Here is a 137672-nt window from a genome sequence, read left to right on the forward strand (position 1 = left end):
ACCTTGCGTCAATACACTGGTACTTTTTTTTTTTCTCCCGCGGTTATATGCAGGGGCGGTTTACACACAAGAAAATGTGATATTCAGACGACCCTTAGAGCGTGCCGGGAGCGCAGAGCCGCGAACGAGCCTGCCAAAGCTTCGCTAGAGGCCAACTGAAAACTAGTGCTGAAAGTACCTCTGACTAGTGCGCGCTGACCACGTGTGCGCCTTCATAACGCCTGTGGTTGTCATTCACGATCGAAGAGCTAGTGATGGCGTATGGTAATTTTGTTTTGAATGCGACTTCATAAACATGGCCGAAGCGATTTGGCCGTGGCCTGTACGTGTATAAAGTCCGCCGGCATTAATAAGCAAGCTCTTTTTCCTTATGCTGTAGAACTCGTAAAAACTTCGTTGTTGGGGAAGTATCCAGGAAAAAGTATTCGTTGTGACGAGAGATTGTTCACGTTGAATCATATGGGCACCTTATGGGGAATCGAGAATAATTCGTTGTGGCGGAAAATTCGCTGTAGTGGACTTCGTTATAGCAGAATGGGACAGAATGAATACGTTCAGTGATCTAATACCGAAACATTTACAAAACCTGCAGTTGCTCTGGGTACCAGGCCACCGCAGATTTTGTTTGAAGGAAATGGAGGACTACGCAGGTATCCCCGAGTGGACCCCTCACTCCGTTTTACCAGATACGGCTTACGCGATAGCAATATCGGAAAGGATTTGTTTGCAGAGTGAAACAGGTAAATTATCATTGGATAAATTTAAGAATTTCGCGCATCACAGACATTGCTGGAATAAACAGTGGTGTGTATCTTGCAGTTTGAAGTTCATTACGCCAGATTACGCTGTATAATTAGGCAGCCAAATTATTTCTTAAATAAAACTGGACTCAAGGTGTCCCCGTTGTGCATGTTTTGCTACAAAATTGAACAATGAAACATTTATTTTTTCTTTTTATTCTGTTGTCGCTATTCTCATTAGTCAAAGAGAGTCTTAGACTCCTGATTTCAAAAGTTAGGATCAGCAGAAAATGTTCCAGAAATTTTATAATTTCGTAGCTCTTCATTAGTTTACTGCAACAATTTGGATGTGCCCCGCCGCGGTAGTCTAGTGGCTTAGGTACTCGGCTGCTGACCCGCAGGTCGCGGGATCGAATCCCGGCTGCGGCGGCTGCATTTCCGATGGAGGCGGAAATGTTGTAGGCCCGTGTGCTCAGATTTGGGTGCACGTTAAAGAACCCCAGGTGGTCTAAATTTCCGGAGCCCTCCACTACGGCGTCTCTCATAATCAGACAGTGGTTTTGGGACGTTAAACCCCACATATCAATCAACTTGGATGTCTGCTCTACTGTGACCGAATACATCAAAGCAACAAAAATATGTCCATGTCAGTCGATTTTTATATATTCATATTCTAGGTTTGAAATCTGTCATTATTTCTGTCACGAAGTTTAGATGGTCTAACCCATAGAGTTTCATACAATTATTGTATGAAACTATATGATCTGACCACTTGCTCAGTAAGCATTTTCATTCATTCAATGTTTTATTTTTAAACTAAATTCCCAGTTTGGTTTTAGTTTCACAGATTTTTACTTTAGGCATCCTGCCGCCTGGTCTTTAGTTCACCCTCCTTTATTGGTGAGCGCCATCCATACGAGTTTCCATCATCATCATCTTCAGTATCTGAACAAAAAAAAAACGTTCTTCCTTTGTGGTGCCTCATAAATATCGTCGGGCGTGCATAGAAGAACATTCCTTGTTTGTCGCTGAACGCCTATGTATTTTTCTCAAAAAGCTTGTAGTATATAACCCCCTTGGTTTCTTATTGCCGCCATCTTTTGGTGAAACGTGTCTTCACTTTTGAGGCGTAGTTATCACTCCAGCAGTCGCGCATGTTGCACCAGCGCCAGCAGCGCCTCCTCTTTTTGCGCCGTGCGCGAGGATGTGGTCTGTTTTGTTTTGTTTGTGACTTGCGGCGCTCCCTTCCTTTCAATGCGGTGACGACACTTCGTTCTCGCACCTTGCAAGACTGCATTGCCCTCACCCGCTGTCTGCAAATGTCCAGCGTACTCGGCTGCCTCACGTTTCAGTGCCGCATCAAGTGTGTTATTCCGCAAGTGCCCTTAGCGACGAAAATCAAGTAATGACAGCGCTGCTATGAAAACTGGTCGTGGTGTGATGCGCGATGACGACCCTCTTTGTTGCTGCGAGTACATCTCCAAAGTAGGCGAGCGATCGCACATTCTGGCATGTCTCTGCGACTGCGAGGCCTTGGATATCGCATTTGACAGGCGAGTGCCGGTAATGCAATATTGTTCGGGCTTATCGATGACTGTGATATCTCGTGGGATTTATCGCATTCCGGTCGCTCGCACCCGTCCACTCAAAGAGGTGATTTGGTTGTAAAGTAACTGGCAGTTGGTTCTTAGGAGGAAACGTGTTCTTGCCTTTGTTATTGTTTGCCGGTGTTTCTCTCCTCTTTTTTTTTTTTTTTTCCCGTCTTTCCTCGAGTTCTCGGAGGGCTGGTGTTGGCGCTAAGCGGAAACATTCGAATGCGCTGAACGTGATGTGGGCGTCAATAAAATTTTCCTAATCGTTTTCGACGCTGCGTAGTGTCGTGATCGCGGTCTCATCTACCTTTTATTCTCGCTTGCCGCAGGCTCCTTACGTGCCGTCGGGTGCCCGCACCTCACTGGTCGCTCGTCAAAGACACGGTGATGGACCGGATTCGGGTGCCTTGGCTCGGCGGGGCCAAGCGCCTGGAGACTGATGTCATCTCGCCAATCGTCATCCTACCGTCAGTACTTTTACTGGCCTGCCATAGCTGGACAATGCTCATGATCACCTTTTCGGCGCTGCCGTTTGCTCTGTTCTTCATACACCGGCGCTGTTCCAGAACCAGAACGAGAACAAGGTGCGTAGCTTTTGTGGTGCGGTAGAGCGCACGGTTCATGAAACGTTGCCTCCTTATGGCACGCTTTCCCGCCTTGTGGCAGGTTAATTTGTGAGACTAAGCGCCGCATGAAACTGATCATGGGAAATGAATTTAATGTTCGGCGATAAGATCTTGACAAAGGCATACCTCCGTGGACAAAAAAAAAAAAAAAAGCCTGCAACGCACATTTGTACATTAGTGTAATTAAATGTTACACGTCGTATCAGGTCGCTTTTAAAGATTGAGTGCCGGTGTCGTGCGTGAACTTTGATGAAATCGCAATTTGAGTTCATGCAGCAATGAGGTACTGCGCCTAATAAATACTATGGACATGTCACCGTGATGTTTGCTTACCCCCCCCCCCCCCCCCCCCCATGCTGTGGCAGCTAATTCAGCCCCACCACAAATCAATCGCTACCGCTGCTACAAAAAAAAAAAAGTTCCTGCAGCTTTTTTTGAAATGATGTATTCGAAGAAGTTGGTTGAGAACAAATAATAAAAAAATGAGCTGTTTTTTTTTTAATGTGCTGGCTGCATAACTCAGTAAAATTTGCTTGGTATTGTTCACTTGTTTGTTTTTAATTTGTCTACTTTGTTGGTTTTTGTTTCCCTGGTTATTGATCTTAGCTCGGAACAATTATGGCGGTAAGGGATGCACGTAAAACTAACAAACGTGTCTCCCATTAATATAACCTTGTCATGACAAACTATTAGTCAAACTGCTCAAGTGAACCAGCAGCTTGAATACATCTATCAAAACTGACCTTTAGCTACATGAAATAGCTCGCATTATGTTCCCGGTTAGTGCACATATGATGCTACAGCACCGCAGTTCATCGCAAAACCTGCTCATCATTTCTATTGTAAATACCAAGCCCTTCCATCAGTCTATATCACCTTTGTCGGGGGCAGTTGTGTAATAGTTTTTCGCGGGCTAACAGTGTGCAAAGTATCATGAAAAGAAGCCTGTTTACAAGATCCTGAACATTCAGGTTGTGCAAGCAACAGTCATGCTTCCAACATACAAGTCATAGGCATCGCTTATAGAAGTATAGAGCTTCCTATAGCAGCAGTGGTGTGGGCTCTTGAGCTGTTTGAATTTAGCGAATCAGTGTAGGACATAACAGGTTTGGTGTGAACTTGTTCAGATCATTGCATAGTGGTCACTAGAGAGCCATTACTTCTGGTTTTTATATACCAGGAAACCTTCAGGGGCATTATACCTTTTTTAGGGGTTAGTGCTATGAGGTGTACTTTATTAAGGCCCAAGGTTGTGCAAGTGGAAAGCAACCAATGCACATTGATGGTGGCTTGAGGCCTGTGTGTAAGTTTGTGTCATGGCCTTCATGGTTGTAAGGTGGCCTGCTTAACAGCCATACAGAGCATAACAATCTTTACAAACCCATTGTTCCATGCACATTATAATTGCAGGGTGGCCTACTTAAGGACTATATATAGCATAAAATAATCTTTATGACACCTTTGTTCCAAGCACTGTTGAGAAATGAGAAGAAAGAGTAACAGCCTGGTGTACCTATAATTACACAAACTATTGCTGTGCTCTATTTCTCAATCATCTGTCTGTATGCATTGATGGGTACTTAATCTTACCAAATCTTTATTTTTCTTACAGTCCAAGTGCAGGGTTTAATTGCATAGAAAGCAGCCTAGGTGATGACAAACCTGTAACTTCTGTACGCATGGGGCTGGCTTTGCTGCCATGAAACATGGAAAAGGTGGCAACGTTGTGGGTCACGCCCACTGTTGTCATTGTTCTTTTCTGCATGCTGCCAGATTATGCGTTTGTTTGTAAATGAAAGGGAAATCGACGCGCTGCTTTGGAATGTGCGACTCTTACCCTAATGTCACAGAGGATTCAAGAATCTGAACGTTATATTTTCTACTCTTAAATGTCTTTCTAGAATAGCGAATCAGGTGTAGTACAATGTATGAATGCAGGAATGGACCCAGGACTACTTTTATGTATGTCAACTTTCCACAAGTTTCTGAAAAAGTAGGAGATGTGCGTGGTGAACTTGTGGAAAGCAGCCATGTATGACCAGTGCAGGCAAACAAGCACAAAATATATATACCTTTGAGAAAGGTATGTTTGTGGGCTGTTATTGCAAAGAACCAGGTTTTCTAGCAATGAGTCTGGTGGGTGCACTACGTAGAATTAAAGAGTGGGGAGTAAATTTTTGCCTTCGCGAAATGTAGTGTACTCTTAGATTGTGCCTTAGTGAAGAAGTTCAGTATTCTTGCAGTGCTCGTGCCCTCTTTGGCTCCGACTATAGGGAAGTCCGAGTCCAAAAAAACATCGTGTGTGCTTGCCTTCATGACTCCCTGTTTATCTCCCATTGACAGGTTCTTCCTGTCGTGGACTGTGTCGTCCCTCGTGGTGCTGCTTGGAGTGTTCCAGCTCGAAGTGGTGCCCTACCTGGAAATTCTCTTCTCCGAAAACACTGTACTCATGCTGGCAGTCGCCTTGACCTGCCTGTGTGCTTACAAAGTGCACAACTGCCCACCTGACATCCTGGCTCCGAGTGTCAATATGGAACCGGTGGGCAAGACGGTCGAAGCGACAGCGTGCAGTGTCAGTGTGCCCTACCCGGAGACCGAGGATTCCAAGTGCTCTGTGTGCCAAGTGGTGCAGCCACCGCGCTGCAGCCATTGCCATCTTTGTGGCCGCTGCTTCCTGAAGAGGGATCACCACTGCGTCTGGTGAGCCAAGTGATTCTCTTTTGTTTTTCTTTCTTTTTGGCTGGTCAGTTTCTCACTGCTTGCTTTGTGGGGTAAAAAGATTGTGTGGTAAGCAACATTGGCATTATGAACTGCATCTATAGTATACTCTTGATGCTAATTCAAGCTCGAGGAGACTTCGGGATTTTGTTTGAATTATCCGAAGTTCGAATTATCATTCTCATAATTCAATTGAAGGCAACCCATCAATCAGTGTTGTTATATCTATAGCTTCTCAGTGCTGCAGCATTATCATAGGCAGATTTGCACAGTTGCTCGTGAAGTGTTTAGACATAAGCAATAACATTGGTGTGCATTATTATAGGACACATGCAGGACTGTGTAATAATGGGGCAAAATGCGTTGTGTACACATCCTAAACTTCTAGCTTTCCCATTTTTTGGAAGGTTTTTTTCTTTTATGTCACGGAGTGTACTGCAGCAAAAGTAACTTAGGATCTGTTCGGAACTCCATAAACCAAGGCCACGCCGACTTGTTTTTACTTTTTTTTCTTCCCCAGTTGAGAGGTTATTGTTGGTGAATGCAGCTTAGTACCTTTGTAAGCGGGCAAGTCACGTATTTGCAACTGTATGTGATATAAAAACAAATATTTAGTTGAGAGCAACAAATACAACCAATATTCCTAGGCATGGACAGGCAAAAAATTTCAGTGAATCAAATTTGTACTTTGGGGCATTTTGAATTAAGAAGCTTCGGAATACATTGAGAACATAGCAGGCTAACTAAGAATTTAAGACTTGAATTGATTAACCAATAATTTAAATTATCAGAGTTTCAATTAGTCTACCATATCCAGCAGTTGTGTAGGCTCACACAGGATGAGTTGACTATAGTAGTTGTTGTCTTTGGGAAGGAGAGAAGCAAAGAAAGCTAATGGAAACATTCAAACAGGGCATTTCACACATGTTGCTCATGCCTTCACCAGCTATACAACACAAGAATCAGCTCCTCACAGTGATTATGCATAGAAATGGAAAGTGTGTTCTGGACTTGCCACGTAAGTGTGACAAATGTATATGTTGGCCCAAGCCAGACCCTTAAGTTGTGAGCAGTTAGATTTATGTTAAGTTCTATCTTCCTCCTTATTCCTCTCTAAAGCAGAATTTTCCAAGCTGGTATAGCCAGTTATATACTTATAGAAGGAAATACATTAACTCAGCAGAGCTGAAAGTATGCTGCTAATGTGACCAGAACATTCGTGAAGAGCTGTAAGCCAATTTTTTGTCCCTTGGTCACTTTTCTAATATTGCATTGCAAATCACAACAGCCCAGCAGCTGGGCTGGTTCGAATTTGATGTACGGACAACCTCTTTGCACTGTCTCTGCCACTCTGCCTTTCATGGACAAACTGCATGAAAGAGCGAGAAAGGAGAAAAATGTACAACAGTCATGTTTCACAATGCTCGCGCCTTCTACACACAATGACTACACTGTCTTGTTTAACCTTTTGTGCGGCATTGGGACACAAACGTTTTTTTGTTTTTTTCATCTGCAGAAAAAAAAATATCTCCCAGGTCACTCATTTAAATAGCACGAGGTTGAATCATTCATATCATACCTAAGTCATCGTAATGTTGAAGAAAATTTCTTTACCACACTTTAGGAGGGTGGATGTAGTGCTACAATGGCTTTGAATTTCAGTCAGTTTATTTATGGCAGCTTCTGAATTGTTGTTTTGAGGTAGGATCGACCGGCCGAAATTTTGGATAATTTCCTCTTTTCTGGTTTTTGAGGGAGGTGATTTTAGCTTCCAGACATCACATGTTTTTGTAAATTTGTGTTATAACTGGGCCTATAAATGCATCCGAGCAATTTTCTGCGAAATTGTCCCTCTCATTCCACAGTGCTATCGAGGATATGGCTGCGTGGAACTATTTTACTGGATATCCTATATCTCTTGAAAAGTAGGCACATGTTCAGGGACGACATTTGCACTAGACAGTTTCGACAGCGAAATGGATTAAAAAGGTGGTTTATGCACGTGGTGAAGTAAGCTTTACAGGAACAGACCACTTGTGCGCACAACTTTTCCTCTTTGCAATGTAAGAAGTGATACGCTGTGCCTCTTGGTTTGGCCATTTCATCCCAAATATCAGTTGATTCAGTCGCAAGACGATTCCCTCATAAGAAGAGTGTTTTCCCACTTTTTGAAAACATTCTCATGAGTCAGTGGGACATATATGTCTCACTTTTTTTAAAATCAAACTGCAAGGTTGATTTTGATGAAGTTTGTTTCTTACTATTTCATTGTAGTTTATATCAATATACCATAGCTAGTTTTTTTTTTTATTGCAATGTCAAAAATATAGGTGAATCTACACAAAGGCTTAAGTACATTCAGTTAGGGTTCTTCCTGCAAGCTGAAGGATATTGACTAATCAGACCGCTGGCTACAGATTCATTCATGCACATGTTAACGAGTGATGTCTTAACAAGCTCTCCAATTTTCTTTGGCAGCAGGCCCGTCGTGGTTCAATTGGGCCGCCATTAGCAAACCTTGTTTTTTGTATTCCTTTTGTAGCACATCTTCAGATGCCGCCACAGCGAAGTTAAAATGCAGTCTTCAATCATTGCTAAAGTCAAGTCTATCAAAAAGGCCTTCTGTTACATATGCTGCCTACTGGGTCAACAATGAGACGATACGGGTCACTTCAGGGGAGAAGCCATTGTCGAAATTCCCCTTCCTCATGGAGCCATTCTTTACATGATCACTCGTGCCCGTAGTCTAAAAAAAAACTGTAATAGTTATCTGAAGCCTAGTGATGTGTGCATGGCTGCACACAAAGAGAAAAGAAACGTCTCATACCGCCTGAACTTAGATTGAAGTGCTTGAATTGTTCATTGATCTTGCTGCTTCATTCTGGCAAAATGCTTCCGGTTTTCACATGTGCATTGTGCGCAGAATGCACAGCATGCATTTGGGATGTGAGACGGTGAAGCGTCTGTAGCCTTAATGTAAGACGCTTACCACTCTGCCAAAAGTGAGTCATCTTTTTGAAAAACCCCAAGCTTTTTTATATTTCAGTCTGTTCATTTAACTACAACAACTGTTATACACAGTGCCAATTGGAACATCCACATCTGATTCAAACAGCACATTTTTGATTTATGTCTACTTTTGGCCAGTAATCTTTTGCGACATCAGGTGACAGAAATGTGACATCCGATGACAGAGAAAAGAAACAACCTCTCATACCGCCCGCCCACGGACGAGAGTGAGTCCGGCCTCTTTTTGAAAAGAGGGCTTCTGAAGAAACAGCAACTTCGCGCTCTGCTTGTAACCTTTACGCAGTGCGCACGGCTTCAATATTTGGCCGAGCAGTTCATAGCCATGTCTGCTTTCTGCAGGATGCGTTTTTTCAACAAGTCCGAGAGGTGCTTCATGATCCCGTTAAGAAAGATAAGCTGTTCCGTCGTGGCCTTGTTGTGATAAATCGGTTAGGGCTGTTTCATGGGCTAGCCGCCCACCTGCATTGCGCATGCCGGCACACCTGCCGCACCCAAACGCAGGGTAAAATAGCGCTGCCGATTTGTCCATTTTGTCCCCTTGGGGTGCGGCTGGTGACCCGGCACCTGCATTGCGGCTGGGTGGCTAACGCATGGAACGAGCCTTAACCATTTGTTTCCCACATACAGCATGTGCAGCGAATGCATTGAAAAGTAATATTTTTAGACAGTTTTGATTCAAAACAATACTTGGGAAAAAAAACTTGCAACCGGACTTGTAAATTTTAGAAGGGTTTTATTACTGCCACATTTGTCGCAGTTGGGAATGGGGAGCTTTCAAAAAGGACACCATGTGCTGAACTTCAAAAGCTGTCATGATGCATGAAAAGCTTTAAAGCAGTTGATCTTTCCGGTTTTGTTTTTATCTTATTTGTTTTTTTATTTTTCTATTTTGTTGAGATACTTGTTGATCCAGTGCCATTGTTTTGTTAGTCACCTGAGTCGATGAAAGTTAAACTTCTTCATCCTCACTGTCTATGCAGCTTGTACCGCCCATGCACGGCTGTCTCTCTGGCAGAATATACTCTACTTTGCAGCCTAAATATTTCAAGTTTTTCTTTTCGCTTGCACTCGGATATTCATTTTGAAAAAGAATTGCTTAGATTTGCTTGTCTTTCAACTCTTATCCCCAAAATGAAAAACCTTTTAAGGCTTTGAGGTAGTCTAAAAGTTATTTTGCAGTTAATAACGAAACATAACTGCGACGCACTGTAGACTGCGGTACGCTTTTTGGCAATATCCGAAATGCTGGCCGTCCTAGTCCCGGGAGCCAGAAACGTGCATTTGTGTCCCGCTGGGGCCAATATTTCATTCCCATTATTAATGAGTCAGTAGCGGCTGATTAAGAGCTAGAAACAGAGATTCACAAAGTTTTTGTCGCCTTTCTTTTAATGCCTGGGGAAACATACAGCTCACTATGCTAAGCTTTATTAAGCCTATGTAAACTGTTTTCATCTGCTATTTATAAAATTGTGTTTTAACTGACTCGCTAACGTTAACAAGGCATAAGAAGAAACACACTAAGGAGCTTTAAACAGAATGAAACATGCTGAAGCCGCTTGCTTTTACAGTCGAAGTGGATTGGCGCATGACTGGTGTGACTGGCGCATGACTGTGCCCTTGTCAGTGCTCTTTTTTTAAGGTAAAGAATGAGTACTTGTTTTCTCGTGGTTCTCAAACCGTGCAGTGGCCTAAATAGATTTTAGCTTTTTTCCTTTTTTTCTGTTGCTGCGAAACCTCAATGGATTACTGCTGCTAGGGTCTTCCATATAAAGACTGTTTAGCACCACTTCTCTGTTTGAATAAGCACCAACAGTGCTTGTTGCTTTGTTGTTTAGATTATAAGGCACTGGTTGAATACTCTGTTTCGGGAAGTGATCGGGAACCATTTCTGGTGTGTAAGCTCTGGGTTACATTGACCACATTGCTCTTCAATCTGATTGCACCAGGTTGGATGCCTGCATTGGTGAGAAGAACCATCGAGCTTTCATCCTTGGCCTGGTTTGTTTGCTGGTGTCTCTGGTGTACGGTGCGAACCTCACCCTGACCACTGTCTGCCGGCCGAAGATGCTTTGGGACACCTTCCTTATTCCAGACAACTGCTTCGAGGTGTACGAGGACATTCAGTGAGTACACTTTTTCGGTGGCTGCACGCTTGCAGGACGACTGACCCCCCCCCCGCATATTTCCCCTTCTCGGCACTAGAAAAGAAAGCTTTGTTCATTTTCTAGCTTCAAATTCATGCAGCACTGACAGCACCTTAGAGTTTGCAAAAGTTCACTGCCAGTCAGCTGAGCAAACAAAAGTTTGCCAAAAGTGGTCTCGAAGCTTAATGCCCTTGCATACTCTGAGAGTTCCCACGCTTTTCTGATAGAACGAACTCTTTTTGTATGTTATTTCAATACCAATGGCTTTTAAGTTCACTCTCGGAATGGGAATTCATTGCTTTATCTTCAACAGCATGTAGGTGTAGGATGTGGGAATCGAGGTTAGCCCGCCGCCCTTGCGCGGGCTTTGCCGCCTCTTTCTGCGTTCTCATGTCCTCACATGACTCCTCCCCTCCGCGGTCTTCCGCGCTGGGGGAGCGGGGAGTGACGTATTAACCCCTCTCACCCGGTAGTGGATGTCGACTGTGGCGCTGTGCGCGAAGTCTCTCGGGACGTTTTGCATGCGCGCATCGGGAGTGAAGAGCCCCTCTCCGGGACGACAAGGGGTAAGCACGCTTCTTTTCCGTTTGTCAGCTCCCTTTGTTTGGGGCTCGTTCGGACTTCACCAACAGTGCCTTGCGCCCACGGCAAATGCTTACCTTTCGTCGCCCCACCGTCTGAACGCTAGGCCGAAGAGCCGCGCAGTATCCTAGTGCATGACCAGGCTACGCCGACCCGTATCTCTCGGCAGCCTAGGCGAGTGCCTTTGCCCTCGCTCGTGCAACCGAGCCTTTGTCCCGGTGTCATCGTGACTCACTTTTACCACAGAGACGTGCTGCGGCACCCCAGTGTAGTACTTCTCGCCCGTGGCGTGGATAAGCCCATTTGCTTTCCTGCCGTGCTTTTGCAATGGGCTATGTACTGCGTTTTTGGTGTTGCCGGAGACGATAAAGTGTTGCAACCTTAAGCAGTACCGTGTTCTTGCCACGGCGACCGTTAACGCGTGCCCTGCAGCTCGCTAAGACCGGACCCACGCTAGTGGCCGTACTCCTTCGGGATACATCTACACTACAAGTCTTTCTCTCGCTTTCTTTTTCCATCATGTTTCACGAGCATAGCAATGGCAGGTTTACTTTTAATGTGGAGTTAATACATTTTGTGCACCTCTCCCATGGCTTATTCTTGGTTGGTGATACAAAGGGTAAGGGTTAAACTTGTCAGTATCATGTAATGTAATCCATGATGATGAGTGGTTAGAGAAAGAAGGAAAAAAAAACTAAAGGGGTAATGCAAAAGAAAAAAATACACACACACAGACATCATTACTGTATTGCCCATTTAAACCATGCCCATTGCCAATGAACTCTAGCACAATTTTACTCCAAGTAGTCTATTGCAAAATTTACAATGAAGATGATGGACTTTGTATTTACCTGGTTTACAAATGCAGTATTTGTAAAACCAGGTCGGTTGAGACCACGGAGGAAGAAACATTTAAGAGGTGCAACTCCGCTTCATGAGGCGACCAGATAGCGTCACATTGCCGGAGGGCCATATCCCGCTGGCGGCGTCTCGCGGTAGAAAGGGGGAGTGCCGCTGTTTCGATTTCTGTGGGAACTGGTCGCATGCGTTGCTCACGTTCTGCCGCAGTCGCAGAGCGGAGAAGTGGAGCGCGTTCGGATGCGCTCGGTTGGTAGCGTTGCCTTTTTTTTTCCGTAGTTTGCACCGCAAGGTGCTGCCAACTGAAATGTCTCCGTCGAAGCATGTTACTTTCGTATTTTATGCGACATTATCTGGATGCCTGCAGACACCTCCTAAATATTTCTTCCTCTGTAGTTGAGACGCAATCTTTTAGTGTTTTGTGCCCTCGCCTCCAGATGGCAGTGCCACATTGCAATGCACAGGATTGACTGAATAAATGACCTGAACAATATAGTGAACAATGCTAGATTGCAGTAGGTGTAATAAAAGCTGATTATAACAAACAGGCAGGATGACCATTTCACCTCCCCATTTGAAAGGGGATATAAATAGTGTTCATCAGTATCAAGGGCACAAGTGTATACTCAGAAGTGTGAAGATTGAATGAAAGATATCAAGAAAGCTTGCAATAAAGCATAGGGTAATAGTGAATATTAATAATGCTTGATGTTCCAGCGACACTGGGCATTTCCGCCATTTTTTCTTATGCGCCGTTGTAGAATCTTCTGCCAGCATCTCTGTTAGGAGACGCAATGGAGAGGCTAAGCTGCATTCGTTGGCGAAGCTTTCAAACCAAGAAAATGCGGTTGTTTCTTTCATCGTCCAGCTTTAAAGTAAACGGACCTAATTGTGCAGCCACAAATCAAATAAATCTCAATATTGGAGCTCTGCACGCTCAGAAAGTCATCCGTATGGCAGCTGCAAGAGGTGCACCGCTTTGCAAAGCCAAACTGCTGCTCTCTGGGGGCATGCACTTCCGGTCTGAGGTGGGCGTTCAAGTAAAGTGTTTGTTACGGAGGAGATGTGACTGTCAAACTTCGAAGATAGCCTTGCACTGCAATACATTTCCATTGTATTGCCCAATGCGATTTTATTCACGCATTGTATGTACACCTTTCAGATATCGACACCAAGTTTCTGCACGACCTGTTCAATGCTGTGCTGCTTCCTTGGCTCATTTCTTTAGCCACAAGGATCTTTATACCTTCTGCAGTTGCTTGTTTTCTTTTAATAAGGAATAGACTTGTACATGCATGAGCGGTGCACTGCAAAGAAAACAAAAGAGGATGAGTTTATGATAATAATTCCTCGTCGTACTAACCGTAGCGACGAGAGGCTTGAAAAGCTATGCTCGGAAAATAAATGATGGTGATACTCGCGGTGATGATACTAAATAATGGTGAGCGTGATGGTGGTGATGAAGCTTAAAATGAGACCAAGTTCAGCAACACAAGCAGCACCTGCACCAAGCTGTTGCCATGTGATCCCATGGAGTGCTGCCTTTCCTTTAGTACTTCCCTCGTAGATTCTTTCTTTCCTCCGTGAATAAAAGTCTTGATATGAATATTGACACGTGTAATCTTCCCCATAACAATATGTTCTATTCAGTTTCAACCACATTCAGCGTATAGCAATCAGTTGGTTTGATACATTTGCATAGTGAGGCCACTTTTTTATAGTTCTGGTTCATTTGTTTAAATTTGAGCTATTTCTTTTTTTTAGCGTCTACACAATGCTTTTAAATAAATAAACAGAATGAAATAAGCTTTCCAACGAGGTGGCGGTAGCTCCTGCCGTCCCAATTGTTTTGTGGAACTGGCTGTATGGAAATCGCTGTGCCGACGCTCGCACGTTGTCTGTCTGTGCAGCATATCACTGTGTTTCGTGTCCGCCGTGTACGCACTGCTGGTGGCCATCCCCGTGGGGCTGATGCTTCTTCAGCAGCTCTGGCTCGTCGCCATCAATACTACAATCTACGAGATGCGCCGGCACAAGATTGGCATCCACAGCCGTGGAGTGTGCAACAACTGCCGCTCATTCTGGTGCCCCAGCTGGAGGTAGCTTGTGACGACTGTTCCTTGTGTCCTCCACACGAGGACTGTCCCTTGTGTTATCCTTTTTTTTTTTTTGTGATCACAGCTGTCACTTCCAGAAAACTATTTATTTTCCATTACGTTCCATGGTACCGTTAGAAAAACGTGTAGTTACTCATTCTTGTGGCTGTACATTGATGCTGCGCACAGTTGGACTAGGCAGGGGATCCGTTCTTCCGTTGCACGAAGGTCTAGCATACAGTGCTTCGAGCACATGCTCAACATGGCTGAGTAATGCCGGGGCACGTTTGCAACTGCGTTGAAGCATACCCTGTGGGGTCTCAACTTCTGGCGAGTTTTATTTGTGTGCTGCTACCTTCCACGTTCCCTGAAACCTGATGAAGGCTGTGTGGCATGTGCTCATTTCTTGGGGCATTAAGGGTTAAGATAGACATTTTACTTAAGGGCTAGTCATAGCTCACTTGCAATTATGTGCTGTCCAGATGGCACGTTTTGTATTGTAGTGGTATACAACTGCATTACCTCCACTTGAGTACAGATTCATACATGCCTCTGCATGAATGTTGCGTGTTTAAGGCAGTGTGGAAATTTTCAGCTTAGGAAGTTTGTTGAGGCTATGTGGGGACTATAGGAAGGAGGAACATTGTTTATTATTTTAATACTATAACCAGTAATGAATGGTAAGTTTGCAAGTATTTTGACATGTTTAACATTAATAATACCAAGCTTTTAGATGCGAAACAGCTCTTTTACTAGCCTGTGTAACGCAGTCCCTCCGTTCGCACCGCACTTCCCTGGCCGCAGGTGTTGGGCGGTTCCAAGTAGGTCACACCTTCCCTCGCAGTGCGCTCGCGTTGACGTCACTCTCTTCTTAGCCTGTTGCCACTTTCCGTGTGTCATCCCTCTCTCTTCACTCTCTCCACCGCTCGCAACGTTCGATCGCTTCACTCTCTCCACCGCTCCCAACGCTCGAGCCCACTCCTCACGTGGACATCATCTCACCCATGCCACCTCTCTCCATCTCTCAGCGAGAAGAAGCCGTAAGCCAACGGGCGGGTGCACCTTGAGAATTTCGCGGCGCTGACAATGTGGACAGTGCGCCGTTGCTTGCCGCACGATCGTGCCGACGGGCGGGAAGGCATGGCGGCAAGCTTCCCTCTAGTGTGTGCTTATCTTTCCCGGCTGTTGCCGGCGTTGTGACGTTCGCAAATGGCACGTGAATAGGGATTAGGCAAGAGCCAGGGAAGCTGAACGCAAGCGTCGGCAGTGGAAGACCAGTGACACCGATGAGGTGCAAGTCAAGAACACCGATCGTGTTCGAAAATACAGACAGCACACCGATAACACCGACGAGACGCGAGCCAAGGAAGCCGAGCGCAAGAGTGTTTAACGTGTCCCGCCTCCTGTGTCATTGTGTTTCAAACAAACGTTTACTCGAGTAAACACTACACAGAGTTTCGCTTCAAACCAATCTTCCAGCACCCGTGTCGATGCCAGTTTCAACCGGGTCAACACCGTGCACACCGCTGATGATCAGGGTTCCCTTCAGGGAGATGGTCCTTAGTTTTTTTTGCTACTTTTTAAACAGAAGCAAGTTCTTGGATATAGTATGCTCTCTTTAATAAGCTGCCAAAGGTAGTGTAAAGGCACTCAAGCAGCCAGCAGCTAAGGAGACTCAAAAGAATCTCCTGTTGCTTGAGTATTTGAGACTTTTCCTCAGGAATTACTGCTTCCTTCATCGATCTCTTATTGCTGTTTTGTTTCTCCACATAGCCCATGTGAAATTTAATGCATCTTGCATGGTCTTTCAGTATGTGTTCTTAGATAAAGTTGTGAAAACTGGCTGTGGTTGCCTAGCACGATGATGCTGCCTATAATGGGCGTGTACATAACTAAGTCAAGGGCATGTCCTTTTTTGCTTACTCCCATTCCTCCTAGTGATTTTCGTGTTTACAGAAAGCTGCTGTTGCAACTTTTCACGAGTATTATACACTGTGGAACGTTCCATTTGTGTCAAGTACTTCATTCTTGGTACTTGTCTTTCTGTGCTGCAGAATGCAGAGAAATAAACACTTTACTTCAAAAGTACATATTGCTTTATTACCAAAAATAACTGCCTTAACAGATCTTGAAGCAATGCAAGAGTGGACAAAGAAAAAAAAACATTACACAAAACACACACAAGAAAAGAATAGTCCTGCATGACAAGAGTTGTGTAGAACTAAAGGGACACTAAAGTGAAATGATGAATTGCTTTAGATTGATACAGTGCACTCCGAGAGCTGAAATGTCGATTTTCACCATCATAGGTTTATTAATGAGAGGAAAATCAAGCTGAAGGTTTCATTTTTTCTAAAATTTCACGCTGAAACCTTCATGTGTGACGTCACGGTATACAAAGTATATTTTTTCTATTTCAGTGACATTGGCTCAACGAAATTTCATGAAAATTAGCATATTAAGTCTGCGGCCTCCTCAGCAAACAATGCACTTCATGTTTATCGATTAAGAACTATACACAGGGCACAGTAGATTCCATTAAAATCTTTTACGTGGCTATTGTTGGTCCGGGAATTTCCAGGTGGCGTCATTACATGCATTTTTTAATGCATCATCTTGTGGCAAGCGTGATTTTGGTGTTGGGAAAGAGTAATTTACCAATACAATAAAACAACTCTTTTCTCTATTGCGTCCCTTTAAACTAAGCACGGAAATGTTACAAGAACTCTTTACAATAGCATGGACGATAGAAAGAAACTAGGAAAGAGACCACCATGCGGAAACTATGTTTGCCAGCCAGCTCTCTTCTTTCTCTCCTGTGCCATAAAAAGTTGGCCCACCATGAGGCCTCTCCATCTCTTTGATTGGCCCTAACATGCATGGCCTAGGATTTGCCTGCATGTTTTGACTGATGTGCACTTGTGCAGCTGTACTGTGCACATTTGATCATATCCTTGTGCAACTTCGATTGTTTCATGCAACGTGCACAACACAGCAACAGCAAGCTGTTGCATTGTGATCCTGGAGCGTGCTTCCTTTGCTTTAATTGACTTGAAGTTTCTTTCCATCCTCCACGAATAGAACTCTTGAGACGAACATGTTCTGCTCAGTTTCAACCACATTCAGCGTATACTGCGATACATCTGGTCAATGAGGCTACTTTTTTATAGTTCTGCCTCATTTGTCAAGATTTGGCGTTTTTCTTTTTAGGTACAGTGAACTTGAAACAAACTGCACTTCAATGAGCTGTTGTAACATCACATGCAAGTTGCTTTAAAGTATTTTCAACTGAAAATGATGGTCAAGGTTGAGTTATGCGAGCGATGCAGTCACAGTGACTCGAGAAGGACATGAAATCCTTATATAGGGAAAGTGAAGAATGGCAACTCTCTTACAGAATTTGCTCCGATTCTCAAGTTGTTGCAAGATGGTATCAAAATGTTGTGGCAGTTTAGTGCCGAGCTTAATTGCACAAGTGTTGACATACACAACACTTGTGCAATTGTGCAACACCAGCTTCCGCATGAATGCAATGCCAGAGGGAAAAGCACAAGCATGAAAAACAAACGTAGCTGAAAATTATCTTTGATTTACGGGTAAGAGGAACTATTTGCTGCTGACATCACCAGCGAAATGGTAAACGTTCACATAACTGCACTCACTACAAAGTAACATATACTAGAAAACTGCAAGGAGAGGGAATGTTGGAAAGGACAATGACAAATCATCGAACCAAGATGCAGAGTTTCGAGTTTTGTTTAAAATTCACTTTTATACTGGTCTATGCTGTCCATGTAACCACTGCTCCCTTGCAGGTGGTCAGGTGTCGAGCTCTGACAATGTAGCTAGCTACATTTGTTAAAGGGGCCCTGGAACATTTTTTCAAGCAGCCATAGAATGGAGTCGCTAAAAGAGTTTATTGCCTCACGAATTCACTTTCGCAAAAATTTTTAGAATCGGTCTAGTACGAGAGGAGTTACTGAGATTTGTTCCACGCTGCAATCGCATTCTCTTTTCTCTCGTCCCGACGAAAGGGTTAAAAGCTGAGCAGGGACAGATAGCACAGGGAAAGAAAATACGTCACCCACGCCTCATTACCTTGAGCACTTTTTGGGAGCGAAGCTCCTTGGGACCCCACTCTGCTGTCGCCATCAAAGCTTCCCACCACATCACTGCTCTTCACCCCAGTGTTTACGTAGAGCAAGGTTAGTTTTGCAGCTTCCAATTGATGCTTGCTCTCAAGTGGACGCGACAGCCGAAGGAAGAACTAGCAACAGTGCAGTTCCCTCTCACATCATGCCTCACGCGTTCGCAAATCACGCACCGAGTACGGAGAAAGCAAGCACGAAGAAATGCGCAATGCATCACAAGTGGCTACTCCTTGTGTGTCTCGGCTAACAGAGACATGTGCGTCGCCTCCCTATTCACGCGTCGGCCGCATGTGCCGGCTCACGAGTGGAGCTACGAAATTGCACTGGTTCTAAAGACATTCCCCACCCTACCACTTTCATAAAAGCTAGCAGTGAGATCAGGTGCATAATCTTCTGCATTCGATTTTCAAAGAGCTTTCCTGGTCGGTTGTATTCGTACACAGAACTGCTTGTATGTTTTTACTTTGAATAAAATGTGCGCCTTTTCACTGTGACTGCACGTGTTGACAAGTCGTGGCCTTTCATGGCAACCCCAGTAATGACCAAGTGCGCCATGCTCAAATCTGCCTGTGGCTGATACTTGGCCAGGGACATATTGATTTTAGAGCCTCTGCGTCAATTGTAGAGAGAGCAGAAAGTGATTTTCAGCCCGACTGAGAATTTATCGTAAATGTTGCGTACTGCGCCATAATATTTGGCACACGCATTCTCGGGAACCTCAACTACCGATTGGCAGCGTTTTCTGACTATGCTCAAAAAGTGTTGCAGGGCCTCATTAAGAAAATAACGACATGGCTTTCGAGCTATTTTCACTGAAAGTGAGGGTAGAGTGGCCAATATAGTTGCACATTTAAAACACACACAAAAGATTTCTCACCATACACTAACTCAAAATTGTCCCTTCTCTGCCCACCTTGACTAACAGCAAAGGCCATTTTAGCAATGCTTCAATGACATCAAAGAGTGTGTAGACATTTCTGTGCACAGAAACGCGAAGCACTGCACTGACATGGCATGCTCACAGTTGTCTCATTTAAGCTTGTACAATTTGGTTTCGTGTCCCTCTGAAATGTGTACGGAGCAAGTTCCATTTTGTCGCATTAGCACTTGACGAACATGTAACAGCACTTAAAATGTATCACCAGATGGCAATCGTACTTGAACAGCAAGTGTTGCTAGTAGCAAATGATTACATTTGATGTCTTTTTGAGCACAAATTTTGGCACTGGTTATGCATTGCACATAAACGCACCTCTGAATCCACAGGCAAGTGTCTCATTGGCGCACACATTGTCTTGGTTTAAAAATGCTCGCCGCTTCAGATGAATTGACAGTGGGATAATATACTCTTGCGGCAACCACATCCCATACAAAATCTGTTTACAATAGTGTATTAAAAAATTGGGGAAGAGTTGAACGCGATAGCAATACCCTAGTGCATACTTCAAACACTTAGTGCATGAAATCTTTTGGAACTTGTGATGTACCCACTACTTGGCCTTAAGAGAATAGGCGCAGTAACGTGTGCACCTTGAGTAGCGGGTGATCGGCTTTAAGCCACTGCATTTCGAACAAGAGGAAGTTGTTTTCACTGTATTCACAAGCAAACACATGGTTGTATGGCAGAAACCGCTTGCCATAAAAAAGACCTAGGCTCGTTTCTCACTCTGACCCAGAATTTTTTATATTTTGTTTGCATATTTCTAGTTTTTTCGGTCACACACAAGATGATTTTTCGCACACAATCAATGACATCGACACAGACGCCGGAATTTCTGCGAAAAAAGCTCTTTAACACTATCACGTTAATAATAACAGCCAGTTTTTCAGGACATACCATACCGCAGCCACTGAACTTAGGCATACAATGCATAATGCCATATAATGCCCCAAAATGGAATGAGGCAATTGCCAGCCACCAAAATTACTTCAGCAGAAGAGCTTGCTTATGAATAATTCAACTCAAGTGCTGCTTGTGACTCTGTGAAGGAAACAAAACAAGGGGGGGGGGGGGTAGGGGGGACTTAGGCACTACTGCTTTAATTTTTTTTCATGAGCTCAATTTTATGGGTGAATGACACTACTGTCTAGCCTGCTTGCTCATTCTTTTCTCCCCTTGCCTTAACCCCTATAGGCTTCCTACCAGAAACTCTAATTGCTGTGGGTTAAAAGAAAGAAAACCAATTGTTAGCTATGGCACATTAACCAGGTGCGTACCTGCTCATGCCATGTAATGGCAGTGTCCTGAATGCAGTTTCTAAAACGATATAGCTGGCATTGCCTAGAATACGATATATTCTGCTGCGATCATTGGTTCATCCGCTGTGTTTACTATTGAATCCAAAGCACACAAAAAGTGTGCTTTGGAATCAATGGTAAACACAAAACACAAAAAAAATCTATGGCTTTGGAACCACCATAGTGCATTGAAAATCTTGACTGTAGATTTTCTTGTGTGATGAATGTGCAGAACGACAGAAAGCAGAACAAGACAAGATGTCGGCAATATGTGGTTTGAACTTCGAATCCCGAAGAACTTTTGTTAGTGTGATATTTAAGTGAGCCAGGTTTATGGTTACCTGTTACATTAACAGCATGCAGTGAAATTAACTGCTGTACACTCGAAAATGTGACCCTGTGATATAAACATCAAATCAAGTGTATGATGTTTTGCCACTCTTGTTCGCTGCCTTGGCTAACTTTAGCTTGCTTTTCTGCACATCCTGCCTCGCCGCAGTTGTCTAGTGGCTAAGGTACTCGGCTGCATTTCCGATGGAGGCGGAAATGTTGTAGACCCGTGTGCTCAGATTAGGGTGCACGTTAAGAACCCCAGGTGGTCGAAATTTTCGGAGCCCTCCACTACGGCGTCTCTCATAATCATATGGTGGTTTTGGACGCTAAACCCCACATATCAATCAATTACTGCACATCCTGATGCAAGCGCCATTCTGCTTGAAAAAAAAAAAAAGAAAAATTGTTCAGCACGACAGTTTGAGTACCCGTTCCCCGTTCCACATGAGCACACACCACAAAAAATTTTTTTTTAACAATGTCAGTTTGACAAGAAACTTGCTAGGCACTATGCAAGTCTATTTGCAAAATGAACAAGTCGGATTGACTAATTATGACAGCAGTTTTTTCTTTTGCTCTCTCTCTTATGTTTCACCCTTTCTCAAGTTTCATAAGCTTGTCATGACTCTGACCTGTTTAGCTCTTTAACATTTGTACACACCATTAGGTAAAAAAAAAAAAAATGCTTGCTGCTTTTTTCACAGCCCAGTCATTCGAAATAAAACTGTCGCACGGCTGTGCAGTGAATGTGCCGTCACTGAAATTCACTCATGCACACAGAAAAACACCTTCACGTCACCCCAAAAGACAAAAACATTATGTACACATTATGTACATAACATTTTCACTTGATTTTATCATTGGCAGAATAGGATAGTGATATACAAGAATAATGAGCGACAATATAACACTAAAAATTAAAAACATGCATGATATGATTACCACAACATCAGTGTTACATATTGTTGGCCAATCATATTTGGCTCCCTATGAATGCCCTGTCGACAATTGCACTATCTGGACGATCTATACCTTCTCTGGCTTGGCACAGGAACTGTTTTGTCACTGATCTGCTTACCTAAATCAATGCACGGCCTTAGTTTCCCCAACTCGGCAAACAGCAGTGCAGATACACGCGTGTCTCTCAGCTACAATTTCTCTTGGGAGAATGCAGTAGCCATCACGCACCACAGGCAAAACAGAGGCTGTGAACTGCCTCCAACCAATTGAAAAAAAAAAAATAAATAATTAGAGGCTCACTTCTCTAGTTCAGATCACGAAGGCTTCTGGTGGCAAACATCAGCCTCAGTAAATAGGTTAAGTTCATAAGCTGTATACGATTCAGCCATAGTATGCAAGAAGAGGCTGTAATGGCCTCGTTATGTTATCACACCGGCTGCATGCAAATAGTTAATGTAACAGGAGCAGAATTCGTACTCATGCATGACTTAATCATAAAATTGTTTCACAGGTTCTCAATGGACCTGTACATTTTTTCTGGAGGAGGCATAATAAGTAAAGTACATGCTTTAACGAGTGTTTGCAGCTCCAACTGATCAACAAACAGTAACTGTACAAATGCGAACCACAACTTACTCACACAAACTTGTTTCTACAACCAAGAAAGTGCATCGCAAAAGCCATTGCTGTAGCGCGTCACAAAGTCACTGGCAACCTTCCTTCTTCTTCAGTATACAGATAGAAACATAATCAAGGAAGACACCCTAAAGTTTATTTAGACCAACAGAAAAAAAAAAGCAGGGCAACAACAAGCATATGGGAATCCACCGAGTTGACTGTTACCGTTTCATTTCATTCCATTTCATTCCATGCAAGTGGCGATTGGCGGCCTTTCTTTTAAAATCAATCCTATCAATGCACACTAGTTCTATGCTTTATACGATGCTCCTGCCGACTGCACCTGGAAGCACCAATATGACCGGAAAGCACAAGAAACTGGTTTGAAGCTAGCCACCAACCACATGCCTGGTGGTGTCTGCACTGCTGAGCACCCAGCGGGCGTGTCCTGTAGAGAGTCGTCAAACCATGCCAGCACATTGGCGGCCTTCACTTTTAAACTGTGCCGACAAGGAGGGCTCGTGATGGACGTATGCTGATAAGCTTGAAGGGAAAACAGGCGGGGTTTTCTCACGTATCACAAAATATATAGTGTTCGAGCAGCACTGGTGATGCCAACCCTGTTGAGAGTTCTTGAAAAAATGATGGCAGCAGGCTTGGAGCAAAGGGCTGATACTGAGGGCCAGAAGCAGCTCAGTCCCAGCAACTGAGGGAAAAGGAGATTTGTGGACAACTTAGTCAATGGATAGAGATCAAATTAAGGAAATGTTAATTTTGCAACAGCTGATAGCAAACAGCGGCCAATTTTAGTGAGCAAGTTAGTAATGCTAGTTGAAGTCATGCGGCTTCGCGAGATTCTCTGTTCAGGGTTGATAAAGGTTTGGGGGGCGAAAATTTTAGGGTATTTGAGGAATCGCAAGGACAGGTAAGAATTTTTCCGAGCAGGAATTTTCAAATAAATGTTATCAAACACTGGATCATATTGTTGTACTTGTATAATTATAACAATCTTAAAACTATAATGAAGAAGCCTAACCTTGACCATCTTAATGTTTTTCTAAAGTCCACAATGTGCGACATTAGTCCTACAAATGTCTGTTGGTCTCCGACTTGAGTGGGCTGAAATCACACTTCGAGTTCAATAACATTAAATTTAATGTTAGCACTAAGTCTTGAAAAGCTTGGCGCAGCGAAGCTTGGGCCTTGTCACCACTAGTAATTGCGACTGACCGGCTCGTTGAGCTTTGTAATGCACAACATCCTCCTCGGGAGTACGCACTTTCTCAGGAGACCCAATGAATTCCTGGCCGTGATTGGGAGCAGCCAGGCTATTCATGCACTAGGCAGTGGAGGTTTCATGCGATGGCTGGTGTATGTGGCTTGCTTGCTTTCCGTTTCTTTATATTCTTTCCCGGCTTTTTTTTCTTTTTCTTTCTGCATTTTTTCATTCCATTCACTTTCCTTTCCCACTCTTTTGCTTAAACTCTGCTATGCTCTGCTAGCGTGAGCACAGAGTGGTTGGGAGGCTCGCCTTCGGGTAAAAGTTACGAGTTCCGAACTTTTTTGTTTCGCAATTATATTTCTCGCTCCCTCTCGCTATTTGTTTCTCTATCTCAACTATCAGGATTATTACAGGCCGTGCCGTAGCGGTAAGTAGAAGGATTTACCCAAATTCTGTGGCACGCGCCCCCTTACGATGATGATAGAGGCGGGGTTGACATATAACGGCCGGCTTACAGTTTCACAGTTAAAATACGTGTAATAGAAGCTCTCACTGAAGCACAGGTTCCGCGGCCAGGATATAAAACCGCAACCGTAACCTACGGCACCACTCGGAGACCACGACTGGTCTGCCCCTAGGCCATCCTTTGTGGCACCCTTTTGCTACTGCATTTGGTGCCTTAATGGAACACACATACTGCTGTATTAGTCACTGCTAATACACATATGTATTAGCAGTGACTAATTTATCACAAATATCAGCACTGATTTGATTTAAATTAAGAAGTCTTGCAGCTTCCTTAATGCAAAAACGGCGGCAAGTTGATTCTCTTTTTTAGCAGGGGTGGGTGAATATACGAAATTTTGAATATGTGTCTAATAGCGCTTGCTATTTGATTTAATTCCCACTAGAATTTTACTATTTGAACTTCTAGAACTTCCCCAAAGAAAAAAATACAGTTAACATCTGATTGGCAGAGGCCCCTACTGATTTTCATTATGGTTCACCCTATCATATTCTCGTATTACAGCAAAGCTGCCTTTCAGGCTCTGCTGCAGTCGCAAATGTATTGACTCAAGGAAACGCTGGTTCAAACATGAAGATGATAGATGTGGAAAAGTTGGGGGCTCATTTAACGCTGTTCTGGACCTGAAATGTGGGCAAAGCGTCTGAAAAATGAGACGGCGAAAATTTTTATCATCTGAAATTTCAGATGTTTTTTTACATATACATCGACATCTACGAGGCAGATTTGGAATTTCAGACACGAAGGGAGCATTCGCTTGCCTGCACATCAGTTTGGCTTACACAGTAGGTGAAAGAGGAGGACAGGCTGAAGAAATAACATCTGTGCCTTTCACGTGTAAAGTGTTGTCGGCAACACTTTGGTTGCACCAAGTCATGTTCATAAATACAATTTAACGGTTGCATTGCCTCATTCTTGGTAAGACAACTATAAAACACGACCCCTCCAGCGCTTCATCAATCTAGCCAAAAGAAACACTTTCAAGTTGCCTTCTCACAAAAATATGTTTAGGAATCCTCTCCAACATTTTTTTTTCTGCAATTTTGCTGCAAAGAATTTGAAAAATATTCAATTTGATTTGCACTCACACTTAAATATTCAAATTCGCTTTGCACTCATATTTTGCTATTCATGCAGCTTAAGGGGGCAGCTCTTTGGGACCAAAAAGTGACAAAAAAATTTATTTTTCAAAATTGACATATTTGGTTTCTGCAAGTATTTTTCTATCTCTCCGCAAATTTTCACGCACCAGGAAGTAGTAATTTTTTTGTAATGTCATTTTAACTGTCCAGATTCTTGGTGCTGTTAACATGCAGAACCTGCAAAAAAGTGGGGAACCGACTTTGAGGCTTCTTTATAATTTGCCAGCACCTTTGTCTAAAGCTCTACTACCAATTTATGAGTGCCTTCATGAGGATTGCAAAACATGCGCACCATGATTGTTGCTTTTTGAAGAAACTGTGTGTTTTCAGTTTTTTCCATTTTTCTCAAAAAAGTAAATTTGAGACTATTCAATTTTGAGGCCTCAATATCTCTGCAGCTAGGGCAGGTACAACAATAATTCTCTTTGCAGTGGAAACCTGTATGTGTGTAGAATGCAAGTATGGGAGCAGAATTTAGAGCACATGCCTTTTTAATTAATTACTAATCAAAATTGTAACACGATTCCAACTGCTTTTGAAAATCTATAGTTCATTTTGCTGCAAAATAACCAATAAAGGCCCAAAAACAAGAACCTCTTCCATACTTTCACTCTTTAGTCATTAGTCTATGTTGGCATATCCTAAATATCACTTTTAATTAAGCACTTTTTTTTCTAGGGTGGCCTTAAACAATAGGAGGTGAACTTAAGTTATCTCTGGAACAAAGTGAGTCACAGGAAAACTAATTAAATATTTGAAATCATCAGAAAGAACTTCAAAACCCTGCAAAGTTTTATCAAGATCACTGAAGAAATAAAAAAAAAATGTCTAAGACCAGTCAGCCCACTTAACGAATTGAACGTTTGTTTTAAAGAAGAGGACGGCTTTGGGCTGCAGTTTGGGAATAGGTGAGGAAAGGATTATTGCGTGCACAGCATAAGCATATTAACTAACATCAGCCTATGTTTATTCGTTCAGTAGAGGTTCCACAGAGTCACTCGCGCCAGTTTGTCGACCTCTTCCACGCCACCTGAAACAGGCAACTTATACAAGCATAGGTCGCAAGTGTTTTTTGTGCTTTATCATTACATTTTAGCACAACGCCTAAACTTCTTAATCATGGCGTGGCAAGTGTAGGATGTGTGTTCTTCCTCGTGAGAAAGCGCAGCAAACCCAAATGAGATGGTGTAAATCTGCTCTGCGTAATTCTCGACAATGTGGGCATTGAGGAGAAGTGTTTTTAATTGCTTGTCTGGCTCCAATTCATTTGTCAAGTACATGTGGTGTGTAAGCTGCATTGGCCATAACCTTGTTCAGAAAACAGTTAAAGAGATTACAAGAATGGGGAATATGCGGACATTTTTCTGACCCTGGGCCACACTGGCGCAGATGGCGGAAACGAAGCCGCTCATGTGGTCGACGTGCAAGCGGGTGGGCTTGGGTATTCATTCATTACCACACACCCCCGTTCGTTGCCAAACCTGGTGAACCTTTTCAACCCCCTACCTGAAAATGTTGCGCGAAGGTTAATGTTGTACGAAGGTTCTCCTAGCAGAGTATTTATGCATTATATTCACATAAAAATGAAAACCGACAGTAAATGAAGGCTATTACAAGCTACACAAGCACCTCTGTTAGGTGCACTTACTCACCAGCAAGAGCTCTAATAAAAAATACAATTCAGCCCCTTGCCTGATTCTATATAAAACTATGAACTACCACCCTGCTGGTGCTTCATCAACCTAACCAAAAGACACTTTAATGTTGCTATTTCACGCAAATATGCTTAGAAATCCTCTCCGACATTTTTTTCTGTAATAATGCAGTGCGAGAGGTGCGGCATAGGATGCCGCACCTCTTGAAGCATGTCCCACAAGCTGGCGTGTTCCCTCCAATGGTTTCTGATCCCTCTGCATTGAGCTGCCAGTGCCTCCCTTCGTTGCAAAATAACCTAATACATGCAGAGGTATCTTCTTCTGAATGCTTTGCATTAAGCTCTCTATTTTAAAGCAAGTGTGATTTGCACTCACACACTCACCCATGAACAAAAATAAGTTTCTGGCATAACTGCTGTGCCAGGCCCAAATGCTTTGCCCCTAAACTCACCTTGGGCAGGCTTCTTATTTTCGCCTTCCCCGGGGTCTTCCACGTTTTCTGCTAACAGCTTTAGGTTCTGCGCGATCTGGCGGTGGAACTGTCAATGGCCCCTGTGGAGAATACACGCAACATCACTTGAGTTCATTGATTCTATTAAATGTACGCAGCGACACTTAGCCTGACCCCCGTGAAATGGGTACAGGCTGCTTAACGCACGACCCTGCAGAGCCCCAAGGAAGGAAGATAAAATTATTATTTTTCGAAAATGACATAGGCGTGAGCGAATATGTCGGATACCATGTCATCGCCACCACATATGGCGACAGAGCATATTTTGTAGTGAGTTCGCATATATAATGGTTTCGTGTGTCACTGAGCTAGTGCGCGCAGTATTTGTTCTCTCGTGAAGTGTAATTCATGTGCCACTGTTGTTATGAATGCTTATGTCAAGAGAAAATTATTCTGTGCAGTAAAGATAACTTCACTAAGTCCTTTTTATGAGCTCAAGGCCTGTGGCAAAGTACAGCAAATCAAGGGAGGTCTACAGCTATATGTCGACCAGGAAAGGTTTCATATGGGCGAAGCATGTGGAAATATCCAAATCTCAAAAACGAACTTTCAGACTAACTGACAGCACTTCGTGTGGATATACCTTATCCAACAACGGTCCCGAATACACATGCAATCGAGGCTTATTTATAAGCGATCTTAAAGCTAGAGAAATGGGATCACAGAAGCACATGAACTATAAGGAGCATACATTTTACATTCTAAGAAGGCATACAGAGCCTGTCTCACTTTTTTTTTTCTTATCCTAAACTTAGGGATACATATGTTTTTATTTTTGCATTTCTGAACAGTTGGTCGGTGATGAATTGAACTTGAATTCCACACTCCTGTTCATCTCTCGGTAAAGAACATTTTTCTTAAACGAAACATACCTTGTTCTTTCAGGTTCCCTTTAATGAGTCCACTGTACTACCACAAATGAAATGGACTTCCTCCAACATTACATAAAGGACTTCCTCCAACATTTAGTTTGCAACAAGTGCATAAATTCAGCAAAACTACAATCTTGTAAAGAACACTGAAAGGATAAATTATCAGACTTAAGAAATAAAATTTTCAATGCTTTTTACTGATATCAGGCAGCGAACATTAGGTCCACCCAGGCATTTTTATAATGAAACAAAATATATACCAAAACAATAGACTGGTGTTTTTTTTTTTTGGGGGGGGGGGGGGGGGGACGTCTTTGCCTGTAGAACATTGGACTAGAAGTTTCTTGGCAACAAAGGCTCAGTGCTGCCCAAGGTGCATGCCAATTGATCTTGTGCAATGTGGTGACTAATAATTACAGTCGGGGGCCCTATCCAGATCAGCCTTCTTTATTGGAATTTATTGTTATCGCTGCTGCATGATCCAATGAATGAGTACCAATTGTCATTATTAGCTCCAAAGCACTGACAATTTGTATATTATGACGAAAAGAAAGAAGTATGTTAGAAGTCCCGTACTCAAGAAAATGTTATTGCTGTTGTCATGATGAATTGTGACAATCTAACAGTTGTTCAATGATTGTCAACTCTCAAAACAGTGTGGGGTCATTGCTACTAAGGTGGATTTCAAAAAGGTTTCAAAATTTTGGACATTTCACATTTTAGCATACCCCTGCTTAGACACGATCTTATGTAAGGCACACTGAATTTTTTTTTTACTTTTGCATATTACAACTTAATAAGGTAATGGAGCACTGAACGCACCAAACCGTTTTCATGCATACATGTCTATTGCAGCACTGTATGTTTAGTCCAACTACAAAACAAGCTTAACAATCGTGGCATCGAAACCCCACCATAAATTAGTTTACAAAAAGATCTTGTATATTTTTAATGGGCCATGTTTACTTTTCTTGTTTTCAGCCTTTCCTAGCACACCACAGCTAGATGATGCAGACATCAACCGAATCACGATCAAGGGGCATGAATACAATGTGTGGATTGTGGATCGCAATTGTCTTGATCAGAATTAGGCCCGACCATCAGTGTAGGACTACTCTGATACCCCCCCCCCTCCCCCGTCCAAAATCTGCGATAACTCTCGTCAGACGCTGCATTGCAATGTACCTGAAGTCTATTTTTCGGAGGCCGGCCCCTCTTCCTGGTATACGCTTCCGCTACACTGGGGTCCTTTTCGGGTTGCAGCTGTTTGTCCTGTGAGGTGGTCCCAGATTGATGTCCAGAAGAATGCTCAGAAGACTTTTTGGAAGGGTGGGCAGGGTCCTGCTGCTCATTGGACTTTCGCTCAGAGAGCTGCATGAGCACTGCCAACGGGATGTCATCTTCGGTGACGTTCTTGAATGGCCTTTCTGGACACGAGTAGGTGCAGTGCAGCGTGCGCTCCTGTTTCGTCACAAATGCTTTCAAACACCTCTGGCATCTGCACAACACAGCCATTGGGGTATGAGCAATGTTGATTTTAAGAAATACATTAAGATTAATGGAAAAAGCTAGGGAGGCCAAGGACCCTTCCTTTGTTTGACACTGCACGACGAAAACCAACCAACAATGAAGCCAAGGAAAGCCTTTGCTTGGCCTCATTGCCTGCTGGTTTTCGTTGGGTACAATGAAAGTGAGCAGTGCAGCGATACGACTAGAAGAGGACCAAGGAAGCGAAAGAATGACAGATGAACACATCTTTGCCGTTCTTTCCTTTACCTGCATTCATCTGCTTAGGTGCTTCACACTAATGCTTTTTGCCTCAGGCAGTGCGCCGTGCTCCAAAGTGGGCTGCAAAAATTAGGCGCCTTCTTCTTCCTCTTCTAACCACTGCCAGCACCACTCCTCTAATCCACCATTTTCACTGTGTCATTCATTTGGTTATATTTGCCCAATGAGGGTGAATGAAAATAGTGAATGCATGTATATTCTCTAAAGCATTTCATTAAAAAAGACAGATGTGAATTTTGTGGCTACTCCGCAGAAATCTTACCGTAATTACTCGAATCTAACGCGCATCTTTTTTCCGGTTAAGCGAGTTCATAAATTGCATGCGTGTTAAAATCGAGTACGAACAAAAAAATTACGGTCAATCTATTGCCATCGGCAAATCCAAAATGGCCGCCCCCTACGTGCGTCGGCATGGCGCGTCGGCCATTTCTGCCTATGTGTTTCCCATGTGCGGCACTTCGTACGTGTGCTGAGGAGTTCGTCATCTAGTAGTGCATTAGCATCGACGGCGTGGAAGGGCCGACTATAAAAACTCTAGTGCACCACGATGCCGCTTTTAAAAGAAAAGTCATGGCGTGTGCAGAAACGGACGGAAATCGGGCCGCATCGCGGTCGTTCGGAGTTCCCGAAACGTGCGTGCGAGACCGGCGGAAACAAAAGCAGAAAATTCTCGACAGCAAAGCTTCACGCAAAGGCTTCAGTGGACCACAGCAGGGTCGGTTTCCGCAAATTAAAGAGCTGCTCGGCAAGTATGTGCTTGAGCCGCGAGCGGCACAGCGGCCCGTGACGACAGAACTGCTCCAAGTGCGGGCTATGCAATTAGTCTTGGAAAAAGGTCTAATGCAGAGTCAGTTTAAAGCGAGCAGGTGCTGGCTAACCGACTTTATTTAGAGGAAAGGCTTTTCCCTCTGAAGGGGAACATGCACATGCGAAAAGTTTTGCGGAGGAGTACGATGAAAAGCTTCACAGTTTTCAGAGGTTCGTCCTAAACTTGCGGCGCAACAACGGCTACCTGCTTGGGCAAATCGGGAATGCCCATCAGACGCCTCTTTACTTCGACATGCCTGGCACCACAACCGTCGAGAAGAAGGGGGCGAAGCAAGTTCGCGTGCTGACATCGGTCCACGGTAAAACTACCGTGACGGCAATGCTCTGTTACACGTCAGATGGGCACAAGCTTCGCCCGTACCTCATATTTAAATAGAATACGCTCCCGAAAGGAGTCGTTTTTTCGAGTGGTGTGATTGTGCAGGCCGGCGAGAAAAGTGGGTGCGCGTTGCAATCAATGTCTTACGTTTTTTTTTTTTTTCGCGGTGGAAATCAGGTGCGCGTTACAATCGAGGGCGCGGTAGAATCGAGTAAATACGGTAATTTCTATCCACGACCAAGCGAACCCCCCATATCTCAAAACATTTGTGGATTATCCGTGTGTGAATGTGCCGTACGCATCAAATTATCTTGATTATCCTTCATTGTAAAAAGGGCCTTCGCTTGGGATTTTACGGTTGTTCTGGTTGCATTGCTGAAAGGTGTGCACAGGTGCAAAAGAAGCGAGACGTACTTTCAGAGATGATGAAACTTCCCGGAGACTTTTGTAGCTAGGGGGGCAATCGTTGAAGTGGGATAACAGTGCACTCACCTGAAGGTATGAGCAAAGTTGATGTGTATGTTGAGACCGTTCGGTTTGTGAGTTTCGAACGAGCAGTGAGGGCACCGGAACATTGTGCATTTGTGGGTGGCAGCATCTTCGGCACCTTTCCGCAAGCTGACTCCGCAGGTCTTGCAGTGCCATATCCGCCCCATCCTGTCAATCTCAACTAGATTAAAAAAAAAAAAACAACAAGACAGACTTCTGTTGATTATCACACTAAAGTCTAAATACTCCCACCCATCCCTGCTTTTTTATTTATTTATATCTTTAGAGCAAGGCGAAGTAAAACAGCACTGTTACATGCACACAGCAGAGAAAAATACGGTATTAAAGAACACTTTATTGTGAAGAATCAAGCAACTGCAAAAGTTTTGAGCTCACTGTTCAATGAACAGGGAGACTATATTGCAACAGCCCACGACATCTAACAAAAACCTTGAATTTCACTCTTTTTAGTACATGGATGGTTGGTTGACAAATTAAACTCTATTGGTAAAATAAACATGGCATCACATACGATAAACACTCGCTTGAGTACAAACCTACATGCCGGACCTAACGACAAATCAGTAAAGCACACAGTGTAACGAGGTTGCACTTACTCTGCTCTTGCGTCTTCCTAGGCCGCCCTCGTTTGTGAGGACCATTAGTGTTCACCGGGGTTGTTGGCGGGGCTGGTGTCACTGGAGTTGGTGGTGCGGGAGCACCAGCATGCATCTGAAACATTCGAGGTAGGGTTTTCACACCAACCACTCTGCTTCCTGCTTAACTAATACTAAAACAGTCTACAACACTTAAATGCAACGGCTAGTCATATCTGCTAATTCCAGCTGGTGAACAAGACACAATAAGCTGCTATGCAATGTGGCAGCTATTAAAGAACTTCTAGTTTGCATTTCATTTTGTTTTTTTAGAATTCAAACTAGTTATCACAAAATAAAGCTTAAATGCATACAGTACCTAAATGCACTTGAGCCTAAATGCATTCAATGCGACTTTAACGAGAGATATGAGCACAGGCACAACGTAACCAGTATGAGAATGTACGCAATGACAAAACTATGAAGAAATATCCTGAACAAGAACTGCTCTTTATCAAGCAAATGGAGCCACGACCATAGTTGTCTATGACTTCACATGTACCCTTGCTAGCTTTGCACGCTTCTACTCTTTTCTGTAAGTCTTTGTTAAAAGCGAACTTGACATGTTAGCTAATGATTTAGGGTATTTTTTCATCACATCTATCATTATATCTATGTTATTGTTTGTGCTTCCATTCTAAAAAATTGTAGGAAATATTTTACTCTTTGGTATTGGCTGCAACAGATAGCAGAAAAGCTTAACATTTCCCCCCCCCCCCCTTTTTTTTTATTTTCCTCAAGAAAAAAATTTAAAATTTTGAGGGCAGCATATGCATACAGCCAGTCAACCAAAAATGTAGCCAATGTATTATTTTGATGCCAAAAGAAAGAGAACCCACGTCATAACCACAAAACAGGCAACCTCGTGCAACTTTCAGTTGATCCAAGCAGCATTGCTCCCTGCTGACTACTTGAGAGGGAGACAACTCATAGAAGGCTGAGAGGCAATGTAGGTGCTGCCTACAGTACCTGTGTTGTGTACTTTCCTCTGTCTTCGTTATATTTGCAGTGTGAAAACATATTGATAGTGAGTTAGCAACTAGCCCAAGCTACTGTTCTACATGTGCACCTAAATGGCTTTACCTCGGCCGAGTGATAAAATATCTATGTAGACAGAATTATAGTGTATGATTTCCGCAGCACATGTTCCCTTTCCTAAAACCCTAATCATACTAAAATCAGGATTGTTTGAATGCAACCAGGATTTCAAACCAGGATTGTTTGCATATGCTAGGGCAAACAGTACAAATGACCGCATAAGCGACACATCCTGTTCTTTTTCTCATCTCTTTGGTGTCTCCATATTGCTGCTCAGCATGCAAACTATTACTGCCTCGTTCATACCACTGTCTAAATAATCATTAAACGTCTGAAAACATGCACACTATCGACATGTTTGCACAGCACGAATTGGAGGAGGGCAGAGAGGGGAATACAACACAGGCGCTGCTCACAGGGCCTGTGCTGTGTCCTTTCCTCTGTCCTCGTTCCAGTTGGTGTAAGCATGTTGATAGTGAACCATGTGCACCTTTTGCTTGTGCTGTATAAGGGCAAGCATTGTAGGTAGCCGGACAGAGCATTCACTGCAACGATGAGAGAAGTGGACCTCCTTGTGTCTGATAAGGCTGGCCAGCAGGTACGAGGTGTAGGGACAGTACGGGCAACAGTACAGTCGCACGGGGCTCGAGGCCACTCCCGCAGAGAGCTGCTGCTGAGGCGACAGCTGGTTTGGCTGTGACTCGACGAGCTGCTGCAGCGGTGCCAACACGTTCTGCTGCCCCGCCAAAAGAGGGGCACTGGCCCCGCCGCTCTCGTTGCCCTTGCAGTTGCAAGAGTGGGCCGCCAGGGCCACCGGGTGGGTGAACACGACGCAGCACTGAGAGCACATGAGCGCTGCGCAGACACATAAGTGAACATCACTTACATCAATGCTTCCAAGCATCTTTTCCTGGGATGCAGCTTTTGTGTCTTGAACATTTACCTTCTCACTTATGAAAGAGCAAAATATAAGCAAATGTGGAGTGCCATAAACCGTACCGCAGCATTGAATGCAGAAGTGAAATGGGTTACACTCGCTCCTGAAGGGGTTATACTTCTCTGATTTTGGTATGTCGTGCTACAAAAGAAACATTTTGCTAATCGGAAAATCGCTCCTGATCCTATTTTGGCTGTCACATCCTTTATGATGTGACATGCATTTATGGTCACTATCACTTACTCGACCTTAATAGTTAGCGGAGAGCCCTTCACTTCAAGCACGAGCATAGCTGCCTAGGCATGCTGTCATTAGCATGTTTCTCTATGCAACTGCTCCTTCCATTAATGATTGGTCACCGTGGGCAATGCAGCTGCTCACAGATGGCTCAGCGTAACTTCCCTTCAGTGAAAAACTTAGCTTCCATCATTACTGCTGGAGCAGACACAATGAACCTTGTGAGCCGAGGACATGCTGGTATTTCATCGAGATATTTACTGCTGAAGCCACGATCAGGAGTCCACCATTTCAAGCAGAGTTTTGCTGGGTTTTTGGGGTAGCAAGTCTGCTCATAATGCTTCTTACGCCATCTAAACAAGAGCTCTGTTTAGGCATTGCACTGACAATTTTGCAGAGAATTTGTGTAGCTTGTGGATGCTGCCCCATATAACGCAGCAAGCGACTCTTTATCACATGGAACTTGCTTCAGCGTTAGCATGCCTCTGTAATGCTTTCTGCACATAACTATTCAAGCCTAGACTTTCCTGTCACTTGGATACTATTAACTCCTGCATTTTCGTGGCAACTCAACACAATTGCACAAAAAAAAGTTAAAAGAAAAGGTATTGTTGTAGCACCTAGGTGGTATAGTGCGCATCTTGGTCACATTCGAGTCAAGGCGACTTACCTCCAAATGGCTCTTGCGAGCCCCTGCCTGGCAGCAAGAGGTTCTCTTGAATGTGGATGTCTGGAAACTCGGAATGCTTGAGACCATGTGCTGCCAGTAGACTCAGTCGGTGGAACATAGCGTTGCACAATGTGCATGTGTACCTCGAGTGGTGGTCCTCCAGCACTGCACATATTGAGCCAAGAGATAAGGCTGCTGGAAAATTCCAGCCAACTGAGCAACTTGTGAACTGTTTACTCGCACAAACTGACAGTGAGAGGCATTGCCGCCTGTTGAGCAGAGGACTTTGTTATAGCAGAAGGAAGTACAGAGCTTATTGCCATGAACAGAGCTTGAAGGCAATATTAGCAATACTGCGATCAGAACTTTGGAACGATGAACAGCTGAGCTGGTTTGTAAGGATTCATTATAAAACAAGGCAAGCAGGTAAGCAGTGGCAGCAAAAGGGTTGAAATCTATTTTCTCGTTAGTGCCCCTTTGAAATGTCATCCAGAAGTAGCCACTACCAGCTCTCACCTGGCACCACGTAGGTGGGTGTATTGATTACGCAGAGGGTGCCGTTATTGTTCGCCAGAATGGGAGTCGTCTGTGGCGACAAGTAGGCAGTGTACGGCGACGTGCTGTTGATGGCAGCCAGGGGCTCCAGCGGCAAACTGGACCCGTGCAGCTGCAGGTGCTGTAGCAGGACGTTTTCATTCGGGAACGTGTGGTTGCAGTGGCCACACCGCAATGACGGCTTGATGTGTAACTGAAAATGAAAAGGAAGAGCCGGTCGTTCCATTGCTCACTAAAATGGACTACAAGAGCAGAATGACATAGGGAGGGGGATGAGCCAGTTTCATAGAGTCCGCTGTTAATGCCAACATCTAACCAGCAAAAAGAGACCTATATGAAAAAACAATCTCACTTTTTTGCAGGGAAGAAGTGGTTCACACAATGAAATGGGTGTACATGTAACAAAATTTTAAATAACCATGCAAAAAATTCTTTGCCAGTCGTCGAAGTGATGTATCACCGTAGTTATATTGTATAGTTGTAGTTTTCCAGAGTTTGTTCCAGGATGCGTCCAAGAAATGTAATTTTTGCCTTGAAGGACTCACTCTTTTTAAAATTCACTTTCAGTTGAGCTCTGCTCAGTGCGATCAATACAGCCGTCAAATGTTGAGCGTGAGAAGTCTCGTATTTTGAATAGACTAAAATATCGTCAACATAGACATTACAAAATGCTCGAAGGTAAGGTTTCAATATGCCATTCATCATCTTTTGAAACCAGGCAGCACTGTTCTTCCACCCGAAAGGTAAGCGATTGCATTCATATACATCAAAGGGAGTGACAAAGGCTGTGTACATTTTGTATTCTTCTTCGAGGGGTATCTGCCAAAATCCTTTGCAAAGATCTATTCGGGAGAAAACATTGCAGCCTCCCATTTCCTCAGTTATTTCGATCTTTAGCATCAGGGAAGGAAATAAATCTGTTTGGCAATTCAAGACTCAGTAGTCTGTACATAGTCTCAAAGATCCATCTTTTTTGGGAGCCAGTGTAATTGGTAAGGCGAACGTGGACACCGATGGCTGTATAATGCCAGCATCTAACATACTTTGGAACTCGCTTTTCAACTAACCTTTCTTCTCGTGTGACATGCTGTAAGGCTTTCTCCTGATTGGTGTAACATCTTTCAGCTTGAAAGAAACCGAAAATTTTGTTGTTGCCGGTGGGTAGTTGCTTAAGCAGACAAGTTCGGGAATTTGCAGCGGACCTAATCTTTACATGTAATAAGGCGATCCGCCATGCTCAAGGAAGCACATGTCTCTTTTGCCACAGTCACTTCACCATTCCAATAAAGGTTTAACTTTAGGGTCTTCATATCAGGTCGGGAAAGTAAAAATTTGTAGGCACACCTTTTGACTACGAGAGCATCAATGTCAGCATTCTGGCCTTGAAAAGAGACACTTGTTCTCACCCATTCATCATAAATTTGTCTTGTCCCATCGGAGCTTCGTGCTTGTACTGATCTCCTTTGAATAATTTCTTTCCTTTTTACAAGTGCCTTATTTATGACGGACACAGATGCCCCACTATTCACTAGTGCATCAGCATCTTCACCATTCACCTTTAGTTTGATATATAAGAGATTAAGAGCCGTTAGAAAAACAGTTTCCAGTTTTGTCGTCACGTGGGACTGCGCACCCTCTTTTATTCATCTTGCTAGGAAGCGCAGCCACTATTACACAGAACACACAACACAAGCGCTTTTATTCGTTTTTTGTTTCAGCCTCGTCTGAGTGTGAAGAAGCCATATGCTCTTGGTGGTTACTGGCCTCGGAGATTACATTGATCACTCGGTTTCGTCCTTGCCAACTGCCAAAATCTCATGACCTCCAAGGTGCCTTCTCTTGATGGTAATCTGAACGGCTCAGATTCTGGGAATTCAGACCAACTAAGAGGTTCTTTAAAGAACCCAGAAGTTTCTCAATAGTTTTGGGCGATTGCACTAGTGCTTGTCTCTGGAGTTCCTTAAGAAGGACATGAATAATGAGCGGTACTATCGTGGACTCCGGAAGTTTCGGGCTTGCCATTTGAAGAAGCCGCCTTTTCTCATTAAAATATTCTAGGGGCTTTCCTGGTTGAAATTTGTAAAAAAATTGCTCAGTCCCACTTTTCAACGGGATTTTCGTCGAAAGCCGCCAGGAAACTCCTTTTCTACTCGTCCCATGTGTCGGTCTCATGTCCAGCAAAGTGAAGCTCATGCTACTTTCAAGCCAGTCCGGTAAGAAACTGACGCATGCTCCTGATGCGCTCACTGTATTCTTGCCAAGAGTTGTCTACACAAGCGTTTTCGTAGAACTTGATCCAGGTGTCCAGCTTTGTGCTTTCACTATCGAATGGATCAGGCTTTGCTGCCTCCTTGTTGAGTCTTTGCTGTGTCTGGACGACGGCAAGAAGACTGTCCCATGATTTGCTGCTGTCGCTCTGCGTACTGCTGCTGACGATAGAGGATTTCCATGAAGCATGAGTCAACGGAACAATCTTGTTTGCCTGGCAAAGCCCTTGACGACCTTTTCAAAAGTGGCCGCACAATGTATTCTTGAAACTCGGAGTACTTCAGTTTCAGCTTCACTGATAGTTGGTGGTCGAGCTCACCCAGTGTCTTCCCAGCTTTCTGAGCAACGAACTCATGCAGTCCGGAAGTCGTGATACCTTCAGACAATTTATACGTGTCTTCATCCACTTTGCACGTCGAAAAATACGACTTGCCACTTGAACTTCGGGATAAAGTCAAAGTTATCCGCATACTTACGTTTCTGATCCTGTTGAAGACTGCGCCAATATAACGTTCCAACATTGACTGTGACAGAAGATTTTATTCTTCTTTCTCTTCACCCGTCCCCCCACTAAAGCAGTTTTTCGTCGTCTTTTGGTCGCTACATCTTTCTACATAATTTTTTTGCAGTGCGGGTCCAATGCAATCACATGGTTCCAGTATGCTTACATTCTGCAAGCACAGCTGTGTGAACCAGTAGTTTAGACATTTGTATCCGGAGCATGGGAGGCTGAGGTTCAAATCCAGCTCCACCTAAAAATTTTATTCATTATTTCTTTGTGGTAATAATTGTCTAACGCAATAACAGATTGACGGTTTTCTCATTGCACTGGCGTGTAAAGACTTGTGCACATATGAAAAAAAAAAAAGATATTGTTCACTAGAATTCCTCGGAATGCAGAGCGTTCCTCTGATAGAAATGTACTTACATCTAGGTGTGCCCTAAATACAGTAGTCTGCTCAGTGGCAAAGCTGCAGAAGCAACAAGTGAGCAGGGACCGGGGTGGCTTCTCCTTGGGACATTCGTGCATCACCAGGTCACCGAGAGCAGGGAAGGTGCCCCGGCAGAGGGGACAAGGGTACTCCGTTCGCTCCTGAATCACCGGCGTCCCCGCTGGCACAGAAATGCAAGAGCAGTAGTCACTTTCACTGCCACGAAATGATGGGGCTGTAATCTGCAAAAGCCTGCTCACACACATCTGCAGCACTTACAGGCAACAACCTCACACAAAAAGTGACGTGGGAGACAGCTTCTCATAAATCCCACTTCTTGCAGTCATAAGAGTTTATTGAAGTTGCATTAGTTGGGCAAGGCGACACTTTTTTTTTTTTGTACCTGCCAAGCCGCCAAGTGTCGCAAAGGTAGGCAAACAAATATACAAACAAATAAACTTTGCTTAAGCAGAGTAATCTGCATGTATTCCTGTCAAATTTAAGCTGTTAATCGGTAGGAATCTACTAACTTGGTGTTCCTTCTCAAGTAGACCATACTGCGCTGACGTCGATACACAGTACTGACAACATGCATACATGGAATGCATACTTGTCTCGTACGTCATATGCGTACTGACGACAGCACATCTGTAAATACGTCAGTTATATGTGAGGAGCTTAATAATGGTGCGTACTCCAAAATTACGCTAATACATTCAGCATAAAATAATATCCCTAATCATGTTTTTCCTTTTTTTTTTCGTATGCCTGCGATACCACAGAGAACGCTGCTACTGCATGACGTCTACTGCGCATCGTTTAAGCGAGCATGACGTGTGAAGAAGCATGTGCTTACAGTTCGATATTGTAAGTAGATTCTCGAGCAGCTTCCCCCTGTCGATGACTTCGGAGTCCGGCGTCTCCAGCTGGGATTCGACGAACATCGCCGGACACAGCTCATCGTCGTCGTTACAGGAGGCGACGACCTCTGCAGCCTAGTGAGGAACAGAACATCGGTACGCAAGTCACAATCGTTGCAATGAACGGGCCGCACTGTTGTGTAGATTCAATGAACCGACTCGGGAATGCTTTAATCGCAGCGCATAAAGAAAGGCACAGAAGAAACTAAAGAACGCGCGATCGTTCGACCGTCCTCGTTTTCTTCCGACCCCGTGATGCGCTGCGATGCGCCAGTATTTCAACAAATGAACCCGAACACATACGTTACCGACTGTGGAAGATGAAAATTTTTTCTTCCGAGCGCGGGCAAAACGCTGGGAGAGGCGGGCAATGCAGCGCCTTGAGACGCCAACGAGTGATCGCGCAGAGAAGACGCGATCACACGGCCACGGCTTTCTTTGCGATCTCTTGCCGGTAATGCCGTGTTTTGATCTGCGAGCTATTCCAAGGAAGCGCGCGCTGAAGAAAAGCATCACGCGGGCGTACGGTGAAATGAACATCGAGCCTAACAGCGGGAGAACACGATCGCACAACTCCCGAGCCCGTCTAGCACGCCCATGAGCACGCTACCGCACAGAGAGAACGAACGCGTTAAAACGCTCGAATCAAACGCTCACCGCCATAATCCTACAGCCGTATAAACCGCGGTAAACATTCAAGTTTGTATGTGAGTATCCACATTTGAACTTTAGTCAAGCGAGATCGAACATGGAAGCGAACGAAGGACGGAAATGCACGAATTCACGTTTCCGGTTTTGTTTGGCGTTCTTCTTTTTTCTCTCTGCACTTCCCGCAAACTGAATGCACGTTAGAACAATATTGCTCATGCGTCAATTATTAATATCGAAATATTTTGCCGCAAAAGTGAGGCTATAACGTATCTTTATCAAAAGAGTGGTCGAAAGCGGCGCTAGCGGCGCTGATTGCTGTCCGCTGTTCTATGGCGTCTGCGCTTATGCGGGCTGGTACATATCAGCGCGTTAAGGCGCTGATTTAACGGTTAATATTAATAATTCGCTCCTCGCATAGTGAGCTCGGACGTGAATGCACAACCACTTGCATCTGTGGACGCCATTCTGTTCAACGCAGCTAAATGAGCGACGGAGAGTGGCCACAACCCCGGGAGCCGGAAGATCGCCAACTTTCGTCGAGCGACGCTCAGCCAACAGCCAGTACTGAAAGCATTTGCCGGCTAGTCGCTTTCGCGCTTACCAGCTGGGATCGCCTTGTTACGAACTGCATGCCGCACTTTCTTCATCCCCATGAGCACCCCTAATGCACGAAACTATGCCATTTCGTCCCTCCTACCGTGATGTGTCTAACTGTATATGTGGCAGAACCGGTTGCTCTCTGTTTACACTTTGTTTCGCCGTCTAGTTTAGAGCGCCGTCGGCGAGGTCTCTTGAACGTTTTCGGCAATACTTATCGGGCGGGGCTGGAGAAAAATGAGAAAAGAAATAGGTTTCATCTCTTTTGCGTTACTCGGTGACGCCAATATAAAGCCTGCGTTCACACAGTGGCCTGTTGCCTTTGAAGCAAATCGAGTGCTGTGTGGCGCTACCCAAAGTGCGTGCTTTTAAATAACAACGTGAGGTATCTCGCTATACCGCAAGTTGTATTTGCTGAACGAGGTTTTGCCTCGTCCACCGCGGGCATTGCGGACCGAATCGAACAAGTGCGGCTTTGCAAAGGTCGTTCGATGGGCTAGCTGCCTTCCGGCGAATACATTAACCTTTTAGTTTCATCCATAATTTCTCGATCCAACTCGCATTCTTACAGATTGTTGGCTGAAAGTCCTGCCTTAGCTTAGTTTCGTTTGCTTTGCGAAGGTGTTAAATCTCCCCCCCCCCCTTTTTTTTTTCTCTCTCACTGCGTGAAGGACTCTAGAAAGCTGGCGCTGGCATGAAAAATAATCTCTCTCCCGGCCATAGATTTCGGTTGGTCGCTCAGCATGTGACCAAATGCATGGTTCTAAAATAGAGCTCAACTTTCGTAACTGCAAATGGGTTTAGGTTCTCTTTCACAATTATTTGCATGTTAGTCATATAACTTAAAGGTTCTTTATTTGTTTCGCGTACTTCTTTAATGAACAAATTTGAATCACATTGCTTTCTGCAATGTACGTTTGACTTGGTATTTATCGAAAATGGGGGATGAACTGACTTCCACATAACGTGATGTATCCCTTGTCATGTTGCTTCTGTGTGTGGCACGTTACGTAGCGGGGCTATCAAGTGCCATAATGAGAACTGTTGCTTGAGAGAACTATTTCGGTGAACCAGATCTAGATGAGCTTGACTGTATGGAATCGTTCTGATCTTGTCCTTTGCCTTTGAGGCTAAATAATTGAACAGAAGTGTTTGTTGCTGTTTGGCACAATGAAAGTTTGCAGCCTGAAACAGAATTTCCAGGCTTGCTTAGTTTTCTTAGCCGGCTGGCGATAGAAAAAGTGGCCTGGCTACTTGACCAAATTTTGGCTATTTTCTAGTTCTCTCGATTTGGACCAAATTATCAATATCCCTTGACGTTGCAGCCACTGCTGTTTGAGTGTTTGATATCAAAACACGATGGTCAACGTGTGTTTAAAGCTCCCAAAATCGAATTCAGCACTTGTAATAAACAAATGGGAACATTCTTAGACACATGCCTAAGTCTCTGAGAAAACGAGAAAAACTGGTTGCATGGGACCTCAATAGGAAGGCCACCTATTGCTGAATGCCTTTTATACATAATAGGAAGTGGACAAGACAATTAAAACTGCTCCGCATTCTTTTCTCATTGGCATCAGCAAATGGATGCCTGAAGAAATGTATGCATCATTTCTTGGGACAAGGCACGAACTGCAACTAAGGAACACTAAAGCTCTTGCTTGGGCTAGTTGTTGCATTCTCGAACCTAGCAGAATTGTGTGAAAAATAAAAAAAGAACTTGCAAAGAAAGGCAAATTTGTGCACATCCTGTGTACTTGCATTTCTTTGTCTGTGCTTTTTTTGCACAGCCCTGCTTTGTGTGCTCCATATGTTGTGACTAAGGACTGTTAAATACTCAGACTTCATTGTCAAGCTAGAAGTAATTGTAACAGTGACAGCAACTGCGATATTGAGCACACTTATGCAATATTCATTTTTAATGTACTGAGGCTGTTACTTACACTCCTTTTAAGGAAAGTCGCTAAAGATGGTTAGAGAGAGTCTCATTTTATTGCGACAGCTGTTGTGAAGCCACATAAGGGTGCCATAGTTGTCTGCCGCCAGTGTGCATAATCGATATAGCAAAAAAAAAAGATACCTAAGATAATTGAACAGAGTTTGAACCTGGGTCCTCACTGTGCCAGCCCAGTATTCTACCACTGAGCCATGCCAGTGCTCGAAAGTCCTCCACACAAAAACAATATGTACAAGCATTATTTCGAGAAATAACTGTATAACTTATACAAATTAAACATAGTAGAAAAGTAAAATAGCAATCTGGAATCACAAAGTGCAAATTCTGTAACCAGGTGTCACACAATATGAATTGCATTATAAGTGAGTTGCTGAATGCTTCCAACCCATTACAAAGAGCTCAGCCATAATTCTTCATCGTCATCAGCCACCGAATAAATTAATGGAGTAGTGGGTACCCTGCAAGTGAACTTGTATTAGTAGTCCAAAGAGTGTTTGCTATGAGAAAGGCGCTCTTCCAGCTTTTGCGGTGACTGTCGCACTTTCCGTGCAGGCCTGGCGGCTTTTCGCAACATCGCCAGAAACTTAGTCATTGTGCATGAGATGATTGCTAAAGCCAAGCATTTATGCTTGACTCTCAGAAATTGTCATTTAAGTGGTCATGCTGCACTGTTTGCAGTTCTGTGGAAAAAACTTTTGTATTTGTTCATTTAAGTAAACATGTCATGGTTGTTTTCATACATACATGGCTACTTCTGGCTTCAGTTGGCAACATTTCTTGGCTAGTTTTTTCAATTTTTTGGATTTGACCTGGCAACCTTGGCCTGAAAGCTACATTTGAACAGTATTTTTCTCTCATTCTGTTATTTAAAGCATAAGTTATTTAAAGGGACACTACAGGCAAACAACTAGCGTGTACCGTTGAAATGAGGTCCCAGAAACCTCATAGCTTGTTTTGCCGTGGAAATTATTAGTTTGAAAGAAAATCATGTTTTTATTGTCTGCATACTGCTAGCACATTACTCGGTGTATTGCCTGACAGCCCGTGCTGCAGTGCAACAGAGCAAGGGGCTTCAGCCCAATGAAAATTAAACTTACATCATTCTCAAGGGTAACGTCAAGAAGCTCTGTATTATATAAATCAGAATGAAATATTCTAGTTGTATTTTATTCCATCTTGTAATGCACTGAAGCATTCTGTTTCATCATGAGCAGTTTGAGTACTTGTGTTGCGTTGTACTAAGGTCATCATACATCATCAGGCTTGTGTTCCAGAATGTCCCATTGATTGTGCGAATCATGTTCTACTTTTACCCTAATTTCTGGATTGCTAAAGCACTGATGCCTGCAATAATGACAGTTTAGACATTTTCCAGCACTGACCATTCATTCTGACATAAATTGTTATTAGCCTTAATGTCCCTTTTAAATTCACAAGATAAGGTCCATGGCTAGATTTCCAACAATTATTTCCTCAGTCTATTTGTGTTCTCCTTTGTCATTGGCTGTGACAAACACATCTGTATGTTCATTCACTAGATGTCTTGGTTTTTGTTCTTTATATAATGTCAACTTGCAGGTATACCTGAACCTGATGGTGGAGATGCTGGCGACAGCGTTGAATATGACGCCCCTGATTTTGACACTAATGATGCCGCCAATGGATCCGATGATGAAAATGGAATCCTTTGTAAAGGTAAGTGGCAAAAACATTAGCTGGTGCTCTTCTAGTTTGCAGATACTATATTGGCATTCAGACATGCCAACATATATTAACAATTCATTGACCTCCTCATGCAGAAAGATGACTCAGCAATATAACTGTTCTTCAAGCTGGTTCGAATTACAGAACATAGGTAATGTTGTGAGTGTGGAAACCCCATTTAAACTATAAATCATAGATGCTAAAGATGACATCTTGTACATTTCTTGCCATAGAAGACATTCTTTTATTGACTAAAAAACATAGATGAAGATGCAACATGACAGGCTTCTCTGTTGAAACAGCCATCTGGATATTGGGGGTGTAGATTTCTAGGTACTTCTGCTGCTCATCATTCGCCAGCCATGGGTGTAGGCAGAAATTCGTTTCGGTAATCTGCACTGATAGGTAGATGTGGTTAAGGGCGAACTCCGGCAATTTTTTCATCATGTCAGGCTAATGCTGCTTTATATGTTCCTGAGACACTCTTGTTATGGGCCCGATAGCTGAAACACGCAACAAATTCCAAAATAGTTCTTAATCAAAACAATATGTTAGTATTAAAACCGAAATCTAGTTGAGTACACTGTCTATGTATGACGTAATACTTTGCTAGAGCTGCAAATCCTGCAAGGCATGTCTGTACCGCCAGCTTGGAGTATGGAAACCGCAAAAAGTCGCAAAGAACAGACGCTCAGTGGATAGGTCAGCATGCCAACAATACTGCACCGTGTCTGTGATGTCGTGTCTCATGCACAAGCTCTGCGGAGCTGTCAAACAATGACAGGTACAATGCAGATGCATTTTGAGGTCAACAAGCGTCGCCGTTCCTCTTCGATGAAGCCGGACAGATTTTCGTATTTGTCTGCAGTGGTTGGCTTAACTCCACCAGATGGCACTACTTGCCCAGGCTGTGCAAATTTGTGCCTGAGCGATTGGCTAAAACGCTTACGCTGTTATGGTGAATATATGGCGGAGTGTGTGCGACGTACAACTCAACACCACTTGTCACCCATTGCTCGCCCACACAAACGGAAAAAGAAATTGCATGCTCAACAAAGGAAGCACCGGCTTAACCCACACAATCATAGCAGACAAGCAGACGCTGCAGTGGCACATCAGTTCCGTCACTTCGATTGCTTGAAAAAATCAATGTCTCTTAGGGTGCTGACACTCGGTGTAAAGTTACTTGCGCCGCATGGCGCACGTGTCTCGCACAAAAGCCGCATTTCGGGTTCACAATCATTGAGCGGTAGGTGGCGTTGTGTGCGCAAGCGTTGATCACCACTATCATCATCATGGTTAGATTGATAGCGCCGGCGGTGACCCTTGGCAGCAGGCCTTGGTGGCGGAACGAGAGAATTGAGCGAGTCTTTCGCTGGTGGCGTTTGGCGCAAACGGTTGTCTCCCGCAGTAGGACCCCGGTGCACAGCACCGCGGGTTGTTTGCCGGGGGCGCTTGTGGTGAGTCAGGCGTTGGCGAGACCGCCTTGTTTGTCATGTTGTTGAGTGTTGTCTAATATTGGGTAAGGATGTCTTAGCGGGTTGATCACGATTGATGTTATAATAATTTGGCTGACGATATCGTCATTCTAAAAGTAGTTAAATAAATGTGTCTTGTTTGGTTCGTTCCGACCACATCTGCTGTGTCTGTTCACTCCAAGAGCATGGTGCTCACCATTTTGAGACCCCACATGTCACATGCATACTGTTAATTCTGTCAAGCGAGGTGGGCGTTTGAAGGCAAGCTATGAAATGCATTTGAAAAATAGCTGCAAAACTCTCAAGCGTGCAATTTGGCATGAATGGAGCAAATGTGCAAATGAACGTACCCAGTGAATGTCATTGAGATCCACTGACCTCGAAAAATCACCAGAGTCGGCCTTTGGCGTCTGTGTATCCCATGGACGAAAAGAAATTTCGGAGAGGGCACATCTTCAGTGTGCCACCCCCGGCAGTTTTACTGCCCACAGCTAACACATTGTTCCGGCTGTAAGCCAGCATGATCAGCCAGTTTACTCGCACCACATTCTCATTGTTATATCACTAATTATCATGCTTTATGTGTAACTAGTGGCCATCAGTACGCATGGAGTTCTGATTTACAATTTAGCCAGATGCTCAAATACAGTCTGGCCACACTGTTCATATTGGATCGTTTGAAGCTATATAATGTCATGATTGTGCGTTAATGAGGTACTAAATTGCACTGTTTTGGTTATTGTAGTTACGTTACTTATTTTTTGTAGCAAGACAACCATTCGGGCTAGTTAGTATTCGTTCATCCTAATGCGAAAAATGGGACACACTTACAAACAGGGACAAAGGAAGAAAAAAACGACGACACTGTCGCACTATTTACTGCCTCTGGAATGCTACTATGGCTTGTATATATTGAAAGGAGGTCAGGAATTCACCGGTGAATAGTAATTGGAAATGCTTCACTGCACAAATTCATACCTGGGCATCATGCACAAAGGCATTCTTGTACAATGAGGCAGTGCCAGAATATAAAATGATATTCCCGTTACTTTCACACTGTACGAAGATTTTGATTTAGTATATCTGTGCAAGAGCTCTAAGCAGCTTAAAATCCCCAATGCTGCTTGTGTTTTAATATGAGTTAATCAATGTTTATTCCATCAAAATTGTGAACATTGGGCCTAGAGCGAAAAGTTTCAAAAGTAGTTTGAGCCCCAACAGACCAAAAAAAAAAAGAGAGAAAGCAACCGAAACATGTGAAGATCCACAGGAAAACATGTACGTGTACTGCTAAGTGACAAAATAGAAGAGAGCAAACATTGCACTCTTAAAGCAAGCAAATCAAAAGTCAAATGTGATTCTAGAGAACAATGAACTGCCATTCAATGACATCAAAGGCTTCATGGTTGAAAACTACTAAGAATCTCTGAGGTCAACATTCATCGAAATAAACAGAAGGAACACTGAGGTGCACTGTCAAGTATGGCACAAGTTTCTTCAAGTAGGTTGTAAACTGGCTTGGGCTCTTATGTATGCCTCCTGGTAGATGTACACTGACACACTAAATGCAGAACTTCTTATCATTCACCACCAACAAGCTCTTTCGGCCACTTGTGATTGCTGCAGTGGAAATGGTGGAGGGGGACGAGGAGCTTCGCGAGTTCGGGGAGGAAATGGACGAGGGCCCACGGATCAAGCACACGTGCCCCGACTGCCCGTTCGAGACATACGTGGGCTCCAGCCTTGCGCGGCACCGTCGCATGCATGCCCGCCGGCCACTGTCGTGCCATCTCTGCGATGCACACTACCTCGACCAGACGTCCCTTGCGAGACACCTGCGGACTCACGAAGGTGGCCAAGAGGCGCTGTTTCCCTGTCCCGAGTGCGGCACTCACTTCACTCGCCGAGACACCCTTGAGCAGCACATGATAATGCACTCACAGCCTGAAAAACCTTTCAAATGTTCCATCTGCCAGGAATCCTTCATGACGTGAGTGGGAAATTTGTGCTCATTTCCTCACCTTCACTGCGTGTTTGTTGTTGTCGAATGCCCCTGTTATGTTCACAGTAAGACAAGTGTTGCCTTAGGGAGCTTTCATTACCAGTGCTCTGCCTAAACTGAGCCCACCCTGCATAGTAACTGAAAGTTTCCCAACTTCACATACCGTATATACTCGCATAATGATCGCACTTTTTTTTTCGGAAAATCGGCTCCAACTTCGGGATGCAATCATTACGAGGGGTAAATTTTTCGTGAAAAAATATTTTGAGCACCGGAAACGCAAAAAAGTTGTTAATGAGAATTTTTACGGTAGCTGTCATGAAAATAACCAAAAATAAAAGTAAATAAAGGCTTACCTTTGTAATAAAATGCACGCATTACGCAGGAGCTACATGCATGGCACACTGCCCTTTTATTTTTTACCTCTCTGACCCCCTAATGTTCATTCAGACTCCGAAGCATCACTGGCGTCAGTGTCGCCGCCGCACAATTCCCTGTCAGAACCGGCAGTGTCTTCACTGAGGCTCTTCGATTTTCGACTTCTGGCTACCCGTGGGCTGCCAGAGCCAGCCAGAGAGCGCTCGTTTTTCTCGGGCTGCTCCGTCCCCCCCGCGGCGCACTTCCGGTTGGCGTTCGTTTTGCTCGGGTTGGACGTTCTGGCGACCCGAGAGGAGCACGAGGGTCGCCAGATGCTTCCAGGACTGTCCCACAGAGGGTCATCTTCCGTTCCGTCGAGCGCGTTGGAAATGCCACCGACAGTCCATTCCGCCGCATGAAGCGTGTCGTCCAGCCGGAACTGGCGCGGAAGTCCTTTGTGACTATTCCCAGCCTCCGGGAAACTGAGCACGCCTGTGTCTGTATCATGTCTAATGATACTGCATAACCGTCCTTGCGCATGTCCTTCACGTATTCAAGGACTACCTTTTCAATGTCAGGGAACTTGCGAGATTTGGGTCCGCGGAAAGCCCATTGCGTGCTGTTAGTAGCCATGAGCATGTTGCACTTAAAATCGGATATCGGATCTGGATTTTGTCGACGCCGAAATGTCTGCCGGCAGCACGGTTGCCGTGCTCTAATGCGTAGTCAAGTGCCTTCAGCTTGAACGCGGCAGTAAAGCTTGCATACCGCCCCACGGTGAAATGGCGCTTCAACAGACGATCACAAAGCACACCAAAAAAAAAAATGTGGTTTCAGGTAAAAAAAAAACATTTCTGCGGGATGAACACAGGTCGACCAACAGGCGGCCGCCGCTGTAACAGTGTGGGATGTCAAAACAAACATGGCGGCTGACGGAGCGAAGCGCTCCATGGAGTGAAGCCACCGCTTTTTTTTTCTTCTTTGCATCAGTTATGGAGGTTGTGGGTACGTCACACACGTCAAAACAGTTTCTTTCATCTAAATAAGGAATGCTTTTATTTAAATAAGTAAATTTACAGCATTAGCATAGCGATGTCCGCTTTCAGATCACAGAAACAATGATAGGCGCGTTTAGCTAGACGTGGCACATGACATGTCGATGCGGCAAGTTCAGGGTGCGATTATTACGCGGGGAAAAAAAAAAAAAGTCGAATTTAGACCACAAAGTTTAGGGGTGCAATCATTATGCGAGTGCGATCATTACGCGAGTAAATACGGTAGTTGTCCTTGATTGCCTTTCTCTTGCCTTGGAGCCAGCTTTTTATTTCGTGGCTCCGGCGATTTTATTGCAGTGTCTAAGTAATGGACATACTGTACTACCGAGGTGCTTCTCTCACGTGTCTGGTGGTAGACATGCTCAGCACACCTGAAAATGATGTTATATAAGCCATAGAGCAGAAAAATGATACGGAAGTAAACCAAGTAGTACTACTTCATGTGGCATATTTGGATGTTCAAGTTAGGGAGGCATAAAGCATGCTGGTCTTGTGATTGTGGAGAACGCAAATGGTGAAGGTGAATAGCTAGAATAAGCTGCTAAATTGTGGTCACCCTATGCCACAGAATAAGGTCCTTAGAGCTGTAAAAAAGTGACACTTGTAATGTTGATGAATTCAAACGCCATTGCACTCAAACCTCATGATCACAAAGTTGCATCTTTACAAAAATATGTTCATTATATCTGAAAATTAGTTATAACAGTGTGTACCAACTTTATCTATTGCAAGACTGTTCTCCATTTACTTCACTATAACTGATATATTGTTATATCGGTGTTTGTTATTATATTTAGGTTTGTGTGTAGCTAGCAGGTGCTGTTGATTCGTGGCTGTTCATTTTGTGGCATCATATCCTCAAGGCTGTCATAACAGTAACAGCTGTGATATGGACAAAATGAAGAAAATGTAATGAGCTACCAACCCACCAGTTGCTGGGAATATCAGCAGCCCAGCCCAGCTCTGTGATGACTGAAGGGGGCCATAAGCATTGATTTTATTTCTCTGAAGAGCGTCGGTGACAGTACAAAGCAACTAGTGGAATTGTTCGCAATGGCAGGTACAGTGACTGCTCATTGTTCGCTTAATTTAGAATGAAAGCTGTTCATCAGTTACAATAAATAATGCCAGAACATATAAAAAACAACCAGAGTTTGCAAAAAATATTTTCATAAAACATATTTGATATGAATATTAGTTCATTTTAATATGTCTCAAAACAATTTGACTGAAATTTGATTTCTATATATCACATAATATTATAAAAAGAAATGGGCATATTTGTCATTACCCAACTAACCTGCAAAATATATTTATAACCTGAAAACATACACGAGTACCTGCAGAAGGTACAAAGTTTTTCCTGTTTAATTTTGCAAGCCATAGAAGCCGCTGCTCCTTGTCAACAGGAAAACAATAACTTGAAGAATTCAATGTAACTTGAAGAAAACAAGGTAACTTGAAGAACTTCGCGTCTGGTGATGCACATGGCATGTTTCTTTCGACAGCAGTTTCCTTTTTCTGTAGTTGTTACTGCACCCAAAAACAGTGCAGTGGTTCCCTGATAACTCTTGGCCGTCATAGCAATGAAGAAAAACAAAATCCACAGGTTGGCTTTATACCTGGTAGGTTGCTCGATAACGCCACGCATACCAGCAACGACACACATACTCCAAGCCGTGGCTCGCAAGCCAGAGAGGAGAAATGCATTGGTTGCCAGACAGGACCTCCTCGCCCGATGCAAAGGTCTATTAGAGAACTATTCTAATGACGTATTAATATTTTTTGTCATTGCTATTCGATTTGTATTTGAATAGTGAATTTTAGAACTTCACTATTTGCTCTTTTAAAATTTAAAAAATTTTAGAACATCACTTTTTTAAAGTTCACTATTTGCTCACCCTTAATAACCAATTCTAAGTCTGCGAGTGCTCTTGCGTTCTTCCCGTATTGCAGTCTGGTCACTCGAGTCACAAAAATGAACCCACACAATGAACTTGTCGAACGGTTTCGAGAACCAGATTGGATTTGTGATGGCTGATTTGGCTGGCAGACTCCCTTTTCCTGTGCTTTATTTTGCAGCTACAAGGAGATGCAGGCCCACAAATCAGGACACGGGCGCAAGGCTCCCTATGTCTGTGAGGTATGCGGCAAGGGCTACCTGCAGCTGAGCACCCTAGTCGAGCACCGCTTCAGCCATGAGGAAGAGCGACGGTTCCCGTGTGAGCTGTGTGGCAAACGCTTTTTCTCCTCCATGGCCCTGAAACGCCATGGCCGTGTGCACACCGGCGAGCGCCCATTTCGATGCCTTACCTGCGGCCTGAATTTCGCCATCAGGTGAGGCTTCTTTCACCATCAGCAAGCGGTTTCCCTACAGTGAACCTTATGCCACTCGGTGATTCGTGGCATTCGTAACTCTGCAAACAGTTACCTAATCAGTGGTGGCCTACTCAGCAGGAAATGTCTAGCAGGTATGTGCCACGAAAATTTGAGCACCATTGGCTTACTAAAACCAAAAGGATATAGTTAATGAACAATAAACAGTAAAATATAAATGAGTAGATAAATAAGTATATAACCTATGCACTTCAGTTCTGGGTCTTGCGATTCTATGTGGTGGTACTTTCATGGAGCGTATGCTAAACTAAAAAAAATTTTAAATGAATGTGTTAATAACTAAATGAAGTACAGTGAAACCCTGTTAATACATACCTGACGGGGACAGCGACATAACTATGCACTAAACATACTATGCATAAACCGCCATATACAAATTCGTATCTTCTGACATGCGCCATCGCCGCCAACAAAGGAATAAATTCATTGCCACAAGAAGTATTGCGTAAAGAGCCCACTGCAAAGCCATTTCTTTCATTTCGCCAAAGTGCAGAAAGTATTCTGTCACTCTCGCACAATCGTCGGATCGCACGCGGTGGTGAAGCCAAGGCGCATTTGAAACTACTGCGGGGTCCGAGATACGCAGTATGATACAGTTGTTCTACGGTCTGCTTCTAAGTGAAAACTGGTGCAGTTTTTTTTCTTTTAGTGCCATAGGGTCGCAGAGAGCCAAGTCGTTTACTGCATGGCTAGTTGCATGCATCGCTTGGCCTACTCTGCGCACACCGTGACTGCCGATCCGCTTGCAGTAGAGTATACCCACTCTGCTTCGAACCACGCACAGATGCGGCGAGTAGCCTGTTGGGTTAATGTGGGGATGACAAGCTTTCTGCAAGTGATGCGCTGTTCGCATCTAGAAGTCCTGGCAATGAGCAGAGGAACGTTTGGTCTGTCGCTGAACGAAAATATGCATTGTGGCTATAACAGCATTATGCTTGCTATACAGTGTGAGTGTTGGCATAGGTTTCTCTGTACCCGTGACCCGCAATGCTAAACTTTGCTACAGCGAGCTGCTTGTGTTTTTGTGAATAGGTGTACACTGAACAACGAACCGGAAGCGATCGGTGGCCCAGCGCGTTTAGGTAGTCACCTACTAAAAGCGTGCAGTATGGTTAAAGTGGCGCTACAACACACGTGTGCAAGAGTAGATAGCTGAAGATGCTTACTGTGATAAGGCTTTTTGTCGGCGATAAGTCAAACCGGCACATTTGTTGGTGGTCGCCACCTCGCCTTCGTTTTTTTCCCTATAATTACCCACTAAGTCATTGCTGCAATCGCGGGGAAGTCGGAGTCGAAGTCAGAATCAGAACTGATTGGCGGATCTCTGCACTTATCAACATGACGGAAAATCGTTCGCGGCACACTGTGGAATCTGAAAGTTCAACCGGGCAGTAAAATTTTTTGGTGTAGAATGTTATCGCAGTACGCAGTTCATACGCTCTAACTGGTAGGAATAAGTTGAACACTACGGCTTAAACAGTCCGCGAATGCATCGGTCTCTATAAGACTAGGTCGAGGATTTTTCGCCACTACGTTTTAACCATTAGTACACCTAAAGTTGGCCTATACTAATGAAGTTTGACTAATTGAATTAATAAACAAAAATGCACTTCTAGCTCATGCATACTGAGGTGAAAGTGCTTTAAGGGAGCATACACTAAAATAATCTTGTGCTTTTCTGTATCATTGGTATAAATTATGTGTCACCCCTGTGCTGTGTGCTAGTCCACTTAGCTGGTTGTCCTCCTTCACATGGCAGTATGGCTCACAAACTTTTTGTCAAACTGTGAGGGTCTGCATAACTGTTACCCTAATACAATATTTACCAATTGAAACACTGTTAACACTGTTCCATTTATGCAAGGAGTGCACGAATGCTCGAAATTTCGAATATTTTTAGAGTATTGTTTGTTATTCGATTTGCACTGGAATATTACTTTTAAAACTATTTGAACTTCATGGAGACAGGAAATTTAAATACTGTTTCTTCTGATTTTTATTATGCTTAACCCCATTACTTTTTCGCATTGCGGCTAAGCTGCCTTTCAGGTTATGCTACAGTTGTCAGTGTATTGACTCAAGAAAACGCTGGTTCCTACATGTATGTGATGTCGTATTTGACCTAAAGTTCAGACAGGAACTCTGAAAAAATCGCACAGTGAAAATTCTTAGCATCTGAAATTTCAGTTATGAGGCAGATGTGGAACTTCAGACTCAAAGAGTGAACCCCCTTGTATACCATATCAGTTGGGCTTGCACAGAAGTTTAAAGAGGAGGAGAGACTGAGGAAATAGCATTCTTTCCCTTCACACGTAGAGTGTTGTCAGCAACACTCTGGTTGCACCAAATCATGTGCATAAATACAGTTCATTCTCTACATTTCCTCATTCTTGATGGAGAATGAAGCACCTCGAAGCACCTCGGCAGTGCTTTATCAATCTAAACAAAAGAAACACTTTCGTGTTGATATCTTAAGTATATGCTTAGGAATCCTCTGCAACTTATTTTTTTTACTGTTTTGTTTCGAAGTATTCGATTCGATTCGCACTTCAATATTCAGATTCACTTTGCAACACAAAACATTGCTATTCACACAGCTCAAGTTTATGCAGCACTTTTAATACGATTTCTGTTAACATTCAAAACTTGCCAATATGGAGTTCATGGGACAAAAACAAAAAAAATGTCCGATTCAACCAAATGCGAAGTTATTGAAAGTATCCAGAAAGTAGTAAGCAAGTGTCGACTGCAACAATGCATTTTCATTTTTTTGATAAATACGTAAATCCAGCACTTATAGCTGTGTACAAGCCACAATTTTCGTCATTTGCTAGTTCACAGTGTGACCAGGCTCAATACCCTTCTGTCTTCAGCCGCAGTGCTCTCTAACCTCTGGCTGTTCTTGCGTTCTGCCAACACCAACATCACCACCACATGCGGCGACAGTTTTCTTGCCAGCAAAGTGGCTGGCAAATGATTGTGCGTATATATCAAAACAGAGCAGAGTGGATTAGGGAACAAAACAGGGTTAAGGATATCATAGTTGAAATCAAGAAGAGGAAATAGACATGGGCCGGGCATGTAGCACGTAGACAGGATAACCGCTGGTCATTAAGGGTAACTAACTGGATTCCTAGAGAAGGCAAGCGGGTAGTGGGAGACAGAAGGTTAGGTGGGCAGATGATATTAAGAAGTTTGCGGGTGTATAAATTGGCAGCAGCAAGCACAGGACCGAGTTGACTGGCGGAACATGAGAGAGGCTTTTGTCCTGCAGTGGACGTAGTCAGGCTGATGATAATGATGATGATGATGACATATCAATTATGCAATCTTTATGCCAGCATGCGTACTATGGCTGAAGCTCTTCGTCTACTACACATTTCCACAATGTCTCAGCTTTATAATATAGCACACGCATCGCCCCAGGTCGGAACAAAGCTACTGAATGCTGCATCCACTGTGAACAAAGGCGTGGTTTCTAAAGACATGATCATAGTAACCATACAGTCCTGAAGGCACGTGTGCGGCATACGTCCAAAGTTGAAATTAGGCTACTGAGCACCCATCTGCTGCTGAATAAACTTGGCTCGCTAATGCACAATCATGGATGATGAGTACACAGTTGCAAAGACATGTGGAAGAAACAAAACTACTGCTTGTTGCAGTTTTGAGTCCAGTCACTATGAGCATGATCGTAGATAAAACCCTTGCATTTCATGGATGGTGAGTAAAATCGAATTGAAACGACTTTGCTGCAGCCACTCAATCCTTGGTTGCCAACAATGCAATTGTGGATGGCAATCAAACCTTTCCGAAGACCCGTGGCCATTCAGTTGTTTGCAAACACCATTTTTGCTTCTATGTATCGTGCATTTGAAGCACTGTGTACTTGGTGCACATGAAAGATTGTCCAAATCAACTAGGTCGCGGCCAAATATATTTAGGTCAACAAGTGCTTGAGGCCATTAGAAAATACATAGCTTGCTGACGAAATTACACAGCTCAATTATCAAATTTTATGAATCAATAGGGGAAGGGGTGTCAAATGAACGAGCTTATACTGTAATGAGATTTTTTTGTGAAAGAGCAAATAATAAGTTTGAGGTAGTAGGCAAATACAAAGCAAATAGAGATTTGGTCGAATAATTTTAAATCTAATAGTACATATCGGGTATTATTTTGGGAAATTAGCATTTTTCCCATGACTTGACTAACTTGTGCATTATTTTCAAAAATTGGAGCAAGGCATGTGTGAATGTCATTTCTTTCATTTTAAGTGAAATGGAAATAACTTTGAATAGTAGTAAGTTTTGTATAGCAGTGGTATGAGACAGCACATCGAGATTTAAAAATTAAAATTCTTAAAGCAAATGAGCATTTATAACACTTTTTCAAGAGTAAAAAAAAAATTAATTAAGATGGAGAAAATATTTGCTTTTAACGTTAAAGTGAGTCTTTACGGCAGTGCGGATTTCTTCTGGATGGGTGGTTTCACGGCCTAGCTCCTCTATTCTGCTGTGAAATTATCTTTGTAGGAAAGTTTTGTATGTCCAACTGTACATATTTGGGACATTCGTTCATTTCGAATACTTCAAAATTTTAAATAATCTAAATTTATGTCGAAGGGAATTCATATAGTGTAATACTTGTATGAATATCCGAATATACGCTCATCTCTAGATTTTGCTGATTGACGTCCAAGCACTTGTGAAGCTATGCGTGAAATGAAAAACAAAAAAAGAAGACCAAGCACTTCTTATCGTTTCAGAACTTCCTTATGTAGTTTATCTGTGTTTGATTTACGAGCCACAAAAGTTTGCACACATCTGCAGACATCTTTTTTTTAGTAAAGGTAGTTGTGGTAGTTTTGGTCAAATTTTTATTGCACCTAAATAAGAGTGCACCGGTACAAAAACTGAAAAACAACCCAAGCTCATCTAGCATGTGGTGGAAGCTGCAGTGTCCCAAGGGATCCCCGCCAAACTCCGCTACATAGCAGTAGGGCTTCTTTGCTTTAATGTGTACTGTAAGTGGAGTTAGGCATCCGGTTTCACACTTCTGAGCACCGGGAAGCTTCGGTTTTTATGTAAGTTCTTGTACATTAGCTCGTCTGCACATCAAATTGATGCGAAGAACTGGACAGCATCTCTCCACCATCTCAGCGACAATGAATCCGCTACATGCGAGAGCATGCTCGAGAGCGTGCAGTCTGAGGTGGGCGGTGTCGCACATGAACAAAGTGTTTTGGTCAAAAGAACAGTGGAGGAAACTTATGAAGCTAGAAGGTGGAGTGTTGAAGATGGACTGGCCTGATGAGACATCAACAATTCGTGAACCACGCGTGTTGGATTTCAAGCGCCAGTGCCCTCAAAACATCAAAGGAAGCAGCCTGCCACATTCCACTGAACACACCTTCAAGAGACAGAACCATGACAGTGTCATCGCGCCACGAACTGTAAGCATTGTGCAAACTCGAATTCTTTGTTTATGTTGTCGTGTATGCATGAGACACTGCATTCTTGCTACTTGTTCTCTTTCCGCTCGAAGAGGTGTTCTTGTGCAGTGCCAGTTATTTTGTCCCTTTTTTGCTGCCCTCGACTCTGACTGTTTCCGTAAGCCTGCTCCCTGAATCGAATTATAGCCTAAGGTTCTGACCTACACAGGGCCCACCTCCTTGCCCACAAGCGCACGCACACGGGGGAACGACCCTTTCCGTGCCCCTCGGAAACATGTCCGCAGGCATTCAGCACTTCATCGGCCGCCAAGCGGCACTTCCTCAACATCCATTCCAAGGATTCGCAGAAGAATGGTGGGTAAACCTGCTTCTCTCTGTGGCAAACCACTGTTTCTCGCAGGGCATGCCCAGAAGTCATAACCACAATGTGTCCTCACTGAAGAAACACTGCTTTGAAAAGTGCTAGCTTAGAGGGACACTAAAGAAAAAAAAAAATATTTTTCTCGCATTAGTAGATTACTCCTTCACATTGCCATAGAGCCCATGCTTTCTGCAAAAAAGACTCTTGTTAAGTGAGAAAACACGCAAAAAGAAAATATAGGTGGCGATGCTGTATTGAAGTTACTGCGCAATTTGCCGTGATGTCACAGCTTTTGACCGCATCTAGCTGGGCCTAGGTAGTTTCTGATCTGTAAAAACGAAGTACAGTGCGCATTGATTCAAATGTGACATCAAATTTTTTTTGTATAACGACTGGTATTTTCAATTGCTTGAGATAAACGCATCATGTTACGGCGGACCTGATCTCTAAAGATGATGTTGGCTCTGATGTATTTAATTGAATCAGAATTATGCCGATATGGCTGGAATTGAAGATTGTGTTTTTTTCAATCCGCGAGTTCTGTACATTGTCTTGTAAGGGAACCACAGAATTAACATACCAAGTGCTGGGAAATTTCCTTGAGCAAACGTGGCCAAAATGTGAAAAAATACTTTGAAATTCCTGATATCCTTATAGGAAATATAGGTGGGAAATTTGAGAGTAAAACTTTTGACATTGATTTTCTGATCTATTGTATGCCAGTAGTAGCAAAATTAATGAAATTAGAGTTTTCAGAATATAATTAATATACAAGTGATATGATCAGAGGCATATGCACACTGACGATTTCAAAGATATATATCAAATGCGGTATACTCACTGTAAATAGAACTGCTGCTTAAACAGGGCAACTGCCTCTAACATGATTAGTTTCCTACTTGTTGTTTGCAGCCTTATTCATCTCTCAAAAACAGAACTCCTGGAACATATTTTCACGGTCTATTCTGGTATTGTTTAGTGAGAGTCGATGGTAGTCTACAATACCTGGTTAAAAAACTCACTATTTTATATTGCCGAGTATTGATTTATTTTGAGTGTTCAAGGAGTAGCAACACATATTGTAGCAGACATAATTGAAAGAGGACAGTAAAGTGAGAATCGCTACAAGTGGCTCTTCTGGGTGAAAGCCCTGGTGCTATATTAGTGTTCAATATTTCTGGAGTAAATGCATAGGGGAAACAGATTTTCAGTCTTTCATCATAGGCAGGATTTCAACTTGGAAAAAATATATCTTCTGGTTCAGTTTGTGTTCATGATCACCATCAGTGTGCTCAGATTTGATGCGAGTTTAGCTCAAGTTCAGGAAAATAAAGATGTGTACCAACTCAGCTCAACATTTGTGTGCATCTGGTGTTGTACTCTTACGGTATATGAAAACACTGAAAGCAGTTTCTCATCTACAAGCTCCTTTCGAGTTGGCCTTCATTTTTTAATCACGTTATACGTAGTTTAACTTGCCCCTTTCCTTTAAAAATAGGAGTTCACGCAAACGTTTGTATTTCAGTTCTTTCACAAATGAAACATTCAGTATTCAACTGATTTTTTGGAAATTATTTTTGTGCAGGAAACTATTACCTATTTGAAAATTACATTCAGTATTTGGCAAGCTGTTTGGAAATGATCTTTCTTCAAAAGGCATTCGGTTCAGTTAGAAAACTTGGTTGTTCAAAGACTCTAGAAATGATACATCAGTTATTCTTCGTTCTATCAGCCGTTGCCTGCAACAGGAATTTGGAGGAATCGATGCCGAATGTAAATTCTGCTACGCGGTATGAATTGAAGCAGTTTCTTGTGGGCAGTGTGCCACTTTAAATATTATGCTGTAACGAAACAGTGCACAACAGCTGGCTATTATTGCTATGCATTTTGGGTGAAACTGCAAGCTTTGCTAGTGTGAACGCCATGCATTTTCATGAGGTAAAAAGCTTTTGCTGTGTAAGCCATTAACATTATGAGGTTGTAGGTCTGGTGATGCTCTAAATATTTAAATCTTTTGTACCCTACCAGCAAAAAACCGAGGACAGCAGGCATCTGGTGGTGATGGTGAAGGTAAGAATTTTATTTCAGGTTGTTTTATTTTTTTACTTACTATGGTTACACTCATCAGTTAGTTATGAACTCCTCGATGCTCTATTAGAGCATAATATTTTTGCTGTTGATCCACCACGATAGTCGAGTGGTTGAGGTGCTCGACTGCTGGCCCAGAGGTCACTGTAATGGATCCCGGTCACGGCAGCCGCATTTTTTTATAAAGGCAGAAGTGCTTGGGGCTCAAGTATTCAGATTTAGGTGCATGTTAAAAGAACCCCACGGTTGGAGCAGATAGGCACACAACTACTATGCCAAAGTCAACCCTTGTGTGTCATGTGAGAAAGTCAAACGTTAGGAAGCACGAAAGTCTTGGAGTCATGACAGGCACGAGAAGGCATGCAAGATTTATATCTTCCTGCCAGACAAAAATAAAGCAGTGATGATTTAAAAAGACCAGCTTATATGAAATTTCACTTTGGGTACATTTGTTGTGAGCGAGTAGTATGTAAGACTTGCGTGATTCTGGCAAAGCTGCCAGGCTGGTACTTCCGTGTTTTTTTTTTTTTTTTTTTCAAATAGCCTCTCCATAGAATCTATCTAAGCATCTAAACAAGTTTCATAGATCATTATGACATAGTTTCAGGCACATATTGCCTCTAGGATGTTTCAGTGTGCCTCTTATCTCAGAGGTCATGCCAAAGAGCTGAACATTTTCGGTGATGCATCTCTTTTGACAAACAGTAATTGTAGAGTTTCCAGTCTTTTTCTTTTTTTGCCTGCTTCACTAGCAGAAATGGCTCTTTTCATAAGAATTTTGTGATGCTTCCTCCCAGTTTTCACACAGCCTCCTTTGTATTTACACAATATGGAAGAAACTAGGCTTTCTACACAATAATAAGTTTTGTTGCAGTTAACCATTACCAGGCAGTGCCTCTGGAAACCACATGTATCACAGTGGTGGAGGAAAGATGAGAAAACCAATAGAACGATGCTGCTGAGCGAAAAAAAAAAAAAACAAGTGACAATGGGTGAAATACTGATAAGCAATATTGGAATACTGGTCAATTCCAGTGCTGGTAACTTGAGAGATATATATACCTGCAGTGTCCTGAAGAGGTTTCATTTTATGCCATGTCTAAACATGAACCATACATGTAAAGCTCTTTCTTATTTTTGATCAGGTACTGACGGAGCAGGCGAAACAGATAAGCCAGCGGTGCAGGTACAACACATTTGCAAGCAGTGCGGAGCCAGCTTTCAGTCCCGAGCGGGCCTGGCAGGCCATGAACGGGCGCACATTGTGTTGCGGCCGTTCTCGTGCCCCGTATGTCCGCGCTCTTTTGCAAGTACAGGTGCAGCTTCCAGACACCTCCGCAAGACCCACAACACGACGGCTACAGCCATTCGACAGTCAGTGGTGCGCTACGAGCCAGTGGGACCGGCTCTGTCTTCGGCTTAGCGATCGTAACAGGAGTGGCTGTAAGGAAAAGACTGTGTGTTTGCATGTGAGAAAGAGCTTTTCTTTAGTGTGTGGGAAAGTCTGTATGAATTTGTAGGCGTTTGTTGAATGAAGGTTTGGTGGCTGGAGAAACCTGTGGTGTGCAATTTGGCTGTTGTAAACCAGAGGTATTTCTGGGGCCATGTCAGGAGACTAAAGTGAATCAATAATATGCCCGCATTTTGTTGAGTTAGTGCTCTGGACTGAATGCCTGCTTGAAATTGTAGCTATATTAAAAAATTTTACTCAGTAAGCTATATAAAAAACCTATCATGTAGGGGTACCTAAACTGATGAAAAGGCAAACAGAAATGTCATACCAGTCACTTTGATTAAAGATGGAGGACAGCCTCATAATTAAGAAACTTGTGACTAGCTGCAGTGGTTACAGTGCTCAGCTGCTGACATTAAAGACATGGGTTCGATCCGAGCCGAAGGCAGCCAGATTTTTAGAGGCAACTTAGTAGAGGCCCATGTGCCTGTCGGTTAAGGTGCAGTTCAAAGAAACTGAGGCAGTCGAAAATTTCTGGAGGCTTCCACTACGTCAAGTCTTATAATGTTCTCATAGTTCGGATACATAAAACTTATGACTTTTTACACAGAATGTTTAAGGAGATGCTGATACAAACATTTTCAGCTGTCACCATTTTATTTTTATTTTTTTTTCCCCATCATATGAAAGGACAAGCCCTCAAGAGCCTATAAATGGTAAATGTGAGTGCACCCAACATGTTCGTGAAAGCTAGTTTTGCTTCCTACTGTACCCTGATGTGACGACATGTTATGGGCTTCTCATCGAGTGCTCGTGCAAAATATTGTGGCAATTTCCCGGCTGCCATTTTAAGGCTACCGCGGTGCTGTTGGCAACACGCAAGTGGCCGTTTTGTATATTATGGTACCCGACAACATCACAACTAGCCAGAATGGTGCATCAGCAGAATCAATATGGTAGCCTGACATCATGCTAGTGTCAATGTCAGTAGTGCCATGCGAAAATTTACTTTAATGTCAAAAATAATGTCAAAAGAAAGCATCACACTTGCTCAGAGCTGTCTCGGAATATTGGACATTTATATGGCAGAGTAAACTCAGCTTTGAGAATTGGTGTGAGTATCTCTTTGAGACTTCACATTGTGCCCCTGAGCTGAAAAATTCCAATGTGCTATTAATACGCAAGACAGGAGTCGTAGAAGACTTTAAAGAGACCGACAACTGGCCAGAATGAGTGATTAGATCTTTGTAGAAATGAAAGAACGATGAACTATAGCGACCTGTTTCGGCATCCTCTTCCTCTTGCGAGCAGGATTTGTATTTTTAAATCGTGTTTAAAAGTAACAAAACACTGGTACGCCACACAGCCTTGCGGAAGAGCCTTGAAGCTGGATTATGAAGTTGATTACTTTGATTTACGTAGTCACATGGTCTGATGCTGTCGTGCTCACTGTAAGTAGTCTCCAAAATTCACATTATTATCCATTCCCACTTTATTCTATGTTGATCTATGTAAAAGTAGTTGCGTGGTAAAAAGCGATGTTGCCTTTGCATGATAAAAAGCGGTGTTGGAAGGGTCAATAGACCCTTCCAAGCCCTAGCGCATGCACGCAGAGTGCGCGCATATGCAGTGCACCTCCACGCATGAACACGAACCACTGTCTCACTCACTGTTTGTAGCATGTGTTGTAACATGTGTATATGACCTCATATTTACCACAGATATGAAAATTTTGATTTGTAATGTTTTATGGCATTTTCTATGTACCATTCCATGATTAGACACTCTGACCAGTAAGCTTTCTGTTGCATGCTAAAGAAAATAGGTGCCATAAGAAACCATCATCACTCCCTTTAAATATTATAGTAGATCTGACAGTTTTCTTTCAGTATAGTACGAATTATTCATGACTGTAATCTTTAATAGGACAAGAGAAGCACTTGACTTTAATCAACCTAGTGAGCAAGCGACCTTCAGAAGAGGATCCTCTCATAAATCAAAGCCATATTGTTGCGCCCATAGACGAACACAATGAAGACTACAGTGAACGCGCTTGCCGCTCCGAGTTAGAAAGAAAGAAGAGGATCAGGAGGATCTTTACTAGTCGATCACTTCTGAGCTCACCCTCATGACCTAATAAATGGCCCCTTTCAGCCTTTGACAGTCTTCTTCAAGCGTAACAGAGTGGTGGAGGTGCGGGGTAAGTGATTTCAACTGCCGAATAATCCCTACTACAGCTTCGACTAAGCCGTCGACTTGCTGGCCTCCCACCATCTGCCAAGAGTGCCTTCGACATGCCCGAAGAAACAGACGTTCCCAGGACACCACCCTCTGGTGCGCTTCCGTACTACCGAGTTCCACCACCCTTCAGAGGAAAACCGCAGAAGATGTCGACGTGTGGCTCACCAAGTAAAAGCGAGTGAGCAAATTCAACGGTTTGGATACATCTGCTCAGCTAACCAACGTGGTGTTCTCTCTGAACGACGCCACACTGGTGTGGTCCAAGAACTACGAGGACACACTAACGAAGTGGGACCTTTTCGTTGAAGAGCTCAAGGCGTGTTTAAGCGACTCCGTTACTAAAAAAAAAAAGCAGGCTAAGCAAACACTGTCTCAACTTGCACAGCTACCACCTACACCACTTACATCGAAGTGTTAAAGTTGTGCAAGGTGGTTTGCGCTACCATGCCGGAAGAGGACAAAATCGGTCATCTGCTCAAAGGAATTGCTGAGGACGTGTACAGTTTTCTAATTGAAAAAGAAAGCCTCAGTTCTGTGTTCGACGTCATTCGGAATTGCCGAACGTTTGAAACGCTCAAGATGCGTCAGACTTTGCCCAAGTTTGGTCGGCTGGCTAATGTTACAATTCTTGCCAGTGTGAACACAAATGCTGGTCTCGACCTCTCTTCTACAATTTGACAGATTGTTTGCGAGGAAGTGTCCCACCAAAAAACGTCTTGCTCGACAGCTGGCCATCCCGAGTTGTGTATGCCACGTGAGGCCATGACTGCGCGTGCTTCGACCCCATGGCAACTGACGATGAGCGCCGCAACTGTGGAGTACAGCCCAGCCCCACAGTTAAGGATCACAACCCTATTTTCGCTTTGCGGTGTGACCGACGCTCTCAGCGCATGTCTCTTCGACGCTCGATGTCTTGTTACCACGTACCCGACCAGTATTCCCATTATACCAAGAACAAATGACGATGTTCGTTTTATCGATGAGCGACCGACGTTTTGACCTCTGCCGGTGTGCTATTCCTGCAATGTTCAGGACCACATATTGCGGTTTTGCAACTGTCGGGCGACTCCTTGGTATGACCAGCCATTCAACATCTCACGATCCTCTGAACAGCCTGATGGTGTCTTGCAGCCAGCCCACATAGCCCCCTGGTGACAACTATTGGCCCGAAAAAATTCCGCAACTACTCCTCGGCATCTGACAAAAGTTTGATGCCTTCAACGCAACCTCATAGTCATTGTTCTCCTTTGCCGCTGCGTTGTCTTTTTCAGCTTCCTCTTCGCCACCGAAAAACTAGCTTGTGCGGCTGATGGGGGTGAAGTCGCTGGAAACGTGCTCCTGACAGAAATACCTCCTGTGTTGATGTTTAAAAACTAAGTACGAGTTTTTGTGAATGATGTGTCTGTGATGGCCTTGGTGAACGCAGGGGCGGCGATTTCCGTGATGAGACGTGTTAGGGCGGAAAGTTGTTTTCACGTGGGATGAAACTTCGAAGTCCTGTGAAGTTAGTGGAGAGCCGTTGTACCCTATTGGTGTGTGTAGCGCTAAGGTATTTTTGTGAGGCATTTTTATAACGACAGAGTTTGCGATTGTTTCTCAGTTGACCCATGATGTCATTCTGAGCATGGCCTTCCTGCGAGAATATAGTGCCACTGTAGATTGTCGCATGGGGAAATCCTCCGTGAGTCGCCAGATGCCGTCAGAACTTGTGGAAACCCCTGCAAACGATGAAGCTACGTTGTATGCCTGTGGCGATACACTCATACCTGTGTCGGTCTACTGTACGTGCCCCTGTTGCTTGTCACAGCACAGATTCGGACAGCTTTAGTGCAAGCGTAAAGCCAATGCACATTAACTACGTGAAGAAGAATGTGTTGGTTCCCAATTGTGTGGTGTCGATCGATGGTGGATGAACTGGCCTATGGACTGTAAACTGTTCCTCAGAGCTGGTGACAAGACGGTTTGAAATTAGCAGCTTCGGTTAGCAGAGAATGTGCGACCTTATCAGTGCCTGAGCTTACAGATGTGCCGGAAGAACATGGCAGAACTGGTTGTCACAGTTCGGAAGGGGTGCATATGGCATTGATAAATAAGTCGCTTAGCTCAGACGAACGCCGAACTTTCATGGACTTTCGGTATTTGTCTTTGCGCTGAAGAACAAAATAACCCCCATCTCCATGTCTCAAATGTGCCATACCATCAACACTGGTGAAAAAAGTCTGATTCGGCAAAAACCATATCATGTTTCCCCGTCAGAGCGACAAATTATCCTCGATCAAGTGCAGGAAATGATGGAAAAGGGAGCGATACACGACTTGTCCATGGGCAGCACCGGTAATTCTTGTTAAGAAGAAAGATGGATCTTGGAGATTCCGTGTCGACTATTGCCGACTGAATGCTGTGACTAAAAAGGATGTATACCCACTGCCACGTATAGAAGACGCAATAGACTGCTTGCACTCTGTTTGTTATTTTTCCCCCCGTAGACTTATGATCCAGCTATTGGCGAATTCCTATGCAGCCAGAGAACAAGGAAAAGACTGCCTTTGTAACTCCTGATGGGCTCCTTGAATTCAACGTGATGCCATTTGGACAATGCAATGCTCCGGCAATGTTTGAGAGGTTTATGGATACCATTCTGCGTAGCTTGAATTGGAACATCTGCGTGTGCTACCTCGACGACGTCGTCATCTTTGGCAGCACATTCAGCGAACACAACTCCATCTGGATATTATTTTGAAGTGCATCCGAAATGCTGGCCTAGTTTTAGACTCAAAGAAATGCCACTTCGGAGGCCGCCAAACCCTTGTGCTTGGACATCTCGCTGATAAAGATGGCATCCGGCCTGACCCCCAGAATACGGCAGTCTGACGCGTTTAGGGCTTTGCGTTCTGTCAAGGAGCTCTATAGTTTCCTGGGACTTCCGCCGCTCTATACCGAAATTTGCCGACATCTCGTATCCTCTCACAAGCCTCTTACAAAAGTATAATTCCTTTGAATGAACTCTGGAGTGTGATTCTTCATTTCGTCAATTGAAGTTTCTGCTGACGTCGCGACCCGTCCTTCAGCACTTCAGTCCTTGTGCTCTGGCAGAACATCATACGGTTGCTACTGGCATAGGTATCGAAGCCGTCCTAGTCCAATGCTACGCTGACTGAGAACACGTTATCGCATACACAAGTCGCTCCCCAAGCAGGCCAGAGCGAAATTACACTGTCACGGAACAAGAATGCCTGGCGGTAATATTTGCAATTCAGCGGTTTCGTTCTTACCTGTATGGACGCTCCTTTACAGTTGCCACTGACAACCACCCTTTGTGTTGGCTTGTCAACCTTCGTGACCTTTGCGGCCACCTTGCGCGTTGGGCACTCTGGCCGCAAGAATACAGCTTTATTGTCGCTTACAAGATTGGTCGCTGACATGCCACTGCGGACTGTCTTTCACGTATGCCACTTAGCACAACGGACAGTGACGCCAATGACCTTGATCACCTTATAGCGTCTGTATAGCCTATTTTCCCAGATTACCACAGTTTGAAAGCAGGACAGCAGAAATCCGTTGGGATTTATGTGGCCAGCTGCATGTAATGTCAGCATAACGAATGTTGCATCTACTGCTCCAGCTGGTCTTCTGCAGCCAATGCCAACTCCAAGCGCACCTTTCGAACAAGTGGGGATTGACTTCCTGGGCCCCTTTCCAAAATCAGAAAAGGGCAACCAATGGATGATTGTTTGCGTTGACCAGCACACACCCTACTGCGAGACGGCGGCCGTCCCCTCCGCAACTGCCAGTGAAATTTCGTTGTTCTTGCTACAATATGTCATCCTCTGACACAGCCCACCTCGCCTGATCATCAGCAATCGTGGACGACAATTCATTGCGGATGTAGTGGAGGAGCTGCTTTGTTTGTGTGAATCCCACCTGCATCACTCGACACCATGCCACCCCCAAATGAATGGCCTGACGGAGCGTGCCAACCGCACAATTATCAACACAGTGTCTATGTATGTCTCATCCGACTACAAGAACTGGGATGACGTACTCCCGAACTGGGATGACGTACTCCCATTCATTACGTACGTGTTCAACATCGCAAAGCACGACGCTACAGGTTATAGCCCTTTTTTTTGCTATATACCCGTTCGCCCCAGTACACAATCAACACAGTCTTACCCTTCTGTGATCACGACAGTGTCACTGTTGCCGCGATCCTTTGCCTCGCCAAATATGTGCGTCGCATAGCTTGACTATGCATAGTGGCATCGCAAGACAAAGCGAAAGCACGCTATGAAATTTACCACCCACCTGTGACTTATCACCGTGGTGATTTGGTGCGATTGTGGATTCCCATGCCAAGCACGGGTTATGCCAAAAGTTTTGGCCACTTACGATGGACCTTTTGTCATTGTCGACAGACTCACAGAGGTCATCTATGTAATAGCTCGCCTCATGGCGAATGGTCAACGAGCTGCCAAGATTCAAGTGGCTCATGTTGTATTCCTGAAATGATACACGCCGAGACAACTTGATTGACTCGTCCGGCGGCCTTCGTCTGCATGGAGAGGAATGTTGCACACATGCGCGAAGACAACAAAAACTACGATGAACTCGCTCGCTGCTCCGAGTTAGAGAGGAGAAGAAGAGGATCAGGAGGATCTCTACTAGTCGGCCGCGTCCGAGCTCACCCTCACGACCTAATAAACAGCCCCTTTCAGCCTTTGACGATATCCTTCAAGTGTAACAATATGATGAATCAAGTAATTGAAAAATATGCCAAGTGCAACGAACCTCTTTCATAGGCAATAAAAAGGCATTCGACTCTGCAAAGATACCAACAGTTCTGGAGGCAATGCATTGCAAACGGCTACTTCAGACTTATGTGAACACCACAGCCAACATCTGCCAAGATTTTCACAGGTACCCTGCTTCTCCATAGGAAAGTGAAAAAATTGCAATCAGTAGAGGGATCAGGCAAAAATATATAATCTATCTGATGCAGTTAATTCTCTGTATGCTTTAAAATGTTTAAAGGGAAATGTGAAACAAAGTTCATGCGATTTTGGCTGGTAACAGACAAAAAGGAAGATTAATGGGGAATATTATGGTGACTTATGGTTTGCAAGTAATGTGGCGCATCCACAGGGGCCCTGCAGCACTTAGCCAAGTAGCCATGGAATTCCTCCATCAAATGAGTTTATCGCCTTACAAATCTGCTAATGCAGAAGAATATTTTTGAATCGGTCAGGCATGAGAAGAACTGCAGAAATTTGTTGCACGCTGTAATTGTTTACCATGTTCTCTCGTCCAGACCATCATGCTGGAAGCTAAACAGAGAGGAATGGTAGGAGGGAAGAAGTTACGTCACATGCATGCCATGACTTTGGGCACTTGTTTCTTTTTCGCCGGCTGATGGACCCTTTTCATAATTTCCAAGTGCTCTTCTCTGCACTGCATGTTTGCTCAAGTAATGGCGGTGCCTGTTGTGCTTTAAGTGGCGACGCGGTCCTACTTGAACGCACTGGGGCTTGTATATTATGAGTTTTTATATCAAGAGAGCTGGCTCGACATTTTTCACGTCATTGCATAAGCAAACTGCGCTTGAACAGGCTATTTGCAGTAAATGACTAGCCGCCATTAGTTGTTCAAACTGCACAGCAAGAAAGCTAACTTTACAATATTGAAAATGGCCTATTGCGAGCATGCGTGCGGGTACATGGTGGCCTCGCTTCCATGCTGCTTTGCTGCGCTGTAATATTTGGCCCCATGTCCTCACGAGCCTCAACTACTGATTAGCCATGTTTTCTGACTGTACTGAAAAATTGTTGCAGGGCCCCTTTAAGCAATTGTGGCAATAAATTGTTAAAAATAATTGAAGCCCCAAACTGAGTTGCAATGACTTATATAAAACTTGTCGCTTTTAAGAGGGAAAACTGGACTTACAGACATTTTAAGAGGTGGAATTGTTATGTGATGCCCTAGGCTCTTTCTTTTTTTTTTTCATTAGTAAAATGAGCAAATTTTTCAACAATAAGAGCATCAGAGTTTACAAATCTTTAATTATGCATCAGAAAAGGTTAGGCCAGTCTTCTAGATTGCAACTGTTGGAGACAAATGTGGTAAGGGGCTTGCAGCTTATACGAAGTTGCTACCATCATAAACACAGCATGACTGACATGCTCCCAAATTAGTAATATACACTAGAAGGGTTTATGAGGCATCAAATTTGCACATTTTAGCTATATAAATAGATGCAGCTTACACAAATGTTACTTTTATTTGTTTCAGTGTCGCAGAACTCTAAACTCACTTCTTTTTCCCTTTTTTTCTTTAGTTCTGCTTTTTTGGAAGGGTTTTCACAATATTAGGGGTCAAAATCAAAATATGCTTTTTACGATATCTCCAACATTCAACATCCCCCAGGAAACTTGGTGGAGTAGTTTTTTCGTGCAAATAATCTCTCCATTTCCAAGTATTTAACACGGGAAGCTAAGTTAAAGAGCTCCCTCCCTAAGGGCCCCTCATGAAGTTTTACCACTTCAGGCAAGCAAGCACAGCGCATGTATTATGCATTGGAAATTGCATTTGCTAAGTGTGAAACTGCTGTGTGTACGGTAAAAATCGTCAATGCAGGGCTGAAGTTCGAGTTAGAGAATTCAATTGGGATGGGCAAATGCCTCCGCGTAAGTCGCGTTATTTGCAATGTTGCATAACGTGGCATGTCAGTGACCGACTGTTACTGATTACAGCATGTGACTGACACTCGCTGAGTGTGGCGTGTGACTTCGGTTAACTGTCCAATGTGGAACTCCCGATGCCAACACAAGAAATTTCTTGTGTGGTATAAGAAAAAAAGGTGAAAAATAAAACAGGTGAGGCTCGTCATTCAAATGTGCCACTGTCTCTTGTGTTGAGGCAGGCAAGGAATGAATGCCGTATCCGATTGCTAGTCGAGACAAAAGGGAACACACACTTTTTTCAACATTGATGCTCTTCCTTTGCGGCATGATAACGGGACAGCTTGATATCTTTCATCATCTGCAAGTGTGAGCATATTAAAAAAATTGTTTCAGTTAACTGTTTCCTACATATGGTGCCTTACGACTACCACCATACTATAGTAATTTGTGATGGCACTTGGTGAGGGGCCCTCTAATGTCGATATATGAAGAGCAAGTGTGTATGCATGAGCAACTTTTGGGTGTGTGTGTTCCTGTGTGACACAGTAGTTGCTGTGTTACTATCTGGTTTAGTTCGACTGGGGTCTTTTTAGTGAATGGCACATGTGACAAATACGAAGACGAAGACTGCTGTGTATGTGTAATCACAGGTTGAGCTGTTGTTGGAATGTAAGGATAGCATTTGTATCAAATCGTTCTTGTGTTATGTGGTGTAAAAGTCTTGAAAATAAATTGTTGGTAGGGCAATGCCAAGGAACAAGGTATTGCAGACGAAATGTCTGCAAGTGCATGAGATAATGGTGTTTTGAACATGGGACGCATTCTGATTGTATTTTATGCATCATATTTTGCTTGAAGGTTCCTCTATATATATACTACTTGAAATCGTGTTTTTTGTGCTGTCAGAATATTTGTTGCAGTTACAGTAGCTCGAATGTATCTTTTCAAAAGTGCAACCAACAAGTGACGAGCTTCAAGCTTCTTTGTGTCTGCTGCTTGTGCAACTGTAAATGCTGCTACGATTTACTTATTGAAAAAAGTCACAAATGTGCATCAGTACAGTCGACTTTCATTAATTCACTCATGATGGGATCGACAGAATGTTATCATCCTGAGAATGCAGAAAAGAAAGTCTTGCTTCTTTACGTAACAGTATGTACCCAGTTGTAACATGGCTTAAAGCTAATCCAGTGCAGAGCTGGTTCCATTAAGATGAACATACAATATCCTTGAAGTTGTGACGCCAAGAAAAAAGCACAGTGAACTTGCAAAGTTTTTTGCTATGGCCACCGATGTCATGATCAGCATCACTCGGCAGATTGGGCACATATGTCGAATTATCTGGGGGGACACTAATGTAATGATAGTCTTGGTTTATGTAAACAGCATGGCTGGTGGCCAGCTTTTAAGGGGGGTGTCAGATTAACTCGTGTTACATTGACAAAAGTGTGCTGTTTCATATTATCCCTTTACTATAACATATCATTACCCTGACACATTTTTTTAGGCTGGTATATGCTTTGGTGGCGTGACCTTATTGTTATTATTATTTTTGCTTCGTATTTCACAAGCAGGCCAAGTGATGCAGTTTTGCAGTATTGAAGTGCATTGCCATGCAGTATGCACATTTGATGACGAGAGTCTAGTCTCTTAACCAGCTTGGGCACAAGTCATACTGTGAATAAGCTGGGGAATCTCTCTTTTTATCTATCTATCTATTTTGCATTGAAAGCAAACTTATCACTTCACGGTTGTGTGTACAACATGCTTTAGCTGTTGTGAACTATATCCGCTCGGTTGGTCTCAGACCTCCATGTTATGTACACGACTATAAACCAAGTGGGCCTATACTATTTCTTGCTACTTAAATTCAGTTGTGTTGGATTCTCTGTCACTTGAAGGCGCTCCAAGTAAAATTTGAAAATGGGTGTAGCTATTCTAACACTATGTGAAGTTTATGGAAGATTAAGAAACTTGGCTGTCTCGCACCAGAATCACCTAAGTAGCATTCTGCCACTGCACACTGTTATCTTCCTCTTATTTATCTTCACGATGCATGCTTGCATGATTTTTTGCAAAGAACTTCGAGGCTGCTTCTTCTTTGAGTCATTAAGAAAAATCCTTGAAGAAAAAAACAGTTCAACAACCTTAGCACTGCTGTCGCCAATTTCTGGCCAACAAAGCAAAGTAGGTGAAAGCTGAACGGTGCAACTGGGTGTACAGGTGGGGAGTGAAAACTGTTGATTAGAAATATAGTTGATGTGACATTGGCGTTGGATAATGCTAATGTCAATATCATGTCAGTGTTGTATTCAGTGTCCTCTGAAACAAAGTTCATGCGATATTGGCATTCTTAGGAGCAATAGTTTTAATTCACATGGTGTAAAAAAATGTATTTAAATCACAGATAACAGAAAACTAGTGATGCGTCAAGGTTAAAAAAACTGTTGCTGTAGTTATGACAAAGTGCATGCTGCAAGCTAATTGACCATGTGTTGCGTGGTATTGTTGAGACAAGTTTATTTGTGAGTGGTGCTATCACACCATATGTTGCTAATTCTTTAAACCAACTTGGTGATGGGCGTTGCATGTGCATGACTACTCAGTAACTGCTTGTCACTTCATAGGCTTGTCAGTCAATTACATGATTACTGGACAGATCAGGTCATTAGCAGTGGTATTATGGACCCTCAGAAATGTTATCACGTGAAAGGTTATGTTGGTTATACTGTACTGATTTGCTTTTCGTTTTTGGTGCTTGTGCTCATTACATATGAGATTGTTATAGGCCCAGTGATGTAAGAAAGTGGGTTACTTTGTTGTTGTTTTTTTCTGTTCTGATAGCTTCCTCTTATGTGTAAAAAATATTGACTTGGTAGACACACATGCTCCACACATCTTATCTGTGTTGTGTTAGCCACTGAAATGATTCAGCGAGTGGACGACTTTGCATGCATCAGCATCGAACATGCAACACAGGAAAGCAATTTTATTTTTTCTCCAATAAGATACGAGTGTTTTTGTACTCAGGTAAGAGATATTATGTTTATGCCGCGGAAATTGAGAACATGAAACATGTTTGCCCGGCTTACTCAGATTTCTCGCAGACGCTGTTACCTTCTTGCTGAGGGTACGGCTAACCTTCAAGAGAGTTCCGGTCATGCAACTCCTTCATTCGCTCTGGGAATAGCCAAGCATTAATCTTGGGCATCCCTGGCTTTACTTCAGTGCAAATCGATGAGACTAAGACCTCATTGACGAAAAGAACTCATTAATGTTGCACAGTTGTAACTATACTTTGCTATTTAACAGAATAACCATTAATAACTCTTTAAATTGGTTGATGGATGGTGCTGGAGTGAGAATGAAAGGAAGTGAGAAGCTCAATCTTTTTTCGGTTGGCCGCAGCCGTAGCAAACAAGCAACATTTGTAAGTTTTAAGCTTGAATTGGTTTTTGTGGTAGATATTTAGAAAAAGCTGCTGTACTGAGTTGCTCGGCATTCCTTTCACGCTTTGGTTTCCCTGCCCCAGCTCATTTTTGGACTTGTTCACGAGAACCTGCATGTACGCACTTCACACTTGTGCATTGGCATGCCTTTTTAAGGTGCAAGCAATGTAACCTCGGGATGGAAAAGTTATAAAGCTGTTACTGCTATCTATAAACAATACTGCAGGCCTCATTATTTACCAGATGCATTTTTTCCCCTTTCTTTTGCTATCTCATAAATAAGCAAGAGGATAGGAGGTATAATGACAAGTGCAATTTGTTATGCCCGGCACACAAGGTAGATGATGATGAGATGGTGACAAAAATACGCCCCGAAAGAAAATGGTGCAACTTTTTTTTTTAGTGTCACGGTGTAAGGGTGGTGGTTAAGGAGGCCAGTGCCTGCGCTTGGCACCAGTTCTAACCTTCAGTTGACCTCTTGTGACACTGTTTAATGCCCGTAACAGGTGATAAAAAAAAGAAATTATTGCTTGATGTTTTGCCATGCCTTTACAAATCTAGTAAGTCAGCTTTTTTTTTCTTTTTTTTTTATCATCCACCATTTTACACGAAAATAGACTGCAGCTAGTCAGCTGTACCTTGTTTTATATTGCAAACACAAGCTGTGTAAAAGTCATTGGTGTAATCTTGTTTTTTCTAGCCTGGCTACATTAAAGGAACACTAAAGAGAACTATTTTTCTCCTATCAGTAAATCAGAATTTCACTATATGAGAAGCGAAAACTCTTGGCAAGCAAAAAAAAAAAAAACACGAAAAAACTGATTGCAACACGGCCTTAATGTTTTCACACTACCTTGTTGCGATGTCATACACTTTGACGGCACATGCTGGTGCCTCTGTAATTGTTCATCGCTAAACGTTATTTTGCATTGTGTTCTAAGAGACTCAAAGCCTTACTATAGCGAGTTTGATGAAATTTCATTGAATCAATGTGACCAAAGTGCACGGAAAGACTTTAAATTTGTGACACCTCTAAAGGGACTGACAACCGATTTTTCTTGACCCAGCTTTCTATTGCACAACAGAAAGCTTATCTTGCATAGTGTTTGTAGCTGAAGTGGTTGATCCAAAAAGCCCATCGTTATTTCATAAGCAGCATTTTTCTATTTGAAAAGCCTCTGAAGTGGACAAAGTAGTTATCCAGCAATGCTGTAAAACGATAGCAAAGCCGATGTCCCACCTCGCATTACGCTCTAGGTTCTGCTTCCACAGGAGCAAGTGAAACTGTGGTTAACCACCTTCATAGTGACATCATCGACGGGTTTTTGAATATAAAAAGCATACAAATATCGAAATATGTGGGATAGAAGCCTACAATACAGATACTGAGGTACATTTGCTTTTGACGCAACAGGATATTTTGAAGATACCTATACATAATGATGAAACAAATATCCCAGAATACAGATACAGTGATACAGTTACTAAAATCATTTTTTTTTTATTTTAAGGATGCTTATACTCTGCAGACATTATTGACATCATAATGTTATCAATAAATCAATTTTGTTTCCTTTCAATAAGAGGAGTATGGGATTAAAAGTTCAAAAGCCTGACGAGGCCCCAACACTGTTACAAGTTGGCAAAGCAGTAGTATAACGGATACTCATACATGTCGAATATAAAATAAACTGACATCAAAGAATACAAAAATTTTAAACAAAGCACCACAAATAGAGAGTGAGGGAATACATATGTCTAGTTGTGAAGTGGCATAAACATGAAAAGCAACAATAGATAAGAAGTGCAAACAAAATTCAGAGAGATGTATTATTCGGAAAAATAAATTAGCTGGGCAAAGCATTTTAACGTAACAATTTTGATTAGACGAAGGATCAAAATCTTCGTGGTTCAAGAAGTATAGTAGGGAAGGTAGGCTGTTAATTTCTAGCGCATTAAAACTTTCGGTTAAATTATTTATTTATCCAAGTACATTCGTCAAGACATTACAGAAAGGGGACACTAGCTAGCCCTATTACACACATAGTCATATCTCCTCGTTTTAACTTAGAAAAGCTTATAATAAAGTTTGCTGCATTTCAACACTAATATAGAGAGAATCCATAGTGTACACCACTAATGGGTCATGTTATCGCCAACGAGTGCACCTTCACTCTTTTGCCACGAGAGGCACCGAAAGTAATCTTGAGTGAATAAATAAAGACATGAATCCGCACTGGATGAGAAAAACGGTGTTTGTTTCAAACAGATACAACAGATGATCATTCCATTAGTAGGGTTACCTCAATACATGTTCTGAATGGTTGTCTGTACCTTAAACATGCTGATGTTTTGGCACAAAATTTAAACATGATGCTTTATTTCATCTTTATGTAACTCGTGATGGCAAAATTAATAACAATAGTTGTTAAAGTATCAAAATATTTGATTCAGTGTATCTCTTTAGTGTCTCTTTAAGCCAGTAATGATAAGTGCTCACAGATGTTGCCACTCTTTATTTCATTTAGGCACCTGAACATCGGTTCAGTAGTCATATTTGGTGTTGTTTATGGAATTATTAATATCCTTTGTATGCGAGCAACGGACGATTTGCTCGGTAACCGCTATTAGCAGCTCAATATACATATATAAGCTCGATAACTTATCCCTAGCTAATGTGATGGTGGTTATTGATTGCGTGCAGCCGCAGCCACGACTATGTGAAGCGCACAAGCAGCCTGTTTTCGCTCTGCGGGGCGACACCTCGAGACAGTTTCAGGCTCTGATGTGGTCAACTTGACTACCAGGCTGTGCATGTTCCCGACATACCTCGTCAGAACCTGAAATCACCCCAAGATGTCGCCCTGCAGAGCGAAATCCGGCTGCTCGTGCGCTCTACCCAGACAAGGCCATGGCTTTACATACCGGAGTGCTCTTTTCTTTTTATTAGAAGTATTAAAGAACGTTTTGCTCTTACTGATGCCTTGCTTTTGCTCAAACTTCATATCATTGCAGTTTACAATTCAAATTGTTCAATAAAAGATATGGCATCTGAAGCCTGCAGGTTTCTCATCTTGCTAAGGGAGACGAGTGTGTGGAAGGTTCCTTTGCCGCCCCCTACTATGACTGACACCTATGCTTCACACTGTTACTTGCCTGGTTTGTCAAGACCAAGAATGTTGCCTTTACTTGCTGCTTTCACAGAAACTGATGTTCAAACACGACAGCTGTTATGATACCCTGTTCCCTCCATAGCGTGCATTGCGGTGAAGCATATTCTTCGACGTGTGGATGCCAAAAACACGTAAATTTTCAGTTGGAAAAACTGGACAAGTGTTGAAGCCAAGTTTGATAGAGCGAGCGACTATAACATAACATGCAACTGCTGTGAAGATGGAGCAAGAACAAAGCACTGCAATCAGCGCAAAATAATTCTTTTGCTGCTTTTAATAAATAAATGCACATCATGCAGTAAGCATAGTAACGTCCTCGGAGTGCTGTAGCCAAGATTTTTAGTATTTCAATCCATTTCACTTCCATCCTTCTGGTAACCTGTTTCAATTTAGCACGATTTTCTCACGGTATAGTAAAGTTTCTGCAAGCGTTACGACACTGGAAGATCACTTATGGCTATACTCCTGTTCCTTTTGTGTACCGATTTATTTATTCATTTTCAAACTGTTGCTTGCAAGTACATCTGTATGTATAACGACATTTTGTTTTAATCAGAAAAAAAATCGATGAAAACTTTCTTGTCATGTGTGCTCTGCGTGAATGGCTTGTCACAGGTTGATAACACAGGACTTGAATCAAGTAAAATGAACCAGCTTTTACAGTAGGCTCTCACTAAACAAAATTTCTTAAACTGAATTGCTGCTCAAGTGAAACGATTGCCTCTAGTAAGATTGGTTTCGTGCTTGAAATCTGCATCCCCCTTTTTACCTCTTAGTAAACAAAACTACTGTTAAATGGAACACACATTTTTCTGGTCCCTTCAGGCTCCATTTAACGAAAGTCTAGTGTATTCTGGTTACACCTAAGAAATGTTGTTTCCAAACCATTCCTCCTAGTGTACTACTATGTTGATGGTCCAGTTGGTATGACATATCTTGCAAAGAGGAACACAGAAGCGACGCAAAAAGGCACGCTTCCTCTTCAGTCTTTACCCTTTCACACTGCTCATGTGCTCTCCTTTGTAAGATGAGTTATTATATATTTACAAGCTGTTATGGTTCCATCCTCAGTATCCTTTATTGCTAAAGAAAAAGTATTATTCCCATTTGACAACATTTGGCGCTGCTGTACACCCCCAAGTATAGAATTGTTCAGCAATCATCATGGCAGACATTGTTCCTTTGTGCTACATGGGAATGATATCTGGCTCTACCAGTATGTGAATGAAGTTTTTCAATAGCAAATCGTCCTGACTCATACATGCACGGCAATATTTTTCACAAATACTAGTCCACTTGGTGACAAGGCACTGCACCAAGCCTAAAGTCCCTGAAATTGTCACTCTGCTATTGGGTGGGCAGCTGTGCATCAGTGTATGTGATGCTGTTTGCCTTATTATTGCACCAGTGGTGCTCTTTTGTTTATGAAGTGGCGATTTCAACCACACATCAAATCACAGTATCACCTGTACCTCACACCATCTGTGGTTACCAGTATGACAGTCGAACCCCTTTATGAGAGACACTGATATAAAAATGTGTACCTGGTACCGTGCTTATAACAGACATGTGTGAGACAAGAATTGATGCTCAGAGCATGCCTCTTATAAAGGGGTCTAATTGCACTACCCACTAGCCTTGTTCACTCGTAACTAAAAACAATGTCTTTTTGTCAGCAACAATGCATCAACTTGCCCGAAAAACGCCTATTTTGGTTAACTAAAACTATCAGTTGCTTGTTGGTGGGTGCCCTGTGCCCTATACCATGTTTGCCCTGCTGCTATTATTATGCTTCACTGCTTGTACAGCAAGCTTTGTATTGTGGTAGATATTGTCTGCCTTGCAAGTTCATATGGAGTTTTAGTGTCACAAGGACCTTAGTGCAATATATGGGTCAATTCCCTCATTATAATCATATTTAGGGTTGTCTACCTTAATAAACTTGCAATGTGGATAGTAATAGTTCAGTAATTTCTTTGGATTTACTAATTAAACAAGAATTTCACGACTCTTCCAGGTTTCATAGGTCAGTCACTAGACGCTCCTGCTAGGCAACAGAGTGGCACAGCCACCCAGCAACCTTGCACATAATGCAACTGAAACAAAATGCAGGGGGTAACGATTTCTTGGCATAAATCTATTTCAACGAGCTGCTGTACACATTAGGGTCTCCACTTCTTTGTAGTGTCAACGTACTTCCCATCAGGTGGTTCGTAATCCTTGATTGGAGGAGTAGAAACTATCGCCTTGAACTGAGCAGGAAACAAGCCATTGTCAGTCTATAAAGAGAGAAGAATGATCAGATTGGAGATGGACAGTGAGCAATGAAGGCCACATATATTGAACGCAGATTTACGAATGCAAATGCCATAGACCAGATTTAAATCACTGATGGAAGTACAGTGATTTAGCACTGTTAATTCGTTCAGAAGCTGTATGACTGGAGTTGTAGAGGAAGAAAACCAAGAAGCTAGGGGCTAACTTGGAATGGCCAATTTAATGCTATGGCAAGCATTTATATCCAAGTTCATTTTGCAACATCTACAACTTGCTGGTGTGAATTGTGTCAGTAACTCATGGCACAAAGAAGTATAGCCAACTTGCTGGTGTGAAGAAATATTGGCAATTCACCTGAATGGCTGCATTGTATAGATCTTCAGACGCCTCCTTCAGCATCTCGAGGGCCTTCTCCTGTGTCGCCACGATGCGTTCCAGCATGGCAGCTTCGTTCTGATGCTTCCGCATGCAGTAAATGCTCCAGGCACGCTGCATTGCTTCTCGTAACTGACAGGTTTCATGATTCAAGACGGGCAGAGCCCTGTGCCTTAATCTGTAGTGAAACGCATTACCATAAAGTATATAAGAATACAGTCACTGCCATGTGTCACAAGCATAGGTTGGCAAACTCGCACGAGTCTACTCACTCAGACTCTGATAGAGGCGCGAGGTCGAGTGAGTTCAGGTGAGTAACATTTTGACAAGTTTGAGTACGGTTGAGAAAAGTTGTAGCGAGTGTGATTCCTGCGTGAGTCCGGTTAAGAAAAATTTTCGCGAGTCTGAGTCCGAGTGAGCACTAAGTGCAAACTTTATTTCTTGAGTGAGTCTGCATGAGCTGAACATTTTTGTGCCGAACTATAGTGATTACTCAACTTTAGCATTACTATAACCTTTATGCGTGAGTATACTCACGCCTACTCGTGCACTGTTCAGCGTTCATAGACCTGCTCAATATTTACTGTTCAGAGGCATGAGTCAAAGGGGGAGAAGGTGCCTTCGCCTTCCTCCTGTAATTGTTTGCATGGGAAGTTCTCGTTAAAATATCTTGCAAGTCATTTTTTTCAGTAAAAGTGTTCTTATTGAATTGCAACTACTGAATATGCGAAGGCACTGAATATGTGAGATATTGCCGAGCGAGTCCAGTTAACAAGAATTCTAGCGAGTGTGAGTCTGACTGTCTGCTACAGGATAATTTTGATAAGACTGAGTCTGAGTGAACTCCATATTTTTAGCTGACCTATGGTCACAAGCACAGTCACCACGTTTCTGTTTAGAGAAGCTGCCTGTAGAGAATGCCACTTGTCTTCAACCAGTGACACAAGTTTCAGTTTGCAATGTGCAGAGTTTCATGTCCCCATTCTCCACTAGGCATTATCACAGCACTGTTGTTTTGAGACATAACCATTGGTATATTTGGAACAAAAACGATTCGAGATTTGCAGACAGTGCTGCCATGAGCATGCAAGCCAAACAATATTCCACGCATTTGGCAGGGAGCCCACATTATAAGATTTCTCTCTCTCTAAGAAGCTTTTGAGCCGCCACCTATTAGTCACTTGACCATTGTTCACAATCGCGACTTTTCAGTAAAAGCTTGAAAAGTGGAGACTGGTGAAGATGCGCCCCCTCAAAACACAGATGCATATGGCACTGTACAATGAATTAAACAGCAATCCAACTGAGATTGCAATGATGGAACGAAGACGCATGAACCTAGGTGCATTCGAGTGCACTAAAGTATTGTAGCTCATTGTGGCCCATTACATTTCCACCAGCACCAAGGCAGCAAGATGAGAAATTCAGCAAATTGCGCTATTGTTTTTGTCTCAGTTGAGTTTGTGCCAAATTCAGTGTTGAGGTCTGTAGGCCACTGACGACAGGTTTAACCGTGATGACATTTTCGACCACATGCTTCATCAATTAAATATCGATAGAGACCGCAATGTAGAAAGGCATTGCCAAAGTAAAAATAGCAATAAAAAATGTTTGTGAATTTAATTCACAGATAAAACAACGAGGTCTTGCAGTTCTGCTAGGGTAAAAATAATGTGAGTAGACTGTATAAGTTGAGCATTCTGAAATTTTAAATACAGGCCAATAGCAGCTCTCAAAGAACAATATGCATTAGCTTCCCATGTTGAAGGTTAAATTCGAGAAGTGTGACAGTGTCCATGGCAACAATTCTGGAGAAAGTATTGAGAGTGCTTTACAAGGGGCATTGAAAAAAAAAAAAAACGCTGTTAGCAGTGCCCTCATCGCCGCGCTGGCTACAACTTAGTAGTGCAAAAAAAGCCATTCGCAAGCAAATATGCATAAGCTAATTGATGCAGTTTGCTAAAAATCACGGACCTGACAAGCATCTTCTGTCAATCCAACCTTGCTTCAGAAAAATAGGAAGCTCATCAAAGTGAACTGCAGGTACAGTGAAAAACATATTCCATTTGTTTCGACATGCTGCAAATCGCAATTTAAGAGCAAGGGAGTATCGCATGACATCGAGTTAGAGGCAAGAGCTCTGAACAGCGTTCTATAACATCTTAATGTGTTAAATTTGGGCATACACATGATGCCAAAAAGATTAGATACATACGCGAGCAAAGTATCTTGCAATCAGTGGTATGAAGCTCGCATGAATGGCCTCGGTTATTTTTGCCTTTGCAGTTGCATTCTCGACCTATCTCTCGCTTCCTGTACATGAATTGTTTTATTAAGAATCCTAGAATGTTCTTTCAAAAAAATTTGAGCACAAACACTACACATTCACGTACACACACACCCGGGCATCAAACACGCACAGTGTTGTGCGTTTAATGCCTGGGTGTGTGCGTGCATGAATGTGTAGTGTGTTTGCACTGAAATTAATTTTTTTGAAATGTTATACCAACTAGCCCAACAACAAGTTCTTCTACAATACATTTCTAGAATGTTTTGTTGACGGCCGGGCTTTCATGTTGTATATACTGCAAATGGGGATACATGCTTGTTCGCTTTCTCAGTGTACAGCGATAGACAAAACCGAGGCCTTCGAGACAGTTACAGCAATCGCAGAGACCAACGGAAAGAAAAACCTGATTGTGGTCACGACCAACATTTTGTCATTTACCTACATGACATACAAGCTAAAATTTAATTTGCTAGTTAAAGCCGGAACTTGAGCCTTCAAAACATACATGTGCACGATGCTGTAAAGTGACAACCACTTCGGATTACTGGTGGTCATGGCGTGGGCAATATGTTTATCGCAGGTGTCACCAGTCTGCATGTAACATGGCACGCATCGCGGTCAGAGGATCTGTTGAGGTTCATTATCAAAGTTACCAGAGTTCTTTGTCTAAGCAACTCAAAACTCACTTCCTCATGCGACCGGCTGTGGAGAACGTGAGCGATTCACTTACCCGACATGTTCACAACGGCTTGCATTCAGCGCTCTCGCCATTCTGCTATGCGACAGCAACAGAAATCGGTAAACCTGAAGTCATTTACGTCTGTGGCAATACTCATCGCAACAGCGGTGTCGACTGAGCTCTTCGTAGAGCACGAAGCTGTTGCGTCTGCTCCTGTTTGCTTTGTTGTTCTGGCGAGTGAACCAGCAAGCATTTCATGGCGGTTAGTTGAAGTGTCCGACCACTGGAGAGAAATGCATAGCTCTTTTTCCGTGTTCAATGCGCAAACACACCTAATATTTTTTAGCTCAGTCGTTGTTTTGCACGCTAGCTGCATCTTGTTGCGCAGCCAACCGTGCAAGGAAGCTGGGCTGTGTACTACCCAAAATAGCATCGACAGGTGGCGCTACGTGTGTGCAAAAGTCTGGCGTCTATTTTTGCCACAGAATTTAACCAGTTCTACATGAAAAGTACACGTTAATTATCATGACTTGCATCCTATACTGCACATAAGAAAAAGTAAAAAAACGCTTGGAGAATAAGGTTTCATTGAGTACATTTTTGCCTCCTATGCCACACGCGTTGTCGGATATCGCGTTCGTTTTACACAGTACTCGAGATATCTCTATGGGGTTCACCTGTATGCAAAGCAGCGGGATGGTACCAACCAGCACGTTAAGTAAGCTAAACGCAACGTAGTTTACGCTGCCAATGCCGTTCATGTTTCCCACAAAGTTGACTTACCGCAGTCACGAAGCCTCACAGATGTAGTACAGGTCGCTGTAGCTAGATGTAATATGCCGCATCGCCTGTCGCATGTCGAATACATCAACAAGGCGATAGGAACTTTACATGCAGGCAACCGTTGAACACTCACCCTAGCTCCTTTTGCAGCTTTGGGGCAACCTCCTGTTCTTCGATTGGTTTGTACTTTTTGGCATGCTTCTTGAGCTGACGAATACCCTTTTCGATCTTTCGCTTCTTTCGTTCCTCTCTCATGCGCAGAATGGCCGGGTCCAGTCGCTTCTTCTTTTTAAGCGGCTCCGCACTGCGAAAATTCGTTCGTACTTAGAGCTACCACTTCGCACTGCAGCATCACGACTTACCTAAGCTGGGCCGTGGTATGCAAATTCCTCCATTCAACGGCAGTAGGTGGTATAAACCGCTGTGGGATCACCGCTAACCTGAGAAAAAATTAATCAAGGAAAAAGTACTTCGACAAACGTCCTTCACACCGTGTAAACGCAGCTCCCTTACCTCAAATTTGACAATCTCGCAGTTAAGGCGAAAATGTGCATCTTAGCTCAGACGGAGAAGAGAAACCACCGTAAATCTTTCTACTTAAGTTTGTGCACTTTATAAAACTAGCAGTCCTCGACGAAGCACGACGAAATAACGATATCACTTGCCGATTCGCACGCAACGCACGCGGGTAACCAAAGAACACCTATCCTATACACTACTTCATTTGTGCTATGTTAGATGCATGAGATGCATAGAGTTTCCCTACAATAATAATTATTGTATGAAACACTATGGCTAGATGATCACGCCAATACTTCCGAGATTGGTACCAATTAGTACGTCTTAATTGTCTCCGCACTCGTACCCTATTTCTTATTTTTTACTTTTTATAAATTGCGTGTGCATTATCAACTAAGTAATTATAACAAAAAACTGTGCATTTTTGATTAAAATTATGTTTTGTTTTATTGACATTGCGTGAAAAAAATTTAAACACAAATCTTGAAGGCAATGTTAATGCTCCAAAACACGTCATGAATTTGATAAGCCGCCTATTGGTTCCGTCAGCTATATCCGGTCACGTCTCCGGTCATCCTGTATCCCATGGGCCTATGCGTGACAGCATCCGATTCCGATCGCTTCTTCATTCGAAAATGGCGTCTGCAGGCGATGGAAGTGCGACCGTGAAGAGGAAAATCAACGAGCTCAAAGTTGTCCAGCTAAGAGCCGAACTCGAAGGACGAGAGTTGGACAAGAGCGGCAGTAAAACTGCCCTGGTTGAGCGCCTTTCGAAGGTAACCACTTTCGTGCTTCATCAAAGCGAACTGCTTCCTGGTTGGCACTAGGCCTACTTCGCTTGGCTGCCTGCGCGGCCGTCCATGAGTGCGTGTTTGGGGGCTGTAAGCGGCATTTATGGGCTCGGGTATTATACATAAGTACGTTTTTGCCCAGAGATAGGGATAGTTAGTACGAGGTTGTGCTGGCTTAAAAGTTCCGGTTCCAACCATTCTGTAGGCAATTTATTTAATGCCGAGCTGCCTTTTGTTTTATTTTTTTTTTAGTTTCGTGTGCGAGTGGCTGCAGCTGCTGGATTGCTTTCCACGCGTGCTATGTGGCATTTTCATGGCTTTTGCTTTCGTTGGAATTCGGAGCGCGCTCACGAACAGATGAGAAAGATGCCACGTCCGCGTTGGCGCCTTCAAGGAATTCATGCGCAGCATGGAGTTGGGCTGAGGGCGAGGCCTTTTTTCTTCACTAGCGTTATTTCGTGGATTTCGTGCTTTAAAAAGCAAGGTTATGTGAACACAGCTTTTTCATAAGCCTTGTGGTCGTCGATTCAATCGAAATAAGCGCTGTGGTGTGATTTCTAGGTGCGATTCCGCGCTTAATTTGTGCGGACATAGCGGGTTTTTTTCGATCAGTTCTATGTAGCAGCGAAAAGTTCAATGCCTCTTTTTTGACTGGTGAATAGCTTTTTGTAATATTTGTGTATGTGTTGTTGAGCGGTCGTAAATATGCCGCTCTTATTTGGAATCGAAGCTTAATTTATTAAAATAATCAAAAATGCAAAATTTGTAGAAACGCACCTGAATCTCTTGCTAAAGATAGTTGGGATGCAAAAAAGTGTCACGTAGCAAAACAGTAAGTATAGGAAAATATTTTACTGTCGTAGTAACAGTAAAATGATAGGTATTGGCATGTTATCCGCAAGAGTGCAGGCGCAACAGTCACCATATTTGTGGCCTCGCACATGAACATCGTTGTTCCACCAGCAAAGCTGTTTGTAACACGCGTTATAATGATCTTTTTTTCGAAGAAAACGGGTTAGTGAGGCACAGCGCTGACAAACATCGTGCCGCCATAAGCCTATACATAGTGTGCACGTGCGTCACCCAGTGCCCCCTTCATTACTTCCGAAATGTGCCACCAACATGCCCGGGTACGTGCAGACTCCGTCGCCTACCGCTACCGTGTTGTCTCCTTGCGCTTGCACCCGTTTAGTTTTGCGTCGCGATGCAAGTTTAAGGGCTGCTAGTGAGGGAAGTTGATATAGTAGCCCCCGAAGAGAGAGCAGAGCTTCGGGGTGTTTCTTCGCCGAAAGTTACTACCTAAAATTGAGAACGCTCCTTGCGATTTTCCGAAAAGTACTGGCGTGTTTGGCTGCTGCGGATTAACCAAAAAAGAAAAAAAAAACTACTCGAAGAAACTCTGTTATACTTGCGTCTTCAGGTGTAACTTCATTCCCGATAAGTGCCATAGGCAAGCACTTACCTGCAAACAGAGATAGCTTACCAAGATATTGTACATACAAACTTGTCCGCGACCACTGCGTGCACAATCAGCGTGTCGGGGAGGCGGTTAAAATCGTGATGGCGATCATGGAAATTCGGGCATTGCATTGAAACAAACTCTGAAAATCGATGCAAAACAATGTTAGTTCACTTTGAAGTATAGCCGATCGGTTCGAGTTGGGGGGTCAGGATTTTGAAAAATTGGTCAATTGATTCCCTAACACGGTCTCTATCATTTTCAGGGACTGTACTGTACATTATATTGTACAAATACAAGGTGTAAAAAGTTGTCAAAACATATGCGAAAAAAAAAAGTGATGACCGGCATTACCGTAACACGCACCACGTGAAGTCTCTATCTGCCTCGCATAATACTTTCCTCGGCTGTTTCCACAAATTTAAATCAATGAGGTTCAACATCAGCACTGTTTGAAACACTGGAAGGGGGGGGGGGCTGGTACTTAAGTGGTGTGGGCCGCAGCAATATATTCATATTTTTATTATATCTCTTGTAAACTTGCACAGCTCTGCACGACTTGTTTTGGATGGGAGCTGCTGCGCTTCGCTCATCCACTCTTAAAATTGCGGCTCGAGAGACTTTGGGCTTTTACTTGTTCTTTGGCCACGCAATTTGTAGTGTTTGTAGTGAAAGCGAGATAATGGGCCCGCGTAGGTCGTGGCGGGCAGCCGGTGTACGCGGTGGCTGGTATACGAGTCGCGCATCTTGATTTTCTGGTCTTGTATCAAGTGAATAAATGAGGCCTTCCTGATCCGATGAGCTCGTTAAAGTACGACATCACACTGCTTCCCTTTAAACATCGTGCACAGCAACAGACGACGAGCCCCCAACAAACTGCGCTGCAGCACGCGAACTGCCCTAGGTACCCAGGGAGGTACCTGGGCATGGCGGGAGAGGGCGACAACGGCGGAAGGGACATTAAGGAACACTATGTATCGCAGATTGACCGCAGCTTTGGCGGCGCACTCACTGGCATCGCGATTTGGTTGCACGTTAAAGAACACCAGGTGGTCGAAATTTCCGGAGCCCTCCACTACGGCGTCTCTCATAATAATATGGTGGTTTTGGGACGTTAAACCCCACAAATAAATCACTGGCGTCGCCTGGCGGGAAGAGCTCAGTGAATATCTCTGGTAATAGTTGGTAGCACATAAAGACATAATGGGGGAAATTTTATCTTCCTCCTACTTAATATTACTTTTTAATGATTCATGTGGCACGATTGTTGTATCTTGGATTTGTTTTATATATAAACGTCCTGTACTGCATATGACCCACTCGTGCTTACAGCTTCATCTAGAGACTATCAGTTCTGTGTAAGTAATAAGTAAGGGCAGTATACAAATGTAATAATGTTCTGAACGATTAGTTAATTCAAAAATTGGGAAACTCTTGAGCTTCGTCTTCAAGAGTTGAACACGATAGCAATATATTGTCCATAGTGAGTAGTGAGTTCAAAATGGCTTGTCACTAAAGCTTTCGCATACGGCTGCATTGTGTGTCGGTAGCATGCTTCATACCAAGGGCAATTATAAGTGTGAAATCTTTTCGAGCTTGCTATGCGCCCACAACGTGGCTTTGAGAGAAAGGCACAGTAACGTGTGTGCTTTTTGTAGTGAGTGGCTCGCTTTAAACCATAAAGTCATGATAATCGCATGGTCTGACGCCCGATCGCAATGTACGTTCGTACCACGCATTATTACTGCGATATTACGTGTTGCATTGTAAGGCATTATGCAGGACGCGTGTTTGTAAAGTAGACAAGTTACTTTCTCTTTTACAAGCAAAGGAAGTTATTTTCACTGTACTTCCAAGCAGATGCATTGCTTTTTGGTAGGACATCTGCTTGCCATGCAAACAACCAGAGTTTGAACCTCACTCAGGCCGAGAATTTTTATTTATTTTATTTGCATCTTTCTAGATTTTTTGGACACACATGAGATGATTTTTCGCTCACAGCCAATGCTGCTGCCACTATAATTTCTGGGAAACGAGCTCTTTAATGCTATATCAATAATATGGTTGCTTTTAGCTGTAAAGATATGGCTGTATGTTATTCGTAATCCTTCCACAAAATGTTCGCGCAAATAGCATCCTTTGGGTCTCACTGGAAAGATGCCAGAATTTTTCATTTAGTGGCGAAACTTTGCAATTAGCCGATTGATGACATGTAACAGCACGAATGACGGGGACATCAGAGGCTCACACATAGCAGACTAAGCACTATGATTGGTGTGGTTCACTTTCTTCTTTTTTCTAGGCTTTAGAAGAGGAAGGGGCCGATCCAGAAACCTACGAGTTTGAGGTTCCTGCCGAATCTTCTACAACGAAGAAAATGAGTAAGACAATTTTATAACAGTTTTGGGAGGGTGGGGGGTAAAGACTAGAGTTGTCGCTACTGTGATGTGATAATGTTCAACTGTATCGTGCCTGTCTTTCATACTAACAAGCATGTCGTGTGGTTGCTTTGGGTATAACTTAGCCGAGTCGGTATGGCAGGCACATTTAATGATTGTGAACAAACACTGTTTTTCAGCAGTGAAGCTCATGATAAGTTGGAATCCATGGTACAGTTGTGATATAGGCACCGCCTGTCAATAAGGGTGTAAAAATGTGATGTTATACAATTTGATGTAACCAGTTATCAACAGACATTGACTGCCTATACTCTTATACATATAAGAACATTCCTCAGTCAGTGCAAAAAGACAGCATTTTTATTGATGAAATAGTTGGATTCATATGTAAAAACCTCGGAAATATTCTCTATTTAGAAAGTGGAAGAATCTGTGCTATGACTTACTGCACTTGGCCTAATGTGTGTGAAATTGTATTCTACGAATTGCTTTGTTGTAACGAAACCCAATTTCACCAGTATTAATGTAAGTAGTCTTCAAAGTAATTAAATTGTAAGTGACTTAGTTTCACCATATTTTCATACATGTAATTACATATTCTTCAAAGTAATCAAATTATAAGTTGCTTAGTTTCACCAAATTCTGACACTAATGTAATGTAGTCTTCAATGTAATTAAATCATAAGTTACTTAGTTTCACCATATTCTGATACTAATGTAATGTACATATTCTTCAATGTAATTAAATTATAAGTTTCTTAGTTTCACCATATTCTGATACTAATGTAATGTAAATAGTCTTCAATTTAATTAAATCGGAAGTTACTTAGTTTTGCCAGATTCTGATACAAGCTTTTAAAGCATAGATGTATCTTTTGAATAAATGTAGCAGCAGCAGCTTACAAGTCTTGCAGACTGGCATGTATCACTTTGTTATAATTACTGCGCTTGTTTTGCAAACAGGCATAAGCACACATTTTTTGTTTGTTTGTTTATTGCAGGTAACGAGGATACTGAATTAGGTGGGGTGTCATTTTTTCGTTCATTTTACCGCAAATGTGTAGGCTTTCTGTAAAATTTAGCTGTCCCATTCATGAGTCTTTGATGCCTACCTTGTAACAATATAAAAACGTGGAAAAACCAGGCACAAGTTCATCGTGCTGGTTCCCCTTTACATAAAGCAAGAAAAAATGTAAGAATGTCTAGTAGTATAGAAAAGTCTTCCTCTATAATGAAAAATTCTGCCTCTAGCACAGATGCCCAATATCATTAACTTATTACATCATTATCAATACGTAAATCTACAGGGCATATAGAATACTGTTAATGAGTTTTATGCAGCAAGCTACTAGTGTAGAGACGGTAAATTAATATCACTTTCTATTGACACATTGAACCATTTATGGTGATGACTCGTGCTTCGCACACGGCAAGTGTTTATGTAGGCTGTTGATATTATCTGCATACATGTCAGAGTCGCACATTCAATAATGCACTTGTGTGCATCTGACAGATTAGTTATAAGTTTCAAAACATTTTTTTAAATTAACTTTTTTTGAAGGCTGATTGTACGAGTAATAATTAGTGATTCCGCATATCTTTGTCTTGTTTAGGCTATATGACCGTCGCAGAAATCTAAATATACCTTAGCTGAACATGTGCCTTAGCGCAGGTTATTGCAAAATGTTAAAAAGCTGCAGTTTGGCTTATTGGGAGGCATTGTGATAATTATATTAATTTATTCTCTTAGTAGCTCTGACATTGATGTATTCTTTATGTAGCTCTGCTGTTCAGCTTGCATTTTAAAATACTTCTCTTTTTTTTTCTTCATTTTTATGTATGTAGATTGGTTGCTTGGTTTTTTAGAGAGCCATTAAATGCACACTTGTATGTTTGCTTTTGTTTGAAAATGATGCAAGTAACAAATGAAATTGTGTATATTAACCTCTCCAATGCCTCAGTAATAATGTGTCGCGGGTCAGCTTTATAATAATACAAAAAGGATGTAGCTCTACATACATGTAAAGTGCATAAATATTGCCATCGGCACACTCTTTTTATGTATGTAATGCAGGGTTTTATGGTCTTATCTACACATACCACTTTTTTCTTTCAGGAAATGAGAAAGGTGATGTAGGTAGGGTGCCGTTTTTTTATTGTTTTGATGATATAGCTTTGTTAAAGTCAATTGGTATACTAAGTGTACCAAAGGCTTGCTGGAGTGCTGAAATTTGCTGAAGCAATAGTTTTAGTAGAGGGGCCAAGAATTTCATACTAACCCCTTTTGCTTATGTTCTTGCATGCTGCTTTTCTGGATCAACTGCAGTGTGTTCTATGTTTATGTGAGCATTGGAGTGCTTCACATGTGTAAAGTGTGGGCTGTCTCTTATGCAAAGGTTATGACACACTGTGCTGCTGCAGTAACTTGGGATTAGGCATAGAAATGAACTTCTAGGGCTTTGCACGGCAAAAACACAACAATGAGGCTTGCCACAGTATGGGGGTGTCTGTGGTAACACTCGCACGCGTCTTATTAGTGGGCACACCGTACGTGCTGTGCGCGCTTTTTCTCATTGGGCCCAGCGTGGCTACATATGTGGTTTAGTGCTCGAGCCAGAACAATGCGCTCAATGGCACTGTCTCTGCCATTGAGCTACCACAGTGGGCGGAGTCATGTTAGAAGTAAATCTAAGCATGATGTATTTGCTTAATCATAGTTATGAATACAGTTTTTAGGTCGAAGCAGTACTATGCGACAAAAGCTATTGGTATCGGCCGCTGCTGTTGTTTTAGTACTGAGTAACTGCAGCTTTGTTCCTTAAATGCAAAAAAAAGGCATACTGAAGGAAATATTGCAAGCTTTAATGATTTTCATAGAGGAGCTCCTGTGTAAAAACTATGCTCAGCCAATGACTTAAATTTAATATTTATTAAATGTAGCACTTGAATAACTTGCCAACGGTCTTCATGCTTGGCAGTGCTCTTGCGTTTTCAAGTCTTGTGGCTGACTTCATCACTGACTTTTCCAAAAGAAACGAAGTTGTGGCATTGTTAATGCTTTTTAGGGCAGAGCTGTGCACAGCTTCTTGCATGCAAAGTGTCATTTGTTAGTGCATACGCACTTCACAAACTTTTCACATTGTTGACACAGAAAAGGCACCTGAAGTTGAACCTGAACCTGAAACAGTGGATGAAGCGGAAGAAGTGGAAGGCGAGAAGGTAACATAACAGCCTTTGGGCATGTTTAGTGTGCTGCTACAAGGAAATATTAGTTATCTTTCATGTCCACTGCTGTCAGGTTTAAGAGCAGGAACCACAATTGTGTTCAGTTCTGTTGTGTAAACACTAGGGGAGTGCAAATATTAAAATTCTTGAATATCTCTCGAATAGCGGTAACTATTCTATTCAATTTGCACTGTAAACTATTCGAACTTCTTAGGGATCACAAAATTGTTTTTAAAAATCTAGCAGTCCAGAGAATTTTAATCGTGCGTTTCTATTTCGTGCAAACGGTCAAATCGCTACAGCTTCATTCGAAATAGCTTTAATGCCTCTCAGTACACTTATCAAGCATATTGGTGTGAGCCCAAGTTCTTGTGAGCACATTTGGTACCTGCTGCGAGCTCCCCTTTTAGATAGTATGTAAATTTGTGTCTTGTGATGAGTGCCACTGATGCCAACAAAGTACAAGAACGATCATGGTTTTCTTGTATGGAGCGCTTGGAAGCGATGACCATGGTAGATGGGCGAATGACTCGTCCAGCTTTGTGCCTATACGTGTGGGCTTTATACAACGATGTCAAATTTTCGCCGATATTCAGCATTTGCTGCGGTGTAAAGCCTATGGTCAAAGTTGTGCGCCGAATATCGCCAGCTAAGCTTACCTCGTCACGGTATGTCTGGCCTTTTGCTGTACTGTATGCATGCATTTGTCGTGAAGGTGGTCGTGGTGCCCATTCCATTCTATAACACACATGAGCGCGACAATGGTGAGCTGCTTAAATTTATGAAAGCAGGAGTGTTTGGAATAGGAAAAAATTCTAGGAAGTCTGGGCAGAGCAATTTAAAAATTATTTACAATTGTACCCACTTATAATGATCCTTGATATAACGCTATATTGTTTATAACGACCATATTTTGGTGCACTTATTTATTTTTCCTTGATAACCTTTGAAAATGCGTCCACATACAGCAAACATTTCTCAAAGCTTCTTACTTTTACAACGAACACTTCCGACACGGTCGCTTTAAAAGTATAGTGCATATGAAGCGAAAAAAATAAACCATGTGTAGTTGCATGCCCCGTTGCAGTTTACTTGCAACAAAGATGTTGACAGTGGCGAGCATCGCATGCAGAAAGGGAAGGGGAAAACAAAAAAAGAATAAAAATAGGGGGCACCATGTTTACTTGCAACAAAGATGTTGAAGACAGTGGCGAGCATCGCATGCAGAAAGGGAAGGGGAAAACAAAAAAAGAATAAAAATAGGGGGCACCATGAAGACTCGCAGTCAGTTTCCTCACTGCAAACTTTTCTGATGCTGTTCTCGTCATTACTACTACCGTTGATTAGCCAAACACTGCCTTCAAATGCAAGAAGCCATAAATGTAAAAAGTGATACCTTTTTGCTTTTTTGATTGCCCTTTTTTTTTGCATAAAAGTTCATTGCAACACTCAACCTGCCAGCACCACAATGTGATACAAAAGGTTTTCCACCTTTTGGTAACAGTAGGGACCGGTCAATCAATGACGACTTCCGCGCGCTTGCTGTGGTGCCTTACCAATAAGCATAGGAGAAGAACGAAGGTGATGTGGAGAGTGGCCATTAACATGCAATCTTGACTCATTGCTGACAACCTTATCATGATATCTTGTCGGCAGTGCGTGTTTAAACTGAGTGGAGTGACGGCGGTACAGCATGAAGAACGCACAAATGTGCGCAAATATTAGACTGCAAGCAGCCCGGCATGCTACGCAACTAGCCAGGGATGATTAGTTTGACGGGGCGGTACTGCACTTCAGTGGAACGGCACGAGTTGTTTGCCAACATGCTTTAAGTTATTGGTGTGTGAACGGGCAGTGGTTAACATGCAAATAGGCCTAACCTGTCAGTAGTGGTGTTGCTGGCATTTTTTAATAAAAATGCAAAAAATATATATATTTAGCTGTTAAGTGGGTTTTTTATGGGCGAGTTTATGTACGATTTACTGATATAACGATCACTTATTGTGGCACTTTTAAGTTTATTTTAAGCAGGTTCGAGTGTATTTGCACTCAAGCTTTAGTATTTGAATTCGCTTTGCACCCAAAACATTGCTATTTGTACAGCTGCAGTGTTAACTTTTAGATAAACTAGATAATGGCTAGTGCTCGTGCTTCATGGGCCTACTTTAAACGAATGCTCACTTGAAAAGGCTATTTGTTGTCCTTTATAGGCATGTAATGCCATTGTGTTTGGCATAGCTTAAGGTCAGCTTTGCTAAAATGTTTTTACTTTCTTTTACTAGGAGGGCAGTTCTGAAGTGATGGATGCTGATGCTCTGCAGCTGTCTATTGAAGATGAAGAGAAACTGCTAAATGAAGAGGTATATGTTCTCGGGTTCTAGATGAATGTTTTCCTTTGCTGATGACCTTTTACTGTTGCCAACTTCTTTTTATCAGGATAAGGAACTAGCCAGTGTATACTGCCTCTGCTTTGCAAGCATTTCACTTAGATTTTTTTCCTGTGTTTCAGGAGGAGAACTTTGACAAATCAAAAGGTAAGGCACCAACCTTTATGAAAAGACATTTGCTTTCTTTTCTTTTGAAGCATTGCACAAAGTAAACAGTTACTCGCCAGAAAAACCCATTCTACCAGTCAGCAGCTACAACCTTGTGACCTGGGCGCGCCACCAGGCAATCGATCATCTTGCAACTTGTCTTGGCAGAACCCCATCGATGGAGGAGTCCTCAACAAGGCATCAAAGCTGTGCTGTGAAGCTTCTCAATCATATCGGAAGCTTTTCCTTGCCAACTGTGCACCTGGTGGAGGGCGGCACTGTTTATTTGAAGAGTGGCGTCGCACTTTGTTTTTCAAGGTTTTCAGCTGCCGAGGAGGCCAGCCTTGCAGGCGCGATTGGTCTTGTACACCTACGTGGCCACCTTTGTCATGCACTTACTGGAGACAGGTTGCACCGTGGTCCCGTCGCACAGCTAGGCATCACCTGCTGGGAGCTGAGAAAGTCGCATGTAGTATTGGGAGTATCAGGCTGTAGCTAGACCATTGCTGTTAATTTTTCTTAATTCCTAAATAAAGACACGTAAAAAAGATGTAGGGAAACAGGTTGAACGAACTTGATCAGGTGCCAGCATTAAGTCATAGCAGTTGAATTGTTAGTGTGCTTCCCTACATGTGCGCAGCCCCTTTGTGACGAGAGATTTATAAAGTAGGTGATATGTATGACGGCAAATGGTGGGGAAAGGCTTTCGCTTATGCTACTGGTGTTGATGAGGCTGTAGTGAGTGTTTCTCCAGTTGAGCAGTCTTCAAGAGTGGCTGTGCCTCGAGCTTGTGGCAGGGTGGCCAGCGGGTGCTCAGCTAGCTGACCGTGGGCTTACAGCGTGCAAGAGGCGGCAGGCAAGGCTGTGCTGCTGCTCCATCCTTTTTCCTCCCTTGCCTTCCTGCAGATGAAGCCTCCCAACAGGAAGACGACGGCAGCAGCTCCGCAGCGGCCGCCCCATCGGCTGAGCTGGCCAGCACCACTACTGGCGCCACCAAGAAGAAAGGTGCCAAGGCAACCCCTGCAAAGGAGCAGGACAAGGCTTCAACCGGCGACGGCTCTTCCCCAAAGCAGGACCAAGAAGGAGGGCAAGGGGGAGATAGCGGCACAGAGAAACGCAAGAAAGATGATGATGCCACCACGCCACCGACTGCCAACGGCACTGGAACCGCACCGTCAGCTACCAGCAACGGCGGCACCGCCCCTGCTAAGGCTGCTGCTGCAAAGAGGTTGGTCTTGACGTGCGTGCGTATAACACTTCTTAAAAAAAGTATGCTTTTACCATCTGGGGAAGGCACACTGCTGGTGGGACTTCCTCGTAGACGTGGACTGCATTGCAGCTGCTGTTACGCTCACAGCCACATCCCTAGTCATCGGGTCCATGGGGCGAAATAAAAAGGTGCAGGGGCAAGGCACTGGAACCTGGCGGTGGATGGAGTTCGCACTGTGCGATTTGCCCGGATTGAGGATTTTGCAGTCATCATTGTGCCAGCGGGCATAATAATAATGCCACTGTGGTTACATCTCCAAAGGGCAAAGGGAACCCTCAGTTTTAATGTAACGTGGTTATTGGATGAGGTACCGGTTACAAGAAGACGAAATGTGAAGTCCGCGTCGTGAGGTCTGTTCAGCCCACTGCATTTGTGGTCTCGTCTTCGCCAGATTCTCTCCAGAGCATTGAGTTTTCTTCCCAACTGATTTCTTCAGCACACAGAGTGGGCCAGCTACACCTTCTGTTCATTTCCACACAGTGCTTTGGGAGCGAAATCAAGACGAATCCTGTTGGTGCGGTGACCATTCGTGAAGATTATTACTCAAGATGGTGTCCTTTTTGCCATAACTCGCAGAGGCACTGGCTGCCAATGGGTTGTTTCCATGGTTTGAAGAAGGCTGTGGTATTTGCTAATATAAATATTACATCTGTGCGGTCAGTTCAGAATTGCTACACGATTTCAGCACGAAATATTGTCAGCTAAATTAAGTTTTGCATAACAGTGTGTGTGTAACTTTATATGTAGGGGAGATGGTTCTGCAGCAAGGAACCATAATGTAAAGGATCTGCGGAGGCTAATTTTTTTACTGTCATTTAGTAAAGTACTTGGAAGTTATCGGCGACTCCTAGATAAGGATTCTGTGAAGCGAAGATCTTGTTCTACAAGAAGACTGCGTCTGGCCTTCTTTCATGGACTCCTGCAAGCGTTTTCCTGACAGCATGAAGATGTCAAGCTTTGCCTCGCTTCCATTGAAAACTACTGGATTCTGCTCTCCATCACCAGACAGCGGCGTTAATTAGAAGAGATTGCTGAACGGTGTCGCCACTAGGTTCCTTACTGCCCAATCTGCCCAGAAACATATTCTAACGTCATTCACATTTTAAGTTCTGCGTTTTCTTATGAAATGCGAGTGCTGAAATGCCTTTCCAGTGCATTCACCCTTTTCTTTTGTGGATTCCTACTAGTGCTGTGGGGAAGGCGACCTCAAAGACTGCAAAGACTGACAAAGGTAAGTCTCTGGGCACAAATTTATCAACTCTCGCTCGCTCAGTCAAGCTGCTGTGCATTTAACGAGCTTGCATTCACCGTGTCATCTCTAGGAGATGCGAAGAAGGTAGTCACACCTGCCTCGAGTGGGCGAAATCTCTGGGTGAGCAACTTGTCATCGACAACGCGAGCGGCTGATCTCAAGGCACTCTTCAGTAAACACGGCAAGGCAAGAAACAGATTCGTTTCTCTAATTAGTTTTCTGATAACAGTAGTTGAAGATGTTGTGGTTATGGAAGCAACTAAAACCTCAAGTGCTGTGATGAAATATCGAAATTGATCTGGCATGATTGTGTGGACAGTCCTAATATTGAAACGTTTTGTCTGCATTATTTCGGGTCTGCCTGTTGGTATGTATGTGGTAATGTTTGTCGAATTGTGAAAATCTAGAAAACAAGTTTTAATTTAAGTAGGAGCATAGAAGTTTTAAATTGGGCTGCCTGGTTCACTCTTCATGTAATCATTATCCCCAGTAGTATCCATGAAATGTGTCCTTGTACAGCAGAAGCTTGTGGTATAAGTTACCTGCCTCGCTTGACTTTATTGGAGTTTGTTTGTGTGCGTAACTGTGTTTTGATGAGCAGCAATCTACAGAATTATCAGTATTTTAACATTGAAAGGGGAAAGGGTAGATTAGAGAAACTGTTGTAGAGAAACTGTTGAGTTAAATTTTTGCTGGAGAAATAAAGACAATTTCAGGTGGTAGATCAAGCTGCTACAGTCGACGTCCAATCTCCCGGACCCTCAAGGGGCCGCGAAAAAGTCCGGAAAAACTAATGCACGTGAAAACACACTTTTTTTTTAGGTATTTTTCGCTGACTGAGAGGGTTAATGGCCGAAGTACAAGATATCGTTGCAATTCAGCCAATGAATTATTAAGGATGGCTCTAAAAACGACCATTTATATAAAAAAAAAAAATTCGACGTGCCCGGCGCTACCTCATAGGTCAGCACTTGGACTCAAAGAAGTCGCCTATTTTCTTTTGCACGGCGTTCCGCTTGACGCGATCATGTCGGCCTCAATTTCAGTCGATGTCCACTGTACACTGATGACAGTGTCATCGGTGCTCGCATCAACTCTGAGCTCGTTGGCTGTGTAGGAGATGGCTCTTCGTTCTTGGTGTCAGTCGTCGAAATCCTTTGTAACTTGACGAATGATTTCATGATCGGTGAAGTCTGCACATAGCTCGAGGCCTTTGTCAGCGAAGCCCTCAAAGGTTATCCCAGCTGGAATCGACACGCCGGCAGCGCATAGATTGTCGAAGGCAACATTTTCGGATGGCACTTCGTCACACACGCTGTCCACTTGGGGCGAAACTGTTGTCTCAGCATCGAGTGTGAAGCCCACATAGCGTTCCGCAGTTCCCCAGAGTCTCTTGCGTAACTGCCTTCCATGATTACGCTAGCATGCCGACGGCAGACTTGAGGTTAACAGCGTTGCAAACGATCAACCGCACAGCTGACAAAACAACACGTGAACGAACACAGTTAGGTTTGGCTTGGCTAAGCTACGGCTGGTAACAAATTGACACGTGCGGTTTCGAAGTTACAGCAGGCGCGGCTGTTGGCGGCGGCGCTGCTGCCCATACCTGCGATGAGAGTACAGTGGGTTCGAGAATATCAAAACAACCAAAATCACGGCGCCGGTGGTGACTTTGGGTTGGCGGTTAACAATAAGAAGTCCGGGGAATCGGATGCCAAAGGCTATAAGCGTCCGTAATTTCGGACTTTTTAATACATTGACTCTATGGGGAACTTGACAGTGCCACAGATGAGTCCGGGAAATCGGGTATGTCCGGAATTTCAGGTGTCCGGGAAATCGGACGTTGGCTGTATGATGTGATACTTAGTAAAATTTAAATTAGGGTGGTTAAGTGAGCACAAAATAGCTTACGTTGTCTGCTGTGCTATGCTAATGAGAGTTGTTTGGTGAGCGAGGATTGATTTCTGTGGTCTGCTGTTGGACACTTAACTGCAGGTAGTGGCAGCCAAAATTGTTACAAATGCAAGGACACCAGGTGCTCGCTGCTATGGCTTCATCACTATGGGCACTGTGGAAGAAGCCACCAAGTGTGTCCAAAACTTGAACAGCACGGAGCTTCATGGCAAGACCATTTCTGTGGAGAAGGTACACCAAGAAACTCTTCTTGAAAAGACCAAAACTTTATCAAAAGCCTTCATTTGGCTACGTTTAGCATCGATTTCATGAGACCTTACTTGGCTTAATTACTGTTTTTAAGCATATTTATTGGAACCTGTGACAAAATGAGATTTCTTTTAAGGACTTGCAACTTTACAGAGCCACTGTCGGGAACCATTTACAGTAGAAACACATGAATACAATTTTCAACTAAATGCATAAAAAGGAAAATGAAAATATGAGCAATGAACTGAGAAACTGAAATTATTGTAAGTTTGAAGCACCCTGCACTAATGTTGCAAGACTAAGCGGCAGAGTGGCTGACTTAGCTTATTAACAAGGTCATAATTAGCATGGTCCCGGTTTGCCAGGTGTTGGTAGTCACAATTGGCGTGTATTATTAGTATGAATAGATGGTACTAATGGGAAAAATGTTAATTAGCTATTTTTGTTAGTGTTTATTAACATGGTCTTGTTTAGCAAGATCCACTCTGATGTTTCTTTATCTCGCTCGTCGCATTTGATTTTCGTTGCACTGGTTAGAATGATTTCGTAAAATTATCAAGATAAAAACCACCTTTAAAAGAATGGCGAAAGAAAAGAGCATGATTAAACGTGTGTTTTTCCGTCAGCATGTCGGGTAATCGTGAGTTGCAGTCGTCTAGTTCGAAGCCCGGAAAAAGTGCGATGAGGGTGTCTTTTTTCATATCACGTATGTGTTAGACATTAACACGACCGCAAGCTATGAAAAGTGGAACAGCGTATAGTCTGATATCGCTAGCAAGTAACACACCGGTATCGTTGAATTTTAGTTCATCTGTAGACTGCGTCCACGTAAAAGTGGTAATACCGTGTTAACCGCCAGAGGCTAGGTAGGTTGGGCCATCTAGAGGCGCAAAAAAGAACCTGGCAAGCAAGAAACTTGTTCTATTTCTTTGCTGATGCTCATTCACGATAGCTATACTGTGTTGACCCCTCTGTGTATACCTCAATGCTTTGCACGCTTTAACGCACCAATATAGATAACTGAGGCACACGAGCGAACATTGCTGAAGCGTGCATCCTCGGGCACCTCTGCAGTGCTGCTTGGAACGGTGTCCATTTCGGAATCACTGTTCTGCAAAAGGTTGATCGAAGCAAAAAAAGTTCGCGACATCGTGAATCACAAAAATTCGAAGCTCCAGACTATCGTATTGAACCAGAGTCAACACTTTGTACGGCGACGACAGCAGTGCAGGTGACAAAGCATCAATGAATGTGTCCGCGTAGCAGAGGAAATGTTTGCAGAGCAGCTGAGCCTGACGTCACTCTTTTCTGTGAAGAAGTGGGCAGCTGTGGCGTGATCTGGACGTGACCGTGAGGTAGCGTCACTGCTGGTGCTCTCAGCGCTAAAAATGGCGGGATTGCCGGCTGATTTTAGTTGCGCTAGATACCAGTGATATAAATCAATAAAAGTGATGATTATTCATCCCTCAGTTGCGTTTTAAGTCGTGAATCGCTATAGCTAACCGCCAACGCAAAAATCTTGACATGAATAAATTTGATGTCTGTGCTTCTTTAATGGGTGTGCTGGCCTCAGTTGCTATCCTCCAAAATTCTATGTGGTACAAAAAAATGTACTGTAACTATCCTAATTTCTCTCTGTACGTCGCCAAGAGCAAACGTCTAACCAATCGTAAGATGAAGATGTGCACCAGCATAGTTTGTGTTTCACGTCTTGGGAGGGGGGTCTCGAAATGAGGCACGCTTTCTGAGCACATGAACACAGCAGACGCGGTTGAACTGAACCAAACATTGTAAACATTTATTTTACTACTTTTACTTCGACGATATAGCCAGCAGAAGTGTCGCTAGTAATGCACTAAAACACTTTATAGAATATTTCATTAGACTTAATTAACATAACAAACTAAAAATAAGGCGGATTAGGGGTAAAGTGCTTTAACAGCTTATAAGGCCTAGGAATGAGTCGTTTTAATTTGAGCAGTACCGAGGTACCGTATTTACTCGATTAATGAACCCTCCCCCCCCCCCCTTTTTTTTTTCTGGAAAAGTTCATGCCAATTTGGGGGGGGGGGGGGTCATTACGTGTGAGAAAAAAAAGTTACGGGAGTTAAAATAGCGAAAATTCTGCTTGACGGCTCTGCTTGTTTGGGCCCATGAAATGCACGACACATCTTATTTCTTGCTCGAAGCTCTTTTTGTTTCCTCCCGCAACAAAAGCGCACGGATCGTCGAAGTGTCGTCGAGTTGCTCGATTCAATGCTCCAGGGCATGCTGTTTGTAACCAGCCGTGTAGCTAGCATACCGGCCGAACCACCCTGCACAGGATGTGTCCCAACTAAATTCACGGCAACAAACCCGGCAACAAAGAAGCCAGTTTCGCCGCAAGGGCGATGAAATGAATGCGATAACAACTCGGAATGTAACGCTGAGAACGGTTAGCAGATTGAAACGTGCAGTGTACTGTTAACGAACACATGATGCACGGAAACACACACACAGGATGACCGCGAACTAACAGCGCTTACCGCTTGTAACCTGCTGTTTAAACAAAAACGATACACTAAACGTAATCACAGGTACAGATGACTGCAAACAAGTGTTCCAGTTATTGCTTTGCTGTGTTTGAAAAGCACGCTCTTTTCGCAAACTCTCCAGCGAGCAAAGAATCACTCCGGTCAAAGCCGAAGGTGCCTGATTCTTCCCACCAAAAGATAAGCGTGCAGCACAAGCATTTAGCCGCCATCCCTGGGACAAATTAGGAGTGGGAGATAAGCATGTGTTGGTGCATCCAGATAAGCTAGGCGCTGAGCCGGGGTAGCTTTTTTTTTTCTTGAGTTTCCATATATGTAGATACGTATACATAAACGGTGAGTGATGCCGACGTCGGCGGCAAAACCCAGCAGACAGTGTATATATAATTGCTATCACAATAAAACGCAGCGTCGAATAGTGGCGCTCAAACGTTGCGGGTGCACAACACGCCGTCGGCGCGGTTGCACTTTGCATTTCCTTCAAGATGACGAGCACGCGGCGTGCAGAGTATTCTCCTGCATTCTACAGATGAGGCTTTGCCGTAAAAGGCGCAACTTTCAAATTTTGATTGACGTCCGCGCTCACTCTGCTCGCAACTGTTTAGCATGGTTGCAAAACTGTTTTGAATTTTATTACATTGTTATTTTGTGATATAATAGAATGATGTAACATTGTTTCTATCCACAACAGACTGGCTATTACGAAATAAGTGAACAGGTACATTGCAAAAAACTTTCAAGGCCAAGGTGGGGGTGGGGTTCATTATGCGGGTGGGTTCATTACACGAGTAAACACGGTATGTTGCCCGGTGATGAGGTGGGCTATTTTGAATCCCTGACTCACAATGTGAGGATGTAAGCCCCATGTCAGATTGAAGAATGAAAGCTTCATTTTCTCACTATAATTGAGTCTTGTCAATTTTATCTGGTGTCATAGAGTACGTTCTGGCTCAATTTCAGTCAGATTTGAGGGGCTCTGAAACTTTGTTTTGAACAGGCTATAGGAAAAAGCAGAATGATGGGACTGTAGAACTTGGGTATGTTTCTAATATCACAGAGGTGCCTTTGGCCGTGCCTATTTTATTATGACTGCAGATAATGTTGCCCCCGATTACTCTATAAGAGGCATGATCGAAGTTAGACTCCAGGCTAGTTAAGAGAGGCAATAAACTCCATTTGTGTAGTCAAGACCTGACTTGCATATTTGTGCGTGTTTGTCTCAGACCAAGTATGAACCTGGCGGTGCACTGAAGAGGTCGGAAGCTAAAAACCAGGCTAAGGCACGAGCTGCTGCTGCCTCTGCTCGTAAAGAGGGAAAGTCCGCTGAAACATCGGCTGCGGATAAAAGCTCACCAAGTCCGGTGAAGGCTAAGGCTCCCGTGAAAAAGGCTCCAGTCACAAAGAAAGTTGTCAAGCCCAAAGCTACAGCTGACAAAGCTAAAGGTTTGTAGCATTTTTGCAATGATTTAGTTGCAGCGTAATTTCTACATTTAGGAGGTTCTACAAGTGTGCTAGTGAGGCAAGTATAGCTGTACTGTTCGAGGAGCTAGAGGGTGTTGAATGGGATGTAATGGGGCTTAGTGAGGTTAGGATCGGTACTCACGCCGATTGTCACATGAAGTGCTTGACCATGAAGTGCTTAGCGGCAGCACGATTCAATTTGGCTGTATATATAATTACTGTAGTACATCTAAAACGTGTCAGTCGGTTGGCGAAACCGTAACTTTTGAATACCAAGTATGCATTGCAGCGCAGATGCAATGAATGAGGGGAACAGTTAGCGCGACTGGGCGTCGGGCCTTTGCGTGCTTCCGGTGCAAAAAGTCCGTGCAGTGACCTGAGTGAGCATTCTTGCGGTGGTAGAGATAGGGGAAGGCAAACGCTTGAGCCATTTGGTGACCCGTCGGCACATTTGAGTGTTCGAGCACTGTACTCTAGGGACTCTAGTTCGGGGCTCGAAAGAAGGGACTTCGCACTCGCAGCTTGTTTGACTGCACTTGTCTGCTTGGCGAGGTGTGCGCGTGCCGGCGGGCTGGCTCGGGCTGGTCAGCGAGTGCAAATTATGCAAGTAAATATTTTTTTAGCAAAGCTGGCAAAATATTATGGGTGCACAAATCGTGCGAGTAAATATAGTAGCTGATATTAAGAGCTACAAATTTCTTGTGGCTGTGTTGGTATGTGCATCAGTGTAACTAATCTGGTTTTTTGTACCCCTAGCATATGTTCCATGTTTTGTGCATCTAACTACTGCCTGCATAAAGTTCGCACATATTGACAGTAGCCAACCTCATCTTTGCGTTCTCTCATCAGCTTCAAGTGCAAAAGACTCTGATGCCAAAAGTGGAGATGAAAAGGATGTCATGGCGACTGCCAACAATGAAGGAAAAGAAGGTGCGTGTTGTGTAGTTAGTATTCAGATATTCCATAGATGCTTATACTGTAGCGAGCATTCCATTAGTTTTCCTTGCCAGAATTTTAGGCATGTGGGTATGTGTGTAACTGTGACAAAGGGAAATGTGTGGTGACATCACCATGAAGTCAGATGCTGACTTCTTTAACAGGGTCTGCACGGTTCCTTGACAACCCTTGAATATTGTGGTGCTTGAAAACCCTTGAATTCCGTCCGCGGCGCCTTAAGTCTCTAGATTATTTTTCTTTCTTTTGTTAAACAGCGACAACCATTGAAGCTTGGCCGACAAATCTTATTAGGTAACATTTGTTTCCGGTATCCATGTATTGCCAACGCTTTCTCCGTGCCAGGTGAAACAGCGTCCCCCGCTCACTAACAACGGGCGATTAGCGGAGGGGAAAAAAAACGCATCGCGTTCACACATTGTTCGCTGAAAGGTGCGTGGCCAATGTTAAATGTTAGTGGCTCTGTAATTCTTATAAGTGTGGAAGAACATTGCGGGACAGACTCTGGCTGCCCTTGAGAGGGAGCTGGAAAGGGGGCAGTTGTCGCTGTTAGATCACACCGTGAGACGCTGCGCCGCACTCCCTTATGGGCTGCAGAAATTAGACTTCTCATTCTTCCTCCTACAACTACGGTTTCTAGAATACTTCGAATACTGGCTAGTCTGCAGTCTCCATGAAAGGCCGCGTCCGCGCCCACTATGCATGCTCCGCGGTCACGGCGGTCCGATCGATTGGAGGGCCGTAACTGCGGAGCATGCATCATCGGCGCGGATGCGGCCATTCATGGTGACGGCAGACTAGCAACATATTCTAGGGACCATACTACAACTACCGCCAACAACACCGTGAGAATGTGAAAGGTTTATGTACTTCAGCGGTGCCGAGTGTTCGTTTAGCAACCGGCCACATTGAGAGTGGTAGTAGGTCTCCTTCCGATCTAAGCCAATCCAATCTGATTCGGTTATTTGCCACAAGTCTGCCATCAGCACTCGTGTTGCCATATTGTGTGTGCGTTTTTCATCGGCGATGGATATTTAGCCCGCTTGTTCGCCACCTCTCGTTTGCTTCATCGGAGTACGTTTTATGCCGCGCACGTTGGACGTAGTTGTGTTTGTGCGCAATTCATGGGCAGTGCGATTTCCAGGAATCGTGGCTCAGCCACGTTACGTACAAAGACTGGGTCGCACCGGATTCAATGAGTTCACATCGGGCTAGATGCAGACCATGTGCAAAGACATTCGATGTCTCATCGATGGGGGATTCTGCACTAAAAAGCCACCGGAGAAGTGCAAAGCACATTGGCAACCCGAAGGACGCAGCAAGTAGCTCCTTGATAAAGTATGTAACACCCCGCGAGAGTGGCGAATCCGTGCGTTCAGTCCCGACGCAGTCTTCGGATTTCAATACCGCGTGCGAGGCCCACGATGCAGCAATCGAAGCCGAGATATTGTGGGCATTGAAGGTTGTTACCTCACATTACTCGTACAGCTCATCCGCACACATAAACGAACTGTTCCGAAAAATGTTTCCCGGTAGCAAAGTGGCAAAGGTCTTTACGTGTAGAGAAAAGAAGTGCGCGTACCTTGCGTGCCATGGTTTGGGCCCCTTCTTTCTATCGTCCGTTTACCGGGCAATAGAGAAGTGTGATTGCTACGTGGTTTTGTTTTTTTCCGCTAATGGTTACCTCCACCAGAAGCAGATGGGCGTTCACATCAGATACTGGGATTCATCTCAAAAGATAACCAGGTACTTGACGTCCATTTTTATGGGCCATGCAACGGCGGGATGACATTGAAGATGAATTGTTGAAAGCACTGGAGCCATTACCACTTGCAAAGATTTTTCAAGTTTCTATGGACGGACCAAACATTTATTTGAAATTTTTCAGAAGCACTTGCATGAAACTATCAGGTAAACTGCCTTGATTTAGGCACTTGTGGTCTACACGTGGTGCACAACGCATACAGAGCAGGTGTAACTGCCAGCAAGTGGGGATTGGACATTGCTGGGAAGACGTTTCCTCTCAGGTATGTTGCCCATCGCTGGGTCGAAAACGTTTGTGATTGAACGTGCACTGGCCCTGTGGCCTGATGTGGCAATGTACATCGTGTCTGCAAGACGTAAAGAGGTGAACCAGCCAAAATGCGCTTCGTTTCAGAACTTGAGAAGTTTCTGTGGGGCCAGCTAATTCAAGCAAAACTGAACTTCGCCCTAACTTCACCCTTGCGATTGCACTGATTCTCAAACGTTTCCTAGCGGAATATCAGGTGGACTAACCACTTGTATTCTTTCCCGCAAGGGATCTTGAAGCAATTGTACGGAAGTTGCTTACTAAGTTTTTGAAGTGCTCAGTTCTCTCTGCATCAAGTGTGGGCTAACAGGCCTGTTGAAAATCAACATTGAAGGCGTGAACAATCACACTGCACTTGGGAAAGTTGACATTGGGCATACAGCTGAGCAAATTTTGAAGAAGTCTAAGGTCAGTGCAAAAGAGGCAATTGCATTTAAAATGGAATGTAAGCAATTCCTTCTCAGTGTGACGAAAAAGGTTCTTCAGAAGAGTTCTCTGAAGTTCTCCTTGGTTAGAGGTCTCCTCTGGATCCTCGGCAAATGTGCACCAAGCCAGACCAGTGTTTAGCAGGTCTCAAGAATGTTTTGAATGCGCTTATCGCTGCTGAAAGGTTGACTGATTACCGTCGAGACACTGTTCTTGCTGAGTATGCCGAAATGCTACATATGGAGAAGCACAAGCTGCGCTTGTTCGAAGAGTTCGGATAGGCTAGATACATTTCTTTTATAACTCCTCAAGTTCAACTCATCGTACAGTGTGCTGTGGAGAGTAGTGGAACTTCTGCTTGTGTTGAGCCATGGCCAGGCAACTGTTCAGAGAGGGTTTAGTGTAAACAAGCAAGTTTCTGTGGAAAACCTCAAAAGCCTGTCGTACATCGTGCAACGTGCTATATGTGACGCTGTTGATAAGGCAGGTGTCATCCTTAACATCCCTATAACAAAGGAACTGACGACCTCTGTTTCATCTGCAAAACATTGTTACCATGCGCATTTGGAAGAGCAGAAAAGGAAGCAACAAGAGGAAGCGAATGATTCAAAAAGGCGCCTTGTGGTGGACGAAATCGATAATTCAAAGAGAAAGTGAAGCTAAAAGCAACAGTTGCTGATCTGACTTCAGCAGATGAATTGGCTTTGAAAGCCGAAGAGACAGGTTATGTCACATAGTGAAGTCAAACAGTCTCCAGAAAACAGCAAAAAACGAGACACAAGAACTGCTAAATATCAACGAAGGAATCGCTGCAAAACTGCTGGAGCTTTCATGAACACTTTCTATCTGCCTCACTGTAGTGTTGAACGCATCTTAGACTGTTCAATAATTCAACTCGTCTTAGGCTGTCAATAAGTGTTCAATAAATTTCTCGTTTTTTTATTACGAGTAAGAGATCAATTATTGATATGGATCCTTGAAAAATAAAATTTTTGGGCCTTGAAAGTTCTTAAAAACCCTTGAAGTTTTGCCTTCAAAACCTGTACGAACCCTGTTTCAGACTCCAAGGACAAGCACCGCGAAAAGCGCAGCTCAGTCCGTGACCGGCACTCGGGACGCAGTCGCTCGCGAGAGCGGCTCCCTCCCCGCCACTCGTACTCGTCCATTCGTCGTCCCTACGAGCGTAACATGGGCTTCTACCGGAGGCCAAGCTTCTACCAGCGGCCCTTTTACAATCGGGGCATGAGCGTGGGGCCTGGATTCAGGGGGCCCTCGTCGTTTGGTGCACACCGACTGGGCGGCAGCAATGACATTGCACTGAGGCGGATGCGGGTGAGCACTTTCTCGCTGCTGCTATTAACGACTCCAGCAGTCTTTTCATGTTGTTGACCATGTCAGCAACAAACTTTGTTATCTTGACAAGTTGTACCTTTGCCTCCCACACTCCATCTTGCCATGTAGGTTGCATAGCATTTGATGACATCCTGGTTTTAGTGCTAAAGAACATGCAACACATCAGACTGCAGGACAAACGCTCCTGTCATCTCTGATTACCCATGGCTCGATCTTTCGTAGCCTGATAAATTTTCTTGCCTAGGTATGCGCTTGGCTCATGTGTGCATTACTAAGCTATACATATAATTGCAACCTAATGTAATGAACACTTCCTTAGTAACACATGTCCGATTTCAGTCTTAGTGCTAAAATTGACTTCTCAAGTATTCACTAACTCGTCCAGCTACAAGGTTCAAAGTATTGCATTTCTTGTTGTTTGCCAGTTTTACCTGCTAACATTTTTCTAGTGAATTCGGCAATTGAAGCCATGAACAGAGTCAAGGGGTGATGTGGCTTTCATATTGCAAAAAAATAATCTATTTTTCAAAAATCAAGTTTTCAATTTCTGGGATCCTTTTCAGGGTGCGTAAAGGTTCTTGAAAACGTTGCAAACACTTGTATTTGAAAAATGAATTTTCAAGGCTCCTGAAAGTCCTGGGATTTTTCCACATTGTTAAAAATCCTTGAATTTCCTGAGCCTCCCAATCGACATTGCGGCCTCTTTTATGTGGTAGATTGGCATACCTGCCAGGTCTCCCGGATTTCGACCAGTTCCTATGTTTGTATGGTTGTCAGGAAAATCTCCCAGAAACTCAAGTTTCTGTGCGTGGTCTGGCTACATTTATAAAAATGCAGCCCAATCCAATCCAGGTTTTTACGAACCCGTTGCATTTTATTGTGAACGAATTTAGAAGGCATTCATCTTAACACACAGTAGAATCTCAATGATGTGAAACTGGCAAAATATACGAATTCGTGAAATTGCCCAGCCAAGTTCCACTCTGTGCATTGGGGTGGTTGTATGAACTTTAGTGCTGAAACCGTGGAATAAAGGCAAAGAGCAGCGTGCTCGAAGCTTCAGAAGGATACGCTCGGCCAGCGCTGTCAGAACTGCGGTTATCGTTTGTCACAACCGCTGTGGACAAAACTGTGGTCGCTCTTGACACGATCATATGTGGTGGCGACGTTACAGAACTCCGAATGTGCACGCACCGTCTACGCTTGACCAGTTAAAACGGCGTTGCGTTCCACAAACGTTGGGGGACAAAATCGTGGCAGATGCAATCGTAGATAGCAAAAAACGACATGGTTTTAAAGGTACGTGTGCAGCCAACGCACGTAAATGAAAAATGAAGCTACCTGTTCCCGCAGCCACCGCGTGCGATACCGTGGTTGGGGACTTGGCTAGCGCAGCGGTAGAGGTGCTAAAGATGTAAAAAACACTAAAGGAGTTTTGGCGTTCCTTCCCAAAGAATAAGTAATGTTGTTCCCCTGTTATTCAAGGTACCATGCGAGGCTGCATGCTCAACAAGTTTTTCGCAACTGCGGCCCTTGGATAAAAGGCTGTTCTAGTTATGGTGTGGTACTGCTTACAGTGCTTGTATTTGAGGTCCCCGCAACATACGTTATAAGCGGTCTATACTGCATTTGCTGAGACACTGTAATTATTCCTTTGTTGGCGGTGATGGCGAGGTTTGTACGGTTAAATACTACGTTTAGTGCGTAGTTATGACGTGGCCCTGGCAGGTACTTATAACGAGGTTTCACTGTATTGTGGTGTAGTGCTTGACTTTGCATCTTCAGCCAACAGAAGTAAACACGGCTTCACATTTCTTTGTGCCAATGCAGGAAGAGCGTATGCGCGTGCGAGAGCGCCTTGATGTTCGTGAAGAGGAGCGACGCAACTATCAGGACACCTTGCGCCAGCGAGAGCTTGAACGCAAGCAGAGGGAAGAAGCTTACCGATTGGAACGTGAGCGAGAGCGTCTTAGGTAACTGTAATTCATATCATATTAACTTTTTCACAAGTGTTATTGCTTGGGTTTTTCTTTATTATGTGTGATGAAACCAGTGAACAAGCTTGAGAAATGCAGAAAAGAATTTAAGGTGTTAACTGCACGCTCGTCGTGATATTTTCATTTTGTTCCTTGTTCTTTGAGTTGGGCTTGGCTGTGAGTGCAGCAAAATGCAGCTCTTTCTTCTCATGTTCATTGCGTCTGAGTGCTGGTTTAAATGTGAAGTACGAACTCACCCAGCTAATGCACTCATAAGATTAATTATGTGCTGGTTTGTTCTTGTTGAGCTATTGTCTTTTTCGCCCGTCATTTCTGCAGGATACCTTCTACCTTGCACGAATGCTTGCAAAATAGCTGAATTAGAATGATAGTCACGGTGGTCATTCAATTTGTGATAGTGGAGTACTATGGACAGGGGAAGTGTCGATAACATTTACATTCTGTTGGTATTTTTTCTCAGGATTGAACGAGAAAAGCTCGAACGGGAAAAGCTCGAACTCATCTGCCTTGAGCGCGAGAAGCAACGTCAGGAGCGGGAGCGCATTCAAAAGGAGCGAGAAGAGCTTCGCCAAAGACAACTGTACGTTGGGTTAGCTTTGTGTATTTACCGTAATTACGCACATACTCCTCGCACTTTTTTTTTTTTCGCAGAAAACCAAACCGGCGCAATGTAACGGGGTGCAAGAGTTCCGCGAAAACGTATAGTGAGGGAAGAAAAACATTATGTGGCCGCAAATTGGGATTTTTGCTCTAGCGACTAACTAAAAGCTTTGTATAGTACTAATTAAGGCTAACAATAAAACCGTAGGTTCAATACAGACAAGATTTATTTGCGACACAAAAGCTGTAAGCAAATAGTTTACATCGTTATATAAATTAAATAGTTAGATTACATTACGCAAGGCAGTCTCAACGGGAGCCCACAACAGGTTAACGTGCGACGTCAACCTTGGGCTGATTACCATCCAACACAAAATCGTTCACAGTTACCTTAAAATGAAATCAAGTTCACAGAAGGCCCAGCGCGTGTTGGTGGCTTTCAGCTGCCCGTGCTGCCGTTGCCGGTGGCAAACACAACACTCGTTACCTCCGGAGTGGCTGCCGGCGGCCCTGTTGCCATTTTTTAGTGCACGATCAGTCACTTTCAGCTTGAAAATAGCTGTGTAGCTTCTGTATGACCCCATAGCGTAACTACAGCGTACGATCGAGCCGCGATGCGCACTTGCCACGTTGGCATGGCTTGAATTGGATTGGGGCTCCATGCGTTGATAGTACGCATGATGATTAAGGCATGCCGCCTGGCTGTCTGTGTTTGGAAGGAGCAGACATTTCGGCTCCAATTTTCAGGGGTGCGATAATTACTCACGGAATAAAGAAAATTGCATTTCTGTTTGGCAATGTGGACAGTGTGAGAAAATATGCGAGTGTGAGGATTACGTGAGTAAATACGGTACTCTGTGTCTACTTACTTAGACGCACCATGTGTAAGTAGATACTGTGGCGCACCATCTGCCATACATGGAGTGTAGTTGAAGGTTGTGTTGTGTGCAGCTCTACTAATAGCAGGCTGATCAGTACGTTTTATCATGTGGGCTAGCATTTTGGCCTGTTGTAAAGAATTTTACAAGCAAAGGAACTGTTATGGCACATTTCTGATTAAAACTTTGTGAATAGAAGAGTGTAGAAGGTTAAAGCTAGGCTGAGTGCTGCATGAGAACATTTTTGCGCCAGCAGATCACATTCGTCTTGTCGCTAAATAAGACCTGAAGTCTATCAAACCATCAAGCCAGTCGTGTATAATACATAGAAGACTACAGTGTATCCCTCAAAATCCACCGGGAAGAGCATGCATGGCAGAACGTGTCTTTTGTATTAGTCATACTGTGAGCTCTCAGTGAACTAGTCTTTTTAAACGAAATTGCCGTTAAGGGGGCAGACTGGTCTTAGACATCTTTTGTTTACTTCTTCAGTGATCTTGATAAAACTGCACAGGGTTATGCAGTTTTTTCTGCTGATTTCAAATATTTAATTAGTTTTCCTGTAATTCACTTTGTTCCTGAGATAACTTAAGTTCACCCCCTATTGTTTAAGGCCAACATAGAAAAAAAGTGCTTAACTAAAAGTGATATTCAGGATATGCCAACATAGACTAATGACTATAGAGTGAAAGTATGGAAGAGGTTTTTGTTTTTAGGCCTTTATTAGTTATTTTGCAGCAAAATGAACTATACATTTTCAAAAGCAGTTGGTATTGTGTTACTATTTTGATTAGTAATTAATTAAAAGGGCATGTGCTCTAAATTTTGCTCCCATACTTGCATTCTACACACATACAGGTTTCCACTGCAAATAGAAATATTGTTGTACCTGCCCTAGCTGCAGAGATATTGAGGCCTCAAAATTGAATAGTCACAAATTTACTTTTTTGAGAAAAATGGAAAAAACTGAAAACACACAGTTTCTTCAAAAAGCAACGATCATGGCGCGCATGTTTAGCAATCCTCACGAAGGCGCTCATAAATTGGTAGTAGAGCTTTAGACAAAGGTGCTGGCAAATTATAAAGAAGCCTCAAAGTCGGTTCCCCATTTTTTTTGCAGGTTTTGCATGTTAAGGGGGGGCGCGGCAAGTAAAGTGCCGATTTTGGTCAAAATATGCGATTTTCTGATTTATTTTTTTTCGTAATCTTCAGACCTTCAACTTCCTTGTTCTAAAATATTACAGCGAAACGTGCGCTACAAATCCCGCAAATAGTGTTTTTGCCGAGGCTAGTCGCCGAAAAGTGCGAAAAAAAAGCCCCTGAAACGGTGTTGTTCACGCCGCACAAACGCGCCAAGTTGTTGACCGTGGGCCGCCATTTTGGTAGCTTTGGAAAGAGGAGAAAGCCGGCTTCCCGATGGTCGCGGTCTCGTATTTCGCCGAGTGAAAATAAAAGCGCGAGGAGCAAGTAAAAAAACGAAAACGAAGAACGGCAATTGGCTGCGCGGGTCACGTGGTAGCAGGCGCGACCTCTTACTGGTCAAAGCTGCGCCGCGCACCTTGGCAACCTTGGAAGCGCGAGCGCATCTGCGGCCGCCGAGTCGAGAATCATCCGGCGTGCGCTTCGTTTTTTGCCAGTTGGCTGTTTTTGTGATAGTTCGCGTGCTTTTTTTACCAAGCTTTGTTTACATCGGTGGTCTCTTCTGAGTGCTTGCTCATACTGCGGTGCTATGTTGTCGCAAAAAAAGTTCCGGAGCGTCCACAAGTACGGCAAGCGTCGGAAAGCTTGGAACAAAGGGCAGACGACTGCGGCTGCCGTCCCAGTCGCAGTTCCGGACGGAGCATGCTCTTCAAGCGTCACGGAGCCTCTACTCAGACCCTTCGCTGATTGTTGTGAGGCCGAGAGTGTGGAAGGTGCCACATCGTCGTATGTCAGACCGCCGGATGCCGTCGACCGTGATGGACGCTCTCGCGAACCCGATTGCGGTGGCACCGCGTCGGCAGCCGTTGCAACTCCGGGCGTGCGCGCGTCGAACATTCTATCGCGAGTTTCGGCCCAAATTCCGAGCAGTGAAGAAATCGCGCAGCGGGCGCAGACAAGGCGGGATGTTTTGGATGCCGTAGCATCGAAATCCGCTTCAAAGCGGAAGCTCGAGCTTCTGAACGAAGGCTGCGACGAAAATGACGGCGGTAAGGACTCCACATTCTTCATTGTAAATAAGAAGATGCTAAACGGTCTGCTTTCGTCAGTAAAGTGCAACAAGTGCGACGAAGGGTCGATACGCCTCGAGACTACGCACTGCCTTGGACTCGCGGCGAGGATGGAACTTTTTTGTGACAATTGTGGCATAGTGAACAGTGCGTGGTCGTCCCCGAGGTGCTCCGGGCAACAAAAAACGAACCCCTTTGAGGTAAACGTGCGTGCTTTGAGGGCTGTGCAGTCAGTTGGCAGAAAACAATCTGCCATAAATGACATTTTTTCTGCGATGGACATTTCGCATCGAGCACTGCACCACAAGTCCTACCAGAGACTGCAAAGGAAGTACAGCCACCCTGCCACCACATCAGCTGCCACCCGCATTGAAGCAGAAAGTGCACAGAAGGTGCATGACATTTACAAGGACCTAGGAGGAGTGCCAGGCAACATTGACGTCATTTACGACGGCACGTGGATGACGAGGGGGCACAGAAGTCATATTGGTGTGGGCTGTGTAATCGAGCTGTACACAGGCTTGGTCTTGGACCACTGTGTCCTGTCCAACTACTGCCAAGGCTGTGCTGTTGGTCCCAAGCCTGGTGACGACAACTATGAGGAGTGGCTTGAGAAACACAAGCCACAGTGCCAAAAGAACACCGATGCTAATGCAGGCCAAATGGAAGTAGAAGCAGCGAGGATCATGTTTGAAAGATCGTTTACCAAGTACAAGCTTCGATACATCAATGTGCTCTGCGACGGTGACAGCCGTACATACCTTGCCCTCACGCAAGACAAGGTGTATGGCTACATGTTGATTAAGAAACAGGAGTGTGTGAACCATGTGAAAAAAAGAATGGGCACTTCCTTGCGCAACCTTCTTGATGAGCACAAATCCAAAGGCCGAGGACTGAGCATGGGTGGCAAAGGCCGGCTGACGCAGGGCCTTATAAAGAAGTTGACGAATTATTATGGCTGGGCCATTAAGAGCCACCCCAACGATGTTCCTGGCATGGAGAGGGCCATCATGGCCACTTATTACCATGTAACATCCACAGACCAGGATCCACACCACGACCTGTGCCCAAGTGGGACTGACTCCTGGTGCCCGCACAATCAGGCATTGGCCAAGGGAGAGCCGCTGCCGCCTCACAAACATAAACTGCCCCCTCACGTGCGAGTGGCACTGCTGCCAATCTACAAGCGCCTCTCGAACAAAGAGCTCCTTGAAAGGTGTGCGCAGGGAAAAACCCAGAACGCTGTGGAGAGTATGAACAGCCTCATTTGGTCACTCCAGTCCAAGAGCCAGTTCGCCTCCCTTCGAAGTGTGGAAAGTGCAGTTGCAGATGCAGTCTGCCGTTTCAATGGTGGCTGCAAGAGTGCGCTGCAAGAGATCACTGCTCAACTGGGCTTCAATCCAGGAGACTGCTCTTTGCGGCGAGCAGCCGAAAAGGATGCCAAAAGGGTGAAGAGGGCTCAAAAGACGCATTGTTCCACGACAAAGAAGCGCAAAACTGGGTTGCGCTCTACAGAGGCCAAGGCCACAGCATCTCAGGATTACTGCCCAGGAGGATTCTGAGTGTTTTAGGCATGTTGTGAACTTCCAAACAAGAGTGAACTTTCAAAGTCAGTTTTCTCAACTCTTGATTTTCGCCTATGTGCCTTCGCTAGAACATCTGTCATTTTTTAACAAAGACTGATAGAGTCGTTCCGTTTTTTGCACTAGGCTCAGGAGGCCTTTAGCAGTGCAATAAAGCTTTATCTCTCTTCTTACTCATCATTTAAAATTTTTAGAACACATTTTATAATTACTGCGATGTGTGCGCAAAACAACATCCATGTTTTGGAAATTTTATTTATGGTTACAAGAACTAGAAAAATCAACTAATAGCTTCTTTGCACAAGTTGATGCTTTGGGAACATAATAATATGAAAAAATAATTTCATTTAGCAATAATTATCTCTTTAAGTGCGAAGAGCATTAATTAGTATAATTATGCTTGTAACTCAAAAAGTACAAGAGGTATTTGAAAACGGTTTTCATATTTGGAATCCTCACAATCATCCACATACACACACCAAATTTCATCACAAACAGTACATTAATAAAAAAATTAGTTTTACTTGCCACGTCCCCCCTTAACAGCACCAAGAATCTGGACAGTTAAAATGACATTACAAAAAAATTACTACTTCCTGGTGCGTGAAAATTTGCAGAAAGATAGAAAAATACTTGCAGAAACCAAATATGTCAATTTTAAAAAATGAATTTTTTTGTCACTTTTTGGTCCCAAAGAGCAGTCTGTCCCCTTAATGGGGGGTGGTGAGGTGGAAAAAAAAACCTTTTTGTTTGTTGATATCGAGCAACGAAATTGGGCATGCATACACATAAGTGTCTTGAACAGGGAAATATGCAGTTTCATCATGATACCTTGAATATTTTTGAAGCTTACTTCATGCTACATGGTTTGATCTACCGTATTTACTCGATTCTACCGTGCCCTCGATTGTAACGCGCACTCGATTTCCGCAGCGAAAAAAAAAAAAAAAACGTAAGACATCGATTGCAACGCGCACCCATTTTTCTCGCTGGCCCGCACGATCACACCACTCGAAAAAACTACTCCTTTCGGGAGCGTCTTCCATTTAAATATGAGGTACGGCCGAAGCTTGTGCCCATCTGACGTGTAACAGAGCATTGCCGTCACTGTAGTTTTACCGTGTGGACCGATGTCAGCACGCGAACTTGCTTCGCCCCCTTCTCGACAGTTGTGGTTCTAGGCATGTCGAAGTAAAGAGACGTCTGATCGGCATTCCCGATTTGCCCAAGCAGGTAGCCGTCGTTGCACCGCAAGTTTAGGACGAATCTTTGAAAACTGTGAAGCTTTTCATCGTACTCCTCTGCAAAACTTTTCACATATGCATGTTCCCCTTCGGAGGGAAAAGCCTTTCTTCTTCACAAAGCTAGTTAGCCAGCACCTGCTCGCTTTAAACTGCCTCCGCATTAGACCTTTTTCTAAGACTAATTGCATAGCCCGCACTTCGAGCAGTTCTGTCGTCACGGGCCGCTGTGCCACTCGCTGCTCAAGCACATACTCTCCGAGCAGCTCTTTAATTTGCGGAAACCAACCCTGCTGTGGTCCACTGAAGCCTTTGCGTGAAGCTTTGCTGTCGACAATCTTCTGCTTTTGTTTCCGCCGGTCCCGCATGCACGTTTCGGGAACTCCGAACGACCGCGATGCGGCCCGATTTCCGTCCGTTTCTGCACACGCGATGACTTTTCTTTTAAAAGCAGCATCGTGGTGCACTCGAGTTTTTGGAGTCGGCCCTTCCACGCCGTCGATGCTAATGCACTACTAGATGACGAACTCCTCAGCACATGTACGAAGTGCCGCACATGGGAAACACACAGGCAGAAATGGCCGACGCGCCATGCCGACGCATGTAGGAGGCGGCCATTTTGGATTTGCCGATGGCAATAGATTTACCGTAATTTTTTTGTTCGTACTCGATTCTAACGCGCATGCGATTTATGAACTCCCTTAACCGGAAAAAAAGGTGCGCGTTAGATTCATGTAAATACGGTATATGGTCTGCCCGTGGAAAGCCTAGCGCTGTAACAAAACATGCAAAGAAGCTGCAAATGGTGTTAATTTTTACTCAAAAGAAGACTTTTGGTTATGACAATATCCATTTTTTTTATCATTTCTCTTTTTTTTATAGACATTATTATGGCTGCTTACACACATTGTCATGTACAAGTCATCTTCTTGAAAAAACTGGGCTATAAACAAGAATTCAAAGAATGTCAGACCCTCAAGAAATGTTTGACTGTGGGGTGCGCTACCGATGCGTAAAATGGCCATCTGCGGTTCCAAGGAGCTAGCGAGTAATGTGCTTCGTTGCTTGCAAAGAAGCACGTTACCATGAGTGCGCTAGCACATCGTTCTTGCCTGTAGTCTCGCCATCAGCGGAGTTAGGCCTCAAGACTAACTCCGATGACGCGCCGCGCTTGTAGTACAGTCGCCGACCGATTTTTCGGACCTGGCGGGGACCGAAAAAAAGTACGAAAAATCGAACAGTCCGAAAAATTCATTTTCGCCAAAAATCTGAAGTTTATTGCATCAGGCAGGTTTAAAAAAGTCCTTGATGCTGCCTTGCCTCAAACTACGCTTGAAGGCAATTTGGTTTGCCCGTATTTGGGCCAAGGTGACGTCGTCGCCGTAAAGGCTCGACAAAATTGTCAACGCGTTGGCGATCTCCGCCGCCGACGGCTGCGGGCGGTCGTCGTTGTCGTCATCCGAGCCGCTCTCCGGCTCCGGGACAACCTGGCGAAGAATTTCGTCGTCAGTGGCCTCCGCGCACGAAACAATGTCGTCGTCCGCACGAGTGAAGTCTTTAAATGTCATTGTGGCTGGTAGATTCACTCCTACGCTGCGCAGGTCGCGCATTAGGTCCTCCCCGCCATCGGTGCCGTCCGGGTCGCTTACGTCCGGGTCATCCGCCTCGGGCTCTTCAGCAGCAGTGAACCTGGCATGCCTAAAGCAATGCGCGATGGTATCTGGCTTCACTGCCTTCCAAGCTTCGGCTAACATGTGGATGGCGGCCAGAATGTCGACCTTGTAGGCCTTCCCATTGTCAAGGCACAAGACGGTGCGGCTGAGCAGGCGGGCACGGTAGTGTGCCTTGATGTTTCGGATCACGCCTTGATCCATTGGCTGGAGCACGCTTGTGGTATTAGGCGGCAAAAATTCTAGCCGAATGGCCTCAAGGTTCGGCACGCTACCGTGCGCACCACAGTTGTCCACAAAAAAGATTACTTTTCTGCTCTGTCGCGCAAACTTGCGGTCAAGTTTGCGTACGTAATTTTCAAACAAGGACTGAGTGATCCATGCCTTGGAATTGCTCTCGTATTCAACAGGGAGGGTTCTCACAGCCTTAAAACACCTCGGGTTTCTCGCCTTCCCAATAACAAGTAGAGGCAGTTTCTCCGTACCGGTGGCGTTGGCACCTACCATGACTGTTATGCGCTCCTTGCTGAGCTTCCCACCGGCGCATGAATCCCCCGAAAATGATAGGGTACGATCCGGCAGCATCTTAAAGAAAAGTCCCGTCTCGTCACAGTTAAATATGTCCGAAGGAGCGTATTCTTTAAGCAAGGCTTGCAACTTCGTGGCACGGTAATCGGACACAATAGTCTGCTCCACCGCTCCGCTTTCACCGCTCACTTTCTTGAACAAAATTCCGTGCCTCTTCTTGAAGCCACGAAGCCATCCGTCCGTAAATTTGAAATCCTCAATGCCCATTTTGAGAGCGAACGACTCGGCCTTTTCTTTTAACAAATCTCCCGACACGGGCAGGTTCTTTGCCAAAACTCCTTTAAGCCACAACTGCAGAGCCTCTTCAAGGGCTGGATGAACGCCCTTACTGTCGTTCTTTTGGCTCTTGTTGTGTGAATTCTCGAACGCTGTCAAAATCTTAATGCGGTTTTTGACATAGTCGGATACCGTTTGCTTGGAGAGGTGGTATTCTTTGGCGACATCTAGCTGCGAACGTCCACTCTCTATTAACTTGATTATGGCAGCTTTCTTCTCCAGCGTCAGGGTCGTATACTTCCCACGCTTCTTCACACCGCCTGGCTCCCGCGATGGCACAGATGGCGGAGCCATGGCACCGAGAACACAAAATTCGATGCCGCAGGTAGCCGCTGCGAAGCACACAACGTCTCGACGCTACACGACACAACACGTGCAGAATGGCGACTGACAAAAGCTGCAACGACAATAAAAGAATCCTTCTTTCGCCTCCTCCCCGTGCGATGTGATGACGATAGTGCTGACCGAAGACGAAAAAACGGCATCCATCACCGCGTCTTTTAAAAAGCAAACACGGCCTCCAAAACTTGAAATATGGCGTGCGCATTCCAATCTCGGAGGCAGGAAAAACATTTGAAGACCAAGCTTAGCCAAGCCGACGGAAAATCCAACATGGCGGCGTTCACAATGGCTTGGGGCGTGGCACAAAACGAGCGATTTAGTCCGAAAAATTAAACTTTCAGGGGCGAATTCCCCCGAAAAATCGGTCGAAACAATGCATTAGCTCTATGGGATCCCTGACGGTGCATTTATGAAGTCCGGAATATCCAACAAGTCCGAATTTTTGGAGTCCGGAAAATCGGTCGGCGACTGTAGTCTGATTATGCATCCGCGTTCAGCTCGTAACATTTAGGATAATTATTATATCCTAAGTGATCATCGAGCCGTGAACACATCACGAAGTAGCGATTTTCCAGAGCCATGTCCTCGCGGCGCACAAGCAGCAGACGATCTCCCGGTGTAAGCATCGGCCAATGGCGAGGTGAGCTGAGGCAACATGGTGTCCACAGCCAATCAGGGTCATCGAAACAACCTTCAAAGATTTGCTTTTTGTGCGCTTGTTTTTAAACGGAGGAGCCAGCTGAGGCGGGAAATTTGAACACTGAGAAATGCTCTTTCTGATGAGCTCAAGAAGCAAGCTCCCGGCTGCGCAATCGCGAAGCTATAGTTTTTTGAAATTCGCAGTTTTCTCGAGATTTCTAGAAAAAGTTTCGCTACCTAGGAGGGTGAAACGAATTTTTCGAAGCACTTCTGCGCAGTTTTCAGTGTACATATTTTAGAATCTCATAGAAAAAGGGCTCCAGAAACAGACAACCTGATTTTCAAAAAATCGTTTTTTTTTTTTTTTTTTTTTTTGCGATACCAAAGCCACGTTTCGCCCTTAAATGGTGCAACTGCCTTTAATGTGATCGGCTTCGTTCCTGAGCACTTCAATTCAGTTCATTCCTCGGTTAACGAAACTTCTGTTAACCTTTGAGGGTCAATAATTTTTTTGGAGGGGGTGGGAGGCTGTTTTTTTTTTATTTAGAGGGGGAGAAAGTTAAAATTTAATTTTAACATGAAATAATGGCCTACAACATAAATTGACCTGTTAGAAAACTGAAGCATCAATTAATAAAGTTAACCAGTGAACATGATTAGTGATTTAAAATTTATTGATTGTAACATGACAAACCTTGAAGGCCAACTGCAACGAAATTGTGCACACCTCAAAAGGCCGATCTATAGGGAGTCTAGCTGGAGACAGCGCTGCCTTCTAAATTTTACCATCGAAATGCAAGTGGTTACTTAAGAAAAATAGAAGCCATTACAGCTAACCGGAAGTGACATAGACAGCAGCTCAACCAGGTGAATTATCTGCTCTGCGCTCTGAAATATGCACTTCGTGACCGTGCCCCAGTGTTTTCTCTCTAAGTTGTAACGAAAAAAGCAAGCATTGGAAGCATGCACAGAGAAAGATACATGGTCTCAAAGGTTTGTTAAAGTGCATATCTAAAAGTGCATGGGTTGACGCTCTGTTAGCATGCTGTTAGTAACCAGCCGTGTAACTAGCGTACCGGCCAAACGAGCCCTGCGCAGCAGATGTCCCAACTAAATTAACGACAACAAACCCAACAAGAAAAACGCAGGGTCAGATGGCGGCACACAAACATGTCAAGACATTGCAGGTGCACAGCCCGTTGTCGGCTCGGTGGGTGCAGTTGCGCTTTGCATAGGTCTGAGATGGCGAGCGCGTGGAGTGTCCCATGACGCCATGCTTGACGCAGCACGAGCGCCATTTTGGATGCCACACGCTTTGTTTCTGTACCCCGCTAAGTTTTTTTCTTTTTTCCAAGGATCAGGGGGATCATTGCGCGAGTGAATACGTTACTTGCTTGAATGTGCCCAAAACACTTACATTAAGGGGGCAGACTGGTCTTTGGGACCAAAAGTGACAAAATTCATTTGTTAAAGTTGACAAAATGACAAAATTCATTTTTTAAAATTGACATATTTGGTTTCTGCAACTATTTGTCTACCTCTCTACAAAATTTGACACACCAGGGAAGGGGTAATTTCTTGTAATGTCGTTCTAACTGTCCAGATTCTTGGTGCTGTTAACATGCAGAACCTGCAAAAAAATGGGGAACCAACTGAGCGTGACGCGGCATGTTCGCTGTATTCCGAAGTTCGTAGTAAATGAAACACAGCTTTTAAAAAAGTTGTGAGTGAAAAGGAAATTTTTTTTTGCCTCAGAAAGTTCGTTATGCACATGTCTCGAAGAGCAGAAGCAATAAGGGCGGTCTCAAATTCATTTAAAACGGCAAAGTGCTCGTTCGCCGAAGCCCGTGGCATGAGCTGCATGAGGCACTGGCTCAGAAGTTTCGTCATTGTCGCTATCCGATTCCTCCAAATCGCTCTCGCCACGTACTTCATTCACAATGCCCCAATCCGTGCACGGTTCCGCAGTGTCGGCCTGATCGTCGGCCGTAATTAAACCACCGCAACAGATGTCCCACCCGCTCTCCCAGGTCGGAGTCGACGACGCGCTGCCACAAATCGCCGCCGCAGTTTGGAAGCTTCTGGCTCGGCATCGGGCCTGACGTCGACGAAGTCGGCCTCGCGAAAATAGTTCCGCGCGCATGTAGCCGTCACCGCCGCCCACAAAATATTCACCATCTCCATGCTCAGCTGAATACCGGGATGCCGGAAGTGGCAAGTTGACTGCCAGGTGGTCAATAGCTATGAGCAAGCGCTCCGCAACGCGGCACCTAACGCGCGAATTATGCTCAAGCCAAGCGCTCACACTTTCGACGTTTTGTTGAGCGGCAAGAAAAAGCGTGCTAGTCCTTCCGTCGGCCACCATGACCACACACGCACACCAAGAGCGATCAAGACGCTCACACGCAACACACGTGCCAGAACGCGTGGAACAGCTCTGGGCCCATTTCCAGTCAGAAAACGAAACTAATTCGAGCCAGCGTGGCGGGCGTCGCGGAGTGGTGGAGATCTGCGCAGGGGTTGTGATCTAGAGAGGAGAGCAGACTTGCGAGAGAAGGGCAAGGAGTTCCGATAAAGAGGGCGAAGGATGCGGCGGGAGGGCGACCTTGGAAACCAAAACACACGGGAAGGAGGCACGTTGGGTAGCTTGCTTGAAAGGTCTGCAGAAACTCGCACGGCGGTGTTCGAAGAATCTGCGGCCAAGGTGGAAAATCGTTTTGTTGCGCCGGCGGGTTGGCGTTGGCGTGGCCTCACGAACTTCGATATTTCGCGATTGTTCCACACAAATTAACAGCCAATTTCGCGCTTCCGCGCGCGCGTGGAAGGCATGCTGAGCTGAAGGCAAAGTGAGCGAGAACAAGTCCTAAGCACGAAACGAATCGCAAATTATCAGAGTTGGTGGGATAGCGTACGCGCGTGCACAAGACGCCGAATATCGGATACAGTCGGTGGCCGACAATGTCGGTAAATGGTCTGGTCACTCCAGGCCGGCGACGCCAGCTCTGGCCGACTGGGCTGGCCCAACGTCATCTGCTGACGCCGATCTCCGACGACAACATAGCTCTGACCCACTGGACTTGCCCTATGCCACCTCCTGACGCCAAGAGCTCTCGCAAGTGGTGCCCTGTCCTCGGGCTCCTGTGACCGTGTTTTCCATCTTTCCTATCCCCTCGATATGTCCTTGCTCGCTGGCCTAGCGCATCTCTCTTTCTCTATACCTTTACTTCTATCCTTTTAATCCCTCCTCGCCCCCATCCCCTGTGAGCTACTGTTGAGGTGTCGCACCGTGATGCAGAAAGTTACGGGGCTCACTTTTCTCTTCATTTCCCTCTCTTAGAATCACTTAGTAGTCTGGCGATGCGGGGTGCTCAGAATAGCGGGGCGGACAAATGACGAAGGGGTGCCTAACAAAAAGCAGTCGGGGCATGGAGGAAGGAAACAGCTTTCCTTCTTCCTCCATGGGTTGGGGAGAGCGGCAACTAGAGGGTCGCGGAGGCAGGGTCGGCGTTTAACAATAAGAATGTATAGGCACTTTGCCGATGCCTGATCGGTGGTCGAAATTGGTTTCCCTGGAAGTCGGCACACCGCTGACTCCATTTGCTGTAACCGATCAGCGGCGCTCGGAGACGTTCGTTGTAAGTGCGATTTTGTTCCATTGAACCAATGTATATTTTGACGGTCACGCGGATGTTGTTCGCTTTAAGCGAAAGTTCGTTTTAAGTGGGGCCGTTATATGTGCGCTCGACTCTATACGTTACAGGGCCGCATTTCGCCCTGCCGCGGTGGTCTAGTGGCTAAGGTACTCGGCTGCTGACCCGCAGGTCGCGGGTTCGAATCCCGGCTGCGGCGGTTGCATTTCCGATGGAGGCGGAAATGTTGTAGGCCCGTGTGCTCAGATTTGGGTGTACGTTAAAGAACCCCAGGTGGTTGAAATTTCCGGAGCCCTCCACTACGGCGTCTCTCATAATCATATGGTGGTTTTGGGACGTTAAACCCCACATATCAATCAATCAGGGCCGCATTTCGCTCCTCTGAATTATCCGCCCGTGAAGGAGCATCAAGCAGTGAAGGAACAGATGGTGCTGTATATATCGTTATTTCCGTTCGTGTCCAATTTGCCTTGGCACAGTGCTGGAACTCTGCGTCGTTTGCTAACCAACAATTAGAGCACAGAATCCAAAGGAAATACGTGATTGCAAGCTTTTCTACTGTCGTTGTCATCGCCTACCCAACATATACCATGCATTCTGAGCCGATTCTGCCCAAGTCAAATTTTGTTGAAGTTGGTCTTTATTGTGTTATTGGTGCGGTTTTTCAAGCGCTTTTTGTGTGTGTGTGTGTGTGTGTGTGTGCATGTGCGCTCACATGTTGTTTGGGGTTCAGGTAGCTTGGATAGCCCGTATAATCTTTCTTGTATGATGTCTTTTACATTGTGCATTTACTCATTTGGATTGCAGCCGAGTGGAAGAAACGCGGCGAGCTATCAAGCGACCACTCGTGCCTGACCGAAGGGAAGAGGATGCATTTTACACAGAGCGGAGGCGATCCCATCAGACTAGGTTAGTGAACCGCGTAGACAGAGCATATTCATCAATACATTATAACTCGCATCGTAGGTAGGGCACTTCACTGTTGGGATTCTTCTTAACTAGTGTTGTAAGTTTTGGGTGCTTCAAAATTGAGAAGTGAAGATAAATCATGCTTTTTGGCAGCCCTGATTCTGAAGTTTTCTGGTAATAATTGTAAACAATTAACTTTGCAAGTTCATTGACCTATAGACTTGCATGTGCACTTTATTAAATTTTTGACATTGTGTATTGCAATAAAGATTAAGTAATAAATAAGCGAAGTGAAAAAAATCTGCTGGAAAACCTTATGAAAGTTTGGGGTGGCATATGTGGCCAGCTTAAACATTCTACGGGGTGGAAATCTGTGATAAATAGCAGAACATATTGGAAGTGATAAGTGAAGCCCTTGGTAAAGACATGTTTTTAAAAGGTGCCAGCAGTTGTTTTCTGGCTCCTAGCTGGTAAATGGACTATTTCGTGCTAACTGCAAAAATTAGGTAGGATTGTGGAATTTTTTTGTTTGCTGTGCAATCTGCAACGTTCGAGATGAACTGATATTACTGGAATACTAGATAGGATAGTGAAGATTTGTAAACTCGATCATCTGCAGTGCCTCATGCTATGCATGTACCAAAGTGGCTATGCTATTGTTTGTTAGGCCCCTTCTAGTGCCAATCCATGATTGTTTAGAGCTAGACTCATTTCAGATGTAACTCTCTGCATATGTAAAGAACTTTCAAATATCAAGTTTTCTTTTTTCTGACATTGTTTAATAGCAGTGCTTTTTTTCTTGCATGACATGCATTTCAAAGCCCTGCATTAATAGGGTGCTTTCTGTGGATGAAGTCTAAGGCAAATTTGGTACTAATAAGAGGCCCTTTAACACTTTTTCGAGTTGCTCCCTTGTCCCCCATTATCTTTATTTCCAAGTTGTATAGGGTGATAGCATGATGAACCTCTGAGGGCAAGACAAGGGTCTTAAAATAGCAAATTGTTTCAAAATGTTGACTTTCAGAAATCACAATTTTCAGGTATTTATAACACAAATTAGATTCTGAAAAGTATGTTATGGCAAAATTCTGTTTCTCTCTGTTAAGGCTCAATAGATATAAATCATAAATGTTTTTAAAAGTTACAACTTAATTTTCTTAACATTATTACCGTATTTACTCGCGTAATCCTTGCACTCGCACAATTCTCCTACCCCCCCCCCCCCCCCCCCCCCCCCCCCACGTCGCCCAACAAAAATACCATTTCTTTTTTTCCTCGAGTAATTATCGCACCCCCGAAAACTGCTGCAATAATGTCGTCTGCTCTTTCCAGCCACTAATAATAGCGCACATCATCTGGCGCCATCTCTTCAGCATCAAGCGTACAATTGCACAGAGATTCAATCCAACTCAAGCGAAGCCGAAGTGGCCAGTGCGCGTTGCGGCGTGTTTTGTATGCTGCATCGGTAACCCTGTCAAGTTATGAGGTGATACTGAAGCTGTACGGCTGCTTTAAAGTTGCAAGTGATAGATAATGCACTAAAGAACGACGGCAGGGCCACCGGTAGGCCCTTGGGATTGACGGTAAACTTTATTTCTTAAGGAAGAAACTGCAGACAACTCTGTTAAATAGCCATCAGCCCAATACTGGCGTTCCGCGCTTACCTTTTGAGGGCTCCTGTTGAGCGGCGAACGCTACCACCATGCCCGCAACGTCCGCCAGCTTTACGTATGGTATTCTGATTCTCGACCATTAGCTTCCACTTTTTGTGTCTCAATTTAATCTTGTCTTGTGTTGAACCTCTGCTTTTATTGTTGAGGTAAGTTTTAATTAGTACTTCTTAAAGCTTGCTGTTAGTTGTTGGTGTGAGAATCTCGATTTGCAGCCACTTCGTTTTCTTTTTCGCTCTGTACGTTTTCGCAGAAAATTTTCCCCGCGATTCTCGCACCCCCCAACTTTTCATCAGTTTTCCGGCAAAAAAAGTGTGTGGATTATGCGAGTAAATACGGTATTGTAAAGTGAATCTGCCTTACGGGAGTTTTGAGGAAGTTTCTGTGAACATATTTAAACAGACTTGGTATTCTTTTCCATAGCAATTCAACTACTAGTTAAAGCTTTTCATTTTCTCTCAACCTGGATAGAAAATTAAATATTTCATAAATACCTGCTAATACTCGAAGGTCATTTTTGCCTTTAAAGTGTGACAATTACTTCTAATTAAAGAAATAGCCGTTTTGACATCTAGTTTACTTCATTCTATGGGATGGACCTTTTAGAAGAACCATAGAGTTTTGAAAACTAACTTTTTGTATTGCAAGTTACCATAACAACCTGTAAGAAATTACTTAATTATTATGTGGAAATTTTAAGTGCATGTCAAGGTAAGCACGTAATATACACTTTTTTTTTTTTTTTTTTTTTGTAAACAACCACGCACCACCTGTGTCGTGAGTTTTTGTTGGCCGCTGCAATCTTTTTGAGTGCTCTCTCCTTGCAAACCTTTTCAACGGAAAGAGTGCAAAAGCTCAAGCTTGCACGAGAGTACAGAGTACAAAGTTGAAATCTTAGAGAAAGTCTTCGCTGAAGAGTTGTCAGCGTTAGGTTCATGTGCATGCTGTTTAACATATGAAGGCCACAATACAAGTGTTCGCTGTTTCATTCAAGCAAAGTCGCTGTCTCCCTTCTCGCCTAAAGCGGGGCTTCATGTGACGCAATCATCAGTAAACTCAATAAAGGCAACCATGAAACTTCCACGATGTGGGTGTGACCGAACATGTGACCGTGTGTAATTATAGATATGAGTACAGGCACCTTTTTTTTTATAATGAATTTTAAAGTCCAGCTTTCGTGTTCGAGTTGTTTTACTTCACTTATCTGACCAATCATTGGTATATACAACCCGCAAACAAAATTTGAAAAAAAGGGTTAAAAAAGTGTTAGAGGGCCCTCTTAGGCTTGAATTGGGTCCCAACTTTTGCACCAGCGGTATTAATAACTTTCCTCACAATCACCAGGCCAGAATACGAGAGTGCCTCTAGCACAAGCAAGCCAGTGGGCCAGCGTTCAGACAGGGATGAGCGCTTTGGGGGAGGCACAAGCAGCAGTCGCCACAGTCATCACAGCAGCAGCAGCCATCACCACCACAGCAGTGGCAGCAGCCACGGTAGCACACACGGCAGCACGCACGGCAGCAGCCACCACATGCCTTCCTCGTCCCTGGGCAGCCAGAGCTTCTCGAGCAGCCGCAATTCAGACTATCGCCACAACGGCTCACGCAGCTCCATGGCCGCACCACAACCGCCACCGCCGCCGCCACCAACCTCATCGTCATCGTCGCGAAGACCCTCAATGCGAGATGAGTGGCGCTCGGAAGGCACCAGCCGCAGGGAGCATTCGTCGTATGACGGGGCCAGCACTGGCCGCAGCAGCGGTGCGTTCGCTGTACCTTCCTGGACCAAGCCCAGCAGTGGCAGCAGCTTCGCCACCTCAAACAACGGATCACAGTCATGGGTTTCTTCATCCTCGCGCAAGCCAGAAAGCTCTTCTTCGTGGAATGGTGGCAGTGGAGACCATCACCACCATCGCTGGAGCAGTACCGTCGGCAGTAGCACTAGCAGTCGAGGCGCCAGCAGTGCAGGCTCGCATTCATCCATTGCCGTGGGTGGAGGAAGCTATTCGAGCAGCCTCTCAAATGGTGGGGTGGGAAATAGCTTTGGTGCAGGGGACCGATACTCGTCGGGGGGTAGCTTGCGTAGGTATTGAGCCCTTAGAACACATCTGTGCACCTACCATGCGAGCTTTGGTAGGAGCAGGAGGGGGGACGTCAGCAATTTTCAGGCTGGGTGCGGCATTACCACTGCAAGATCGGAGGCAGAAGAGCAAGAGTTAGTGCAGGGTGTAAAGCCTTTTGTTTTTACATGGACCATGCCTATTTATGTTAATTTTTTTTCCCCACAACTGTTGTGGAAGGTAGGCCAAATTGTTCCATTTGTTATGTTACAGGCATTTCCCCATCTTCACATTTTGTGTACAAGAACATCTTGTCTGGCACACAGGCAGTTATTTGACTACTGTTGTAGTAACTGTTCTTATCACATGTAGGCATTGTGCATTCCTCTTGTCCAGACATTTTGTTTACACTTGTGTACATCTACAAATAAAGAGACAATAAAATGCATCATATGAGCTTGCCCTCCAAGGTACAAGTCACTTGTTTCTTAGTGATGTTTTTGCAGTTCTGCTCAGGATCCGGAATCTGGGGTGGTGACTGGCTTTCTTCATAACCTTGTATAAATGCAAATGAAACAATAGGACATTTTTTTCATGCCTATGCAGCCCTGTGTTGCATGCCTTTGGCAAGATTAAGCCAAAACAAGTTCCCACAAGCTATAATTGGTGCATTTCCGCAAGGTGGAACGTGGCACAATGCTAGACCACAAAGTGCGCACTTGAGCATCATGCATATCGTGCATATGCCTCATTGTATACGTGCATACTTAATCACCACTGTGGCCTTTGTTATAAGGCAGACTAGAAAAAAAAATTCGACCTAAATTGTGCTGCATCACTAAGTGTGGAGTGTTCTTTCTGATGAAAAGCAATGCCCCGAGCACCTTGGAGTGGTTTGCTAGTGTGGAATCTGTAGCCACATATTTGTCAGTTTCTCTCGAGTGTTCATAAATGTCTGCAACATGCTAACCTTGATAGAGAAGCAAGTTTGCAACATGGCAAACGCTGCGGTTCTCGTTGAGGCGGCATGATTAGTCAAGTACTACTATGGACACCTATTTGTACTCGTGTGGCGTTTCATTGTGGCTTAGAATATTCGAGGACAAAGATCCCCAGTGAACGATCGTCACTCTTGTCGAGGTTTCTTTTGACTGTTTTTATAGTTCCGAGGAATAAGCCACGCAACACTAGGGGATGAAACAATTCATACAACCAACTTGCAACAATGTAGTCTTGAATGCAGGTTACATCTTGCCCTACTTCCCGACATGCAAGAGACGAACTGGCTGCAAGCTTTTTCAAATCAGTACATACATATTTAGTCTTGTTCCGCAAGCAAAACCAATATAATGTTGCTCCTACCCGCACATGCCATATGGTACTCTGGAACGCCAACACCAAGCAAGCAACCCAGCACTACAAACAGCAGCAAGATTCAGATCCAAACTTCGTGGGAGCCCTGAGATATCAGTCCGACTTGGTATAACCAGCACCAGCAAGTTTCCCAGCGAGCAGTTCAATGCAGAGAGCCTGTAGAATAAAGGACACACACTCTGCAGCTTTCATTTTAATTGAAGTTTCAGTTCTGCTTGCGCACGGCGTTTAGTGAACCAATAACAAAATTTATGGTTGCAGCTGAAATTGTGTAACCTTGTCGGTTTCGCCATCGTAGGTGTTCAGGCACGAATTGCAATGTGCTCTCCTGGTATGTGTGAAATTCGCATGCTATATTTCAAGGCACTCAGTATTGCGTTCGAAGGATGTTTTTAACGTGGTAGCGTGAAGAGCGTGCTTCGCCGAAATTCGGGCGTTGGTTGTGAGCAAGCAGGTGTGGGGCGAAGCGTCCGACCGTTTGTCTGTGTCCATGTATTCGTCCGTCTCTCTCTGCGTGTGTGTGTGTGTGTGTGTGTGTGTGTGTGTGTGTGTGTGTGTTTGTGTGTGTGCGCGCGCGCGTGTGTGTGCGCGTGTGTTTGGTGGCGAGCACGAGCCGCCGAGGCCCTTCACTCAGCTTCGTCCTTTCCCCGCCAACGATCCCCCTACGTACGGCCACGGCCGGGCTAGAGAGCGAGCGGCGCGCGCCGCTCCCTCTCAAGCCCGGCCGTGGTACGGCAAAGAGGCAACACTCCTTCCTCGCGTACTCGAGCACAACCCGCGCAGCAGCCAATCGGAGAGCAGCGGTACAACGTCATCAGGAATATCTTCACTCAACTGCAGTTGGTATGTGCTTCTATGAGACAGCGCCGTCTATTATACTGTTCGGGAGATGCTGCCTGCCTTTCTTTTTTCGTATATTCTCGGTTACGCCTGATGCAGGACAAGATTAGACTAAAAAGTGCTTCGCTGCTAGAAACGGGGAGTGGCAGCGACCTCATTTTTTTTTCTTGCGTCGTATGTACGCCCTGGCAATATATATATTATAAAGTGCGAATGCACTTCATAAGCGACTCTGGGTCCGCGGTGCGCCTGCCCTAGCAACGGCGCAGCGACGTCACACCACGTGATTGCGCGCGCCCGCGCAGCCACGACTTGCTCGAGATCGGCAAGTCATCATAGGTATGGATCCATCGCAGGCATCAACCTCGACTGCGATACCTCCAACAACGAGTACAACGCAATCGAATGCGAGCATTGCACGTGTCGTTGATGTCGCGCCGGTTGAAGACAAGGCAGCGCGGCGAAGGGCCCGTGATGCCGAGCGCAAGCGGGCCGCGGACATAAACATCATCATAGTGCGAATTTACTCTCACATGTACGCGTAAACGCAAGATTTCCCGAGAGGGTCTAATAGTTCCTGGGAATTGCTAGGTTATCACACGGGGGAGTTTACGTTAACTCACTGTCGAATGCCAACGGATTTTAACTTTACTCTCCCTCATAGCATCACCCCGTGCATTCGCACTTAACCATGTTCACCCTAAGAGAAATGCATGGGAGTTTTTTTTTTTTTTCCTAACCCCAATCCTCGCGCCTGTTGCCCATCTTTTTTTTTCGTGGCTGATTTAGAAACTAAGCGGTGCTAATATCACTATATCATTCCTGGGCGTTTTACTCTGAATAATGTATGCATACGAAAAACTTGCCGCGGTGTTTGTAAAGGCTGTGGTACTCTGTGAGATGTTGGGCAGGAGCCACAGACGCTTCAATTGGCTCGGCGACGGGAGCAATGCTGCAGCGGTGGTCATACTTGAACCCGCCGGAATAGATCTCGCCGGAGGCCATCACTACGATAATTTTCACTAGGCAGAGGTTAGTTTTAATGGTAAAAGCTAGACACAGTTCCAAGGTCTGATAGGTCACGTAGAAACATTGTGACTCTTCGAACGTGTGCTAACGTATACCCAAGGCACTAACATGTGCTGAATGTTCTACTAACATCTAAGAACGCGCGCGCGCGCTCGATAGAATATTCGGCTCGTCCACCAAACTTCGCTTGTATGGTGGTGTACAATATATTGATTACTATGCTCTAAAGGCACTCTGCAGTGTTGTGTAGTGACAAAAGTGCAATATAGTCAAACGTGCAGGCCTATCGCAACCTTGGAACAGGGGCGGCGCCAGGGGGGGGCAAGGGTGGGCTGGAGCCCTCCCAAAATTCTCGCCTGCCCCCCCTATGCCCACCCAAGTGCCCGGAAGCATATATTGAAAACCTAGTAGGAGCAGAGCTAGCTTGCCCCCCCGGAGGAACTCACTTTTCGTGGTTGCCCCCCCCCAGTAAAAACATCCTGGCGCCGCCCCTGCCTTGGAAAGATCTACTAAAATACTCATGTAATTTAAGTTCATAAATAAAAAGATGGTGATCATAAACTTAAAGCAGCGTAACGAGAAATGCAGTCTGGGTAGCTGTAGTGAACACAAGTTTTATTGTTGAGCAGTGTGGCAAACAGTGCAAGAATAGGGAACATAAAGCTGAAAAAGAATACGACAAACTATATATATATATATATATATATATATATATATATATATATATATATATATATAGATATATATATCACATTTCACGCTTGATGCACCTCCTGCTTCGTGTTGACGCCGACACCGGGCCGTATTCTGGAGGATGAAATGCAGCCAGGCGTACAGGCAGCACGGGCCATAATATGGCGCGATTGTGCAGCATTGTCGTTTGGCAACAATGGGTTTTAGCGGGCGGAGAAGCGTTCACGACATGTAGTGGATCAAAGGCAGTGGTTATGTAGGTTACTTATATAGTGTCGACATGATGCATCAAGCGTGAAATGTAAACGCCGGTGTCGTCCAACGCCGGCGTCAACACGAATCATTAGGTACATCAAAGTCCCAGGTAGCACAAAAAAAAATCGCAGCATATCTACGAGGTGAATGATGACAAGTGAAGCGAAGCGGACGGACGTGCGCACGGACAGACGCAAGGACGGTTACGTTTCGAGCTTGATGCATGTAACGTGTTGACGCCGACGCTCGACGTCGGCACCGATGGTTACATTTCGAGCTTTGCACGTAATGTGTTGATGCCGATGCTAGAGGCCGCCGGTGGTTACATTTCGTGCTTGATATACCTAAGGGTTCATGTTGACGCCGACGCTGAACAACGCCACCACCAGTTACGTTTCACGCTTGATACATGTAACGTGTTGACGCCGACGCTGGACGACGACACCGACGGTTACAATTCGAGCTTGATGCATGTAACGTGTTGACTCCGACGCTGGACAACACCGATGGTACCCGTTTCGAGCTTGATGCATGTAAAGGGTGGCGTTGATAACGTGTTGACGCCGACACTGGTCGATGCCACCTATGGTTACATTCCGCGCTTGATGCATCTAATACTTCATGTTTACGCTGCCGCTAGACGCCACCTACATTTTACGCCTGATGTATCGAAGGCTTTTTTGCCTTAATAAGGTTTTAGCCTGAGAAGGGGCCTTTGAAAATACACTGCAAGTCACTAATAATCTTGCAGATCATAAGTAGCTGCGGGAGATTGTATGGCTGGCCCCAAATTGGCGGCGCACAGAAAAATTACGCTAAACTTGGCGGAAGTTGGCGACAGCGTGCCTGATTTCCCGCTGATTTTGGCGTTGTTTTCTAGGGCACTTTTTGAGATGTCTCCACCCTAAAAAAAGTGGCCATGAAGGCTCCATATTCCGCCTTAAACGCTAGCGCTCGTTTCTCCCCTGGCGGGAAGATTCGCGGGTATACGTTTCCTCCGTTTCCCTTCAGCTGCCGGCAAGTTCGCGCTTGCCGAGTATCTTCGGGTGAAACGTCTCGCGTTTGTGATTGCGCCTCTACAGAAAGCTCGTAGGTTCTGTTGCGTTGTGATGCCATATGTACCATAAACGTAAATGAACGTGAAGGTGTTGATACCAGCAGTCAAGTTCCAGCGACTCGCTTCAGAATGCCCGAAAACCGACAGGCATGGATGGTGCACAGTACAGCGTAAGTAAACTGTTTCCAGTGGTCGTGTAAAGAAATATCATGCATGCACCTTGTTTAAATTCGCAGTTAAGAGACATTTCATATCATGCCGATTGTGAACCACGGCAATTTTGTTTACCCATGATCTCTTTCTGTAAACCTTAATGTACGAATAAAAGATGCGAAACGCAGAATGTCATTTCAAGGAATTCTACAAAAAGATGGCGTGGTAAGCGCTCAAGCAAAGACTTCACAAATGTAACGAGCTTCATTATTTCGGCATGTTCGTCACAAAACTGAAAGATACGCCAATAATTGGGCCGCAGTTCAGTTAGAAGCGCAAGATACTCCAAGAAGGCGACCGCTTTGCAGTTTAGGCACTTCTGGAACATTCCAAACACAAAGACCACGCACAGCATGCGCCATATTCATCATTTACTGTTAATATGTTATCCCATTTCTCTCCGCCGCAGTAGCTAAGCCACGCGCAGATGGCACCGATAAGACGGCAATGGCCGATTGCTGGTAGAATGTGGCGGCACATGATAGCTGACCGCAGCAGCGCATGTGCCAATATCGTGATATCAGTATGAGGTGTTGTGGTTTGGGCTAGTTGGTATGACATGATGATATAGCGTGAGAACAGAACGACGACAAAGGGCTAAGCGTGGGCGGTCGACCTCCATTTCATACTGTTGCTGCCGGCCGCACAATTTGTGACGCCAGTTTGATGCCTATGTAATGACTTGCCGCAAAGAACAGGCACGGGGCGTGTAGTAGTACGAGCGGGTCACGTAGGCTTTTAAGTTTTTGTTCGTATGTCCGCAGGGACTTGACCTGGACCTACGAAACTTCGGACAAGGACGGGCTTCGCCTGAACTTTAGCGAGGACCACTGCGAGCTTCGTCATCGGCATGATGACAAGCCCCTCGTGGCAGGCCCGTGAGGTGTCGCCGCGTGTCCACCGCTCGCTATAGTTTCCTATCGTTCAACCGAAATTTTAAGTTGCGGGGTCCGTTAGCGAGATGGGTTCCTTGGACAATGCTCCCACTTCAGGTACCCGTGGCCAACAGGCGCGTGTCAGGCTGAGCTCGTGCTTAGTTCGGCAGGTAAGATAGGTAGCTTTGTCAGCTGTTGTGTCCACGGGAAGAATACTAGTGCTCCGCCGGGAGGCCCATAGCGTCCCCGTGGTTTGACATCCTTTTTTTTCTTCTTAAAAGTTCACTCGTGTTCGTAGTAGTATTTTAACAAGTAATGGGAATTCGGTGCAGTGTAACCGTGCCACAACCCCTTTACCGCTTGTTTGGCTTTTAACTGTCATAATTCAAATGCATTCCAGTGCTTTAAAACTCTCGGTGACGCAGTGCACCAGACCGCAAAGCGGAGCAATATCGTAAAGTTAAACTGTACTCGCGTGCAGTCTTTCTATAACTTGCCAAATGACTGCTATGCACGCGAATAAGCCAGGCCTTTTTTTTCGTTGTTCAAGCGTGCCCTTTGCGTTAATGCTTGCCCCCCGCCCTCCCTTTTTTTTTTTCATAGCTTCGGCTTCTTTCGTTGGACTGGAGAGCACCAGCCGTGGCCTCGCGCCCTAGCCTTATTTGTGAGACTTCATTTTTTTCATGCGCGCTTTCATACAATCACGAGATTTCTTCTGTTGCACGGGTGCTCAATCATTGACACGCCCCATGCCACGTCGGTGTATCTTCCGCGCTATCGCCGACGGTGTTTACGATGCCACCAAGAATCGTCCGATGGAGTCTTTTTGGTGGACCTGCTGCCGGCCTTGCATCGAGTAAGCATGTCTCTCGTATCTCCATCAGTAGTAGCAAACTCAACCTGTAGGGCCACATTGCTTCTAGAATCCACGTTATCCGTTAATGGCAGCCATCATTTTTGGAAGGGTTAATACGGGCGTGTCGAAGGGTGTAAAGTGCGCTTAAATAACTCCTACCTTAGTGACTCGGCAGCTTTCTACGTTGCTAGGATAAAAGCTAGCACGTGAACTCTACGGTCGTGGTTGCCTGTCACTTGTGCCCGTGTATTTGGTTAAGAGTGGCTGCATTTGGGCGCGTGTTACAGCAGAGGTTCACCCGATGGAGGCGGAAATGTTGTAGGCCCGTGTACTCAGATTTGAGGTTCACACGTATACGCGTTACGCCGTGCCACTGCGTGGCGTGTCGACGAGGCGTCGCGCGCTGAGGAGTCCTAGTGCGTTCGTGTGGTTGGGTTTTCGGCGTTTTGGGCACGTGTATAGCACATAGTATGAAAATGCATCATGTTGTAACTTGTAAGTGAACTTTTATTTGCGCAAGCGTGCTACCGTGCACGTTTCAAAATAGTTCACCATTGCTAACTTACACAGCCAGATCACTACATCACAAAACTGATTTTATGCATACATTTTGCCCAGTGGTCACGTTCCGTCCTACTATTTCATACCCGTTCTCATTTTGTGTCCCTGCGGTAACAGGACGTTGTGTATTATTTGCCGCGTATACTGTGTTCAAGCTAACTATTGTGTTAAGTGGCGACACATTCATTTCGTTTTTGATTAGTGCTAAGTGAATTGGATTGCATCAGATCGGCCTAGCTGTCATTTGTGCATTTTTTTATTGCTGTTAATTTCATGTATTTTATAATTTGTGGAAAGCTGTATTCTACCTCACGTTATAACAGTGCGAACATAAAGACTTCACGAATAAGGCGTATGCGCCGCGACGGCAAGTTAGCTATTTCGTTGGTCGTAGTAAATCGTGCATCAATGGTGACATTTTTATGCAATATTGACGCAAAGCAGGTTTTTATCAACGAGGCTAAAATTAATTTCGTGCCACATCGTGGTACACACTGATGCTAAATGTATGTTCAAATCTGGGTCTGCAACATCAATTGCTTTAAATTTATTAGTATTTTGTTCCGCATGCTTCTTAATATTGCTGTTTGCATATACGTGTAAGGAGGATTAAAAAATTGTTGCGCATATCTGAGGTACCATAACACGTATGTTTTGTATGTACGTCTTTTACTAGAAAATGCATGCATAAGTAATTCTAAGGACCGTAGCGTTTATCACGCTGCGCTGACCATGCAACGCTTGCACGAAAAGGCAAGTGTTTCCAACGCTTTGCTAGAGGCTGGTGCACACCAGCGACTAACAGTGGTCGCGCGACCATTTGCGACTGGCCACAAACAGTCGCGAACGGTCGCAAAGCGACTGCTTTTGCTAGTTGCTTCCTGACCGATTTTTCAGTCGCGCGACTGCGGTCGCAAAGCTGCTGAAACCAATCAGCGATGCTCAATTTTCGTTGTTTGTTTTCTCATTGCGCTGGCGAGAACGGATAAAAACAAGAAATGCGGCGCGCTGGCTTTGCTCCGCTCACTCAGCTGGCGGCGATTAGCTGATCGGCGCCGGTCTCCAGAGTTCTCGCTGATAACGAGATCCGGACGTGACTTTCCGCTATTGTGACTTGGATGGATGGATGGATGGATGGATGGATATGATGTACCCTTTATATCGGGCGGTGGCTAGCGCCACCAAGCCGTAATACTTAATGAACCAAAAACTAGATTTATTTTTTTTTCCTTTAAAAAGTGAGCTTGAGGATTCGTACTTTGCAGTGAAGGGTTTAATTTTCACTCGTGCCTTGACTTTAGCCACCAATCAGATAACCTTCTTCTAGTTAAGTCTACCCGTTTAAAGTATATTTTGCCCTCCCGGTCCCTAAACCCCAGGGCTTTGGAAACCTCAGTGCCATCATCCTGAACTATAGGGTGAAGCCCTTTACAAAACATTATCAAGTGT

General features: G+C 44.1%; 6 protein-coding genes across 13 annotated transcripts in view; 4 read left to right on the forward strand and 2 right to left on the reverse strand.

Moving 5' to 3' along the window:
- Nucleotides 1-1935: 1935 nt before the first annotated feature.
- On the forward strand, nucleotides 1936-16474 carry GABPI (zinc finger DHHC-type palmitoyltransferase GABPI). 3 transcript variants are annotated; one of them, XM_037422892.2, is made up of 5 exons: nucleotides 1936-2293; nucleotides 2662-2916; nucleotides 5302-5658; nucleotides 10653-10829; nucleotides 14201-16474. In XM_037422892.2, exons 1-5 carry the CDS (start codon nucleotides 2160-2162, stop codon nucleotides 14391-14393), a joined length of 1116 nt encoding a protein of 371 aa, XP_037278789.1. In that variant the 5' UTR covers nucleotides 1936-2159; the 3' UTR covers nucleotides 14394-16474. The 3 variants fall into 3 exon arrangements, with proteins under 3 accessions (XP_037278789.1, XP_075748886.1, XP_037278790.1); XM_075892771.1 differs by having other exon boundaries at nucleotides 1937-2303; XM_037422893.2 differs by lacking the exon at nucleotides 1936-2293 and adding an exon at nucleotides 2442-2570.
- Nucleotides 16475-22818: 6344 nt separating this feature from the next.
- Nucleotides 22819-41063, reverse strand: LOC119171972 (uncharacterized). Of its 2 annotated transcripts, none has more exons than XM_037422890.2 (11): nucleotides 40909-41063; nucleotides 40188-40326; nucleotides 39328-39512; nucleotides 36093-36324; nucleotides 35577-35741; nucleotides 34223-34587; nucleotides 32656-32770; nucleotides 32042-32219; nucleotides 29800-30112; nucleotides 27683-27783; nucleotides 22819-23392 (listed from the first exon to the last, which is right to left on the reverse strand). In XM_037422890.2, exons 1-10 carry the CDS (start codon nucleotides 40912-40914, stop codon nucleotides 27697-27699), a joined length of 1785 nt encoding a protein of 594 aa, XP_037278787.1. In that variant the 5' UTR covers nucleotides 40915-41063; the 3' UTR covers nucleotides 22819-23392; nucleotides 27683-27696. The 2 variants fall into 2 exon arrangements, with proteins under 2 accessions (XP_037278787.1, XP_037278788.1); XM_037422891.2 differs by having other exon boundaries at nucleotides 34301-34587; nucleotides 40909-41062.
- Nucleotides 41064-41249: 186 nt separating this feature from the next.
- Nucleotides 41250-61908, forward strand: LOC119171974 (uncharacterized). Its single transcript, XM_037422894.2, has 7 exons — nucleotides 41250-41463; nucleotides 45035-45151; nucleotides 48265-48628; nucleotides 52135-52389; nucleotides 58113-58258; nucleotides 60294-60335; nucleotides 61499-61908. Exons 1-7 carry the CDS (start codon nucleotides 41385-41387, stop codon nucleotides 61774-61776), a joined length of 1281 nt encoding a protein of 426 aa, XP_037278791.2. The 5' UTR covers nucleotides 41250-41384; the 3' UTR covers nucleotides 61777-61908.
- A 17554-nt stretch (nucleotides 61909-79462) lies between these two features.
- mRpL40 (mitochondrial ribosomal protein L40) lies at nucleotides 79463-84503 on the reverse strand. The gene is made up of 5 exons (XM_037422895.2): nucleotides 84264-84503; nucleotides 84113-84190; nucleotides 83884-84054; nucleotides 79978-80176; nucleotides 79463-79625 (listed from the first exon to the last, which is right to left on the reverse strand). The coding sequence occupies exons 1-5, from the start codon at nucleotides 84302-84304 to the stop codon at nucleotides 79509-79511; spliced, it is 606 nt and encodes a 201-aa protein (XP_037278792.2). The 5' UTR covers nucleotides 84305-84503; the 3' UTR covers nucleotides 79463-79508.
- Nucleotides 84504-84877: 374 nt separating this feature from the next.
- On the forward strand, nucleotides 84878-128946 carry LOC119171977 (uncharacterized). 4 transcript variants are annotated; one of them, XM_037422896.2, is made up of 18 exons: nucleotides 84878-85045; nucleotides 88822-88900; nucleotides 89920-89940; nucleotides 91035-91055; nucleotides 92070-92137; nucleotides 94426-94503; nucleotides 94653-94677; nucleotides 95584-95905; nucleotides 97135-97178; nucleotides 97270-97385; nucleotides 99195-99344; nucleotides 103117-103336; nucleotides 104204-104284; nucleotides 107866-108137; nucleotides 109989-110131; nucleotides 110616-110735; nucleotides 124640-124741; nucleotides 127756-128946. In XM_037422896.2, exons 1-18 carry the CDS (start codon nucleotides 84905-84907, stop codon nucleotides 128501-128503), a joined length of 2751 nt encoding a protein of 916 aa, XP_037278793.2. In that variant the 5' UTR covers nucleotides 84878-84904; the 3' UTR covers nucleotides 128504-128946. The 4 variants fall into 4 exon arrangements, with proteins under 4 accessions (XP_037278793.2, XP_037278794.2, XP_075748887.1 ...); XM_037422897.2 differs by lacking the exon at nucleotides 91035-91055; XM_075892772.1 differs by lacking the exon at nucleotides 89920-89940.
- A 5023-nt stretch (nucleotides 128947-133969) lies between these two features.
- LOC142814272 (uncharacterized) overlaps nucleotides 133970-137672 on the forward strand; it is a 13705-nt gene continuing 10002 nt past the window's right edge. The window contains exon 1 of one of the 2 annotated variants that reach the window (XM_075892774.1): nucleotides 133970-135662. In XM_075892774.1, coding sequence (XP_075748889.1) covers nucleotides 135490-135662 — 173 coding nt within the window. In that variant the 5' untranslated portion in view covers nucleotides 133970-135489. The remainder of the gene's footprint in view (nucleotides 135663-137672) is intronic. The other variant, XM_075892773.1, reaches the window with a different exon arrangement.

This window comes from Rhipicephalus microplus, chromosome 4, assembly GCF_043290135.1.
Source record: "Rhipicephalus microplus isolate Deutch F79 chromosome 4, USDA_Rmic, whole genome shotgun sequence".
Classification (NCBI taxonomy): Eukaryota; Metazoa; Arthropoda; class Arachnida; order Ixodida; family Ixodidae; genus Rhipicephalus; species Rhipicephalus microplus.

What these genes read in the sequence shown, in the direction of transcription:
- GABPI (XM_037422892.2), top strand. Translation starts at nt 2,160, where the DNA reads ATGAAAACTGGTCGTGGTGTGATGCGCGATGACGACCCTCTTTGTTGC. An exon ending in TTGGATATCGCATTTGACAG is followed by an intron (nt 2,294 to 2,661) that starts GCGAGTGCCGGT and finishes CGCTTGCCGCAG; the next exon opens with GCTCCTTACGTGCCGTCGGG. An exon ending in AGAACCAGAACGAGAACAAG is followed by an intron (nt 2,917 to 5,301) that starts GTGCGTAGCTTT and finishes TCCCATTGACAG; the next exon opens with GTTCTTCCTGTCGTGGACTG.
- LOC119171972 (XM_037422890.2), bottom strand. An exon ending in TCTACTTACAATATCGAACT is followed by an intron (nt 39,513 to 40,187) that starts GTAAGCACATGC and finishes TTTCTGTGCCAG; the next exon opens with CGGGGACGCCGGTGATTCAG. An exon ending in TATTTAGGGCACACCTAGAT is followed by an intron (nt 36,325 to 39,327) that starts GTAAGTACATTT and finishes TTTCATTTTCAG; the next exon opens with TTACACATCAAGCCGTCATT.
- LOC119171974 (XM_037422894.2), top strand. Translation starts at nt 41,385, where the DNA reads ATGAGCGACGGAGAGTGGCCACAACCCCGGGAGCCGGAAGATCGCCAA. An exon ending in TGCCAGGAATCCTTCATGAC is followed by an intron (nt 48,629 to 52,134) that starts GTGAGTGGGAAA and finishes TTTATTTTGCAG; the next exon opens with CTACAAGGAGATGCAGGCCC. An exon ending in GGCCTGAATTTCGCCATCAG is followed by an intron (nt 52,390 to 58,112) that starts GTGAGGCTTCTT and finishes TGACCTACACAG; the next exon opens with GGCCCACCTCCTTGCCCACA.
- mRpL40 (XM_037422895.2), bottom strand. Translation starts at nt 84,304, where the DNA reads ATGCACATTTTCGCCTTAACTGCGAGATTGTCAAATTTGAG. An exon ending in GCGAGATTGTCAAATTTGAG is followed by an intron (nt 84,191 to 84,263) that starts GTAAGGGAGCTG and finishes ATTTTTTCTCAG; the next exon opens with GTTAGCGGTGATCCCACAGC. An exon ending in CATACCACGGCCCAGCTTAG is followed by an intron (nt 84,055 to 84,112) that starts GTAAGTCGTGAT and finishes GAATTTTCGCAG; the next exon opens with TGCGGAGCCGCTTAAAAAGA.
- LOC119171977 (XM_037422896.2), top strand. Translation starts at nt 84,905, where the DNA reads ATGGCGTCTGCAGGCGATGGAAGTGCGACCGTGAAGAGGAAAATCAAC. An exon ending in AGAAACTGCTAAATGAAGAG is followed by an intron (nt 94,504 to 94,652) that starts GTATATGTTCTC and finishes CCTGTGTTTCAG; the next exon opens with GAGGAGAACTTTGACAAATC. An exon ending in CAACAATGAAGGAAAAGAAG is followed by an intron (nt 104,285 to 107,865) that starts GTGCGTGTTGTG and finishes ACCCTGTTTCAG; the next exon opens with ACTCCAAGGACAAGCACCGC.